Source organism: Atractosteus spatula, chromosome 9, assembly GCF_055471065.1.
Source record: "Atractosteus spatula isolate fAtrSpa1 chromosome 9, fAtrSpa1.hap1, whole genome shotgun sequence".
NCBI lineage: Eukaryota > Metazoa > Chordata > Actinopteri > Semionotiformes > Lepisosteidae > Atractosteus > Atractosteus spatula.
The window spans coordinates 36,323,958-36,451,418 of NC_142714.1; the positions used below are offsets into that span (position 1 = coordinate 36,323,958).

Here is a 127,461-nt window from a genome sequence, read left to right on the forward strand (position 1 = left end):
TGTTCTGATTCCTGCAGGTGTGGGAATTCAAGGTTTAGATTAATTTTAGGAAAGAGTGTTTTAGGGGAAATAGTTAGGTATGTTTGAGTAAACAATGTGTTCTTCAATTTTTGTTAAATGTTATCTGCCCACACTACATTTAAAGGCTTTGATCTGGGGGAAGGAAACAAGACAGGAGAAAGGTATGGTTGTCTGCCCTGACAAAAGTACTTTAGTACCTAGCTGCAGTTGTTATTTTGCTCATATACTGTGGGATCAGTAAAACTTGCCTGCCTTTTATGCCCGTATAAGGAGCAGGCTTTCTCTCTGTTATAGTTTCCTATGCTGACAATGAATATAATAGAGGGCTCTGTAATAAATTGTAGTGGTGAGGTCCATGTGCCAGTTTTGTCTTGGTTCTGTTTGGTCTCACTCTGTTCACCTTCCAGTCCTGTTCAGTTCAGTTTCCCTCCTGCCAGCCCATTTCACTCAGTATTATATTTCAATCAGTGTGGACTATATTCTAATACATTTGGGTTATGCATATTTGAATAAAGGGAGGTTAAAATCTCTTCACATTTGACATAAAAATCAGCTCAAACTTTACAAAAGTTAACTATGCAGCCCTCTAATCAGGGAACACTGAACACAATGCAGCACTTTTTTTATACTTCTCATAATGAGAGACTACTTTCAGCCTGATGGATACCACAAATAGGAAATCAGTATTTCATCAATTACAAGACACCAGTCCCTTACTTAGGATCTAGCCTCAGCCTCTAATGCTAAAATTACCTGAACAGGAAGTGGACATGATGATCCATCCATGCATTGTTTCAGCTTTATCTGATATAGGGTTGTGGGCAGACGGAATCCATCACAGCAAGCAATGGGCACAAGACTTGGTACAGCCTGGATGGGACACCAGTCCATCGCAGTGCACACACAGATACAGACATACACACACACACCCTAGAGCCAATTTTCCCAGAAGCTACTTAACCTACTAGTATGTCTTTGGACTGCAGGAGGAAGCCAGAATACCTGGAGAAACTCTAGTACAATACAGGGAGAGCATTCAAACTACACATGGATAGTACTCCAGGAACTGAACCCAGAGCCCCAGCTCCAGGGTTCTAAATGTGGCAACAGAAGTTCTCTTCCCAGAAGCTAATCAACCTTCTACAGTATGTTTATGTACTGTGGAAGGAAACCCATACAACTTAAAGAGAACATACAAACTCTATGCAGATAGCACCCCAGGTCCAGAATTGAACCTAGGGCCCCAGCATTGCGAGGCATGATTAGCTGTCCTGCCTGAAGTTGAATAATTATATAGTTAAAGCATCAAATGTTACTTTCTTTACTGAGGTAAAGAATTGCATAAATACTTATGCATGTATGTTTTTAGAAAAAGCTTTTGGATTTTATGCATTGATCAAATATTTGATTAATTAAATAGTCAGTGTGTTGGAAGCTGGACTCTCTTGTGCATTTATTTGCTCCCTCTGGGGTGTTCAGAGTCAGCAATTTGTAACATGACAGGATTTTACGATGTTATATGCAAAGAGAGTTCATTAATGACACACTTGGATCTCCAGGGCCACAAGTCACAACACCTTGCAAAGATTGATGCAGAGGGCCAGGTCTGATGGTCTCAGCAGCAATATCTGGTTCGGTGGTTCTCCCTCTTGGTGTTGGTGGATCACTGTGTCTTCTGGGTTTTGCTATAGCAGAGTTATTAATAACAGGCTAATTGAATATTTAAATTATGTTATACTGTGTTTAAGATTTGTAAAGGATATGAATGCTTTACTTATAAATTTCAAAGTTACCCTCATTTTTAGCAGAAATATGTTCAGTTGGGCTTAAACATAGTTAGCATTGCTGCCTCACAATGCTGGGGCCCTGGACCTGGTTTATAAGTTTATATGTTCTTCCCAATTAGCCCTGGCTGTGGGTGTGTGCATGTTCTTTCTGTGTGTCTGCTCTGCAATGGACTGGTGTTCCATCCAGGGTATACTCTGCCTTGCTGAGCCAGCTCCCCCGCAGCCCTGAATTGGAATAAGTAGAAAATGACAGGATGTAAACAAGCAAGAAAAACACTCACTCACTGTGGGGGTATCTGATATATTGTTATTCTCACCTTTGGCTGTTCATCATTAACAGGCCATATACACTGATGGAAAAAAGAAACGCAACACCTCCTCCTCCACACTCTGGCCCTCCCATCTGTGTGAAACAGGCAGAAGACTAACCATCCATGAAGAGGACCTGATGCCACTGCTGACAAGTCCATCACAGCCTCTGTTGTGCCCAAGCCAGTCGGGTATGACGCCTAGGAGGTGTGAGCAGAGGGCTTCTGACAGGTCGCCTTGCTGTAAGGGCAGCAGCATGGAGCTTCACTGTCCTGTCACTGATGCGGGCATTGTATCTGCCAGCAGTTTCATCAGAAGTACAGGTGGCAGATCTGAAACGATCTCTCAGATGGACCACTCTGATGTGTCGATCCTGCTCTGGTGTTATCACTCGAGGGTGACCGGATCTTGGACAGTCATCTGTCCTGCTGGTCTGCTGAAACCTTCACTCCAGTCGGGACACAGTGGAGCGGTTTACTCCATAGTGTTTGGCAATGCTGGCACATGACATGCCTTCTCCCTTGCTTCTGATGACATTCGAGGCATTATGGAATGCACAGAAATCTGACTAAGTGTGGCCTTTGAATTAATGCCTTTTTAAAAGTGACCTGATCAGGCATTGTTCCACCTGGACCTCGTTGGGTAAAAGTGCACCTAACAAGCTTTTGTGTGTATATAAAGAGCTTTTTAGTCAAAAATAATTAGGAAGCTGAGGAGAAACTCTATAATGTCCTGTATGTTGAAGTTGCTGGGAATTATGTTCTTTAACTAGAGTATTTGTGTTACGGATTTGGTAAGTGAAACCGAAACCAGTGAATGAACCCACTTGCAGGAGCTGACAAAGCCTAGCCGTGATCCAAAGAAAGCCGAAGTCGAAGGAACGAGCCGAGAGTCCAGGGGAAACCAGAGATCCAAAAGGGAACGTGAGTAACGAAGCCAAGCCGTGATCCGAAAAACCGTAGTCAAAAGGAGAAAAAACCGTAACCGAAAACCAAGAAGGACACAAGGTCCTTCTAGGAGTAGGAGTAGGAGTAGCGCAACCAGGAAGCTCGAAAGGAAAACCAATACTGAGCAAAGAGGTATGGAAAGACAGGTGTTTAAGTAGGATGAGACGGGGGTGTGGTGGTGAATAGGAAAACTGATAGGTAAACTGATGGAGTAAGGCTACGCCTACTTCTGCCTCTTCTGTTGCCGGGAGGCAGGGATCGTAACAATTTGTATACCAAGGCTTCAGAAAAAAGTCTAAATGAGCCAGCAGATCAGCACCAGCTGGCATCACTTATTAAGGTCCCAGTTAGAATGAAAAAAAACAGACACTGAGTCCATAAGGACCAGGAGTGAGAAACACTGGTTGTGAGGTGGTTCAGAACACTATTTGTAGTGATTGAAGGTAAACATACTGCAAAAAAATACAAGAATTATGTTCTTGGTTCTCACTTTCTCTAATTAATGTAGGCCAATATTGACATAACAACATCCCAGAAGGACAATACATGTCCTCATACTGCTTGTATAACAACAGCTTTCTTGTGAAATAAGAATGTGACAGTTAATTTATGGATGTCCAACTCACCAGACATTCCTGTTGAACATCTGTGGTATGTGTTTGGGTGTAGCACCTAGGGTTCAGAGACCAACAGGCTCTCAGAGAAAGGCTCCCGTCTGTGAGGGGAAGGGGTATGTGATGGAGGAAGCAGAGGCTTAGTGAAAGGCTCTGGAGAGGAGAGGAGGCATTAGTGGTATCCTGAATTGTAGTGAGTTTAGAGAAACAGTCTTTAACATCAGCAGCCACCTGGCAGTCTTAAGTGCTTAAAGCTTCAAAAGTTAGAGACAACAAAGACTTGCAAGATTTTGGTATGGGTAGATTTAATAAAGAAAGACGTATCCACAGAGAATTTAACATCAGTTTCTGTAGTGTATTATATTCCTGGATTAGTTTGAATTCTCTGTAGCGTTTATAGTATAGTATAGTATATTAGTATTTATAGTTGGAAACTGGGTGACGGTAAGGTGCACCAGTAAATCTGGAAAGAGACAGGGAACAGGTATCTTTCAGTGCAGGAAAGACTGGTCGTGGAAGGGTGAGCCCAACTGAGTGTGCCATGGAGTCCCAGAGTAGGTGTATCATCATCCTGCACCAGCTTTAGCTGGTTTCTGCTGGTAGCCTGTTTGTCTAAAACCAGCTGGAGCTGGTATCAGCCATGGCTGCCTGTCTTGCATCGAATGCAGCTGGTTTTGCTACAGTATATTGTATGAAAATAAATCACCGAAAGTGCTAAAACAGACCATATACAACCATTCAGTGTGCATGATTGCATGGTCTTACTCATTGGATGATGCTGTCAATTGGTCATTGCAAACTAACTGCACTTCAATGTGAACAGTCTACACTTGAGAAGCACATGGGTCTATTTGAGCCTGCAATAAAAGAAACAAAACAGAAAAACTTAAATACCTAATATACAATGAGTGAATCAAATAAGATCATTTTAATTTTTGAACACAAATGTTAACAATGGTAGATGTAACTACTGTACAGTATGAATAGATACAATTGTATGCCAGCAGCCATATCACTCTGCAACTCACAACTGGCAACCCACTGAAGCTAAGCAGGTATGAGCCTGGTCAGTACCTGGATGGAAGACCTCCTGGGAAAAACTAAGGTTGCTGCTGGAAGAGGTGTTAGTGGGGCCAGCAGGGGGCACTCACCCTGCGGTCTATGTGGTTCCTAATGGGGATACACAGGCGCCATCATTTGGATGAGATGTAAAACCAAGGTCCTGACTCTCTGTGGTCACTAAAAATCCCAGGGTGTTTCTCGAAAAGAGTAGGGGTGTAACCCCTGGCGTTCTGGCCAAATTTCCCAATGGCCTTTACCAATCATGGCCTCCTAATAATCCCCATCTATGAATTGGCTTCATTACTCTGCTCTCCTCCCCACTGATAGCTGATATGTGGTAAGCGCTCTGGCGCACTAAGGCTGCCATCGTATTGCCTGTAAAGCTCTTTGAGTGGAGTGCCCAGAAAAGCGCTATATAAGTGTAAGCAATAATTTTTATTATTATTATTATTATTATTATGCACAGGTTTGGGCACCCCTGGCCAAATTACATGTTTTGTTGATTTTCTAAGTGAGAAGAAGTTAACACAAACTTAAACTTGACATATTGCTGCAAATTCTAATGCACAGTTACTATTTATTTGCTGAATTTAACAGATTCTCTGTGACTCTCAGTGGTCATTAAAGATCCCAGGTCATTTCTCGATAAGAGCAGGGAGTAATCCCAGTATCCAGGCCACATTTCCCCCCTCGGCCTTTACCGTGGCCTCCAAATTGTCCCCATGTGCTTGGACTTGCCCTGCGATGGACTGGTCCCCATCCAGGGTGTATCCTTCCTTGCGCTCGTTGCTTGCCGGGTAGGCTCCAGCTTCCCACCACACTATAAGGTATAAAGCAGTTTGGTAAATGACATGAATGTTATCCCTCCCTTGATAAATATTAAAAACACATCTATAAATAAATTAATATATGTAATCTAGGGGTCTCAAACACGCGGCCCGCAACGACTCACTTGGACTAACAAAAAATTTGGTCGTTTTGGTCAATTGATACATTTTTTGTTCTATGGATTCATTTTCTGTTTCAATAATCACCAATGGAAATATTACTTTTCTTATTTATTTTTCTATGCCTCTGTTATTTTTATTTCCGGTGACGTCACCATTTGTTACTTAAACAACAGTTCTAGTTAGTACATGCTAGTTAGCTGGGATGCTAAAATATTTTACTGTTTAACGGTAGGCAGGATATTTTTGCTTTTATTAACTATCAATAATGTCACCATCATCATTGAGAAAAAGTATGATTGCAGAAGAAAAATGAATTTTCCAAGATAAGTGGAAAAATTTATATTTTTTCACCGAGATGTAGGATAAAATCCAGTGTCTCATTTGTCTGCAACCTATTTCGGTGCTAAAGGAGTATAATGTGCACAGACATTACGACACAATGTATCGAGAACAATATTAAGCGTTAACTGGCAAAATACAAGATGAAAAATTTCAGCAACTCAAAGCAGCTCTTGCAGAACAACAAAACTTTTTCACAAATATTAACAAATCAAGCGAAGATTCCATAAGAGCAAGCTTCATCATCAGTGAAATGATAGCAAAATCACCCCGACTGTTCACAGAAGGCCAATTCATAAAAGATTGCTTTATAAAAGCAAGCAATATTTTTTGCCCCAATAGAAAGAAAGTGTTTGAAGGCAGACATTTGTCTGCCAATACAGTTGCCAGCAGGATTACTGAATTAGGCAATAATGTACACAAGGAGAATTTTCAATTGTACTTAACGAGAGTACAGGTGTAACATATACTGCTTACTGTGCGGTATTCATTCAAGGGGTTGACAGAAATCTGAACGTGTCCGAAGAATTGTTAGATGTACTACCTCTGAAAGGCATGGTACTGTATGTTTCAAAAACTGGAAGTATGCATTGAAAACTCAGGATAACCTTGTGTCAGTGGTAACGGTGCACCTGCAATGTCTTCTGAAAATGTTGTTGTTGTGGGATTACTGAAAGCAAAACTGAATAATCTTGGTGTGTCAGGCACCTTCACTGCTATACATTGTATTTTGCACCAGGAAGTGCTGTGTGGTAAAAGTCTAAAAATGAAAGAAGTTATGGACGTTGTTGTTAAGACGATTAATTTTATATGTTCAAGGAGTCTCAATCACAGGCAGTTTAGTTATTTTCTATCCAGCATAGATAGCAAATATGGAGAGTTGCTGTATCATACCAAAGTTAGATGGCTGAGCCAGGGAAATGTGCTTAAGAGGTTTTTTGCTCTAAGAGAGGAGATAGCATTGTTCATGTCAATGAAAAACAAAGATGTTCCTCGTCTTGCTGATCCAACTTTTATATCTCATTTTGCTTTTCTGACAGATATCACAGAGGACCTGAATGCACTAAGCTTGAAGCTCCAGGGTACAAAGCAGGTGATTACACAGATGTATGACAGTGTCAAGTCATTCAAATGTAAGCTTTCTTCATGGGCAAAACAGCGTACAGATGGGAACTTGGCTCATTTTTCAGCCCTGCAGTCACTAGGGATGGTCGAACCCCACTGCTTAAAAGAATATACAGATGTCACTAACAACCTACGTAAAGAATTCGACCGACGTTTTAAAGAGTTTAAGGTGCTTGAACCACAACTTAAAGTCTTTGCCACTCCATTTGCTGTGGAAGTTGATAGTGTTTCAGAGGAATTCCAGATGGATATAGTGGAGCTTCAATGCGACACTATTCTTAAACAGAAGTATATGGATGTTGGCGATCCAGATTTCTACAAGTTTCTTTCACAAGAAGGTTTCCGAGGTTAGTCTCTGCATCTGCTAGAATCATAGCAATGTTTGGTAGTACATACATATGTGAACAGTTTTTCTCGTCAATGAAGATCAACAAATCAGTTTTACGGTCAAGACTCACCGATGAACATTTGCGAGCAATATTGCGATTGGCTACTTCACAATATATCAGGCCTAGTGTTGACGTTCTGGTCTCTGCAAAACGCTGTCAATGAAGCGGCCAGAATGAAGAACTTCAGAAATAACCTCACGTTTTGTCGAATACATTAAGTAAAGTTAACTAACATGTTTCAAATAAAAATTTCAGTTTTAGTTAATTTTTTCACATTTGATGCATTTTGTATGTGTATGAATGCAGCCCACCGATTAGCAGATTTTATCTAATGCTGCCCCCATTTTCATTTGAGTTTGAGACCCCTGATGTAATGAGATATAATTAGAGCACAAATTATGGAAAAATGTTCTTGTGTACTGATGTTAATAAGAGTAAATGTTTTTGATAATGTCTTCCAGAAATGTAAGGTAAAGTAATTCATCCACTTATACCTATTTTGTTGGATTTTAAAAAATTCCATCTACACGCTGATATAAAAAATTGTTTTAGTCTTTGGGGAGCTGATTCCTGACAATGTATGTAATACCTTATCACCCTGGACAATGAACATTGGTGGCTATTGGTCTCCGGGTCTGGTTAGGTCAACTTCCTTTGGACTCACTTCAATTGAACGTATTCCAGTGGCCTGTTGCTTATTTGCAGGCCTGATTGTGTTGGTACACTAATCTCCTGATATGTGAGGAGACTGGAAGGGTGGAGGATCCAAACTCCAGACGCTACTGGTCAAAAAGACAACCTCTAACATGTCATACTCTCCCATCTATATAAAACAATAAAAGCCCTTTAGCGGACTATTAAATGCATTTCATAGTATCTACATATCCCATTATCTGTCTACTTCAATTCTGCAGTTAGAACCAAATCACATACAGTATTATCTAATCATATTGTATTAAAACGTTGTATCTTTCCTTTATAATATCGAAACGGTGTGAGAGTGAGAGATACCTCCTCTGAATAATAGTGCGAGTTATTTAATTTAATTATTTTGTGTTTTATGTTCTTATTCAGGTTTGTTTTTGCTGTGATTTGTTTAGTGTGGGAAGAGTTGTGCGCTGGACGGTTGAGCACACGCGCTGCATCCTTTATCTAACGTATCCGTTAAATACGTAATCTTTTTACAGAAATTCTATAAATTGCTAAACGTATAAATTTGTTTTATTAACGAACGCGACGAATAAATGACATTTTTCCACAACAAATCTGACTTTTGTCTCAATTACATAATCACCTTTCATGACTAAGATTTAGCTTTTGTAAAATGTGTTTTAAATAAATAAAATGTGTTTTTTTTCAATCCAGCTGGTGTGGATTGAAATCATTAGATCCGTTTGGTCTAAAATAATTTGTATAGTTTATATGGACAGTGGCCTAATCCTAAATACAATAAGTAGGATTACATCTCGATCTCGGTCTCTCAGTCCGTCAGTCCCACAGCTTCACCAAGTGTACTGTACTGCATGTACCAAGACAGTTGTTTTATTCTTTTCAATGCGAGCGAATTTAATTCCCGCAATTTTAGCTACGGAAGCCTATTAGCGCCATGGCGAAAAAATATTTTTGTGTTTAATCAAGATAATTTTGCGTGAGACATATTTGGGTTAACATATCAACTATTAGTTCTACCGCCTACAGCTGCAGCGACCCACTATGCCTTCCTCCAAATCTTTTTCTAGATCTCTTCGTCATACCTTCTCTTCCTCCCTGGGCCACTTGCCCGCTTCTCTCACTAAACCAGCATTCCGTCTCTTCACAGCGATCTGTTCCAAGACCAGGCTTTCTAACCACCTTCTATTCCTTTACAGATGTCGTCGACATAATATCATCCCTAAAGGATTTAGCCTTAAATTTAATACCTTTTCTTTTGACTCTGATACCACCCAGAGTAACACTCAGAGACTTCTAAAACAATTTTCTAGGAAACTAATGCTCTCTACCATTTTCTCCCTCAAAAAACAGATTATCCTTTCCGACAACAACATCAAAGAGGCTAAGGAATTTCTACGGCTTACAGCTCCACATCATCTTCCCTTCATAACTAACCTCATTAGATCTCTCAACTCTAAACTCTACCAGTTTCTCACTACAGAGAAGGACAAAAAACTCAGTCATCTTCTACAGAAGAAAACCATCAACACCCCGAACACCCTCACCAACCCTAACCTTGTTGTCACCATACCTTCTGACCTTTCCCTTTCACAGGATGAGCGATCCCTCCTCAGCAAAGGGCTCAGTTTTGTACCAGTTCCCAGGAAGCTGGACATCCCCCAGACCAATGTCGACCTTATGTTTACCGCTGGATCCGTCTCAGAGCACATTTTGCCGACAATTCCTCTTCACAGGCAGCTGATAACAACCCGGTTATTGATGTCATTAACAACATTAATCCCAAACAGAGCTGTTGGACTCCCTCCTCTGGCCGTTTTCCACCAGTTGATTATTTCATCAACCAATGCACTAATCAAGCTCCCAAGGCACTCTCTATACCCAGTAAACATAGGTCTAACCTCACCCAAGGAGAAAATCAGGTGCTCCAGTCTCTCCGCAATAGGGATGATATCGTCATCAAACCAGCGGACAAAGGAGGTGCTGTTGTGGTGTGGCGTAAGGATCTATATATCTTTGAAGCCTCTAGACAACTAACTGACACTTCTGCCTACCTCCCTCTCCAACAGGACCCTACCACTGACTACCAGAAGGAAGTGGTATCCACCATTTCTCTTCTTATCAGCAGTAATGAGCTCCCCCAGAAGGCAAACCGGCTCATCATGGAACATCCACAGGTATCTCAATTTTACCTCCTCCCCAAAATCCACAAACCGGACACCCCTGGACGCCCCATCGTATCAGCATGTAACTGTCCAACTACTTACATCTCAGCCTTTCTCGACAGCATCATGAGACCGCTGGTTGAAGATCTTCCCTCATACATCAAAGACACCAACCACGCGCTCCAACTTTTTAATGATTTCCAATTTCAGGGTACCGAATGCTACATTTTTACCATGGACATCACATCTCTGTACACCGTCATTCCCCATAATGACGGCCTTACAGCACTCAAGCACATGCTGGACAAACGCACAGTGCTTGATCCACCCACCCACACCCTGGTACGCCTTGCAGAATTGGTCCTCACACTGAACGCATTCTCTTTCAATAATCTTTTTTACCAACAGGTCAGTGGAGTTGCCATGGGCACCAGAATGGGACCCAGCTATGCCAACATTTTTGTCGGCTGGGTAGAAGAACGCTTCTTCGCTTCCTACACTGGCTATGTCCCTGACCTCTACAAACGATATATTGATGACTGCGTCGGTGCCGCCACATGCTCCAACGATCAGCTTGAGTTCTTCCTGCACCATTTCACCAACTTCCACCCGTCCCTCAAATATACGATTAACATATCTTCCACTACTCTTCCGTTTCTAGACATCCACTTGTCTATCAACTACCCCCGACTGTCCACTTCAGTTTATTACAAACCCACGGATTCACACAGCTACCTCCTGTACAGCTCATTTCACCCCAACCACACTAAAAACTCTCTTCCTTTTTCACAGTTCCTTAGGTTACCACGATTATGCAGCGACGACATCGACTTCGAGAACCAAGCCCTCGAAATGTAATCATTTTTCATCAACAGAGGATACCCCAGCAGTGTGATTGACAGGGCCCTTGCCCGAGCCAAAAACACCCCCCGGACCATCAACCCGATCAGGAGCTCCCGCCGTAACAACCGCATTCCTTTGGTGCTTCCTTACCACCCTAACACACTTCCTATCCCCAGGACCATTAACCACAACTTTTCCATCCTACAGGATGATCCCTCCATTGGGGCCCTCTTTTCGAATCGCCCTATCATCTCATATCGCCGACCACCTAATCTGCGTAACCTCCTTGTTCACAGCTCCCTTGACCACCCTCAACAACCATCCACACCAGGCACTTTCCCTTGCAACAGAGCTCGCTGTATCACCTGCAAATACACAGCCACCACCACACTCATTCAAGGCCCCTCAGGACAATTCCGGATCACCCAGACAGCATCTTGTTCCTCCAGCAACCTTATTTACTGTATCTCTTGCAGTAAATGCCCAGCCATTTACATTGGAGAAACAAGAAGGAGACTCGGAGACCGTTTCAGAGAACACGTCAGGGCTGTAAAGATTAAAGATCTGTCCAAGCCCATTGTTTCTCATTTCACCTCTGACGGCCACGACCACTCTAATCTCTCCGTCTGTGTTCTCAAAGACGGTTTTCCGAACTCATACATCAGAAAGACCACTGAAACTAAAATTATTCTGCAGCTAGGATCACACCTTCTCCCTTCCCTTAACGACAGACTACTGTTCTTTTAAATTTTCTCCATTCATTGGAAGTTTCATTTCACACCTCTCTGCACCCATTCTGACTTCACACCTCTTGATTGGCCTCTCTTTCTGTCCCCTGCTCCCGCCTCTCACTCCTCCTCCCTCCCAACCTTTGTTCTCCCGCTACTTTACCTTTGCCTACTGCCCCACATACCTGAAGAAGGCTCCACGGCCGAAACGTTGTGTTCTCTTTCTTCTTTTTTTCAGCATGGAATAAACCTATTACTTGTTCCTTTGCATATCAACTATTATGTATGTGCTAATTTGTTTAATGGGAGTGAAGTTTTATTTTAAAAAAATAAATCTCAAACGGTTGAGGAGAGAGCGCAGGCTCGCGCTGTGTCCGTTACTCTTTTTCTTTTTCTTCTTTTTTTGGTCTGCTAGTTTTTTTTAATCAATACAGTTTGACAGTGATGTTTTCCTTCATACTGTATGAATGCCTAAAACCCTAAACTGAACCCTGGATTTTACATATATTTGGTGGGGTTTTTTTTGTTCTTTTTGGACAGCACCGTTTGGACATTCCATTCGGATGATTCGCTGTTTGTAAAGGGACTGCACCGTGAGTTTACTACATTGCTTTGGCATTTCATGTATTTAGTAGGATGAGCTTTAATAACTGGCGGATTATTTTTATAACTTTAGGATATATATTTTCCCCCAATATTACCTTGAAATGAAACGTACTGCAATTCGTTACTTGTTCGCCCCTTTCAGGTATGGATAAAATACAAATTGCCAAAATTCTTCAATCCAGATTGGCAGGTGCTGCATTTAGTTATTGGGACATGCTAGCACTGGGTATATACCATTCTATCTCGTGCATGGTCGAGAGGCTCGGTTGCCAGTTCATTTACTATTTTCTCCTAAGACTGAACGATCATCTGCATCTCCAGGAAGACCAGCCGAATATGCTGCATCTGCTTGTTGTAAACTCCAGCACACTTATCAGTCAAGCCAGGAACATTGTAAAGCTGTACATCTACAACAAAAGGCCCAGTATGACAAAAAAGTAAAGTTCTCACCTTACCACTTGGGAGACTTAGATTGGTTGAACAATCCAGCTCATTCTTGGTGTAAACGAGGGCCATACTGTATCATACAGTTAATACATCTTGCTGATGGAGATGGGGTTCTGTATGTCATTAGACAGAAAGACTCCCCTAATGGACCTACCCAAGTTGTTCATCACGCTCGTCTGAAAGCTTATTTGACACCTGCTTATCCACAGACAGGATATCAATTCAATTCAATTCAAGGTGCTTTATTAGCATGACCGATGGATACAATCAGTGTTGCCAAAGCAAATAAAAATAATAAAATTAACATGGAACAAAACAAAAAATAGAAGTAAAATAAAATCTATATCTCCCCCTGATATCTCCCTCCAACTGCACCTGCTGAGCTTTATCAGACTGAAAGGGTGTCACCCCAGGACAACCCAGATGTGCAGGTACCTAGTGCTACCTCTGAGTTGCCTTCCATCATTTTCTCTAGTGTTGAAGCAGCGCCACCTTCCTGCCAGACATACAATTAATGAACAGTCCACTGCACAATGCGTCCAACAGTCTGACCTTCCAGGGGAATCAGATGACAGTGCAGCTCAGGTAGCATCTTAAATGGACAGTACCTCCTGCTCCCTTGATAACCCTTAGCAGTCATCACGACAGCCAGGTCGCAGGCCTGTTAAATTGCCTGCCTGTTTCAGGGATTATGTTGTAAACTGAAGTTGAACAAAAATGTACACAAAGTGTTTTAGTGCTTTCATGTTGTTTAATAAGATAAGATCACTTTATTAGCTCTATACAATTTCTTGCATTAGGAATTTGTCTTTTCACATACCCCAACTTGCTCTCCATGAGACACACAGATAGAGAGAAGCCGGAGGTCAGAGCACAGGGGCAGCCATTGTACAGCGCCCCTGGAGCAGCTGGGGTTAAGGGCCTTGCTCAGGAGCCCAACGGAGTAGGATTCCTCTGCCAGTCACAGGATTTGAAACTGGCAACCTTCCAGCCACAGAGCCACCGCTCCACCCGTAACATGTTCTTACGTCTAGTACTTGTTATTTGTTCTAGTACTTGTTTTTTGTTATAAAGTTTAGTTATGTTTTTTACTTATAGGAATGTTACTTAGAAACGTGGACATTTCTTTTTTCACAGTGGGTCTAATGTGAGACATATTTGGGTTAACATAATCAGTATTTTGTATGTTGTAATTTGTTTAGTGTGAGTGAAGTTTTATTTAATCTTTGACCCATGTCAGTGTGGTCTGGATGGTTGAGGAGAGAACGCAGGCTCGCGCTGTGTCCATTATTCTTTTTTCTTTTAGGCTTACTGGATTTGACACCCGCTATGCTCGCTAAACATTTGTCTAAAGTGTTGTGAGACTACCTATTGGTATATTTAAACAAAATGACTGAATGACATTCGGGGTTCATTTGAGTTGATGCTTTGCTTGTATCACATAAACATGTTCAGCTAAACATTTTAAATGAAAACTTAAAAGTACACGATTTACCGATTTTTGATTATAACTGGGCATATCTCAAAGTGCAGATTGTCAACATGTGACTGATCTTGTGCTGATATGTCAAACATACATAAACATTTGTTTAGAGAGAGAGATGGAGAAAGAAAGTAATGGAGGCAAAGCAAACAGGGATAGAATCAGCAAGTTGATTCATTTTGCTGTGATGTTAGTGGAATTGTCATTACAACTCATTTAATTATGTGTTATTGATTTAAACAATAATAAATACATTTTTAAATGTATTTGTTAACTTTTATTTCTGCTCAATAGTACTTTCAAATAACTGAAGTAATTAATTATAATTACTTAGGACAACATTAGGACAACATCATTGTACCAAACCTTGGTGTATGTTCAGGTCTTATGTGGCTACACAACTCAGTAATAGTATCAGGGGATTGCATCTAATGCATCTAATGAAGCACATAACATTAAGATATCAAAGATATGATTAATTTTTACTTGCCATCAATTTCATTTTTTCAGCCTCATAAAGAATATGCAGCCAGAAATCCATCTCAGCTACCAGCTTGCTTAGAAATTGACCAGCTGATATCCAGCCTGTCAGCCTGGTTAGAAAATGACCAGCTGACCAGTTGATTCCAAACAGCAGCTAGCATTCATCTTGGGTTCCAGCTTGACCATCTATATAACCAGCTAGACCAGCAAAAAAAAAAAACCCAACAGCTTTGACCACCTCAAAATCCAAGATGGTTAAAAGCTGGATTTTTCTTTAGGGAAATTGTATTGCTTCAAGTGGTGTCCACACACACACCACTACTACTGAATGTCATTGTAAACCCCTGTTGATCATGCCTGTTAATGACAAATGTTGCCATTTATAATGAAAAGATCTGTCGTGGCTGTTCAATAAAATTTCATTTAACTTGCAAATAAAAATTGTCACTTTCCTGATAACTTTGAAATTGCAGTTGAAAAACATCGATTTGGCTATTTTTGGCCATTTTTTCTCTTTTCATTGTTGTAAAAAGACATGCGCGTGTGGTGTCCTTGAAACAGGAGACAGAGAAGCTTGCACTCCCTTGTTTTTCCGTCAGAGGGTGCTGTTTCCTGTGTCACGTCTTTGTTAGGCCATGGGAAACGTGCGTTCTTGCCTGCACGCAGTGACTCAACCACAGTGCATCGCTGTGCAATTTGAGTGATAGCCGCCTTAGCCAATGCACGTCGAAATGCTCCGCTACCAAACCCATGGGTTTTAGCTTCTATTCATTTCTTAACACAATGATAATTTTCTGGCTTGTCGTATTTTTCTTACTAGCTTCACCAATTTGAAAAACGCTAGTATTAGGGTCGCCTCACATGTCCCAATCTCATTAGAGCTGATTTTATATTAATTAGTACTACTGGTAAAATTGAAAAGCAAAGCATCGAAATTGTATTGATTACATCAAGCAATGGTAATGTGACATCTTTTCATGCCTTTATGATAGTTTAATCCCAGATTAATCGTTGTGGAAATGTATCTAATGTGCGTCAGGTTATTTTCTTTTTTAAACAATAATGCATTATATATTAAAGCTTGTGAATTTTACATGAGCATTTTCTCCAAATGGAGCGTAGCTATGCAATGCTAAGATATCAAATATTAAAATTAAGGCAAGAAATCGTAACAGAATCAGAATGGCAAATTATTATTTTATTTTTTAGAAATGCGCATATTTCTTTATATCCTAATCCTAACTTTTAGTACAGGACACAACCATACAGTATATACTACTACTTTTTCATGATGTGGGTAAATTCGTTTATTTAAACCCGGAATTGTGCTCGTTATTCTGTGATCTCTGCCATACGGGTAAGAATGAATAAAGCTCATGCATTATATATTTGTCACCTATTTCATCTGCTGTTACGTTATGTTGTAACTCATACAGTTTTCACAGCTGTCCCTATAATCCTACTAGTTTCCCCATCACTTGTTACAAAACACGACATAATCTCAACAAACTCTTTCCATGCCTGATGAGGCCTACAGCTCGCAATAAGGAAACTGATCAGCACAGGTATTGTATTTAATTAAAAATCTGCTAAACGACTATCTACCCCTCCAGCCGTCACGTTTTCGGAACATGTTGAGTGCAGCATCACAAGATACAGCATGCTTAATCTTAAACGGTTAACAGTTTTCTCTCGCCACAAGCCTCCGTGCTGAACGTGAAATGACAAGTTTTGCGTCATAGGCTGCAGACGCAATTTTTCCTTCTTTCGTTTTAGGGGAACGGCTTAACATAATTGACATCTCCCACGGCCACTAGCTGAGTGAAATCTCACTCTGCTGACGACTTTGCAGTCACGGCACAGACAGAGGGGCGTGGACAGACCGGCCCCCCGGCTGTTCTTTGCGGCTCTAAGGTCGAGCACATTCGAGAGCGACCCAATACTCCAGAGCGGAAGGTTTTTTGTGAGAGCCAAAGCAAGTGTCTGACCTCATCAAAATGTCTCTTTCTACCAAACTCACCTTGGACAAAGTAGATGTGAAGGGGAAAAGGGTGATTATGAGGTGAGAAACTCTAAAGTTTATACATGGCGTCAATTTAATAGAAAATACCATTCATTGCGGGGGCTGGGTTATGAACCTGACTGCCAACATGAAACCGTTGCCAATTATTTTAATTCCACAATTGGTTTATGTATTCCGTCGTTTAAATGTTTTAATTACTGAATACCGTTAGCTCGCCTATAGATACACGCTGGTCGATTTTTTTGACAATGAATTTGGATACCCAAGATGCAGGAAGTAATGGCTTTCTGAAGTTCAACTGATCACGTTTCTATTCAAATGTATGTTGGTATATAGGTATTTAAAGGTAGCAGTTGTTGCATATGAAATCTTAATGACATCGTTATGTCGTTTGTGTTATGGATTACAGTGTACGTGAGCAATGCAGTCTGGTAGATTAGAGTATTAACTACAGGTACAATAGATGTCCAAAGCTTTATCTGTTAACGGAGCTGAGTGATGTTCGCTGTGGAGTTACTCATGATGAATTTAGATTGGCTAACGATTCCTGAACACCACAAGCTTTAGCTATGCTGTACAGTCCTACTTCATTTAAGCTATTATAGTCTTTCAGTGAATTGAACCGTCTTTAAGTATCGGACTAAGGACAAAAGCCGCGTTATCAGATAGTTACTGCAGGTTTTACGTTTGAGTAATTGTAATAGTGGTTTGCTTTCCAACATAAAGTGGCATGCTTAATTTCCTCCGCAGTCTATGTTCTTGAGTCATCGTCACATTGCTTGAACTGAAATTTAAAAACTCACAACTACCGCTTTGAAAATTAGCTGCTATAAAAATAGTTTCTAACCAGATACTCATGCTTTGTGGATTGTGTGGAATTCAGTGATTTAGAAATAATGTTCTTAATAAGATCAGAAAACACTAGAAAAAGTAGGAAAAATGACCACCTGAACCAACCATAAATAAACAAGTTCTTGAACCCCTGTGTCTCAAAATAAACACTGGTGCTGTGAGAGGCTTAGAAAAATGGTGAAGGACAGGGATGGCTGTAACAGACATTTTTGTTTGCCCTTTTCCTGAATTAGATGCTCAGCTGAGGCCTGTATAGATTGACCTAGTCATGGACTGCCTTACACCATGACACTGTGAAGTCAGGCCTTGTCTGAATGATGGGAAATTCCCATCACCCTGCACATGTGCAGCTCATTAATAATGTTGAATTTTAGCTTTCACCATTTGTTTTCAGTCCCCCAACTCTTTACATCTCCTTTTCTAACCTCATACTAGTCTTTCCCGTCTGTTCAATAGTTAACATCAGTATCGATTCAGATGTGAAGTGGTGCATGTGCAGACCACTGTCTGAATGCTGCTGCTTACAGTGCAGTTTTTTTCTGTCAGAGGGAATTCTGAATGGCTGCCAGGAGAGGGACATCTGTGGCGTTGCGTAACAAGGGCAAGCGTGTGTATACAGTATGTGCTGCTGTGCGACGCTAGGTATTCTGACAGACTCTGAACCGCAGCCTGACATAGGCCTAGTTCCCTTCATTGGACCTTTTCTGGAATCTTCTCTGAGGCTGACCTATTTCCTAAGCAGGTCAGTTAATCAATAGCATCATGCAAGCACAGAAAAATAGGAGGGCCCTCCCTTAGAGTGGATTCTGTTGGTTTGCTCCTGAACAGCTGAAGGAAAAACATGTTTTTATTCTCAGTATGTAAGGGACTGTACTTATGTCATTCATGTTTTTCATGCCATTTTTGGCCAAACATTTTCCCCCACTTGTCCCTCTTATCTTTTAATGTGTAGTATTTTTTGGCATCAAAGGCAACAGTTTGGGTACTAGCTGGTCATTTTCTTTTAACATTTTGTTTCCACAGTAGGCCTTTCATCTCTAGACCTATGACCCTTATGTTTTGTATTTTACAGTTTTTTTTTAAGTTGAATCCACTCAAAAGTTGTATTTGTGTGCTGTATTTTTCATTTGGCTAAGATTTCTCTTACACGCCTAATGAAAATGATTGGTTAGTGAATGTAAAGGAAATCAAAAGCCCTAGAGGGAGGAGAAGCAATGAGCTTTTCCTTTTGTCTAATTTCCTTTTTCTTTTCACTACCAGTGTCTTGGAGTGTGAGTAATGTAGCTTGTAATAATTACCAAGAACCGTTACTGTGGACCCCTGAAGTACTTCTGAAACTTAACTGACACGAATTGCTTTTGAAAGTATAGTTGTGAAGTAATCAAGTTCTACTGCTTAACACTCTCCCTCTTTACATAGGATTTATTCAGAAAATTAGAAATTAAAGTGGTCTGAAAATAATGTCAGGAATAGAGCTATTAACAAATCTTGATATTTCCACAGACAATTTTCAAATATAAGCAACATGTGCTTTTGGACATTTTTCATGAGATTAATTAGGCCAATGGATTGGAGAGCTACAAAATGTAAGTGTAACAAGTTAACTCAATCACTCATTGAAACAAATGTTACTTAAAGTTTTTCCTCTTTTTTTTTTAAAGGGTTGACTTCAATGTGCCCATGAAGAACAATCAAATCACGAACAACCAAAGGTAAAACATTCTGAGAGCCTTGATATGTAAAATTAATTCTATTCTGAACACTTTTGTGTAGACCTCTTCCCTGTTGTAGATAAATCTTAGTGAAGATTTGTAATTGTAAGGATTTAGCTTGCTGTTTAAACTTAAGATTTAAGACATGAACATTATGAAACCATCTGGAGTATTGATTGTTTTTGTATAATAAGATAATTGAGAACAAAGTGTTTGTTTTTTTTACAGCAAGGTAAAACCTGAGTGATGTACTTTGCCCAAGGGTACAGCAGTCATATCCTGTTTGAGATTTAAACCCAATTTAAATTCTCTGATCTGGATTCTAGAGTCTAAACATTCTTAACATTGCTCCCTGCTGCTGTTTCAAGCCTGGGCAGTCAGGAAGCCTGAATGAAAATACTGTTCTAGTTGTAAAGGAAATACTGTATATTTGGCAATACCTGCTTAGTCATCCAGGGGATAGAAGTCATCTTACAAAATGGCCACATAATTCAGTATTCAATTATCTTACTTCCAACTTCATGTTTTGCTAGGAATTCAGTATGTCATTTAGAGTTTGGAGTGAATGTGTTCTATTATAAATATCCAGAAATGGGTAAAGGTAATTGGATATTTTAACCTGATGGCTGTGGTTATATAATGCCTGGTTACTGTTCTGTCTTGTAAATTATGCAACGAGGATCCATGTAGGCCTACAATTTTACAGTTTATTTTTCACTAGGGTGAGTGTATAAACACAGAAAATATACCTCATTATCTTTGAACCAGCAAATAGAGTGCTACCTGTTATAATGTGAGACCTGGGGTCCACATTTTGTGTTTCACATTCTAAGAAGTATTGGTATTTTGGTTCTTGAAATGATTCATATGGCCGTAGATCAGATTAATATCCTGAAGCTCAACATGGTCAGCGTAGTGTGTTATGCACTTTACAGCAGATGACACTACTGGGATTTAGCTGTGTCCCACTTTGTACTTTATACTGTATCATGAAGGTTCCAGTTAAATTGTATTTGCAAAAATGCAAGTTGGGGAAAAGGGAGCTTTGCTTTGATAAAACGTATTCTACATTGTAACAGATCACCTTTAAATTAAATTTAAGTGGTCTTGCTGGGTAGATATTTTAAATTTAGAATACATTTTAAATTCATTATGAATAATTCAAGTCATTGCTGAAATGTTTTTTTTTTCTGATGGTATAGTTTCATAAAATGCATAAAGAGAGCAAGACTTTGTTTTAGATTCTGGTGGCAGTTTTTTTTTTTAATTCCCCCTTCCTCAATATCTTATACCATTTATGTATATGTATACCATTTATTTGGAACACCTTTTGCTCCAAACATGCAGGTAGGCCAAAGAGCACCACTTCAGTTCTAAATACTACTTAAAAATAATTGCTACTAAGAAAATGAATTTGAGTGAACTAAGACCGAGTGGCACATTGTTTGGCTGCTGTGTTGTCTGTTCACAGTAAAATCACAGTGTTTCATCTGTGGAGGCTTTTTCCAGTATAAAGAGAGGGCAGCAATAGAAGGGAGGGAGATGGGATAGAGAAAGCAAAAGTAAAGGAACAGTGAGATGAAAGCTGAGGGTAAGTGTGAGAGGCAGCAGTCTGTAAATTGAATGTATTTAAAAAGATGCAGATCACCAAATGTGGAGGACCAGTAATGATTTTGGCCTCCTCTTGCTCAGGAGTCTTTGAATCCTTGTGAAGGGAAGAAGCAGAAAGATCAGTGTAGTCATGCTACAAGGAACTTAAATGGTGGATTAGTTGAATGAAAATATTGTGTTTTTTTAAATTCATTTTCTAATTAAGCTTTACTTGTTCCTTTGGAACTTGCACACTGACGCAGTCCTCCACCCAACCTATTTACCTGTCTCTGTTTCATAGGATTAAGGCTGCAGTCCCCTCTATCAAGCACTGCCTAGATAATGGAGCTAAGTCAGTGGTGCTCATGAGTCACTTGGGTCGCCCTGATGGGATTCCCATGCCTGACAAGTATTCCCTGGAACCTGTGGCTGCCGAACTGAAGACACTTCTAGGCGGGTAAGGCCATCATAGATGAGGACACACTGCGTAAAATATTTTGCCCTTGAGTCATTAATGCCTATGGAGATTTACCAGCTTTTAAAGTATTTACAGTTTACAATTGCCCTGCCACATGACTGACCAAGTATTAAAAAAGGTCCATCTGTATTTCAGTAAATAATGGTATCATAATAAGATGTATCCTGTGTCTGGATAGACTGGCTGCAAGATAGGCAGGCAGGCTGTGTTATAAAAAGCACAGAACCATTTTTATCAACCACTACATGGAAAAAGCATATGTAGAAATGCTGGAGCTAGGAATTTTAATAAAAACATGCTCATAAGAAGACCATTATCTTTACTGTAGTATCTCTTCACCTGTTTTTGGAAACCTGCTTCTGGACGGCTGTCATGTGTATCGTGTGTGTACAGGGATGTGGTGTTCATGAAGGACTGTGTGGGGGCTGAAGTGGAAAAGGTCTGTGCTGATCCCGCTCCGGGGACCGTCATCCTGCTGGAGAACCTGCGCTTCCATGTGGAGGAGGAGGGCAAGGGCAAGGATGCAGCAGGAAACAAGGTGAGGTGCCTTTCACAGGATAAGCTGTGTCTAATAAGGAGGAGGAAGGGCAGAGTTCGCATATGTAATTCATCTGGTGAGCTGAAAGGAGGTTTCAATATTTTCATTGAAATATATAGAAACATCTTTATTCGTGTTCAGGAGATATTGAAGTCTTTAATAAACCATGAATATTCTATGGAAAATGTTTGTAATATATGGCTCGTGCGCATTTTATAAAATGCATACATATTTTATAAACACTCATCCATAATTATGGTGTTCTGGTTTCCAGAAAGAACAGAAGACTACAAAGATTAGGAAGTAATTTGCAGACATTCTGCTTTTCCAGTTTTTAGCAGTATAGTCTATTAACAATTTAATCCTTTCCTTGGAAAGATTTAGTTATAAACCACATTTAACAGATGTCGTTTAGTAAGGTAGAAGCCAGAAAATGGGTCTAAATGCTAGTCTCTGCCTGCTATTCTAGGCAGCATTGGTCTCTGCTCTTAACCACAGTACGAACCTTGTGACATTTGCACGAAGGTCACTGGGTCAGACGATCTGGATGGTGTTGCTTTTCTTGTCCTCTGAGCCCCAAGTGGAATGCAGCACTTGAGTACTGGAGATACAGTGAGGGCAGCTGCAGTCAAGCATACAGTACCCTGACCTTTCTGAGTGTTTAAAGCAGGTCCATATGCATTTCAGGAAGGGTGCAGCAGTGCCATTCAAGTCCTTTCTCAGGGCTGCCTTTTAGATTGGCAAATGACTCCCGATCATGACCTTTTCTTCCTAGTGAATGCACAGTGATCATTTTGTACAGTCTTTCTCAAGAGCAAATGCAGTCTCAATCTGAGGACCTATTTGCTGCCATACGTTTCTGGGGTATTCTTTCCCTAGTTTGTAAATACTGCTTGCAGTAAAATTACAAAGATCTGCAAAATTTGCAATTTATAAAAACTAAAAGGATGGTGTTGGGTGAGATCAGGAGTTGGCAACCTTTTAGAAGCTGTGTGCCAAAGTTTTTTTTATTTCTGTTTTTGATTCTGTGTACCATTCAGACTTTTTAACATCAGTAATACTATTTGCATTTTAGCAGCTTCACTAAAAAAGATACAGATCTTACTGTTTAGTGCGGTTCTTGTCCTTGTTGAGTTCCCAAATCTTAGTTGTCATAATTTGATACGTTAAACAGCACACAAGCCACAGATACAGTTGATAACCAGCTCCAGGAGCAAAGAACAGGCTGTGATAGAGACCTTGTTATTTCTCTAGGTCGCCTCAAATGTGCACCACAAATCCCTCAACTTTGAAGTCTATAAGTATGAGCATTGTAATTTAGTGAGCTGTATTTTGAAATTCCCAACAATAATCCACTGAAACAGTCGAATTCATGTGTCAAAATTGTCTGGTTTGATTAGGAAAGCAAAGATCAAGCCAAAACCATATAAATCCTGAAATCTACCAAAACAAAATTCAAATGCAAGTTCTTAAATGTACATTTCAATCTTGGCAGCACAAATAATGTTTCTTTGAGATGTTGAAAATAACGGACAGTCAAGAATGATGGTGACCCAAGAAAAAATGGCAGGTTTCACAGTAACATAACAGTTTAGCCTGCACCCTACAGACAGAGCTTGAGTTCAATTGCACTGTGATGTCCATTAGAAACATAAGCTGTGTGACATATTTATCATTCAGTTTGGGATCGTTTTGACCTTTTCCGACAAGATCTATCCTCAAAGCATGCCAAAACCTTCCCAGCCTGAGCTAATGAACACTGCTGTGAAGTGGACAGTGCTGCGTGTACCCACTGTCCACTTCCTCAAACTGAGCTTGACACTTTGTACATTGAGCAACAAGAAGATTTACTGTCTTCACCACTGTAGTCATCACATTATTAATCTCACAATTAGAAATCCTGACACAAAGATTTTCTTGATGAATAACACCATGAAAATGTCCTTGTCACACATCAAGAGCAACATTAAACATCACTGCCCCTTTCTATTGTCTGCCATTTCATGTATTTCTCTCTCGCCAACTTGGCAGACAAGTCTTTTAGTCTGGAGCTGGTTGTATCTTTATTGGATAAATCTAATCCTAATAACTCATCCAAGCAAACGAGTAAACCCTCTTTATAAATTCCTGTCTGTAAAATAGCTTTCCATGTTTTGCAATGCATGGTAAGATTTTGTAACTTCCTTCTGAGGCTTGAATCTTACTGGCAAAAAAGTTGGTAAAGCCACAGCTTTGTTTTCTGTACTTTGCTGTGACCGTTTGCCCTTAAAGTGTTTCCTATGCTTTGTCTGAAGATGTCGTTTGACACTTGATGTGTGGCAAACAATGCTCGATCTTTGTTAAACTAATATGTATTTGTTGCTCCAAAAGTGTTAAAAGTGAGCAATAGAACTTGAATTTCATAGAGGGTGTCATTTTGTCCCTCGATTTAGGTGTGCTACTTATTGAATCTGCTGAAAGTAAACTTGTAAAAATACCAATTGAATCATTTTTCTTTCTGAGTCAGACTTTTCACTGGGTAAAGTCATTTTAGAGATTGAGAGTGCAGTCAGGCATAGACTACTTGACTGTTTTAAGTCTTTTCTTCAACTTTGAATGTGGTTGATTGAGGAAGAAGGTGAGAAAGGAGTGTCATTATTCCTGCATGCTAGTAGTCTGTTCTGATGACAAGGGATAACTCTACTGGAAGAATGATGATTTTTTTTCTTTTTTCCTTGCAGACCAAGGCATCTCCAGAGCAGGTGGAGGCTTTCAGAGCATCCTTGTCTAAACTAGGCGATGTATACATCAACGATGCATTTGGAACTGCACACAGAGCTCACAGGTATGACCTTTAATAGCAACATAAAAACATAATGGGAAGAGACCACTTACTGTACATGTGCTTATAAGTAGTCTTATTGGTATATTTTAATCTTCTGTTTTGCAGCCCTTTTTTCAGTTCTTATTTCCTTTTTTATGAGTAAACATAAAAAGTGAGCACTTCTATTTATATGGGGAAAAATATTTGTGCTAGTAGGTTTTGGCTTCCAGTGTTAATTAGGGTTTCATGATGACAGCAGGTTCTGTTCTATTAATATGTTTGAAAGAAAAATCAGTTGAAAAGTACCAGTCATGGGGATTTGTTGATGTAAATATTGTTATAAATGGGGTGGGTATGAAAATCGGGAACCGGCCAAGCAGATAAATTAAAAGCTAAAATAAATTCTTAACCCCTAACGTAAATATTTCTGCCAAGAATATACCTGAGTAGTTGGTATAATTAGAGGCAGGTGAATTATTTGTTCTCTGGCAAAGAGTGAAAAGAGTAACACTTTTTTTTAGTTTAATCAGGCACGTGATTAAACTAATAAATATTTCTGACAGTGACACACACTACATACAACATAAATGTACAACACATAAGTTACGGTATTTACAATTTTATAGACAAGGTGTTTCGGAGTCCTGTGTCTTAGTTCACCCAGAACACCCCAAGCTGCTACTCAAGTATGTGACTCTTAAATAATGCCTATAGAGGGCAAATAAGAGAAGCTGCCTTCTAAATTTAATGCAAAGCTGAATGCCACAAAATAAATGGTAGCCTATCTCCCTATTCTAAAAATGCACTCCAAGCAGGAAAGACTTATTTAACTGGGGTGTTCTTTACTCAGGAAATTCAAGCTCCCTAAAAACAGAGAATAGCAAGCTCTCTCTAGTAAGGTTAAACTACTTGGCTAAAGTTGGGTTTTTTGGATGACCCTGAAGTAGGGACTATCGCCTAGCATAAGCTTCAAGTTCTGTCTCCTCTTCTCCTCTCTCTCATGATCTGCCCTTCTTTTTCTTTTTTCTCTTTTACTGATCTTTTATACGGTGTATTTCTGGACTGTTGATTGAAACATAATCGTTTACCCAGAACTTAATTACCTAAGGTAAACCAAGGTAAAGGTCAATATTACTTTGATCACAAACACTGAACCCCCTACATCTCGGTAAACATCCCCTCTGCTTCGAAGCTGTAAATATTTACACTGCCAGGTGTTACACACTTTATCTAGATTCTTAAACACCTCCATTGTCACTTACCTCTCCCTGTAACCAAATAATTTCTTTTTGAACACTGGTATATACAGTGCACTATAGAACATTTTTGTGTTCTTTTGTGTTAGAACATAGTGTGTTCTATAGATTTCCGTGGCTTAAGAGAATGGTACTTCACTGTAGGCTGATGGAATTTTTTAGTCTTGAACAGCAAAGACTACAAAGGGACCTGACTCAAGCATTCAGAAAGGCATTGACAACGTCAACCCAGCCTTCTTTAGAATGAATAGAGAAACACAACCCCAAAGGACTCAAGTAACAGCTACCCATGGGAAGGTTGTGGGCGTATAGAACAAACTACCCAGCCATGTGCTCAAGCTGATACCTTTTTCAAGAAACACAGCTGGATAAGAGATCTGTGGTTCAATTAACTACTTACGCTGATCTAAACAGAACAAATGGTCTCTTCTCATTTTTAACTGTTCTTAAATGAGAAAATAGTTAAAGGATAAGTGAAGGGAAAAGGTAAAAATGTCTCAACAATTCTATCAAGATTGACCTCTGTTGGGGCTGTCATTAATAGGTAAGAATACTATTTAACATTCTGGTAGTACTGTTCTTGTCATCTCATCTGTATTTTTCTTCTCTCAGCTCCATGGTAGGTGTGCAGTTACCCCAGAGAGCTGCTGGATTCCTCATGAAGAAGGAACTGGACTACTTCGCCAAGGCACTTGAGAACCCAGAGAGACCTTTCCTTGCTATTCTGGGAGGGTATGTCCAAAGAATCAAAAGGAGACTTCAGGGCTTATCAGGGCCTTCCAGGCAACTTTTTCTAACTGAAAATGTTATAATGCGCCTCGTTAACTCTTGTGTGGTTGTGTACAAGATCTTGCATACCCTTTGCAAACTGCAAATATAACATTTTTGGCTACGTGCAACCAGATTCACCATGTAATAGATATAAAAAAAACTGGGAATTCCTAAATGTTTTTTTAAAGAACAAAAGTTTGCCCTGCTAGTTGAGTAATCTCAACTATGATCCTAAAGGGTTAAAGTTCTGGGGAGAACGTTTGCATTGATCCAATTAATAAAATGTAATCATCTTTTTAATCCTTCTTCTTTGCTCTTCTTTGCTCTTAACCTGTTGACTTGGAACTTTTATTGATAGTCAATGGCTTGTCTATAGGTGTAAAGTGCCAAAGTACAGGAATTTTTTTTGTAGATGGATTCTAATTAACTGCTTTGTAGATTTTTTTTTATGGATTTCTGATCATTGCAATGTCATAGGAGAAAGCCAGAAGCCTGGCACTTTGGTGTTACTGTACTCCTTTGTAACTAAGACCATAAGTAAATCATGGCCATTTCTGTTTTGACACGAACTACAGAATTCCAATAGTAGTTAAGATAAGATCACTTTATTGTCCATATACAATTTCTTGCATTAGGAATTTCTTTTCACATACCCCAGCTTGCTCTCCATGAGACAGATGGGGAGAGAGAAGCTTGGGGTCAGAGCACAGGGTCAGCCATTTATACTGTGCCCCTGGAGCAGCTGGGGTTAAGGGCCTTGCTTAGGGACCTAAAGGAGTAGGATTCCTCTGCCGGCCGTGGGATTTGAACCGGCAACCTTCCAGCCACAGGCACAGATTCTTAGCCACAGTGCCACCACTCCACCTGGAGTCCATCATGGTTATCAATCTACGATCAGAGCTCATTATTCCAGTTTACTCTTGGATGCATTGATGCATCACATAGAACACTTTCTGAGACACTCAAGAAATTTTGTATTTAAAAATGCTTATTTACTCTGACAATTTTTTTTCTCATCACGTACAGGGTTAAATGACTTTATATCCTACCAATTTTTCTGTATTGTGTAATATCGAACCGTTTATCTTCTACCACAGTTCTGAAATGCTTAATGTAGCAGAAAGGCTTGCTGTCAGTGGATGGTATTTCAGGCTTAGCTGAGCTGAAAAGTTGAAACTGGTGGCTACTCAAAGGGAGGATATTCCTCATATTGTGTAACTGCCACATTCAATCAGTGATTTTGTGTCCTGCTTATCTAGAGTATCATTATTAATACGGAAACTAGGTAATATGTATAGGCATGGTAAAAAATTTTCATTACAGCCAGACAGTACTGGATGAAGTATGCTTAGTATTGAACAAAAGATAAACATCTCATAGACGTTTGTATTGTATTCCAATGTGAAATTAACTAGTAATTTAAACTGATGATCTTCAGATGTTTCTATGTGTTTTCAGCTTTTGAAGACTTATTTTTTAAATTGTTTGCCAGTTCTTGGTGGGGCGGTGGCTCTGTGGCTAAGGGTCTGCGCCTGTGGCTGAAAGGTTGCCGGTTCAAATCCCTCAGACAGCAGAAGAATCCTACTACATTGGCCCCCTGAGCAAGGCCCTTAACCCCAACTGCTCCAGGGGCACCATATAAATGGCTGACCCCGTGCTCTGACCCCAAACTACTCTCCCTGTGTGTCTCATGGAGAGCAAGCTGGGGTATGCAAAAAGACAAATTCCTAATGCAAGAAATTGTATATGGCTAATAAAGTGATCTTATCTTAGTATTTACATGACCGTTATTCTTCTTGTAAGAAAGCAGTCTGTTGAGTTGTTAAGTCCTTTTTATCTTGATCCTTTTAGGGCTAAAGTTAAGGATAAGATTCAGCTGATTAACAACATGCTGGATAAGGTCAATGAGATGATTATTGGGGGTGGCATGGCTTTCACATTCCTGAAAGTTCTCAACAACATGGAGGTAAGATGAAGCAAAGGCGACAGTGTCAAATTTAGTTGTGGGGTTTGTTGGTGTGTTTGGAGGCAGAGGGCAATCTAAAACTGTTCAGATTTACTGGGGTCCTGGAATCAATGAATGAAGAACTATTGTAAAATTCAAAGGATTGTTTTGCTTTTGGTACTTACAAGGCAGGGTATACCATGAACTGGATGCCAGTACATTGCAGGGCACACGCAGACACAGATATGCACACATTCACACCAGAGCCAATTTTCACAGAAGCCAGTTAACATTCCAGTATGTTTTTGAACTGTGGGAAGAAACTGGAGCACTTGGTGAAAACCCTTGCAAACTAAATGCATCCAGATAGCACCCCATGTTTGGATTTGAACCTAGGGCTGCAGAGCTGTGTGTAATGCTAACCACTTGTGCCACTGTGCCGCCCTCTATAACTTCCATTTTAAGTAATGTAAGTAATGCATAATATAAAGGCTAAATCCTCCTAGAATAGAAAATAAAGAAAAAGGGAGTTGTGGGTAACTTTCTCTGTAATGTGTATAATACCTAAATCCAAAATGACAATTATGTGAATTTTGTTTCAGATTGGTGCCTCCCTCTATGATGATGAGGGAGCAAAAATCGTCAAGGACTTGATGGCCAAAGCGGAGAAGAATGGAGTGACCATCACTCTGCCTATTGACTTTGTCACTGCTGATAAGTTTGATGAGAAAGCTGCCACTGGGACAGCCACTGTGGAAGGTGGAATCCCTGCTGGTTGGATGGTTAGAAAGCCTCTTAGACAATTGCTGTTCTATGAATCGCGCATCTCCTTTAGAATGTCCAGATTTATTTGAAGAACTTTTGTAAGGGAAATGTTGAAACTTTTCAGATGTTAAATTCTCCTGGATGAGTTTCAGATCCTGAAGTAAAGGCTATGAGACACTCAGATGGAGTATTGAAGCAAAGTAGAAGAACATAGTGTTGCTTTGATTTTCTGTTCTGAAAATTGGCCATTTTTTCCCCCAAAACAAGTAGAATATTAGCTTGTTGCAAAACTTGGCATCCCAGTGCTTTAAAACAATTACAGCAGTCTTGTTAGTTTCTGCAGACTTCATATGCAGTGATATTCCAAATTAAGGTTTTGGAGTTCCTTGCAAAATGCCGTTGGATAGCTTTGTCACTGCTACAGAAGCGGGTGCAATTGAAACATCTTCACACTTGAGATTGCTATATAAATGTAGGTTAAAGGTAAACTGAGGATCTGTAAAACATTAAAGCATATTTACAAACACTATGGTTTTGTTTGCTTGGAGGGGGCCCTTACACAGGGTAACATTAATTTTTAGTATTGTAACCACAAGAAAGAGACATGCAGGTATAGATTGTTTATACTTAAGCCAATCTCATCACTATTATCAATGAATGCTTTATAGAACCTATGTAAAGGTTCAGCAGCATGTTGTAAATTTCTGATTAATGTTGTATGTATTGAACCTTAAGAACATCTTACCTGGATTGAATCTTTTTTCCCCCACAAATAAGTTGAGTTTTATGTCCCCTGAAATTACTTTTTCCTAAACACTTAGCTACTAGATTTCTTATGGAAACCTAGGTTCTCGAATGAGTGTTTTTTTTTCAAATTACCCCTTAAGTTTGAAGGTTACTTAAATCTCCAGCTTTATTGTAAAGTGTTCCAAGTCTTTAGAAAAACATGTTTTAACCAAGAGAAAACAGTAGCTCTCTGCAAGTTGGAGATCTCATTATATAACTTTTTTCCACTTTAATGTCTGATGTATTAAGGGCTTCTACCTCTCAAGTGCTGTTTTCCAAGCTCTTATCCATTTTATCTTTGTACTTCAGGGCCTGGACTGTGGCCCAGAGAGCTCAAAGAAGTTTGAAGAAGCTGTGGGGAGAGCCAAGCAGATCGTGTGGAACGGACCTGTAGGAGTGTTCGAGTGGGACAAATTTGCCAGTGGAACCAAGAACCTCATGGATAAAGTGGTAGAGGCCACTCAGAAGGGCTGCATCACCATTATCGGTAAGTAAAGGCCATCTTCAGCCTTCATTTCCTGGATATATTTTCCATATTCTTTTCTGGAGAAAACAGCTTTCAAAACTGTTGTGGCTTCTCACAATTCCCAGAAAACCTGGAAAATCACATTTCATTTCCTGGCTAGTAAGTGATGAACAATGTTAACAAACTGTTTTTTAACTGAATACAGTAACGCCCCTCTAATGCAGTTTTTCTATAAAGCACAAAATAAATGTAACCAAAAAGTGCTGTATGAAGTATATGCTATAACATGGGTTAATCCTTGAAATATATTCCACTGGGCTGCATGCCTGTGCTCAAAATCCTGCATTTTTCTCACATCTGTGCTCTCCTGTGGTATTCCTGGGCATCTTTGTGCTGCTACCAGCTTCCTGGTCCATACTCTGCTTCTCCTGTGCTTTACAGTGTTTCGCCATGCACCTTCCTTTGTTTCAATTTGTAATATATTGTTTCTGCGTTATGTCTGCAAGTTATTAGCCAGTGGTGATGCTGAAAGCATAAAAGTAGGAAAATGCTAATCTTGGCTGAGAAAATAAAGATTCTAGATTGGCTACAAGCTTGCACATCAGCACCTTCACTTGGTCATGAGTTGGGGTTAATTAATCTACCATGTTAAAAGAAGAGGATTGAGGAGGTTTTACAGGACCAGGCTGTATAGAATCAAGAAAAAAATAAATGCAGAATGTCTTTGATTGTAGAAATTCTAGCATTCTGTTATTTGAAAGCATTCACATCTTATCAGGAAGTTTTCAGTATCGATTATTTGCTTATTTGCAAAACAAGATCTATATTAAATTGGCAAATGTTTGGAAATGTTAAGTGAATCTAAGTTGGTATGGATTCCTCATGTGGTGAAAAATAGCTCTTTAATTATGTGAAGATATTGGAGTAATCAACATAAGTACCTAAATATAGACTGTTGAGGGCTGTGTGGTTCAATTAACCACCCCCTAACATTCCTGACTTCAAAAGGAGATTTAGCGTTTGAAACAGGATTTGGACATTTGGCACTACCAGAGACAACTGGAAACGTCCATTTTGCCTCAAAAGTGAATCTAATTAAAATGTTTTGTAATGCAAACCAATTCGACCACTAGATGGTGCTAAGGGGTACCTATGGCTTAGAATGTAACCTCCATAGGAAATATTGCTAAATACTGAATAGTTAATCTAGTATTTTGGCAGGTATGTGACCAGTTAATTCACATCTAAAATGTGATCTCTTTTGTGTTCAAATGGATGTCTCAGAGGTGTTATGTCAAAAGACTCCTAAAAGGTGTTTTTTCCATTTTTTAAACTTGATTTTAGTGATCAACAGTATCTTAGGAATTTACAGGACTAAAACATTAAAACTGTCCACAGGAGTGGTGGCACATTGACTTAAAATGTTTTAAAGCTGCCTGCATTGTGCTGGGATTTGATTGGACCTTTGTGAATTGTCATGCTGGTGTGGGGGCTATAATGGACAGCTGACGTTGTTGTGTTCCTATCCAAGGTGGGGGTGACACGGCCACCTGCTGCGCAAAGTGGGACACCGAGGACAAGGTCAGCCACGTCAGCACTGGGGGCGGAGCCAGCTTAGAGCTGCTAGAAGGTATGAAAACCTGAGAAGCTAAGAACTCTGGGAGCTGAATTCTGAGCAAAAGTCCAATGACTACATAACATTAGATAGTATATCAGGTGGGTAGCTGCGTCAGCATGCATAGGCTGCAAAGGAACAAGTAATAGGTTTATTCCATGCTGAAAAAAAGAAGAAAGAGAACACTACGTTTCGGCCGTGGAGCCTTCTTCAGGTGTGAAAGCTTCCTCACACCTGAAGAAGGCTCCACGGCCGAAACGTAGTGTTCTCTTTCTTCTTTTTTTCAGCATGGAATAAACCTATTACTTGTTCCATTAGATAGTATAGGTTCCTCCAGTATCCAGTTCACAATGATTACTATTCCACTTTATCCTGGAGGAAACCCATGCAGAGACAGGGAGAACATACAAACTTCATACAGATAGCACCCCAGGAATTGAACCCAGGTGGGAAGTGGCAATGATGACCACTGCGCCACCAAGCTACCTTATGATTTTTCTTTTAGCAAAAACAAGTTTCTTTATAATTTTGACATTGGACCAATAAAACAGGAATATCATATTTTATAAAGGGACATCTTGTACAGCTTGCAGAATATATACAAAAGTACTTTGTCATTGTCTTGAATAAAGTCCTTATTTCACAAAGTACATTTATTTCTTTGCTTTTTTTCCCACAAGAGATGTCTTTGAGGGATAAGATAACTGATGTTCTGTACAATAATTTTAAATTGTTTTTCTCTTTTTTTAAATTAAAATAGGTAAAGTCCTGCCTGGTGTGGATGCTCTGAGCAATGTCTAAAGGCCCAGAAGAGAGGAAGATCCTAGCCATGAGTTTCAGTGCACAGCCCTAGGGAACCTCTTACCATGAAATGCTTATCTAGCACTGCAGTAGCACAAATGATGAATTCCTCCCTCTGTACTGCACAAGGGTTACAGAAAAGCTTTTAACTTAACTTGAAAGACACCTGAAAATGTGCTAACCCACTCTAGAGCACTTAACTGAGGAGGGGGGAGCTTTGCTGTTCACTCTCAAGCTGCTTTTTAAAAATAAAAAGTCTGAAAGCAACGCAGAGCCCCTCTTTGCACTTTGCCGCACTTCTCAAAAGGGAGATGTTCACCTGAGGCAGCTGCTGGTTTGGAATTGGTCATTTGTGATCATGTTTATGTGTATGTGTGCCTCACTTGTTAGCGTCTTGGAGAAGAGAAAAAATCCAAACGTTTGTGTGTTGTAACTCTAGAATTTATATTTTGTATCTTTTTGCCTCTATCAACGGTTCATTCTGTACTAAAAGCCACCCCATGAGCATCCATCTTGTTCTTTGGCCACAGCTTGTAGTTCTTTGGTTGATAAGATGTCTGGACAAAGTATGCAGATAAAATAAAAAGGATCAGTGTAAAAAAAAAGTCACTTGTTTTTTTTCATCATTGTTGGTGGAGATAATCCTAAAATTCACTATTTCTCCTTTCCTGCTTTCAAATGTGATTGATTGGGTTTATGCTGTTTTTACTGAAACCTTTAACATAAAAAAAGACCAGAAAACTAAGTATTGGATCCACCAGTAAGTAAAGATGCTTGCTGAGAAGCTCCAACCCTATAGTACAGATGCCACAATTTCAAGTCTAGATGGTGGAAGCCATGATTCTACAGACAATAGCACACAATTGGCCATGTGCAGCAAATTCTGTGGTTTTGTTGAGTTGGCCGGGGTAACGCATCACTTGCTTGGGACCTGCACATTTCTGTTTGTGAACCACACAATTCCATAAATGCTTATCTGAAGCATTTTGTAAGGTACTGTGAGACTTTGTAATGACTCAAATGAAAGTTTAGGAAAGAATGTAGTGTCCTAGGTCTACTGTTCGGGGGCAGTGGTGACCCATGTTTACAAATGAAAAATTGCTGACATTCTCATGACAGTAGTGTTGCATCAAAAATTAGCACCTTAAAAATTGTGTTCTGTTGAAGCATGTTTGAAAGAAATGGTTAGAAGACCAAACAGGTCTGATTTTTTTTTCTTCCAGTTAAGTTATGTTCTGTAATCTTATTTTTCTTTGAAAAGAACGCACTGGTATTGAAGAACACAAACTAATACGTTTCATGGATACTCCACTTTAAATATTCAACCGCGTAAACGGATTGCTATAACTAGTCACTATGAGAAAAAACACTATCGTTCAGGCGTTTTGGAAGGGACAGATAAACGTGAACTTAAAAGGACGTCGTTGGCTGGTACATCACATGACAATGGGTATATCCTGGAACTTAGCATCTTCGTCTGCTTCATGCATACCTTATTTTATCAAGAGTTTGTATTGAATTAGCCATGTAATTAAGAAAATTTATCAAGTTATGGCTTGAACAATGATGATTTATGGGATTTCTTGATTTCTTGGAATAACAATCCGATTGAAATAATTTATCCGAACTTGATGTTATGTTTCAAAGTGTTTAAAAATAATGTGACCTGCGTTCAGATAGTATGATCAGAGGAAAGCTCTGTAAACCACACATTGACTACAATACCAACAATGCTCCTGACCAGCTTTGCTCTGGCTCCGCCCTATTACCTTCCCAGGTGAACGTTTCTTTGGGAAGTTACATTGTCTTTTTAGAGCTGTAAAGCTAAATCCTGACATGATCGAGATTAACTAGAAGCGAGGTGAGTTTATGCAAATTATTCCATGTTCGTCGTTTGTGTCGTCTAATAACAAAAGAGTATTAACTGGACGGATTTGCTCCTTGAAAAGCAAGCGTACCTGGGTCACGGCCCGGCTCTTCGGACGCACGGACGTTGCAATCTGCAATGGAGTTTGCCGGGTAAGTCGGTACTGTACGTGGCTTCTGTACAACACCAACAAAATGGTCTCAGGTGTTTTCCTCTTTTAAACGCCCTATTTTAAAATACAGCCTTCTTTCATATAGCAGCATCGGGGTTTAAACACAAGAATTAATGTGATTCTTCTACGTCTACTTCAATATAAAGGATTTTTGGTAAAGGCAAATGTATTACAAAACCTATGTACGCCGTGTATATCATATTGTAGTTTTCCTGTGAAATTTAAAAGTGCTTTTTTATTTTGCAACATATTTTTGGAACTTACACAAAATGCTTTCTTTATACCACTTCCTGGATAAAGTAAATGTGGCTTCTTTTTGATATATTTGGATCTCTCCAACATATGGGGCATTCCAAATTTCAAATATTGTACTGGTAATGCACAATATTCAGTCTATAAACAATTTACAACTGTTTAGGAATGCATCAACATACAGAATCGCCCGTTTCTAAACCAAATCAATGGTTAACTTGGATAAAAATCCAATTCTAAAATTCCAAGTCAAGACAATAACCTTTTAATTTAAATGAATGATTGATACAGTAGTATAGTTGGATCGACCATTCAAAAGCTCATGGTTATGTTGTAAACACTTGACGGAAAGAGTCGGTGAAAAAAGATGATGATGATTATTATTTTATTGTTCACAGGCCACAGAAGGGGATAGGACTGGAGACAGTCAAAGAAAGCACAATGAGTGCCGTGGAAGAATGGAGTCCAGAGAATGTGGCTAACTGGATCAATCATATTGGATTCCCTGAACATGCTCTGAGCTTTTTAGGTATGATGTGCACTTTTGCCCCAGGATTACCAGAGTCCAAAATGGATTGCTTCTCATCTACATTGTCAAGGAGTGTTCAACAGTTTGTCAATAAGTGTTTAATTCTTTGATTAAAATATAAGATATATTATTAGTGTTTTAATAACATTAACTTAAATTATTTCACTTAAAAACCATCAAGAAATTTTATCATCTCCATACTTATGTATACATTTAAAGTAGACCCCATTTATTTGAATGTCCATACATTTTCTGTACATCCATGTTTCAACTACTTATTAGAATGTGTTCTTTTTTATTATGATTTTGCCCAATCCAATAACAAATACAGGATTTCTAACTTAAGGAAGCCCCAGTTACAGTTGTATGCAGCTCGTAATTTATTAGAGGTGAGAAATCAAACAAGACTTCAAGATTTCATCTGTAATGTCATCAGATACAGGGCCGAGAAAAACATAGTGAATTGGTGTATCGAATCTCAAAGAAAAATGGTATTTTTATAGTCTAACCCTTATGGCCTTAAATAAAAAACACTCTTTCGGCAAGTATCCAGTAATGATTATAGTAACCAATTTCTTGTCTCTTAAAACAAAATGATGTTTGAATTGAGCAATGAGTAATTTTGATCTTGGGGAAAAGCTAGTGAACCCCTAGTTTAATTATCTCAATTAAGGTAATAATTAGAATCAGGTGTTAAAATAATTAGGTAAACATTGGGAGCTGAATTTGTAAGGTCCCAACCTATATAAAGATCAGAAATGGTGTGGGTTTGGCCTTCACCATGCAGGTGTTTGAATGTCATGCCACATGTCTAAGAATATCTCAGAGAACCTCAGAAAAATAGCCATCGATGTTCTTCAGACCGGAAAGGCTAACAAAACCAATTCTAAGTATTTGGGGCTCCACCAATTCACTCTCAGACAGTATACAAATGGAGAAAGTTAAAAACCACAGTCACTCTACCCAGGAGATGTTGTTCTACCAATGTCTCTCCAAGAATAAACTGGAGAATCATCGAGGAAGAACCCCAGCATAACATCTGAAGAACTGCATGCCACTCTTGCCTTCACTAATGTGACTGTTCATAACTATCAGAAAACTTTGGTTTGAATGGAATTCATGGAAGGATAGCAAGGAGAAAAATGTTCTCTAAAAGTAACATTGCTGCCTGTTTAAAGTTGGCCAAAGAGTACATAGATTATCCACAAAGCTTCTGGATCAATGTTCTCTTGACAGGCGCGGTATAACTCTTTGGCCTCAATGAGGAACATTATGTTTGGCAAAAATCAAACACTGCTTTCAAACAGAACCTCACCCGTCAACCATGTTGGTGGGAGCTTGATGGTTTTGGGTTGCTTTGCTGCCTCAGGATCTGGACGACCAACACAACCATGAATTCTGCATTGTATCAGAAGAGTCTAGAACAGAACGTCAGGCCATCGATTTCTGATCTGAAGTTGAACCAAACGTAGGTCTTGCAGCAAGACGGTGATCCACAATTCCTCACTACTAATGTGAGAGACTGATCAGCTGTTACAGGAAATGTTGAGCTCCTGTCATTGCTGCTCAAGGCTGTGCCACCAGTTCACTGAATATAAAATATATAAAATATATACTTTGTCGCACATGGCTATTGAATGTTGCATTGTTTGAAGATAAATGTTAATAGAGTATCATGTTTTGTTTAATTCGTTTCATCAGGTTATGTTCATGATTAGGACTTAGATCAAGGTCTAGTAACATTTAAGGTTTCAATAAGTGAAGGAATCTGAATGATTCTTGGCACTGTAACATAGATGATGAATACCTATTCTTGAGTTAATGTTAGCCAGATATTTTTTTAATTTCATATTTTAGTGTTCCTTGTCACACAGCTCAACGTCCCAAACAAAGGTCTGAGACCTAAGGGACATTCATAAACAACCCAGAATTACATGTTTGGAAGCATGTCACCTCAGATAAAAAGTGTAGCAAATAATACCTTACACCATAGGCTGTCTACACTGTTGTAATTCACATTCTGGGGATTTTCACGTCTAAGTGAAAGTCTGAAAAGGCACACTACAGCCAGAAGAATCTGGGAACTCATTCTTGAGGCATTTGTAATGGCAACCCCGTTTTCTCATCCCCAGTCAATGTGATCAAGAGTTTCATGCCGGGTTTGTGTCACTAGAGGGCACTCTTAAACGATATTTTCACTCATCCTTTAATAGCTGTGAATTGTACTCAAGTCTAATTATTGAAATTTACCACTCAGATTTTATCCTGTCTGTTAAACTGATGTTTGTTTTTAATATTTTGTTTCTTTTTTTTAGAAAATGCAGTCTCTGGGTTGGAACTTTTAGACATCAGTGACTCCATTTTAGGTGAGATAAAGTGTTCTATGATCCCCCCTAGGTTTCCTTCTCTCTGTCTGAGATGTCTTATGCTTTTAGAAGTCACTCTTTTAATAATCGGAAAAATAAAGCCACTTTTGATATCTGTCATTCTCAAAGAAAATCACAAGACCCCAGATTTAGATGCAGCTACATTTTAGAAATCTAAGTAGTAATCACATCCATAGAGTGTGTTTTTAAATATAAGATGAAATATAGTGTGGAGTATTGGTTTTGAAACTTGATTTGAATTGATTAGATTTGAAACTTGAAGGTTCTGGGTTGGGATACTGTTTTACCCTTGAGCAAGAGACTTACATTTCTCCAATAAAATGCCCTTGCGGTATAAATGAGTGTAAATGTAATTAATTATGTTAATAATACCTGATATAATACCTGATGGAGTGCGATTTTGGCAAGAAAAATATGACCATGGTGCTGGCACTACCTATTTTTTTCCATATCACACATCTTGTTTTCATAAAAGTGAAGACATATCACTGAGTCAGATATTAACCTGTCCTTAATCTAAGTACTTGGATATGGTATCTCCAGACACACTGAGGAATGCTTCATAGTCATTCATGGATGTCTTGAAACTAAACATAGTACTCTCCAAAAAGATATATGACCTGGCTGACTACCTGTTGATGCAAGCAAGTGATTTACAACCCTTATAAAGAGGTTTGGTGGGCAGCAATTTGACTTTGTAAATAAATATTAAAAAGAGTAATTAAAGACCACTCATCCACCAAAGATATTTTTCACAGTTAAATGAAAACTCTGACATAATTAAATTAAGTGGAACAAAAATCAATGAAGGACAATTAAAATTGTTTGTTTCATTGCTAGAGTGGTTTTAAAAAAATGTGGAATTGCATCTCAAGCACTGAAGGTGTGTCAGTGAAGAACACTGTTAAAAGTATCCCACAAAAGCAGTGTTTGGAAAAGCAACAGAGCAGTATTATTTCATCTAAATAAAACCTAATGCAAAGACCAAGTAATTACCTCAGTAATGAAGGAATGTGGATGTGTATAGATGTACAAGTTCCCATACAATTGGGTTGGGCACATTTTAATCTCTACTCTGACTCATTACATTTTGCAGTCCTTTTCTATAGCAAGGCTGATGCACCAACTGGCCCTTTAAATGCTATTATAGGATTTAATGAAAGGCTGACTTGAAGAAGTGAGAGAATGAATACCTTTGCAATAAAGAATGGCTTTGTGGAAGAACAGTGAGTCAGGGAGAAGAATGCTGCCTCATGGCTTGACTGTTTATAAGAAAATATACTGTAGAACAATTCTAGATAATTTATACAAGCTTTAAAAAAGAGAACCTGAGTTGATCTTGGGAAAGATGTATTGTAAATAATGGATGGATCTGGAGTACACTACATTACTACTACCTTACTTCAGCCTACACACTTGAGCGTAAAAGCATTGATTCCTTTAGAACTGTGTGCTCTTGCACTAATTGTCCTCTTCTTTACACTTCTGCATTCATAGGAACAATAACCTAGATTGGGAGTGCATGTCTAATTTTTGGAACCGAAAAAAGGATTTCTCAAATGTTTATTCGGGACTTGCTTTAAGCTAAACTTCTCACTGGGCTTCACCAGGAGGAATGCAAGAAACTGGAAGACTGCCTGTTGCACCATTGTAATACAGTCCCGACTTGGAAAATTAACAATCTTTATTTCAGAAACTTGGCTCACAATTACAGGTCACGCTTTTACTCTAACTCCTATAAAGTTGGCAGCTAGAGTTTTAATGGCGACAAATCCTGTTAGAAACGTATACATAGCAGACTTTTATTTAGTGTAGCACAGTAAGCTTACAGTAGAAAAGAAAGAAAATATATGCATGTCCTTCACGTTCTTATAATTTCTTAAAGCTAAAAAACGCAGGAAATTGTCTTGCACTGAAAACTTACAGATACAGATTTATTTGTGAAATTACTTTATGCGTGCTTCAACTATAATTTGGAATCAAGATCGAATTTTAAAGTTTAAGATGATCCGTGGATTTCTTCAAATAAAGCCTTCAAGTATCCAGTACACTGCCAGAGCCACTTTGAACTCTGGAGTTCTTCAGAAAGTGAGGGAAAGAACGATTTATACGAAAGGGGCAGGAGTTATGTGAAAGGAATTAAGTACCTGATCACCAGCTTGGTCTGGAGAAGGCAGTGTGGCTTTAAGGCTCATCTGCGAACTTCGGTACAAAAGGCTTTTGTCATTTTTATTTATCGCCTGACTGACGTTTGCAGAAGCCAACAGAATCTCCCATGCATCTGGCTAACCTCCAATCGCAGCATTAGAAGGAGGGATTTCCCATCTCAAAACTTTTGGATTTCTTTAGGATAGGAAACGAGGGGGTTTGGGTAGGGGGGAGGTTATGCCTTCCACCCTATAGCAGTGATGATTTACCGGAGTTTAGATTTCTAAAAGATTTAGTTTACGTTTCTAGAAGGGGACGTTTTTTTTCATGCATTCCTTTCATAACATAACAAATAGATTTCTAAACGTAATGCAATTAGAAGGTGGAATGAGAAATGAAAAATGCGGGGTGCTTTTTATGAGAGGAAAAAGTGATACGACATTCCGATGGGTAAAGAGTTCTGTAGCGACTTTTCCTTGGATCAGCCATATTTCAAAATTTTAAGGACCATAACCAGAGGATTATTAAGAGAAGATGTCCGATGCACTTAATTAAAGCTGGGAATGTATCATTTGCCATCATTCGGATACATTGGCGGAGCAGAAATATAATTCAAAATAAGTTTAATAAGGTAAACATACATTTTTTTTAAATAATGTACGCCTCTTTTAACAACTGTTAAACTGCATGCCTTAAGAACATTAAAAAGCTGAACTTTAGATTTGCCTTGTAGTTTACGGCGTAAAGTGATAAAAGTTGTAGGTGACTCTGTGACAGCGTTGTTAGGCATGGTTAGTATGTAAAACGCAACAAAAGTACATCTCCCAACATCTCTACGAATACATTTTGTACGCCGTGATGCTCCCGCGTCTGCTGTTGAGGCATATTTTGGCATCTTTGACCAATACGTGGCTACATATTAAGTTGAGGCTATATACACAGCTAAACGCATTCTTGCACAAAATAAAACAATTCTGTGCTTATTTTAATCGCGTTTGTACGCGGAGCTCCTGAGCTGAATTATTGAATCAATAGATAAGTAATGCATTCCCCTGAAGCGCCGAAGTAGAACATGAATTAAGTCATATTTGTTCAGTGCAAGCAAGACACAAGAGAGACAAGATTCCTGACTTTTCAACTGTACACCACAGCAATGCTCGTGAATTCAGTTTCTCAAAATGGGTTTCTGAATAAAGGCTTCCTCACATTTTGTTCTTTGTTCACATTTTTGTTCTTAGTTTCATATTTTACCTGTTACCGAACCAAATACGACCAATTTGTATTTAAATTGCATCTTAACAGAATGCAACTAAGAATAGTAATGTATTTGGTAAAGTTGTCTTTAACTGCACGTTTTTTTTCTATTTATTCTGTCCAGCAAACATGTACATGAGTTTAGTTGTATTAGCAATTTAACACGCCTAAAGTAAAATCACAGGTTTTGGGTGACGTTGACGGCCTAAAAAACGAATATAATAACTCGCCACGTGATGTCAAAACTGAAAATTCTTTATCAGTTTATTATAAAATACTTTGTGACTGCGTCATGAGAACAGCTAATGTTTGTACAGTATGTTTGGTGCAACCATCTCGCTTTCTGCTGGGATAATGCATCTTTCTGTTTTACCTAATGTAAGGCTTAACTGACAAAGGTTAATAAAGTTGGGTTTTCTCATTTTTGCCGCAAGCGAATTAAGATTTACAGATATCCGGATCTTGGAGCTCAGTGATTAGTTAAATGATTAACTACTGTCATATGTTAGTAACATGCTGTACGCTTAACAGTCAAGTTAAGTGCGAATCAGTGAAGAGCCTATTTATCAGACCTTATTGATGCAGGTATAGTTGTGTTAGGAGAGAGATGCGTTTCAGCAGCGTCTTTTTTCCAACCTTGTATCTGGTGGTATGTTGGTTGATCAATGAAAGCTTAATTCATAGATATTTTCGGTAGCTCTGGATCTTGTGCATATTAACAGTTTTTTTTAATGATGTCAAAAGTAAGAGGGAATTTCAAGCTTAGTTTGCTAAAATATTTGACGTGTAAGCACGTTGTTGTAAGTAGTTTGACTACTAAGATAAATCGCCTGTAAATGCATTTGTGAGAAAGAAGTTTTTGCTTTGTTCTGCACCTTCTCACAAAATAAGTAATTGAATGTATATTATGTAATATCTGTTGAACATTTTAAAAAGATTTTACATTTAATAATTTCGTTTTAAAAAGTAGAAAGTAGGTTTAGCTTATTTGAAACGTTTTATGGAAGGTACTATCCCTTGTGCTTTCGAATAGTTTAGTGACACTGCCACTTTAATATCGTGGCTTACTGGGTGGAAATATGTTATCTGATAAAATGGTGTAACTGGACTACTTTATTCATGTAAAGGAAAACATACTTTATGTCTGGAATTGCTGATACGGTTGCTGTGCGATTTACTTGGTAAAATGATCAGTCGAAACAAAGAAAAAAAACATTTACGTTAGGATTGTGAAACATGAACGGTTTTTAGATAATACTTGAATCCGCAGTAATTTGAATAGCCTTTTGAATGGAATCCAGATTTCTAGGACTTTGTTGTAATTAAGTGGTGGCTTTATTACAGTTTGGCTTAATTGAGCTGACTTTGCAGATTTCTGTTTTAATTCTGTTATCTCCATTAGATACAGAAACCATGCACTACTTTGAGTGATGAAACACTGCACATACACCAAAGCATCTGTAATGAAGTCAGAAATCTAAATTATTTTAGAAAACAGATTCCCCATTGATAAACAAAATAAAACAAAAAAAAACCCAGATGTTTAAGGGGGATTAATTCTTCACTCTCTGGAATGAATTGTAAACATTCTTGGATGGGAATCTTGCATTTTGTGACACAGATATGGAAGTTGAAATATTTGTTTCACATAAACATTCATTATAGGAAATTGTCTAGATTTTTGTTCGGATTTGGAAAACACATTTTGTAGTGGAACAAAACATTTTGAGAACAGTGCTGCAAGCTTTATGCATTAGAAGCGTTTCTTCTCTGTCTCATGGCTTTTGTAAGTTTTTTTTCTCTATAGGATCTACCTAGTAGAAAATCCAATGCCTCTGTTCAGCTGTAGTTGTAGTTGGTGTCCGCCAGGAAACTGTCCAGCGGCAGTGACTCAGTCAGAAAGAATGTCTCTTGACTGTTGAACTCTCTCTCCAGCTTGGTGCCTTTTGCCTGGTCACTGAGTCAGCCTGGAAAGTGTTAAGATAATAGGAGTTTTTCAGTGAGTTTTGCTTTATTATCAAGGGTTATAGATTTATAAAACATCTTCTGTCATGGAGCTTTTCTTTCAGTTCTTCTGCAGTATAGTCTGCATATAATAAAATGAAGGACATTGTAACTGATAGAGCTATTAAATTGTCATCCAGAAAAATGCAGGTTTTTAAAAGGAAAAAAAGATCTGTGTAACAGTAAAACGTACAGTAGATTAATTGCACGAGACCCTCAGTAATGTTAAGCTTTTTATGCTCTGCTGAAATTACAGAGCTCCCCAAATCCCAGTAAACTATCTACTGTATGTTTTACAAACTACAAATAATGAATTTTGTAACTGCAGCTCAAGGGAGACTATTAAGTCCATTTTATAGTAAAGTGATCCATTTCAGGCTCTGGCAATGAGAGAACTCCTATATAAAGACTGGAATGGCAAAAGAGAAGAATCTGTTTCTTTTTCTAACTTGCACATCTCAATGTGCAGATTGTTAAAAATAAGAGAATCTGGTATTTGTCCAGAGCATGTAACAATTGAAATCTGAATTGGATCAAACGACTAGGCAACTGGAATGGTATTTGGTTTTCTGCAACTGTAATGTCCATAAATACCAGATTCCAAACCATATAGTTATCAGTAAGCTGAATTTAAACTTCTTGGCTCAGTGTGATTCCTGGAGGATGCTGTGGCAGATGTTACACACATTGCTGCAGAACATACTTGAAGTATCCTGCAGTTCACAAAGCATATGTAGCAGGGTTTTTTTTCTGTCCTTCTTCCAAGTGATCCACTTATATTAGCTGCAGCTATTATAAAACAATTAGGCTCATACAGTAAATGTCTTGGATTTACACCCTTGTGCCCCTGTGAGAGTTCAGTCACCTTATGGCTGGAATGCTGCACCACACGACAGACAGGATTTTATAGGTTGGGCCATTGTTTTAGGGTCTGAAATGTGAGTATTAGAACTTGGAGTTAATCCAAAAGTAGGCAATTAGGGAAACAGTGTAAAAATGTCTGAGGACAATGAAACAAACATTTAGAAGGAGAGGCTTTTAGTTTCAATGTATTGGAAGCAGATCATCCTACTACCTGCTACTTAGGGATGATCAGTTACTGGGTGTAGCAATCCTGACCTGAATAGCACTTGAAACTTAAACTTAAAAGCTCAAAATGTCCTTTGCTAAGATACAGTATTTAATGGTGAAAATCCTCCATTATCTCTAAGTTTACACTTTGTTTAATTTCTCCTAATTTTGTAACATTCTAATATTTTGTTTTATAAATCTCTTTAAATCTTTTTTTACATATTTTTTATTTCCATTTATTTATAACATTATTAAAGCATTCTAAAAATTATTGTGAAGTTATCATAGCTACAGCAGTGTTATTTCTCACAAGCCTTTGCTCAAGGAAACTTACTTTCATAGCACATTTACAGAACTGTACAAGGATTATAAACGCATCAATTACTTAAAATTGAATTATTGAATGTAGCATAATGCAATTAATTTTATATCTGTGCAAGGTTATTAAAGGAGATTGGAAAGTAATTAAAATGCATTATGTCTAAATGACATGAATGTAGTAGAAATTAAACACAAAAGGAACTTGAGATTTGGAGTTTTGTAGAGTGAATGTGGTGAGGAACCACTGTAGCAGTGATCTCAGGAATTGCATACTGAACACATGGATTTTGGGGAGCTTCTGCAAAGTTGTCAGATGTGGTGTAGTGCTCTTGTGCCTAATTTGGGAGCAGAGTGACTTGGCACAAGTGAATGGAGCGTTGGAAGAAAGCTCCATTAGGAAGCCAGTTATAGATGATTGGGGAAGATGAGAGGGGGTTTAAGGACTTACAGGGTGTAACAGCCCTCTTTCAGAGTGCAGGTTGAGCCCTGTGGCCCAAATGCAAGTTCAAGCCTGGGTTGTATCAGTAGCAGATGCAGGCTGTTTTCCCCATGAGGTAGCATACAAGTGGCAAAGAACTGTCCAGGCATTGTCAGCATTACTCGGCCTAGGTTCTCTCAGTTCTCGGTGAAAGAGTGATACAGGCGACAACCTGGGTTCCTGCTGCCTTGCAGTGACATCAGGTGAGGATGCACTGCGCTCCCAATCAGTGTTAACCTTCCTGTCAAGCACTTTAAAGCTTGCAGTGTGAGAAGTGATGATTGGTTAAGTGGAGGAGCCAGTCCGCCAATACTCGTGCTTTTCACACATTGCAGTATTCGTAGCTCTGAGCTGAGATACAAAAAAGATAACTCCAAATTGGCTGGGTATCAAAGACAAAAATCAATATAAATATAAAAATATATTACAATAATATAAAATTGAACTAGAATCCATCTATGAAAGTGAGGTTTTTAAAGTAAGTGCTTGTACTGAAAGTGTATGCATGAAGTATAGAAATATAGTAAATTCAGAGTCATATGCAGGTGTATGAGTTAAGGGAAGCTTTGGTATTTCCGTTAAAACAAAAACAAAAGAGCTTTCCCTGTCCTCTCTCTCCAGACCAGCTGCCTCAAAACAATTTGCGAGGCGTTTTCTGAGCAGTGTGTTAATTTCATTGCATCATAAATCTATATTGGAAAGCTGGAAGGAAGCGTGTCAGTGCTCCATGAAATGAAATATTAAAGAGGAATGACATTTTCTAAAAAAAAAAATCAGTCCACAAAATGAATGACAGAGATGGAGTGCTATTGCATTTTAGAAGCACATGCTTTCCATTAAGAGGTGGGGGCTATGTTTCAGAATTGTTTGGACTGTATCATTGAGTTAGAAAACCACATAATAGAGGGTCATGATGTAGAAAGATGCTTGGAGAGTCTATGGAAGGTTTCAGAATGCTGATGGCAAGTGAGAGGAGTTGCCAGGCGCCTCTTCATCCCAGGATCATAGAGAAGCTTCTTAAAGGGGTACTAACATCATCAAATCTGTCTAATCTGTTTTAATGTTTCTATAAGTAAGTGACAGTTGTTTTGTAGAGTATCTGATTGTTTTTTTTCATAATTCAAATCTGCCTTGACAAGAAAATGCTTTTAAGCTTTTCAGGACCATACCTTTCTTAGGTAGAAGCTTAAAACTCTAGCCCTCTAGCCACAGGGTCTTGTGGTTTGGGTTCAGTTGAAAATCTCTGTTACTTAACTGATCTAATTACGTCCTCAGCTGGAAATATTTTAAGCATTTTTTTCGCAAGATGCTCTTCACGTCATGATTTTAAAATTGCATTCAAGGGACATTAAAAGGGGGTAAATTTGTCCAGTTAATGAAATAATTTAACCAATTTATTAACCAAGAGCCACACTGGAAGTACATTTCTAGAGGGAATGTATATCAGACCGTTTCTATGAAGACGAGGAATACAGTTTAGAGAACTGTTATGCTTTCTGTTATTAAAAACTGTTTACTGTGGACTCATTGTAGCATATTACTTTAGTTAGAAGTTCAAGTAGGTAGCTAGCAGGTAGGTGTCAGAAGAAGCCTGAAGAAGGCTCCAAAGCCAAAACATTGTGCCTCTTTTCTTTTCCTTTCAGCATGGAATAAACCTTTACCTATTCTTATTATTTTAGTTAGTTTTATGATGTCTTAATAGTGTATGATGTTTTCTCTGAGACAAAAACTAGAACCATGTCTGTTCCTCATTTTTATCCATTCAGCGGCTTCTTAGTTTGGCATAGTTCATGGGTACTTTGGCCTCTTTGTTCAAAATTCAGTGCTCCATAGTGCCCTTAGACAAACCCTTAACATTTATTGGAATGAAACCTATCGTGTGATGAATCACTTCGAATTCCAGAAAACAAAGAACTTTAAAGGCATTCACAGTGTTTCTTGGCATAATCCTGTTGATTGGGTGCAGAACAAAATGAATGTAATGGACACCGTAGGAGGCTAATGTTTACTCAGTACAGTGAGAATGGCAGCCTTTCCAGATTGGAATGTTGCATTTCCTGCTACAGTTCCTGCCATGTGTTTCTCACTTCTCACTTTCTTATTCTGCCCCCTCCTCTCTTTCTCTTTTGTCTGTTTCTCCTCAGAGACCACCAATCCCCCCCCCCCCCCACTCACACACACACACCCTCTGTGTTTTCTCATCTTTGTTCTTAACAGTATGGTCAGTGTTATCATGTCCTATAGTTAGTTCAAGAAAAAAACTAACATGAACAGAGCTTTCTGGAATTCTGGAAAGGTTCCATTATTTATGTGTTACATAAAGGAATATCGCATGTCTGTAGAAGATCTTCAAGTGGATGTGTGTAAGTGCTGAGAGTGTGTAGCTCAAAGGTTCTTTGAGGTCACCTCCTCCTTTTGGAGTTCTGCTCCATTTCTGTGTGTCAGACGCTCCTCCTCTGGGATGGTGACATGTGAGAGTGTGGAATGTTTGTGGTTAGATTTCCGGTTGTTGCTCAGGGCAAGGTGTAGCATAATTTACTGTAAGGAGGAGAGGAGCAGGTGGGACAGAGAGTGGAAAACCCTACAGCCAGATCTGTCCAGAAACTGAAAACAGAGTCCTGTAGACCAGAGGACAAAGCATAGGAGAGAGGCATTCAAAAACACTTTTCATTCTAGGATTATTTAATAAAAGGAATCCTTAAAACAGTATCCTGCAGCATCCTGAACCAGTTCTTGGGAACTTAGGTATTCTGCGTGGCATAAAGGGAAGACAGATTCCTTACTTTTCTAAACAAACTAAACTTGTTTCTAAACTTGTTTAGTTATTTTTATAGGAAATTACTCATATCCCCGTGAAACAGAAAAAGATAATTGGACACAGTGAGAAGATCAAATTATAATGTTAAAAGGGTATTCCATAATAACCATGGAATTATATTGTAGTACCATAGGACTATATATATACAGTACATTATGCAAAACATTAACATCATATAACTTGGTTACTTTTTATGATTTAAAAAAAAATAGAACAGTGATCTATCATTTAAAAAAAAATAATTTCACTCTGTCGATGTAAACACGCCTAGACCAGACTGGGGGGTATAAAAAGCTCCAGGTTTTTAAATTTAGTAATCCATTTTTAAATTGTACATCCTGTTCCCTTAATATGCTGCGATCATTGTCAAACTTTCCAGAGAAGAACAAAATGCTGGAATAAATCTTAAAATGTATAGGGTTGGACAAGCAGTTTTTCAGGCTCCTGTAAGCAAAACAAATTATTTTATTGAGCTGTCTTCGGAAATGAGTATTTTCTGGGGCTTTGTGGTTAAACAAGTGTTAAATTCCACAGAGTAGTACAGACTTCTGGATTCGAATAGCTACCTGACAATTAACATGAGTCCCCATAAAACAATGCTTTTCTGTATGTGTTGTGTACATTTTGTGGAATTCCAAGTATAAACACATTGAATACAAGGGGCCAAAACCATGAGCATTTATAGTGAATGTTTAGATAAAAACTAACTTTGAGCTTAGTTTAAAATATTGAGTATCATCAAAAAATGCAGTTATTGAAGTCTAAAGAAAAGAGTGTTGAAGAACCTTATATGCTAAAAGAAGTCTGTTTTCTTCCCATCATTTGCTTTTCAGTTTTAAAGTGGTATGCTAGCGTGAAGGTTAGTCAATGAAAGGATTCATTTGTATAAGAGTTGATGGAGTTATTACTGAGTAGGATGTTTAAGGCAGACATCAATGGAAACCACAGCATATTTAAAATTGGAATTCCAGCTAACATAAGTTAAATAATTGTTGACTCCTCTATCGTTTTTAATACTTTTTGTTAATTCATTCCAGTGATTCAGTGAATTTGGTGAAGCCAACATTCATATGTGGGGGCTCTTTGCAGAGGACTTTAAGGCCCCTTTGGCCTCCATTTATAATAATAATAATAATAATAATAATAATAAAAAACTTTATTTTATATAGCACCTTTAAAAGTGGCTTCTCAAAGCGCTTTACAGAATGACAACAACAATAAATAAAAAGAATACACAAGATAAAACACAATTACAATATAGAGAGGAGACCATGTATGGTGGTACTAGGAAAAGCAGAGGGTTGAAGAATGGAACCAGTTAAGTAAAGACTCTTCTAAAGGAGAAGGTTTTGAGTCTGGATTTGAAGGAGTTTAGAGAAGGTGACTCTCTGATATCCTTGGGCAGAGAGTTCCAGAGCTTGGGGGCATAACAGGAGAAGGCCCTGTCACCCATACAATGTAGATGGGCTTGGGGGACAGTAAGGAGACCAGAATTAGAAGAGCGAAGGTTGCGAGGTGGGGAGTAAGGCGATAATAGTTCAGACAGGTACTGAGGGGCCAAGCCATGCAGAGCCTTGTAGCTATAGCATTTGTGCTGTAGCTTTTAATATTAGTTTTTGCAATCTTAAAATCAAAACCAGTGTTAAAATCTTAACCTGCCTTGGTCTGAGCTTTTAGACAAGAGGACCTACAGTAAGTGCGGCAACCCAGTTAGACTGTTTTGTCAGAATTCTCTCTTGCAATCCATTTTTGTTTTCCTCTTGTAAACAACCTTTGAGTTTTGAAATTGTGTTGTGGACCTGGCTTTGTAATCAGTTACGATATTGCTTTGGTATGAGGGTGTGAAGGGAATCTGGCGGTTCTTCAGTACACCTGTCTGAAAGCCACACCTGAAGGAAAATGCTGTGTCTCAGAATTCTCAGATTCTCATTCTAGTCCAGAGCCTTAAAAACAACGCACGTCTCCAGTAGTCTTCGGTGCTCACAGAAGAAAATAATATGTAAGTGCGAATCTATTTATCTAGTGTTCTAGGAAAAGCACTTTCTCTAATAAGGCACTGGTTTTCAGTTCTGGAGTTTTTTTCTATGCTTCTCAGCAGAGGTTCTGTGTGTTGGAGAGCTTCCTCAGCAAGAAAATATTTTTTTTTCTGGTTTACAAATGTCACTGGCATTTTCACACTGTTACATTATTATGTACATTTATTGAAGAAGAAGAAAAACTTCAGATATTGTTTGCTTGATTTTTTAGTAGTGTTTGCTTTTTTCTGTTGAGATTGGCTAAGATTGGATGACTACATTGACTACAGACTAAACTGAAACTTTGTTTTAACTGAACTTAACATGTAGCAGTGTTTAACCTAGACGTTTTTTAGTCAATTATTAGAGTAATAGTGAATATAAATTACTCACTCATGTAGTAAAAGTTGTTACTTAAATAGTACCAATGTAATTAAAATTATATTAAAATGGTAGCATTTTTTTCAAAATTACCTGAATATAATTCATGGACAAATAGAACATGTTTGAGACTTTTGCTGTGTTTTTCTGTGATTTGCCTTTGAATCTTTCTCCTTGTTAGGGTAAGTGTTGGGTAAAGTGTACTCTTACAGTACAAATGTGCATTCCTTTATTTTCAGAGCCTATTCTACATGACAGTTGTTATTTGCAGTTTGTGTCATTTCTTTACAATATACCCTTTACGCGTGATCTTTTGAAATGTGTTTTTGTGTAGTATAAAGGCAAGTCTGATGTTTCTGTCTTTATTTTTGTACCTCTAATTGCTTTAATTGGATGTTTACGGCAGTTTGTTTCATTAGCATGCAAATGAAGCTGCTGTGAATTTTGATCTAGTAAGTATTTTTTCCTTGTTTTGCTTGTGTATATACTAGTACTGTAACTAAGACTTGCCTTTGCCATAGAGAGGTCAGGGCAGACATACGCATGGTATAGAATATAAATGATTGTTTTAAACTTTCAGAATGAAACCTTGAAAACCTTTTGAAAACAAACTTGTGCGAAGCTTGGCATGTGGATTTGCAGAATACCATAGTTAAGTCTGCAGATTAATTTCTCAGAACATCCTTGCTATGGAATAAACAGTCTGCTGCAGTCAGGAAACTTAATGTTGAAGTTTGCCAATTAAAAAAGGAAACCCATCTGGAAGGCATTTTGGGGGATTTTTCATTCTTGTTGTGGTACTGATTTCATTTCATTACTCATACTCTTGACTATGCAAGTGCACATTTTCATTAAGAACATGCTTTATTGTTTAAATAAACTATTTAGATGATACAGGAATTCATCCCTCCATGGCAACAAAAATTAAGACTTCTCTCATAAGGATAAGTGTCTAGTTTCCTTTGTTTTTGTTTTTTTAGGATTTGTCCACAGGATTTGCTGAGTCAGGATCTTATACTAATGAATTTCCCTAAAGTTCTATCCATTTTCATATCAGCAGCCATATCACCCTGCAACTCACAACTGGTAACCCACTGAAGCTAAGCAGGTGTGAGCCTGGCCAGTACCTGGATGGGAGACCTCCTGGGAAAAACTAAGGTTGCTGCTGGAAGAGGTGTTAGTGGGGCCAGCAGGGGGCACTCACCCTGCAGTCTGTGTGGGTCCTAATGCCCCAGTATAGTGAGGGGGGCACTATAGTGTAAACAGGCGCCATCCTTCGGATGAGACGTAAAACCGAGGTCCTGACTCTCTGTGGTCATTAAATATCCCAGGGTGTCTCTCGAAAAGAGTAGGGGTGTAACCCCGGCGTCCTGGCCAAAGTTCCCATTGGCCCTTACCAATCATGGCCTCCTAATAATCCCCATCTATGAATTGGCTTCATTACTCTGCTCTCCTCCTCACTGATAGCTGATGTGTGGTGAGCGTTCTGGCGCACTATGGCTGCCGTCGCATCATCCAGGTGGATGCTGCACATTGGTGGTGGTAGAGGGGAGTCCCCATTACCTGTAAAGCGCTTTGAGTGGAGTGTCCAGAAAAGCGCTATATAAGTGTAAGCAATTATTACTATTATTATTATTTTGTTCTGTATTTGTTACACAGCTTCCTGTGTGTTTTTGGACAGGATTTTCATGTAGATTTTCTAGACTTAAAATCTTGAGTAAGATGTCATTAATTCAGGATGAAGAGTACATTTTAAGAGTACTTCAAGGGTACCACAACAAAAACAAGTACTATTCAGAAGTCTTTATGGACCAAGAGAATTCTTCTGTTGAATGAATTTGCAGCTGCCATTGAAGCTCCCACATTTTCTGACTGGATTTAATCACGTCACAACATCTTTTTTTAATTTGATTTTTAACTGCTTTTGTCCAGTTCTGTTTTTAAAACTCATACCAATTTCATTTTCCTTTGTGACTGTTCCACTAATTCTTCAAAATTGAATCTATACTTAATTATTTAAGAGAAACTTAATCTGTGCTTATGATTTTTTCTAAAAGATGTTCAAAGAATTTATATTTTCTCAAACTATGATTTTTTTTTTCTTTTTGTATATTTGACAGCTGTATATAATTGACAGCTGTGGACATTAAAAGTACTGAATGCATCATATCAGTATCTTTAAAGTGTAGCATTTTTCCCAGTCCGGCAATACAGATGCCAGTGGCTTTTCTGGCCATTGAGGAAACATGTATGATTCCTCCCTGGTCAGGAAGCAACTTACTGGAAGTTCCCCTTCTTCCTCTGGTTTGTCCTCCTCCCCTCTACCAACATTCACTCCACTTCAACCTTGTGTTGTCCCTGGACCCCACCCCCATTGTTCTAGCTTGTGTGTCTGCCTTCCTGTTTCAGAGTGGCTGGGTGTGAGGGACATAGCAGATCGGCTGTACATTCTTGAGTGCTTAGAGGAGCTTCTGGAGCTACAGGAGACCCAGGACCTTCCAGAACTCCAGCATGAGTCAGTTGCTGTGACCCACGAACCATCAGAGCACAGCAAGACAGGTAGGTAATGACCTGAGAAGCCAGGGTATAGGGTAGAGTAGGTTTGACATGGAGGGAGAGGAGTTAAATAACAACAGAATGAATCACAGGGCAGAAAGAATATATTAAGGAGACTAGGACAGTCAACTGAGAGGACTAATAACAGCATGTATGGGTTTGGATTAATGACTGGGTTCTAGAGCTTTGAAATGGGATGAACTAGGAAGTGCCTACGAGTATATCTAAATGCAAAGAATAAAATTGTTTCTAAATTCAGAAGGACACAGCCTATTAGCTTTGCATCTTAAGGAGAACATGCAGTTAGAAAAATGAAGTGTTTAATTCAGTGGCCTAAATGAGTGCAGCGTTTTTAAAACAAATGGAACATTGTTGTAGCGAGAGACAAGTAGAAAACAGAAAGGAAAGGCTCAGCTGACCTGGTGTAATAAAATTAATAAATGACCAATGTCTAATTTTCTGTCAGTCTGCATACAGGACGCTGGAGTTAAATGTTGGTCATTATAGACAATTTGACCCCCCCCTCACAGTGTCGCCAGACATAATGTGTTAAAACATTTCCTGCCATTGCAACCTTTAGTCCAGTGTTTCTTTCTGTTTTTGTCCATGGCTATTATAATTGAGGTTGGAGAGAGGAAGCCAGTTAAGAGTGTGGCTAAAAAAGTGGAAGAAAGTTTAAAAAAACATGTGCACAACATATGTAGGATTTCCTGACATTGATTTTAAAAGTGTGCATGAAGCATGTGGGATTTCATGACATTGATTTTGAAAGTGTGCATGATGCATGCAGGACTTCATGATTTTGATTTTGAAAATGTGCATGAAACGTTGGATTTTCTGACATTGATTTTGAAAGTGTGCATGATGCATGTGGGATTTCATGATATTGATTTTGAAGCTGCGCGTGACGCATGGGGGAGATCATGATATTGATTTATATGGGAGATCTTGACATTAATTTTCAAAAGTGCGACTGATGTGTGATGAAATTGTTACATTGATTTTCAAAACTGTGGCTCTGGGAGGTAATTAATTTTGAAAGTATAGTAATGTATTTGGGAGATCATGACATTGATTTTGAAAGTGTAATTAAAGCATGTTGGTGATTGTTATATTGATCTTGAAAATGTAGTTGAAGCTGAATTGTGAGGGAAATCATAACATTGATTATTTTTCTTCTTTTGTTTTTGTTTTTGTTTGAGCCTTGAGCAACTACAGATGCCAAAACCTGACATGTGTCCTAAATATATTTATTTACCACAGATGTTTCGGAAAAAAGCATCATCCTCCTTGAGAATGAGAAGAATTTCTGAAAGCAATAGATGTAATAATTTCACCTTCATTATTAATAGATGCTGTATTAACAATTAGATTGCTAACAATGAACATTCAGGGTCATTAACAGAAACCACTCTGTACTGTTTCCATTAAAGTTATGATACAGTAATGATGAACTAATGCTCATTGACTTCATTTTTTTACTTCATTTATGTTCTAGCAAATGGTATGCTCTTCTGTAGTGTTTAAATGACAACAGTATCTTATGTTTACCACCTCAATTATAATTAAAAAACAACTCTTTGAAGTCCATTAGTGACCACTATAATCCTGTTTCAACATTTGAATTTTATTTCTAACAGTGGTTAGAAATGCGTGGTTTCTTCATAATGACTTTGCATGTTTTACAGTGAGTGCTAACCATTTGCTTTTAATCTCTGGCATTTTTATTGTGCCTTTTTAATCATGGCAGATGTTGAAGTTTCTCATTTTTCTGACAGTTTAAAAAATTAGAAATTAGGAGTGCAAAGGTTACTCTGTTTCTCCTTTGTGAAATGGATTCTGTTTGGTAGTAAAATACTGTTGTTTCTTCTAAAACAGCATTAAAAGGGGTGGATGGTTTAATTGCAGTGAACTGTGGACTTGCAAGAATTAAAATAAACCAGCTTCTATGAATCTAGACGTTTTTACAATGTACTGTCTTTAATTTCTCTAAGTTATTTTTTTTTGCTGTGTATGACAATACCGTTTTTCTTCTCTTGCTGAAAGGGTTCTCATTAGACTCAGGGGCAACCTTTAACACACTGAATGTGAAAGTACAGCTGGAAAACGATTAAAATACCGTGTGTGTTTGCCAATGTTTTGTATTTTTTATATATACGTTAATTATATTTTTTTTTATTATCATAATATATACAAGTATTAAATAAACATTTTTCAAAACCTCATCTAAACCTTATGATTTGAGAAAGTGATCGCATTAGGTGAACGGCTATCATTCAGTGTGTTAAACATTTTCTGGGTTAGGTGGCTGTTTTAACTTTTCCAGGTTCAGAGGATTATGGTGGCTGCAGTTTTTACAGCATTTTCCATTCATGTTGTGTGTTGTTTTTTCCCAATGAATATATGCTGTTAATGGATACCTACAAAAAGATAAAATCAGTACTAACACCCAATACTTGCCTCTGCATTTTACCCCATTGGTTGAGTCTTCCTATCCCCTGTTTGTGTTTGGAAGCTTAATGGTTAGTATTTGCATCAATTGTGATAAATGATGCATGAATGTCTCACACACAGGGAGCATTGAACGTGGCAGAAGTTCTTCATTCCACGAAGTCCGCGGCCTGCGGGAGATTGACATGAGGGCCGCGGAGGACGGATCCAGCAGCAGCAGCAGTGGCAGCAACACTGTCTTACAGCGCCTCCTACAGGAGCAGCTCCGCTATGGCAATCCCGGGGAGAGTAGAAACTACCTTGCTCTGCAGCAGCAACAGCAGCAGCAACAGCAGGGCCCAGTGAGTGGAGTGTCCTACGGGACAGCTGGTAACCAAGGCGAAGACCACTCCATGGTCCCTCACATCGCCCGGCAGGAGCCTCAGGGCCAGGAGCTGCAGGCCGACAGTGGAATGGAGAAGCAGCTGGCCTCGTCCGGGAGAGGTGGAGGTGGAGGCGGAGGAGGACAGGGGCCCAGCGCTGAGGAGCTGCCCACCTATGAGGAAGCCAAAGTTCAGTCTCAGTATTTCAGAGGTCAGCAGCAGATACCACCCACGGTGGGAGCGGCCTTTTACGTGACTGGGGTGACCAATCAGAAGGTGCGGACTGAGGGGCGGCCAACAGTGCAGCGAGTCAGCGGTGGCAAGGTGCACCAAGACGAGGGCCTGAAGGACCTGAAGCAGGGCCACGTGCGCTCCCTCAGCGAGCGCCTTATGCAGCTGTCCCTGGCAACCAGTGGAGTCAAAGCCCATGCTCCTGTGACGAGTGCCCCCCTCTCCCCACAGCCTCCTCCTGGGCCCCCAGGGGACTTCTACAAACCAAACGTCCAGCACAGGGGCCCGCCACCAGACTACCCCTTTAAGAACATGGTCTCCCCCGCCAAGATGCAGGAGCCAGGTCACTACTTCCCTGACCACCGGGCAAGCCAGCAAGGCAGGGCTGACATACCCCATGTTCGGTATCAGCCTCCACCTGACTATGGAGCTGTCAGGTGAGGCTCAGCACACATTTCACCATTGTAGGCAGCGTTTAGATCACCCTTTACCTTCTTACTTCTTGCTAAAAACCTGTACAGACATGTTCTCTGTCGTCTACCTCTGAGCCACTTGACTTATCAGCTGCAACAACTCTTTCTGTTTCACATCTCAAAATAAGCGGTAACATTTTTCAAGTTGCAAAAACTATTTGAATTTTCTTACCGGGGAAAAAAACTGCTCAGAGTAGTGTTTTAAATCATATCTGAATAGACAGTAATGGTGTAGTCTATGTAACAGGTTTTTAAAACTTAAAATGTGTGTTTTATTGGTTACATTTCACTTAGATTTTAAAATCCCTACTGTTATTTTTAAAATAGCCAAGAAAAGAGGCCTTCTGAAATATATATATATTCTGATAGACCCACAAGAAAGAATTATCTTTAAATCATTTTCTTAGGACAAACCTCCTTACTAGCTTATTACACTTCACATTGAAATGCTGTTGTCGTTTTATTTGCGTCACATCCAACATGTTCCTACTTGATAGTTTTTTTTAAGCAGATTAGTTGCTTACTTAATAATAGATTTGATTATTGCCCTGAAATTTAGCTATCTTCATATTTATCTAACACAGTGTAGATAAAAAAGCTCTTGCTTGGAGTTCCAAATGGAACAGGTTCTGGTTGTCCGCTTCTTGTTTTCCTGTTTTAGTTTACATAGACAATATACAAGAGTTCAAATAAACAGTTGCTTCCTACCAGAACAGACCATTATTTTTGGTTATGCCTTTAAAAATGTTCCTTAATACGCATTTAAGACTGTTTACACTGAGTGACCAGTTTATTAGGTACAGTACATCTGCCCTTCCTATGTAATTGACCTCTCAATCAGTGAGACTGCTCCATATGTGCAGACAGTGCTATTTAAAGCAAGTAGGCATGCACCTATGGATCGTGTATGTACAATTTTTGGGAGAATGCGCAAGACAAAAGATTAATATGAACACAGCTTGATAAGGGGGACCAGATGTGCGAGAATGAGTATATTAGCAACTCTGCTGGGAATTTCACGCACGACAGTGTCATGGGTGTACTGGGAATGGACTACCACCCAAATAATATCTAGCCAGCAGCAGTCCTCTAGTCAGAAACAAACCACTGATGAAAGGGGCTGACAAAGGCTGACACGACTTGTGCAGAGCTACAGTCAGTCAAAAAACAACTGAGGACAACAGAGGTGCCGATAGAGGTACATCAGAACACGCAACTCGTCACACCTAGTCACGGATGAGGTATAGCAGCCAACGGCCCAACTGAGTTCCACTTCTCTCTGCGAAAAACAAGAAGGTGTGGTTGCAGTGAGCTAAGGAACACAAACAATGGACACTGGAGGATTGGAAAAACATCACATCACCTGGTCTCATGAATCCAGGTTCCAGCTGTTTAACGCTGATGTGAGGACCAGGATATGGGAAAACTATCCATCCATGGATTCATCTTGCCGGGTGTCAAAAATGCAGGCTGGTGGTGGCGGTGTAATGGTGTGGGCTGTATTTTTGTGGCATACATTGAGTCCCTTGATACGAGTAGAGCAACGTTGCCACAGTATATCTGAACATCCTTGCCAATCAAGTGCATCCCTTCTTGGCATCAGTATATCCATCCACGAATGGGCTGTTTGAGGAGGATGATGCTCCATGCCGAAGGGCTAGGAAAGTCCTGAAATGGTTCCAGGAACATGACAGTGAATTCGGCTTAATGCATGTAGCCTCCTCAGTCACCAGATCTCAATCAAATCAATTTGTGGGATGAGTTGGAACAAGCTATTCAGAGTACAGATCCACCACCAACTAATTTGCAACAACTATGGGACACATTGGAGTCAATATGGCCCAACAACCCTGTGACACCTTGTTAAGTCCATGCTTCGATGAATTAGGCTGTTCTGAGGGCAAATGGGGGACCAACTTGCTATTAGGTAGATGTACCTAATAAAGTGCCCACTCAGTGTAAATAAGTAGTGTCTTTGCTTTAAATTTAGGGTGAAATGGCATGCTTTAAATTTTAAGGTTTAAAACCTTTTGAGCTGAGAAGAACATTTTACTAATCTCTGGTCCTTTTTTGAGATCATGCATCTTTTCATATTTTTAATTAAAGTAAGATGCACATCTTAATTGCACGACTACTTTTGTGAGGTGCTTTGTAAAAGAGAGATGCTTTGTCATCCCTTGCCTTTTCCACATTCTACTGCCATCATACTTTCTGGGCAAAGAATAGGCAAAACCATACATATAAGAGGAAAAGGGCACTGCATTTCCTAAAAAACATGAAAAACGTTGGCCCAAAATCTGGAAGACACTGAGTCTTGAAGACCCTAAGAGCCCTAAGACTCTTCCAGGAAAAAAATCAATTTTGTGAATGGAGGAATTTTTCCATAGTCTTAAATAAATGGAAAACCATGAATAAATCTACAGGATATCTAGAAAATAATTTAGGTGTATAGTACAATAGGCTGCACTTTTATCAATGTGAGTAGTAAAATCTCTTAATAGACACACATTTATCAGGTGATAGACTTTTAGTGGTGACGTTTATGATAGTACCAAGAAAAAAGTCTAGAAATCTAATGGAACAGTTGTAACAAATTATCCTTGCCAGACTAATAAACTGTGTTGAACTTTCTGTTCTTTCATTACAGACAAACCCAGGAGAACTCTGGTCATTCTCAGAGACCTGTCCACCACCACAGCCCCACGTCTTCCGTGACCTCTGTGGGCTCCATCTCTCTGGCCCAGTCCTCCACCCACAGTAGCATGATGGGGTCTCCTTACCCCCCCTCTCAGCACCTTCACTCAGGGGAGCCTTTCCCACTTGGCCCTCGAAGCCCCCATGGACCCGGTTCCCACCAGGGGGACCCCTTCAGCCTGGCCTCGCTCCCCCCTCATACTCTGCGTGGGCCGCCTTACCATGTAGGAGACCCCTACATGTCATCACCAAGGTCCCAGCAGCACCTCCATCATAGCCACTCCTTTCAAGGGGACCCCTACGCCATGGTTGCCCGGGCTCAGCAGATGGTGGAAATGCTCTCGGATGAAAATCGAATGCTGAAGCAGGAGCTGGAAATGTGCTGTGAAAAAGTGGCCAAACTGCAGAAGGTAGGATTTCTGGATAGGTCTGTGGGAAAGTTTAATTTAAATGACTGGTCTAAATGTGATTTTTTATTGCTGTTGTAAATAGGCAGTTTTTCTCAGAAACTCTACACTAGTACTCTGTTATTTGTGGAATAAGTGAAACTTTCAGTGCTAGAATTGCATGTGGTCACACACTACAAAAACTGCTGCAATTATTTGCCACATTTGCCTAAAACTGAAGTAAACTGCAGACAATACAGTAAATGCTAACATATAAAGGCAGAATCAGAATTTGCATCTACTTACACAAGGTGCACTTGCGAGTTTTCCCATATGTGGTGGGTCAAAGTTGTAGTTAGTACACCATTGAATTAATCTCTGCCTTCATTGGTTCCTATAATACAGTAGGTCATTGCCGGACTGCCTTAGATCCCAAGTCCAACCAATGAAGTAACCACAGAAACTCAGTCTTCACTGTGGTCTGGTCATGTACAGCACAGTAGATGAATTTTAAAACTGTTTAATTTTTTTTCCACCCCAGCTGGAGACAGAGATCCAGCGTGTATCGGAGGCCTATGAGAATCTGGCCAAATCCTCCTCCAAGAGAGAGGCTCTGGAGAAGACCATGAGGAACAAACTGGAACTGGAGATTCGCCGGTTACATGACTTCAACAGAGACTTAAGAGGTGAGGTATGGCCAGATAGGCATGGCTGGATCAGTTTTAACGGAAATTCAAAGAATGAGTGAAAATGGCGAAAGGGTAATTTCTGAAGAATTGATCAAACAAAAGCCAGATTTCTGGAAGACGCTGATGATAACACAAAATTTCTGAATTTAAATAAAAGAGTTATAGTGAATGTTCTAAGTTACACTGTCATATATGTCATTGTCTGCAGGTCTATTTGAAGAGGCTGCGCATTAATTCCTAGACAGTGAAGGGACAATTAAATTTAAAAAAATAATAATTTTAAACAATTAAAAGATTGTTTGTGGGGAAAAAAACATAATTCTAAATGATCTACTTTTTTCTTTTAATGGTTGTTGTAAGTAAAGCCTATAATACTGTATAACTGTCACCACAGTAGACTGAAAAATTCCAGGATTATGAAAACTGAACATTACTGAACATTGATATTTGCTTTAATTTTTTAAAAGGTTATACAGTACTTTGCACTGTCCATGAAAACTAAGGCTTCATTAGATTTGCATCTGGATGGTTTTGGTTCATTATTATAGTGAGAGGCATGAAAAATGCTGCAAGTATTGAAACTAGTGGCATTTGTTGTGCTTTTAATGCCTTTCATTATGTTTTTCATTAGCTTACAAAACACTCTTATTCATGCAGTACATAGTTAACATGCTGTTCACAGAAATATTGTTTAACATTTGCCCCAAGTTTACTGTGAGCATTCATTCAGTATTGTTGGAAACTGAAATATTGGTATATTTCAGAATAATAGGTCTTTTGTTTAGAGTATTTTTATCCAGTTAATGAGTTCTGAATTGAATTGATGGAGTTTGTTAAAGTCTTTTTTTAAATCTTTATATAGGTGAGGTATGACTAAATCTTCCCCGATTTCAGTTTTCCTGCTCTAAAGCACCAATTATAAAAGTTATTACCAACATTTTTCTAAAAAATAATTATCTTGATATATGGAATTTTCATTAATACAATTTAGTTTCTGTGGAAATCCAGAAGTAAAGCTATTCAGTTCATAATCCCAGTCTTTTTTTACTATTAAAGTATTTAAATACTATTTAGTGATTAAAGGATTTACAGGTAGAACATAGATAAAGTCATGAAATTAACTGCTTTCATTTTTCATTTTACCTTTATTTTTTTTATATAAACTACTTACATTAAGCCAGAATAGACGGGAGGTCACATACAGTATACAGTCAGCAAAGACGGAACGACCAACAATCCATACAAAAAATTACTTCATCCCCTTCAACAGAACAAAATCAGGTCTCAACCCAGTCTTTTTTAATATCAGCATTTAGTGTATGTGCAAATGAGGATTGTAGGGGATTTAAAATTTTTGCTGTTATGATTTAAATTTTTAAATACATGGGCGAGCAGTGACTCTGGCTAAGGATCTGCGCCTGTGGCTGGAAGGTTGTCAGGTCAAATCCTGTGGCTGACAGAGGAATCCTACTCCGTTGGGCCCCTGAACAAGGCGCTTAACCCCAGCTGCTCCAGGGGCGCTGTACAATGGCTGACCCTGCGCTCTGACCCAAAGCTTCTCTCCCTGTCTGTGTGTCTCATAGAGAGAAAGCTGGGGTATGTGAAAAGACAAATTCCTAATGCAAGAAATTGTATGTGGCTAATAAAGTGATCTTAATAGTATGATTTTAATGTTGGTTAGGTTGAAAAAGGTTGCTTTTAGTAATACATTGCTTTCTTTCACTATAGAGCGCATGGAATCTGCCAACAAACAGCTGTCTGCAAAAGAGTATGAGGGATCAGAAGACAACCGTAAGACCATCTCCCAGCTGCTTGCTCAGAGTGAGTATATTTTTATTACAACAGACCAGTGGACTTATCTGTCCGCATCATGAAAGTTATGTACAATTTTTGTATTAAATCTTACTGTAAATATTTTGTGGCTTGGGCTTTGTACGTCTGCAAAACCTTTTTCAGCTTAATCTCTAGATTTCAGTGCTTTCAAAATGTGTGCTTACCCTTTTTGTCATTTCAAAAGAGTTAATCCAGAGGATTTGGTGAACAGAAATGTTTCTAACTGAATAATTAAAACTGAAAAGCAACCATATATCTACATATTCAGAAATATCATGTCGTGAGACTTAACCTGGAGCTCTTTTTGGAGTCTATCACCTGGTTAATGTAAAACTTAAAATCAACATCTGTTTACATTTTTATCAAACATTCGTCATTAAGATACATAAAAAGGTTCACAGCGATTTTCATGGAATACTGAGTTCTTCATCAAAACGTTTTGACTGACTCTGCAACTCAGTTGCAGGAACTCTGTTTTCTTGCTTTCAGATAGCTGTGCCCTTTTTATTTTCCGACAAATGCATATAGTTTAGAAATTTTTAACCTTGTTAAGTACTGAAGTAGATTTAAATTTATGGACAAGCACTCTTTGGCATCTTAATTGGTAAGTTGACTCCATTTGGCTTTGCAGACAAGGAGACCTTGAGGGAGAAGGAAAAGCTAGAGATCGAACTGAATGCCCTGCGGTCCACCAATGAAGACCAGCGAAGGCACATTGAAATCCGGGACCAGGCTCTGAACAACGCGCAGGCCAAGGTGGTGAAGCTGGAGGAGGAGGTGAGTCTATCAGCTTATACAAAATATGAGTATAAAGAAGATTAACTGATGCACAGTTTACAATAAGACACAAAGTAAACAAAGTAGCAATAATCTCTCATATTGGTTATCTTCTTATGCATTTATAAGCATTTATATTTAATTAAAATGGCTTTTATAGGCTGATGCCAGAAAAAAGTATAGGTTTGCTTATGAAGTATTACGAATGAGTAAACATTCTGGAATGCATTTTGGAAGGATACAGTAATAATTTTGCCATTCAACTCAGCTAACATGGTGTACAAAATGTTCTAATCTTGTTAAGAAGTTTGGATAGCGTACTTGTACAGTATGTATAGCATGTGCTTTCCCCTCGAGGTCAGACTGTATTAAGATGAGAGAACAGCCAAAACGCAGGATGAATGTCCACAACAGACATTTAAAAAAAAATCTAAATGCATGTTTATGTATTTCTCAGATATTTTTAATAATTAAATAAATGAACAGTTTTTGCAAACCAATATGAAAAAGCCTCAACAGTGAAGCAGTTTTGCCAGACACTACAGGATACCACAGTTCTGCGATTGCTGATCTTAATACATCTTAATGCAGCTTTCACATGAGCTCACAGAATTCTGTTGCAACCACAGAAAATCACTGGCTGCTGCAGACTCCTGCAGAAAGTGCCTGCTCACAAAGAAAAACATTATTTTGCTTCCAGCAGAAATGCAAGATCAGATTGGATTTAATAATTATTGTTGGTACTCCAAATGTTAGCATTTCAATCATGTGTATTACATGGGGAAATATTTTTGTGTGGATTGAAATTACAGAAAGTATAAAATACTGTTATTAACTTTGGTTTGTGAAGACTTGACTTTTTAGAACAACAGCGATAGTTACACAAGTTACATTGTAATGGTGTTATTGTGGCAAGCCTGCTTAAGAAAGGGCTGTTGTAACTGCCATCTGAGGGCCCTATACAGCCTCTAATCTCTGTAGATAGCCACACTGAGTGTTTATTACTTAATTATTGGGTAATGGGTCAAGGAATGAGAACCCTGTTCTCACTTGTGTAATTAGGCTTTTGTTTGGTATATAAAGGGCTGCTTGGAGCTAGTGGTGGTTTGAAAACTATTGTTATTGTAAGAACCTGAAAAGACTTATGATAAACCCTTCTGGACTTTACTTCTTCTGACCATGGTAAGTTTTGTGTGTACATACCCTTAGGAAACACACTGTTAAAGAGTATAGTATGCCACAAATTGGTGCCAAAATCCAGGAGCACCCTATTGTTGAAAAATAGAGTTGATGCCCCATATTTTTGTTTTTTGTTTTCTGTTTCAATTTAAAAAAAAAACCAACATGAAGGTAAAGCTATGGTTCTGACAATGTATGGAGCTGATGTGATAAGGACTGACCCCTCTCCAAAACCTTGTGAAGCTTCTGGGAGGAAAAGGAAGCCATGAGGGTAATGAGACCCAACTCTCTGGCACAGGCAGTAAGGCAGTATTGCAGGAAGGACTGGCACTGCCTCTTATGATTGACTGGGCTTGTTCAGTGTGGGAGGAGTGCCCCGAAAGTGACATAGTGTGGCTGTTGTGTTGTGTTGTTGGGTCTGGGCATGATTGGCACTGCTGTACCAATCCAATGAATACTGCCATGCATTCCGTCTTGCGCAGGGAAGTGGGGAAGACACCTGTTGGCCTTCTTAGGAAGGCAAAAGATTTCCTGCCCAGGAAAGAGGAAAGTCAACTTCAGGAGATCTGTTGCCAGTACACATGTATGAAATACATTAACATTAACCCAACCCTGCTGTGCCCTAAGACCAAGGAAGACAAGTTCATCTTATGGCAATTATTGCTGGACGAGGGAAAACAAAGAGATCCAGATGGGGACCTTCCAGAGCAAAACTGTGCTTCATGAGCCCAGCCAAAGGAGATGTTGAGTGTCCATGACCAAAGGGCTCATGGTTCCAAATCTTAACATGTGCCCCATCTGCCAGTACCAAGTCAGTGAGATTGAGCAGAACCTGAACACCAGGGTTCAGAGCCAGCAGCAGGTACTCTTGTAGATCTTTACAGTGGGTGAATGCATCTATGTGGTTTGACCTGCAGATGGACACTAAATAAATAGGGAGCCAGCAAGTTACAAAACTAGAAAACCTGTCACGCGTGTATCAAATTAACCTGTAAACTGAGTGAGAAGTGTAGAGCCCTACAGGCTGGTGAACAGGAAGAACCTGCATTAACACCCAACATTACTCAACATTAACACATGTAAGACCCAGATCAGCAGGCTGCAGTCCAGACATGCTGAAAGTGTACGTACATTTCATAGTCAACTAAAAGAAGTGAACCATGAGCTGAAAAGGTCCCAGAGCTACAGCCACAGCCTTCAAGCAGAGCTGAAGAATCTGTGTAACAAAACTCTGGTGAGCCTAGAAAGAAGAGTCAGTCCCTGCAGGCTAACAAACAGCTAAGAAAAATCTGGGAATCTAAAATGGCTCCCTTTGAGACACAGAGCAGCCAGCTGCAGCCCAGGTAGCCTGAAAGCACACGCACACTTGAGGAGAAACTGAAGGAGGTGAGTGATGACCTAGAAAATTCTCAGAACAGCAGCCACAGTCTCTGGCAGCAGGGGATGGCCACTCTTGCTGAGCTCCAACACTGGCTAACAAGTGCAGAGATGCGAGAGAAGAAAAGGAGGCATAGGTGAAAAAAAATCCACAGTAACAGCCCTGCCAGGCCCTTTCTGACAATAAGTGCTTGGAAGATGTGATAATATCTATGTAAGCCCTGCTAGAAACTAGAGGGAGGAAATGGGAATCTACATGAAGAATCCCTGCTAAAGACAAAAATTGAACAAATTCAAGATCTCTCACAGGAACATTTAAACACTAACAAAGTACTGCCAGCTGCAGAAAAGCAGTACACTCCTTCCTCATTATCATTTTGACAACAATGAAATTAAACTTAAGTGCTGATCCTCATAAAAGTGTCACTGAATCCCCTATGTCCATATTTTGCATTCCTCTTGAGACGATGATGTGTCATGCAAAGTTCTAGAAAGCAAGTGAATTGAATGTAGATGAAACAAGTAGATAATTGTCCCCTTTATGTCCACTGAAACTTTGGACTGTAGCAGTTTGTACAACTTGGATATTCTACCTTAATTTCCCATTTTTCTTAGACTTTTTGTTGTGGACACTATTGAAAACTTAACTTTCCATTCTGTTCGAAAAAAAGTGTAAAAATTAGTTTAAGGTTTTCCATAAGCTTTATTATAACAGTGCAAATGGGATGTTGTTCCAGAAGTTTCCAGATTTGTACTATAAAGATTATCTTATATATATGGCTTATGGAGAAGCTGGGTGTTTGATAACATTCAAGTTGTTTTCTTTGAAGTCTTTCCTGTTTAAAATCAACCTTTGAGTGATAAAATCCTTGCAGGTTGCTGAAAGGCTAAAATGCTGTGATGACCGGGTTTGAACCTGGAGAAGCTGAGAAATAATGTTGATACTCCAGCCAAAAGCAGCTTTTTTTGAAGACTGCCTCTGTGTTCTTGGCACTGCTCCTGTTTTTGATTAAACTCTTCTTTTTAAATCATTGAGATGGTTCCCTGACAATAGCATGTCCATGTAACAGAAGTAACAAAATTGAACAAGCACACATGTCAGAACCAGGAGTAGCAACGTTTACTCTTAAAAAATAAAGAAAGATGAAAATACTGCTAAATACATCTTCATTTTATATTTTACTTTGTCAAGAACTAGTTAGTACTTTTGGCAAACAAATACAGGATCAGATATCCTGTGCAGACTACAGGCCATGTAATTCACCTGTCTGTATTTCCTTCTGTTGCATTTTAATACTTTAAACCATTTGTTCAGAAACTCTGTTCCTGGAAGAACATGTCTGTTCTGTTGCTACTTTTCATTTTACATTTTACTTTGTCAAGAACTAGTTAGTACTTTTGGCAAACAAATACAGGATCAGATATCCTGTGCAGACCACAGGCCATGTAATTCACCTGTCTGTGTTTTCTTCATTTTAATACTTTAAACCATTTGTTCAGAAACTCTGTTCCTGGAAGAACATGTCTGTTCTGTTTTTTTTTCTACACCTGCGTTCTTAATCAGAATCTAATTTATTTCAGTTTTCTATTTGTGGCTTATTTGTAAATTTGCTTTCAGCTTCAAAGGTCAAGTGGGATTATAATTGGTATCGACCCTGTTTCTCAGTTTAAGAGCTGTTCTCATTCAGGTGTATAGCTTGACATGTAACCAATTGGATCTTTGCAGGAGGTAAAACATTGTCAGTGTCTGATACAGTATCATTCACATCTGTGTCTGTTCATCATCAATTGAAAACTATAGTAAGAGCTGATCAGGCAAGTTGAATTGTTAGAAATGGTACCCTTGAATTAGGGTCTTTCTGACACTTAGGACTTACCAAAGAAACTAAACAAGTCTGAACAAGCAATCAGTTTAAGTCAATCGTCATTTAGCATTGGAGAGTGAGAGCTCAGCTAGAGTGAAATCAATAGACAATGTTCTTCTATGAACAGGGTTGGGAACCCCTGCTTTTTACAATATGTGCTGTCTGGCTTTAATGTTGCCTACAAGTAAATGAGCAATGAAAGCAACTATGGCAGGCAACAGGCAAACAAAAATCTATTGTCAATCAATTGTCCTGAGTAAAAAAAGCTGAATTTTACATGTTGGGTGGCAACAATACTTTTACAGTTCTGGGGCCTGGGTTCAATTCTGGACCTGGGGTGCTATGCACCCCATATTTATATGTTTTTTTTCCTGTGTTCATGTGGGTTTTTTCCATGTGCTCCAGTCTCTTTCCACACTTCAAAGACGTATTGGTAGGTTAATTGGCTTCTGGGAAAATTGGGCCTGGTATGAGTGTGTGCTTGTTTGTGTCTGTGTGTGCCCTGAGATGGACTGCCACCCCATCCAGGGTGAATCTTTCCTTGAGCCTGTTGCTTGCCGAAATAGGCCCTGGCTCCCCCATGACCCTGTATTGGATAAAGCAGTTAGAAAATGGAGGTTTGGGTGGAATACTCCATGTTTTAAAGCCCATTGACAATTTGCTCTTAAGCAATATTTTGCCTACATTTATTGTCAATATGCACCAGAACCTGTGTATTTCTGTGGTGTTTAACCTGGGCCTGCTGTTTCCCAGCTGAAGAAGAAGCAGGTGTATGTGGAGAAGGTGGAACGCATGCAGCAGGCCTTGGCTCAGCTGCAGGCTGCCTGCGAGAAGAGGGAGCAGCTAGAACATCGCCTCCGGACCCGGCTAGAAAGGGAACTGGAGTCACTGCGCATGCAACAGGTGGGGGACCATCCATGAGCCAAACCTCAGCCAAGGCCTGAAGTGGCATTAGACCAGGGAGGGTTAGCAGAAGCCTCATTGGAAATATGTCTGCCTTCCCTTTCAAAGAACAGCCTGAGGGAACCCCCTGTTCCAGAATGCATCTCCTTTCCATTACTTTTTCAGGCCCCAAGGAATACATATTGATGCCACTTGTGTTACAAATAGTGAAACAGTGCTTTGAAGCTGTACATTTATATATGTTTTGTCTCATGAAACGTCTTTTAAATAGGTATCAAAATGGGTACTGCAGTTGAGAATTACTTGTTTTTTAAAAAGATGTGGTTTTTCTACATTCCTTTGTCAAGTTGTTTTCCTCATTTCAAGTTCAGTTCGGCTATTATTTTTCATCGCACCATTTCAGTAAGGCATGTTTTACATGATTCACCAGTGACACTCTAAATGTGGGTGAGAGTTCAAAGTCGATTAAACAGCAATATCCTGTTTACATTCGTTGATCCTGGGATCTGCTCTTTAAGGAGGAATTTGACAACTAGAGGTTACATTAGGATGGTGTCTTGAATATGTCAGAATGTGCTTGTTTCAAGTTTAATGCCACTTTCTGTATTTGGTTGACCCCATATTAATACCTAAAAAGCCAAGATAAAACACTGGAGCAAAAGCACAGGCAATGCGTTTTTTGTTGAACTTGCCCATGGAAGCAAGGATATATAAAAAGAACTATAAGTGGATGATAAATAGAAAGAATACACATGCAGCTTAAACTGATGTTCAAATTCAATTTCACAATTGTGATTCTCTAGGATATTTCTTCTGATTTTCATTTAATCTAAATTATTGAGCCAAATCAAGCCCTTTAATTGACCTACTTGCTTGAAGAGACTTTTTTGGAAGTAGTGGCAACTTTTAACATGGTAATTTGTTGTTAGAGTTTATTATGAATTCTGTACCATGATGTGGCTTTTTGGGCAGTCCTATTATTGTTTTAGTGACTAGGTGTCTGTTGAGCAATTGAGCCTTTTTATAGTTAACAGTGCTTGATTTACCTCATTTTACTGCAAACTGTTTTGTGGTTGCTTTCCAATATTCTTTAGAGAATTACAGGAAAACAACAATCCTACACTTCTGTTTCAGGTCTGAAATTGAGGACAAAACAAATCGGTTAAAGTAGAAAATACAAAGTATCTTAATTAAAGGTTTTATAAGCCTCACTAAGAGCCTGAGCCTAACTAATATGAAACCTGGAGAAACCCTGTTCTCTAATGCAACTTAAAAAATTAAATACATTTAATATATGACAGGAGAAGAAGGAAGCAGAGCACAAAGAATTAATAACAAATCAGACTTGCATTTCAATTGAAATGTTTTGTCTGAGTCTGTCAAATTACAGCACAGCAAGGCATGTATTGATGGCTGTAGTAGTATGTTATCAGACAAGGGTGTGGTAGAGGTTAGGGCTCTGGACTCCTGATAGGAAGCCCATGGGTTCAAATCCCAACTGCAGACACTGCTTCTGAATTCTTGAGTAAGACCTTATACCCAGACAGATGAATGCAGCAAACTCAGCTATATACTGTAAATGGGTACCAAAATGTATGTACTTTGTTACATGTTGTATGAATATATAAGATAAAGGTCATTGTGATAAAAGTGTCAGCCAAATAAATTGATATTAATATTTGGTTCTGTTGTGTGAAAGGCGAAGATGTAACCTTCCTTGTCTGCATCTTTTGTAGCGGCAAGGCAGCTCTCAGAACAGTAACACTTCGGAATACAATGCCACAGCACTGATGGAGCACCTGCGGGAGAAGGAAGAGAGGATTTTGGCCCTGGAGGCCGACATGACCAAGTGGGAGCAGAAGTATCTAGAGGAGAGCGTCATGAGGCAGTTTGCTCTGGACGCTGCTGCCTCAGCTGCCACTCAGAGGTAATAATAATAATAATAATAATAATAATAATAAATAATTGCTTACACTTATATAGCGCTTTTCTGGACACTCCACTCAAAGCGCTTTACAGGTAATGGGAACTCCCCTCCACCACCACCAGTGTACAGCATCCGCATGGATGATGCGACGGCAGCCATAGTGCGCCAGAACGCTCACCACACATCAGTGGGGAGGAGAGCAGAGTAATGAAGCCAATTCATACAGTAGATATTGATATAGGTAGGTGGAGTATAGCCACTTCGAAGAGTTCTCTAGTAGATGTCAAGCAGTGCATGGCTGTGGTAAAATGTGGGTTTCAGAGAGTACAGTATACAGTATTGACAGCGCATTACAGTATAAAATGAGGTTTGATGTCTTATCATCTTTGATTATCATTTAAAAGGCCTAAATACTGTGATTTGCCTCGTCTCCCTTCACGTACTGTGTGGAATTTCCAGGATGGAAGGGGTGTTAATCATGAAAGAGGTCAAAGGGCACACACCTTTTACACATTGAAATAGTGACTGAATAATTCCATAGTATTCTGTCACTAATATCAAACAAATGTTTAATGAAAGTTCTCACATCAGGTGAGATTATTATTTTATCGCTATGGTTTATTTTAGGATTTTAAGGCTTGAATAGAGGGCAAATAAACCGGACCATAGCTCGCTGGTCAAAAAGCCAATTTGCTTTGAGCTGAAAGCAATCAGAAGATGATTAGACACACCAGAACCAACTGTAAAAATTATAAGAGTAATTGACTTTGAATGAATTGCATTGGTTTAGACTATTTATATCATTTATATTCTGCACACCTCTGCTGGAGAATATTGTGAACCTTAACCATTTTTTTTTCTACAGTAGAGCTTCCAGTTTGTCCTTATAAGTACCACACTGCACTGCTGGCAGTTGACACTGTAAAGTAAAAAAAAAAGTTTTCCCTGTTTACAGTGGAGAAAAAAAGAGTATAAAAAAAGTTCCTTTGTGTAAAACAGCGAAATATTTCTTTCTCAGAAGTAAGCTAATTTGTCATACATGTTGCACTACATATTTTACTAATGAATGTGTAAAAACCGTAAAAATATTGCAAAACCAAAACCTTGCAAAAATACAGAAATATTTACTTACTAAATAACTGCTTGAATCCAGAAAAAAATCAAGTTTTTCTGCACTTACAACAGGGAGGTAAAACTTAGACTAACTTGCTGTGAATTTGGCTGATCTGGTAGGCAAAAAAAGCTGTCATTCAGTTAATTCTATCCATTCATAGACTTAGAAGAGGTTTACACATTGCTATGGTTACAGCCTGGCTGTAAAACTGGTTCTTTTGTCTACGCCTATCAATCAAGTGAAAAATAAACACTGCTTATCTCCCCAGTTATGAGCTTGCCTCCTATAAGTTAGAAAGCTTATTTTTACAACTTAACACATAATGCAATAGTCCTCTATTACTGTCTGAAGCTCAATAATAATAGAACTAATGGAGTTTTTATTCTTCTTTTTATAATTTAATCATTTTATTTTAGAAGATAACCATGACAGTATGTGGCTTTACAATATGTCTTGCAGAATGTTTTGTCTTTGTCCTATTATTTTCAGATTTTTATCCAAAATTAGTATGCATATTGAAGAACCACAGGAAAAAATAGGTCCTTTTTATGTCCTAGGCTTTAGAAAATTGACTTTTAAAGACTAAAATGATAAACGTGTTGTTTTTTTGTGCTTTTATTTTGGGTATTTCTTTCTAGTGTACAGATGCAGCCATTCAAAGTGCGCGTTACAGACACGTACCGCAGGTGACGTCGCTCAGTATGACGCAAGATGACGCGTGGCACCGCAGTACGTGATTGGTTGACCGACAGGGGCACTCGTGGTCCGTTGGTCTGTCGTAGAAAGACAGTAAACGTCTTTGCTGTGCCCGTTGTAGGTATTGAATTTTACCACTGAAGGGAAATCTTAGTAGCTGAGCATAAAAAGAATAGGAGCATACTGTAACGCGTGTGAAGGTCATAAACGATATTAATTTTGGAACATAAACATACAGTGTATAGCTGGTCTTGGTACTTTAAAGAAAAAAATACACACCAGTATTCCATTTCTCCCTAAACATTTTAAGCTTCGAAGTCTTTAACTAACGCGATACCGGAGTCAACAAGCATACTTTTAGAATTTGATTAAAAGGGAATATAATATGGAATCGCGTATCTAAAGAATTTAATAATGGTATTCGTGTGCTGCGACAGGGCTGTGTAGGGCTGTTTCGCCTGCCTGTTCATGTGAGCTGTCTTGTAGACGTGACTACCAGCTGACAGGTTGTGTTTTCGAATCCAGCTGGTGCTGGTCTTTTCTTTTAACAAACATTTCTTCGAAAAAATAGAATAGCGATATTATGGACAATCAATTGACTTTTATATTTCAAAATATCGCAACATGATCGATATTTGCGATATTTTGAACATATCTTCCCTTCTGACAGCGGTGCCTGCTTCTATTGTGTGTGTGTGTGCAACAGAGTAAATTTTTAATAGCGTTTTAAGCGAATAGGTAATTAGATTGCTCGTAAACCTAATCGCTTTTTCTACATAAACACAGCATGATTACTCTCTGAAAATGCTTTTCCTTTATTTTTAAAGTAGGCTCAGATTTCAACTATAGATCGTATTATTATAAACTTTCTTGGAAAAATGTATTTTATGTAAACCATGTTTGCTATTAATTCATTTAGGGCTAAAATACGTTCATTGTCTTCCAATCGAGTCGAGTTGACATTGGAAGCCTGCCACACCCGGACTGTTAAACCAACGCATTAGCACGTCAAAGCCCATTGAGGGTATTGAGCCAGTATTGGCTTTAGTATTCCCCCCCTCTCCCCTCAATTCAATTCAATTCAAGGTGTTTTATTTGCATGACAGATGGGTACAAGCAGTGTTGGGTATGTATATTGTAACGCTTACGGCAGACAGGCACTGTGTAACAGCCGGCGCACCAGAGCAGCGCACCGAGGGAGCGTCTGCATTTATAACTTGGTTTTTAAAATTAGTCAAGCAATATGAAGCATCTTCTTTTACTTTTGAGTCCCTTAAATACACTGAACACAGCTTTCTCACCACTTAAGATTGCTCTTGATACCATCCTTACACAAAGCAGAAGGGAGATTTTAGTGCCTGAGCATAAAAAGAATAGGAGCATACTGCAACGCGTGTGAAGTCCATAAACGATATTAATTTTGGAACTTAAACGTTCAGTATATGGCTGGTCTCGGTACTTTAAAGAAAACATACACACCAGTATTCCATTTCTCCCTAAACATTTTAAGCATCGAAGTCTTTAAGTAACGCGATACCGGAGTCAACAAGCATACTTTTAGAATTTGATTAAAAGGGAATATAATATGGAATCGCGTATCTCAAGAAATTAATATGCAATAACTGAGTCAAGGGACTCAGAGGATCCAAGGCTAGACTGAGTATAATAGGCTTCGGGCTTCTATTGTGACATCTACTGTAAATTACAGAAATGTTAAAAGTAAACAAAATAAAGTAACTAAAATGTGGTCTAAAATCACCCCTTTAGACACCCCTTTTACTTCACTGGTGTCAGATATGAAAGGCAATAGTCTCCCGTTCTGTCTGCTGTATGTTGCAGCAGAGGGACTCCCTGCCGCTGAAAGGGGCAGAGTAACTTGCATGCCCTCTAGTACAGTTTACACATGCACGACTTTAAAAGCTAGCAAGACAGGTTTCGATTCACATTAGCTGGCGAGCCTTGTTAAAAAAACGAATGATAATGTAACATGCCACTGTTCATGAACAAAGTTATACTGAGATTTCCTAAGATACGCGATTAAAAAATAAATAAATAAAAATTTGAATCTCCCGCGGAACACATTCCATAAGAATCAGTGGTTTTACAGTATATATCGCCTTTAAAGGTGGCTTCTCAAAACGCTTTACGGGATAAAAACAACCAGAACAGCAGCAACAACAATATTGTATTTCGTTGCACTTTGAAAACCAAGTAATAACTTAACTATACAGTACGTGCAAACGTTTCGTATGTTGCTGTCGTGAATGTCTGCGTACCCATAAGTATCTTATTTGCCTTGAGTCTGTCTACAGTATCTCTGTCCCACTACCCCCATCTCTCCCTCAATTCAATTCAAGGTGTTTTATTTGCATGACAGATGGGTACAATTCTTGTTGGGAATGTATACTTTGATATTTACACCCGGCGCGGCACCGAGGGAGCGTCTGCATTTATAACTTGGTTTTTAAAATTAGTCAAGCAATATGAAGCATCTTCTTTTACTTTTGAGTCCCTTAAATACATTGAACACAGCTTTCTCACCATCCTTACACAAAGCAGAAACTGTCCGATGACTCACAGTACAAGTGGAAAGATTACAGATTTTAATCGTCTTTAATTTTGTCTTTAATTTTGCCTGTGGAGTGTATCTTATTAAGCTCTAAATTGCATTTTGAGCGCGGTTTTTTACTTTTTTTTAATTGCATTTTGGGCGCGGACAGCACATACAAGGGTTAATGAACTGCGCCAAGAAATTTAAAATAGTATTCTTTAGGTGTGAGGGTAGGAGTGGACCGCAGCAGGCATAATCAGCAAACCAGGAAAACAAAGAACAGGACAGGTGAGATGTGTATCCAGAAAGCGAGTGATCAGAAAAAGGAAATGGAAAACGCAGAAAAAGAAAACGCTTTACAGGATAAAAACAATAACAACAGTAGTGGCTGGGCAAACGATTTTTTTTATCGAAATACAAATTGAGATACTGTACTGTATAATGATGTGCATGAACAAAGGTATACTGCAATTTTCCTTAGATACGCGATTAATGCTTCGTAGGAGGAGGCGGTCTTTTCCTCTTGTCTAACAGTTTGTCCACAAACAAAACATTCCTGTTAGACAAAAGGAATTGAAAAAAAAACAATTTTGTCAATGAAAACCGGTGTGTGTGTCTCTCCCTGCTGGATGTTCCTCTCACAAACTGCTGAATGAATAAAATAATTTTATTGAAAATGCGTTTGCGATTGTCTGGTATTTAATCTGGTCCCTTTTAACTGTTTTTCGATCTACTGTATTGCTTTGAGATGCCACTTTTAAAGGCGATATGTAAAATAAAGTTTTTTTTATTATTGTTATAGAGAAACATGATCAGATTTTCCCTGGTTCAGAAAAAAGATCTAAAGTGCTACACATAACTTTCTTAATTCGATGTATTTAAAGCAGTGAACTACTGTAGGTGTCACATAACATTCAGAAATACAATCACGTATTTGACAAATAAAAACGATTATAATCTAATCCTTCCACGTTTGATCCCAAAATCCCAAGAAATATAAATCTTGACGGGTAGAAAGCTATGCTGAAAGTTTATTAAGATGCTTAGAAGACAAAGATACTGTATCAATTTATGTTGCATTAGCCTGATTATGATTAAAAAACACATATAATTAAACACGCGTTTGCGATTTAAATCAGAACACGATTTAAATCAATATCGATTCCATATTATATTAGCAGAAAAGCTTAAAACTACCACTTTTTCACACGCTATTTCACATGCTAGTTAAATACTTCGATGCTTAAAATCGTTAGGGAGAAATGGAATACCGGTGTGTATTTTTCCTTTAAAGTGCCGAATCCTGGAATCTGACTGGCTGACACCCCTCTGAAGTGGTTCCATAAAATCTGGTATACGGAAAAGAAAGCGTTGATAAATACAAGTGTCTTTTAATACACTCTTTGCTGTGCTCTTGAGGATCCTTGTGATATTTTAAGCTCTAGTTGAATGATAAGTGTCGCATTTTAAATCATTTTCGTAGTTAGAAATTATGAAACGCCCTGTTAAAAGCAAGGAAGTTTTTATGCCCGTTGAAGTAAAACAAAATGCCTGACAAAGTATGGCTTGGACAGATTCCAAGTGCTTGTACAAATGTGCTAAAGAAATTATACTTTGAGTATACAGCTTGTCTAAAGTCATCCATTATTAATACTATTAGTAATATCTTCAGTAAAGGCTTTGATGCATAAATATTTATGATAAAGGTAGGCTGTGTACTTTTGTCCAACTGAGCAATCTTGCTTTCATAAAATATACCAACATTTTAATGACTGATGATTAACATGCTGTAATACACAGTTCAAAATTAAAGGCTCAGATGCTGTACATGAGAGGTTAAGCTCCCCCTGGCGGTTTTACAAGGCGACGCCGGATAGTTAACCACGTGACACCACGTTAACTGCGTCATACCGCGTGATACTGTGACACGCCCACCGGGGTATGCCGCGAAATACCTCACGCATTTTGAATGGCTGCATCTGTATGTACTGAATAATAATAATCAAAAATACGTTTCAGACCTGAAGCAAAAGGAGTAGCTTCAATTTAAGCCCTGAACCAGCCCTCTACTGTCTATACTTACACAGTTATTACAGATGTTTAAGGGCACATCATTCCAGGTGGAAATTGAGGTTAATGGCACATGGGGGTAATAAAACATCACAGTGGTCAGCTGTTTGTTTGATAATAGAGTGTCTGTTACAGTATGACCTATTTTTATAGCAATGTATACTGCAAACCCAAGCAAAAAAATTAGATTAAACAGTTCACTATATATGATAGATGGGCGAGTTGCAACATGTATATTAGCTGTTGTTTTTACATTTATACCCACAGACACCTGTTTAAATGACATTATTTTCAATATGCAACCCTAATGGACCTAGGTTGTTTTGGAGAAAACGCTTGGAGAAAGCTGACATTTAAAGGATATAAATGCAGGTTACAGTACAAATTACCTTGTAATGTCAGCTTTACGTTTGTGATCATGTAAAAGTGACATTACAAGGTAATTTGTACTGTAGCATTGTTGCACTGTTTTAACAATTGCTGAGTTTAACATAGTACCTGTATGAATCCTCATTTCAAGGGCTTTCTTTCTTCTGGTAACTTATTCTTGTTCTATTGCAAAGCTTCTTTTTAGATAAGCTCACAACCAAACTTGTTTATTCAAGGTGATTTTTTTTTGCTAAACAGTTAGCATCTCTTCCTTTTTTTCAGCAGTATAGCCATATTTCTTCTTATTATTTCTTGGGTTTGTGAATTTTGTTTTCAGTTAGTACTGTTTTTCTGTCTTGTCTCCATAATCTGTTTTTTAATATTGTTTTTACAACAGGTTGCCAGATTTTAAGTAGTTAAATTTGAAATCTTTATAATATGGTGATTGAAACGAGGCCATTTAACTGTGATGTATTAGCTTTATAGAATTTTTCAAACTTGTTTTGATCATGATTTCTATAAATCATTTTTAATTTGTGCACCATGTTTTGAAGCACTTTCAAATACTAAAATAAGTTTATACAGTAGGGTTTTGATTAAAACTATGCTTTATGTTTTTCCATCCATAACAAAAGAAAGAAACATAGAAATCAGGCCTAAGTGATAGTTTGTGCTTTTTCACCCCCTTTTCATTGGCCTAATCTGTTTACGGATCCAGCCATTCAGAATGCATGGCAGATAATGCAGAACATTGCATTGCACACACCTCAATACAATGCATGGCGCTCCCCTTTTTAAAAAAAGTATTTTTAGTGGTACTGCACTGCTTTGTAAAACCACCAGGTGGAGCAGTGAATGCTTAAAGTGGCATTTGAAGCATTTGGGCTGTCTTATTTTGAATCCAGGTCAATGCTGAGCCCCTTGAGACAATCTTTTTCTAGTTAGAATTTAAGTGTATACTGTTTAAAATGTATTCATTTTAAACTTTGTATTACAGTAAGTTAAATATTAAATTAATTAAGAAAGTAGGGCTATTTTACAAAAAAAAAACTACTCAGTTGGATATATAAAAAATAATTTATATATATTGTAGCTTGTTGTGGACGCAGTTTGCTTCTTTCGGGTTTGCATCGGCATTGAGACAATCTATATTTTGTCTTAAACAGAAGACTGTGTTTACTACTTCTGTTCAGCCCTCCTCTCAAGGAAATTATAAAACTCAACAGTTTCAACACCTACTGTGATATCTGATCTAAACTTAAGGCCTGCTTCTTTGACAGTTATACACAATGTTCTTGACACTTATTAAACTCCATGATCCTGACTGATTTGTCTCATTTAGCTGAAACTGAAAACAGAAAACAATCTGTAGTTAATCATTTTGGAATTAAATTTATTATAAAACCACTGACATTGACACCGTAGCAGTGAAATATATTTTTATTGTTATTATTTTCAGCTACAAATTTTCCCTTTAGTTGTAAAATTCCTATTAATATTCCATATTAAGTGGATTTAAACATGCACAATAGAGAAACAGATCAAATTAAGCAATTGTTTCACTAACATCTAACGCACCAAGTGCCACCTATCGATCCACTTTGGCCAGTGAATTACATAATGCAATACGCCGCATTCTGAATGGCCATATTTGTTATTTGTTATTCATTCATGATACATTGTGCAGGAGTGGGACTGATTTCCCTTTTCTGATAAGTGTGTGTTTTTTTTAGGGACACCAATTCTGGGATCAGCCACTCCCCCTCCTGCAGTTACGACACCTCTGTGGAGGCTCGGATCCAGAAGGAAGAGGAAGAGATTCTTATGGCAAACCGGAGATGCCTGGATATGGAAAGCAGGTCAGCTGAACAGCAATTCAAAACAATTGAACAGGTTTTAGTTCCAAAATTTCGCCAACACTGTATTTTCGCTGAGGCTTGATACAAGGTATTATTCACTGTAATGTCTTGATTATCCAATGTTTTTGCATCCTGGAATAGACAAGTCTCCACACTTATCTCTTAAGAGGTGCAAAGATATTTTTATTTAGATGTTCGTATTTATTTTGGTCATGCTTTTAACCAAAGCGATCCACATTTTCACCCTTTTATACAGCTGGGTGTTTTTATGGAATCATTTTGGGCAAAGTACCTTTCTCAAGTGTATAACAGCAGTGTCTCACCTGGTATGTGAAGTCACTGCCTTCTAGCTGAGAGAACCCTGACCACTCGTCCACTGTTCAACTGTTTAAGTAAAATTGAAAACATATTGTGCTGCAGTCACACTTAGACATGGAAAAATAAGAAAATTTGGAAAGGCAAGGATGCTGTTTAATCCATCTTACTCACTTTGTCACTAGTAACTAACAGATCTCATCCAGGTGGTCAAAGCATGACTAAGCAGCTTTTTCCAGACACGCACATTTATCCTTTGTGTCCAGAAGTGATTTACAACTTTCCATTCATGTCTGTGGTATACTGTAAAAGAGGTGGACATTTTGTTTCAAGTTTCAAAGACAGTGGTGAATCTAGGGTGAAGAATGAACTTTATTTTTATGTCATTCATTCTTTCCGAACATAGGAATCTGCTCCACCAAGCAGATGAATTATGTAGCAGGAGATAAATGTTAAAGAGTTAAATGGCCTCACCTAGTTTTTTAACTCTATTGTCTATTTATGTACATGAAAAACAATAAACCTCTTTTCCCCCAGAGAGAATATGCATCAGTCCTGACACCCTTCTACTGTATTTCCTTTATAAGGATCAAGAACCTCCATGCCCAGATCATCGAGAAAGATGCCATGATAAAAGTTCTTCAACAACGGTCACGGAAGGAGCCCAACAAATCGGAGACAGCCTCTGCTATGAGACCATCCAAATCGCTGATGTCCATCGCCAACACCGGAGGCCCTGGTTTGCTGTCCCACTCTCTAACCCTCAGCAGCAGCCCCATTACTGAGGAGAAGAAGGATGACAGGAGTTGGAAAGGGAGTCTAGGTAAGAAAGCCTGTCCTTCACATTTTCCTTAGTGACAATCGTGAGTTAGCGACAGTCCTTTCACCTCAAGTGTAATAGAGTGTAAAAATCAAACCTGTACTGACAGTAATTCCACTGGATCTACTGACCTGTAGGTCAGCCTTTAATATTTTATACTTAATAGTACCATTATAATTATTTTAACAGACTTCAGCTTGATTATAGCTTTAAATTAGATGTCCTTTTTGAGAGAGATTTCTCTAGCCAATAAAGCTTGAAAACCCCCATCCAATGTAAGTATGCTGTAAAGACATAAGAGGGCAAACAGTCAGTTAAATGCTTCTGTTTTTTAAACTTTAACTTTTTTAAAAGTCGTGAAGTAAAGCAAAACAACATATTTAGGGAAGTTATGTCCCATAATTACAGTGTAAATACGGAGTGTTTGGAACCATAAGAGCATAATCTTCGCCCATGCATCTTAAAGTGGGAAGAAGAATTAATAGAATATAGTGAGGTGAGACTGTAAATTACACTAAAAGTATTTCACTACTAGTTAACCAAATACAGTAAGAGTCCTATTATAAGTCCCAATTCCTAAATAATTTAATTTTATAGCTAAATTAGGAGTATTAATATCCATAGGGAATAATGTAATTAGCTTTAGATACATTTACAACGTACAGTTTAGATGAGGGTGTATACATTTAATTTACCCATAAAAATAATAAAAAAATAAATTGCATCACCAACAAGTTTCAAATTGTGGTCTCATCAAAACCAACAAAGTTTTTTGCTGCTTCAAGGTACATTTTTTTCTACACATTGTTCATGTATTTAATATTAGCCATCACATCTTAATCTGTTGGATCAGTCATGTACTGCATGGTGGTAAGAATTCAACTTTAATATTGGGGCATAGTGGTACTTATATAAGTCACATGTAACAGCATTGTCTACAAGAAGAATAATTTTGTTAGATTTTGCTCTTCACTATTTTTCAATTCTGGAAGAAAATAATCCACAAACTACCTACATTGCTAGCATTTGGTGCTGTGGGAAATGACGCCAAGTATTGAGATGTTTTATGTTGTGTTCCTTAATTCATCACCGTCAGTGTGAAGTGATGTATAGTGGGGCAGTTTATACTATTAACAATTCTAATACTGTAATTTTATGAGCATTTAAATGAATATGCCTTCTGTCTAATGCTCAAACACTGTGACTTTGTCTTCTGTAACTGTGCAGGTTACATATAGATTTTATTGCTGTGCACAAAGAAGGCTTCACATGTGAAGTAAAAGCATTATGTTCTTAGCATAATGTTTAGGCTGGTGCTTCTTGTTTGTTATTACTTCTAGTAATGTGTTTAACTACCAAATGTATTATAGTTAAAAATCATCAGTGCATTTCAAGAAGTAGTTAACTTATCAAAGACTTTGAGAATGATTACTTTTTTTTAAGCAAGATAATCCGGCATTAAAAAAGTTTGTTTGCAAAACCTAGTTTTACTGGCATTCATTTTATGTTCAACTGAGAGTTGATATTTTCTTCAAGTGTTTAATTTTAATATAACATTCAAATATTCGTTGATGCCATTAAAGAAAAAGAGCTACATGAAGGAAAAGAATCCACATATAGTAGCTTTCAGATGCCTTCTTTTCCTGGTTCAGGTGTGCTGCTCGGACCAGAGTTCCGGACTGAATCCTTGCGGAATGAATCCATCTCCTCCTCACCGTCTCCTGTGCTCCCCTCTACCCCCATGATGTCTGGGCACTCCAAGACAGGCAGTCGAGACAGTAGCACCCAGACAGACAAAGGCAATGAGAGCAGCAAACCCACAACCCCCGCTCTGCCCGCAACCCCCGCTCTGCCAGCAGTCCAGCCCAGATTGACAAGCCCAAGCCCAGTCTACATTCCAGACAGGATAGCAGGTACAGTATATAGCAGATTAAAAGGTTAGGAAACTCCCTTTAACAGTTTTATCATGACAGAAGTATATTTCCGAATACACATTGTCTGGACTACTGATTTAGTAACACTTTATTTAACATTACTGAAATACATGTTACTAGAAGCCTTCTGAAATTCACATTTATGCTTCAAGTACAGTGGTTCAGGGCTCTTAGAAACTAAAACCATGCAGAGCCAATGAAGCATTCAAAATAGGCTCTTGTGTTCCTCAAGTCGGAAGATTGCTGACATTAAAAGTTCTCTTTGCAGATATGCCAGTGTTCCACAGCAGCACTTTGGAGAGAAGAGCCCCAGTCCAGTCTCCCACACAGGATGTGGACAGTGAGATGGTGGAAATTCTCATTTAAACATGGAATTGGCTATATTCAAGACCTTCATTCTCAGCTTGGCCAAGGAGGACTTCTTACATTACAAAAGCTAATGTTTGTACAGTAAACAGATGAATAGTTCAAAACAGGTGAAGGATTTTCTTGATGGCTTATGTCAGAATGAGGATATGTTTGAATGCACTACTTATAAGCATTGTTTTCATTAAGAATCCGTGTATAGTGAGTTAACAAACATTCGATATGCATTAGTATACTGTATTGTACGGTATTGTTTCGGGTGTTTATTACCCCATTGGACCAAATTTGTCTGCTACCTTTTTTCATCTTTTGCACTACTTTGTATGTATTAACATGTATTTTCTCCAAACATTAGTAGCTTTAGTAGCATTCTATTTATAAGCAGGTTTTATTTACAATTATTTCACAAGGCACTTGGGTAGCAAACATGACTTTTATAGATAAAATACTTTTGTAGGAAAAATATTAAACCTGTAAATACTGTACAATGATACCGTAGGGCAGGTCTAGTGCCTTGAGTCATTTTTTCATACAGACCATATTGATATTGACTAATTAATACCGTCTTTAACTGAATGGAATTGAAATATAGTCAACACAAGAAACTGCCTGCTCTGGACCATACAGTAAATGATCAATCAGTATGTGTGCCTTTATCTGATAATTGGGAGATTTCTGTGATTGTGGTGTTTGTTTAGAGATCCCACTGGCTTGGGATCAATCTTGGTGTTTCATAAATAGAATATAGCAAGGGTTATTTGGGAGGGAGGGGAGTTGCATAACTTGAGCATAAAAACATACTGATCGAAAGGATGTGGTAAACAGACTTTTAAACTTCTAAAGCATTCCCTAAAAATGTTTGACGATTTCAAGTTAAAAGGATTTTCTTAAGATAAATCAGTAAAGTCTTTACAGTTTGCAGCCCAAATTAGTACATTTTAATATCATCACTATTTACTGTTTCTAAGGCCACATTTTCTAAGTAAAAGCAAAAGACTTGTGGTCTGGTTAGAAATGTGTAAAAGCAGGAGAAAGTTAACTCCTCTCACATTTTAGGGGACAAAAAGCATTTCAAATGCAAGTGTGTCACTGCCATGATTTTGTAATGGAAAGAACAGTATTAAGAATTTAAACAATTTCAGAATTACAGACTTTTAAAATAATGTCTTCTATCCCATGCTCAAACACTGTGATGACTTTGTCTTCTGCAACTTTGCATGTTAAATATAGTTTTTGTTCTAATGCACAAAGAAGACTTCAGATATAAAGTAAAAGTGTTATGTTTTTAGCATAATATTTAGGCTGATGCTTCCTGTCTGTTATGACTTCTGTAATGTGTTACAACTACCAAATGTGTTAGCCTATGGTCAAATACTTCCTATGCCTCTGAAAAGCTACCACATATTTAAGTCCAGTATTAAAATCTTATTCTAGTTTGCTATAGACAGAATCTAGAGCAGAGTGTCGATTGACTGTTCTGCGTTGTTTAAAACATGGCATATATCCAGTCCTTCTTATGAAAGTGGTACTTGTACTTCCGTTTTTTTATAATTCTCAAGAGAAATACCATATGAAAATGCATTAGCATTCCTCTCTTAGAATTTGAAAAGAGAAATGTTGCTTGAGTTCAAAGTAGAATCTTGTTTTTGAGTGTTTTAGAGGCTGTTTTTTCATCAAAATATAACCTCATGTGACAGTTGATACAATATATGAATTACGTTACACACATTTCAGTCTGAGACACTTCCAGTGGCTTTAGAGTATAAGTCCACTTCTTACAAATCCCCTGTGATTGTCTTTTCTTTTTGGGTAGCTAAAACATGTACTTCCTCTATACTTCATTTTGTGTCTGAAGAATTTTAACTCTTCTTTCACTTTTAAAAATACAGTGTACTGTAAATAGCATACTTAGCAGGAATGTATTGTCCTGTAAGTAAATGGAGGTGTGCTATTTTCTTATAGTGGTCATTTTCCTTGTTGATATTATACATTATTTGATATACTTTTTTAACAGTGTTTAATGTCTGATTAACAATGTACAGTTCATTGTCCATCGCACAAAAGTGAATTGCATATGATGAACAAGATAATAGAAATCTGAGATCAGGCCACCCTTATGGACTCTGGTTCAATAGTTGTTTAAGCAGAAGTCTTTTTGCAGATCTTTTACTGCAATAAAATGACCATTGAACACACGTTGCCAATTTCAATCCCAAGCAGTTGAGGTTTCATATAAGGCTTTCAAAGATAGAACTAGAGGTGAGAAAAAAATTGCATTTTTAAAAGTTTTTAAGCTTTTCAGTTTTTTACAATATGTCAAATCGGGTTTTACTTTTTAAGATCCCTGTTTGTCATGGTTTTATATTCACCTTATGTTTAATAGACATTAGATTGAACACTGTTGATAAATAAAATAAATGTAGATTTTGTGATCAAATTAATATAAATAGTAATTATGGCTATAAATTGAAATGTGGTGCTCTAGAGATTTGCCTGTTTAAACAAACTATATGAATATAGTTTACAGACTCAGAAGAGTAGCTCAACACTATAAACATCATATAAACATCAATTTTCATTCATCTTAAAGATTGATCCCTCTTTGTCAGAAAGCTCTTATTGCCTACACCTTTTATTAGAACTGGAAACTGTGAAGCACTTGAAGTGTTATTCAACAGGCAGCAGACCTTGTAAGATACAATTTAATTTTTAATTGGTTAATTTAGTTCCACAGAAATGGAAAGGCCTTATAGGGTGGTTAAGGAAAGCACAGTAAGAACTCAAGAGAGTATTTGAAACTGACACTTTTGTGTATAATGTATTTCACTGTCCCAGAGTAGGAACAAGGGCTGCAGTGCATCTTGTTTCCTGTATTTCATTCTGTAATCTTTGTATATACAAATGAACCAGGTAAGAATCAGAAAAATGTTTTTCCAGAGCTTTAAACAAAATATCCTGTCTTTGAAGTTATAGAAGAAAATTGTTCCCATTATTACTGCTATTTAACATTTAAATGTAAACATTTAAAAGCATTTGATCAGACCAGCAGAGGTTTTGTTTGGTCTCGCATTATTGTATTTAGCTAACACGGAGAAAAAAAAGGTTTTACTTCCCATTTTAAGCATTGTTAATTTTGGTAAAAAAAAACTAGTTTTGCATTTTCCAAAGTGAACAACAATAATGCTGCTTTGTACAATATTAGTCATAATGTAATCTGTTCTTTTTATTGTATTAGTATTATCAGTAGTCAGACCTTATTTCATGTTGCAAAACTCATCTCAAGCAGATTTCTTAAAATGGTTGGATTTTTGTATTTTTTATATTTTTACAGACTGTTTTAAACCTGAATTTCTGTGTTTGTGTCACATTAAATTATGTTCTTTTTAATTGTTAAAAAAATAGCATGGAGTTCTCAATTGTTTTTTTTTTTACTATTTGGTATCTTTTCACAATACTGATAAAGCTAAACACATATTAAATGGAAAATGGATTTCATACATTTGTTCCTGAATTTTTCTTTTCTCTGCAACATTATATGGTTTTATTTGAATCTAATTTATTGGCAAATGATGACATTTTATACTTGGGAAACCTCTTGTTGCATATTTATATATACACTGAGTGTCAAAACAAACATCACTTTTAACTGCAACAGGTTCACAAAGAAAATTACCATTTGTTGTATAAAGTGTACTGACCTTATGATTTTGTTGAACATACATGCCATCCATTATGCTAATTGGCATGGACCATCATCAGAATTGATCCATGGTGAAAGTCACAGACTAGTACCATGTGAGGGTACCTTTGGAAAATATAATGTAGCAGTTTACAGATGCTGTCTTGTGGAATTCTGTCCAATTCCCATTGAGACTAGAGAAGCAAGTCTCTGTCCGCTGTCTCTGAGCTTTAGGAGTTGCACATCATCAGTGAGGCCTCAGTGGCAATTATCCTCAGAATAAATGTCACGCTCTAATCTCAGCCTTCAATATCTGAGCAGCACGAAGGTGTGTGTTGAAATGTTGAAAAATAGAACTCAGTGTTCTGGCAGGTCCTCCTGAGGTCTTGCTCTAACATCCTGTACTGATGGAGCAAAGGCAGTGTTCTCTTGATAAAATGGGTATATTGGTTCCTTGCTTTTCTTGATTTTCATCAGAAGTGACATTCTACAGGTTACAAAACTTCAGCACCTGTGTACCATCAACATTCTTACTTATATGGTGATTTAGTGCTTTTTTAACAGTCACTCACTTATATCACTTATATCCATCCACTTAATAATAATAATAATAATAATAATAATAATAATAATAATAATAATTGCTTACACTTATATTGTGCTTTTCTGGACACTCCACTCAAAGCGCTTTACAGGTAATGGGGACTCCACTCCACCACCACCAATGTGCAGCATCCACCTGGATGATAAGACTCAAGACTTATCAGTATCTGGACTTAAGCAGTATCCAAATTGCATATATTCTTCTAAAACATACAATCATAAATTGAACCATTTCTTTTGCTGCTCAGTATTTTAGCATAGACTTACAGATGCTAGAAGGACTTATGATAAACTCACAGGGCCTGATGGTATTTCTACCATTTGTAGATTTCGTAAAGGAATCCAGATGTTACTAATGGACAGCTACTCAAACGAGGACTAATACCCTGAGACTGGAAAAAGAGCAACAAAACAAATATGACACTTGGAGAATAGCCAACACATATTTAGAAAAGCTAAGTTGTTGACATGCCGGAGTTCTTTGAGCAAATATTAGCAATAACGGATAGAAGTGGAACGTAAGATGCATATTGTGAGAATACACATTCGCAAAAAAGATTAAGGATTCTTAATTGCATATCATGTACAGTTAGTGTAAATTAAGACATTTGGATTGAGCACCATTTAATGGACATAAAACAGTATAAGAGAAAAATACTTAAATTGATGTGACAAGAGAGTACCCCAGGGTTCATTAGTAGGATAGCTGTTAGTCCTAATTTGTATTAATAATATACATTCAAATATGATTTGTAAATTGACAGTGCTGACTGTTATATATAAATATCAAAAACTATAAAACCACTTTTTCTAACTGCTTCATCCAATTAAGGGTCACTGGGGACCTAGAGCCTATTTCAGCAAGCAATGGCAGAGTACACCCTGGACGGGATACCCGTTTATCGTAGGGCACACACAGACAAACATGCACACACTCACACCAGGGCCAATTTTCATAGAAGCCAATTAAACTACAAGTATGTCTTTGGACTGTGGGAGGAAACCTGAGCACCCGGAGATAACCCACATGAACCCAAGAAGAACATACTTGAACTTTATTGCTATATGTAACCGGTCCATGTACTGGTACAATGGAATTCTTACAGAAAGTCTTTCGATTGTTAAAACAAGTGTAAAAACACAAAGTGCAGACAGTGCATCAAGACTGTATACAAACAAACAGTAGACAATGTACAAGTAAGCAGTTTGAATGTACACAATGCAGACATTTAAACAATGATTGGAGATGTGCAATAAATAAGAAATCATAATGAGGTAGATGGTGTAGGTGTGGTCCGAAGGGCATGGCTAAATGTGTTCGCCAATCGCACTGCTTGTGGATAGAAGCTATTGAAGAATCTATTGGTAAGTGTCTGTATGCTCTTGTATCTCTTGCCTGAGGGCAGTGGGTTGAAGAGCTCATGCCCGGGGTGGTGACTGTCCTCTGTGATGGCCAGAATTCTACCATGGCAGCAGTCCTCATAAAGCTGTTTTAATCTCAGGGAGACCACGGCCGATGATCTTCTGGGCCACATTCACCATTCTCTGCAATGCCTTTCTTTCTCGAGAAGAGGTGTTGCCATACCACACGGTGATCACGTTGGTGAGGATGCTCTCGATGGTACAGCGGTAGAAGTTCAAGAAATAAAGGTCCGTGCAGATAGCACCCCAGGTCTGGAATTGAACCCAGGGTCCCAGCACTACAGGGCACTACTGTGCCACCCACCAACTATAAATAAACTGGGGAAATGCTGAACTCTCCAGGTAAAGAGTTTACTAATGAGTACTCTTTCAGGTCCTTCTATATGCCAGGTCATTTTGTAGAACAAAAATTAAAACAGTGAGGATTTTCTTGCTGGTATTGCAGTGGTTGTGTAAGCACAATATATATGTGAATATTTTCCACCAGTCTTTAAGCCCCATTTTGCTCTCACTCCACAATTGGTTGGACCTTTAAGACAAGTGATGTGTCAGGAGTACGTTACTACCACCAGTGGATTACACACAGCCACTGAGCTTTCTGTTTCATTAAGAGTTCAGTTTTTACTTGGGCCTGGGAAAAGAAATCTGGAGCTGATGGTCCAGCCATTTATACTGAACGTTTTTCCTTCTGAGTGGGATGTAACTTGTATAAAAGAAGCAAAAAATACAGAATGGCCAGCAGCAGGTGTCTAAAAGACCAGCTCTGTAGATCAGAGGTTTGGCCTTTCACAGTTCTCTCTCAAACTGAATAAGCAAGAATATCATGATATGTTACTATACAAGCCAAAGTTCCAGCAGTTTGGGCCTACTATTGGAGAACTGAGGCCTAAAAGAACAATATGGTGGTACAGTGGTTAGTATTGCTGCCTCACAGTGTTGGGGCTCTGGATTCTTTAGAATAATCTTTAGACCCAGATTATTATGCGACAGACTATCAAGATGATCAATTTGTGAACAGTGAGCAAGTAACGTGTTCAGAAATGTTCTGATGCGACATTTTTTCTAATTAAACTAACCACATAAAAAAAAAGCTCAGAAAGAACTTAAAGTCATCTCTTACCATTGTTAAGAACCATGGCCAAATATAGAAAATGACGAGACATACTGTATAATTGCTGATAAGTCAGTGTAACCAGTGCCGGATTTCCTATTAGGGCCTATGGAATTTTTCGGGCCGAAGGAGGGAAACACTAGTACTAACGAAAAATGAGCTGAAACAACATGCGTTGCAAAAATTGTTATCATACGTTATCTAGCACCTTTTCTAGAAACCAGAAATATCGAATTGATGGTCGCTCAACCCGCTCCATCAATCACGTGGTTTAGCATTAGAATAGTTTAAAGTGTATCATGTCAATCGACATAATTCAGTTGTCGTTACCCCTCTTTTTGCACATTTCTGCGTGAAAGTGCCTAGGGCTTACAAACACCAAAATCCGGCCCTGAGTGTGACTGTGTTTAAAATCTAATTAGGTGACAATAGGGGGGAAGAAAAGTTACAAACAGGAGGAGGGTATTTGGACCATTTATCTCACTTGGTTGCAATAGGTGATTCATGTGAGGATCACATTAAGCAATTTTCTTAAATGAAGCTAGAATACCAGCTTCAACAATAATGTCTGGGTTTCTTGTTTCAGAAACCCTCTGTGTAAACAGTGCCTCCTGTTATCAGTTTTAAATGCACTACCCCATACTTTACAGTTATGGGCCCTAGTTTGTGTTTCACTTTTGATTCGGAAGAAGTCCATAAAGCTGAATTTGTTAATGCCTTTGATGATTTTGAATATTTGAATTAAAAACCTTGGGTCCACTTATAGTCTTACTGTTAATAACTAAAGAGACTCAGCTCATTTAACCTGTCATTGTTGAATATTCTATTAAGCCTGGGAATGTATGTGGTTGCTTCTTTTCTGGATTAATTTCAGAACAGTAGCATATTCCTTGTAACATGATGACCAAAATTTGTGGAGAGTCAGAGAAACAGATTTAATTTTAACCCTGTGAATGTGTAAAATACAAAAATGAAACCCATTCATTTTGATGGAAATAAGGAAGGTACAATGTACTTCATTTATATAAATACTCATTGAACAGTTTTTTATGAGTTTCATCTAAAGAGCACCCTTTCTAAAGATTTTCAGAATGGGAATGGAGGAAAAAGGAGCAAGTTATTTTCTTTTAGCATCCTATATAATAAATATAGTGTATAAGGTTTTGGGTCAGTGTGTCAATAAAAACAACATTCAATGACTGGTAGCTTAGTGCTCTGTTTCATTTTCCACAAGCTCTACCAGGACCGAGTGACCGAGTGACCGAGTGGGATAGATGGATGCAGTGACTACCAATCACATACATATGGTTAAGAATATCAGAATGTGCTCAAGGGGATTGTTAACTAGGTAATAGAAGAGAGCAAGGGATCTGAATTTGTACATTAGTGGCCTCTGCTGGCTGTACCTTTGGGATTACACCATACCTGGGCTTCTGCTGTGCCCTGCTTTCTGTATTTGAGACAGAATACAATGTATTTTTAAATGTGTTGTGCAGTTGATTTTATCATCATAATTAATTTTATTACTGTATTAGTTTTTTAAACATGAGGGCCATAAGCATGAAATATTTCCTACAATACAAGGAAATTATTTTATTTTTTATTTGTAGTAAGGAAATTTCATTTTTTGTTAGGTATTACATTGTTAGGTATTACAACTTTAGTTTAATATGCTATTATGTCTGTTTAAAACAGGTCCTTCAGTCATCCTGATTTATAATAAGACTCAGAACACAGAATTTCAGGTTCCAGAAAATGAAGTAGAAAAGCTGATCCAAAAACTTCTCACTTGTAAGGGCAAATGTTTTTCATCTTAAAATGCTTATTTTTAACATTATGCAGCATTTATTCTTAATGACCACAACTGAGCCTCTTCCAAATGATTACATATTATATAAAGCACTGTGACAGGGAAGTGTCATTTTTTTCAAATAAATCTGTCTGTGGCCATTGAGTATAATCCCTCTCAGATGCTGCAATTTATATATATATAATTTATATACTATTAATTTTAATGAGAATAGTTACGCTATATTAACTTTTATTAACATTTCTAGAATATATGTATTTGTAGAAATACAGCTAAGAATAAGGGAGATTGGACACAAAACTTGTGTATAGTCTATTACCCCGGTGTCCTGGCCACATTTCCCATTGGCCCTTACCAATCATGGCCTCCTAATAATCCCCATCTATGAATTGACTCCTCCCCACTGATAGCTGATGTGCGGTTAGCATTCTGGTGCACTATGGCTGCTGTCACATTATCCAGGTGGATGCTGCATATTGGTGGTGGTAGAAGGGAGTCCCCAATACCTGTAAAGCGCTTTGAGTGGAGTGTCCAGAAAAGTGCTATATAAGTGTAAGCAATTATTATTATAGAAGTTTGAGCACCACAGGAATGGCTGCCCTGGGTGATAGGCTACAGGTAACCTTTCGGATAATACAATATCTGGTTTTAATTTGGTCTTCACATGGTTGGCATGGGGTAGTAAGTGTACAAAATGCCCTTTCTTTTCACATCGATTGTACTATCCACTTATTGTAGCTGAAGACAGCCTCTGCTTTGTAGTGCAATTACAATGGCCATGGTTAGGAAACAGATTTTTAAAGATTTGTTGATTGTGATTGTTAAAGATGTGCTTTCTAAATTTTAACAAACTGGCACAGTTTTAAGTGTCACAAACATGGCTTTAGCATATTTCATTTTAACATTGGAGAAATCACATTAACAGAAACTCCAACCCATGCCTTAAACTCATGAGTAAGGAAAATAACGACCAGGGGTGACGCCCAGGTCCTTGACGCAACAAGCGAGAATAATTTTTGAACGGGTAGAGGTCGGAGCCATGAGCTGACCCGTCTAGTTTGCAGGATGCTGGCGGCGACTTGATTTGCCCTAACCCACCTTATAATCTCAACTAAAAACAGAAAAATCTGCCAGCAGTCATGTCACCCTGCAGCTCACCCATTGAAGGTACCTAGGTGTGAGCTTGGTCAGTACCTGGATGGGAGACCTCCTGGGAAAACTGAGGTGGCTGCTGGAAGTGGTGTTAGTGGGGCCAGCAGAGGGCACTCACCCTGCGGTATGTGTTCAGTCTTTCTTGAGAGGGAAAATAAATGTGGAAGAGGTAGAATAGATGGAGTCAAAACTAGCATACAAAAGCACAGAAAGTCCACTTAGGATGTGGAAAAAAGTTGTGTTGTTGGCACAATAAGGAGTGTGTTACTATTTAATTTTTTTTATGTTTAGGGTTATAGGTAAAATAACAACATTTAGTTCTATATTAAAGGACTACTTTTAGGGACATCAGTGTAACAATACTTCTTAGTTGAAATGTTTGAATTCGTAGTGAGTGTTTCTTTAATGATGCTTTTATATTCCAGCAGCAAGCCCCTTTTTAACTTTGGGTAATGAGACTTTAACTTTTGATTTCTCTGAACTGAACAGCACACACAAAAAACAAACCAGTTCCTTTGCCACTGGTAAGGAGAAACCCAAATTCAATTTTTGCATACCTGTAGCAGTAGGTGTTCTGGTTTTAGTCAATAAATATATCACTATAAATAACTGCATAACTCTATGTACCTTAATATGAACGGGATAAAATTGAATAAAAAGACTGTTGGAATGTTAAATACAGAGAAGTGGTATTTCTGTTTCATTTCATTTAGAAGGCCCTGATTCTCTAGATGAAAACCACACTGGAAATTTTTTCTGGCCAAAGGTTCCTAAGACAGTTGTTTTTTTTATAGGTTCTAATTTCAAATGAGGAGTTTTTCATGCTAAGCTTTAGATGCACCTTTTTTCTATACAGCGAAAAATGTTAAGCTGTTATTCAACAACTTGATACCATATCAAAAGAAGACCTTGAGCTGAATGTTGCAGCTGGTTTCTTGTATAATTTGAAGACTTTTTTGTATCAAGTTTATTTTTAGAAAAAAACCATACAGTACACTGCAGTTGATGACCTTGTTTTTGTTTTCTTGGAAAGAAGATAAAGAGATGCAATTTAGAAAATGTATAACTGAACTGAATTATGACTTCTCAGGGGAGGAACCTCCTTCAGAACAGACAAATGTATAACATCCATCTTTAAAGTCTGGGCTCTCAGAAATGGTCAGGGAAAAGGAAAGCTGCAGTCAGAAATTGACTGGTAGGATAAAAATTTCTCTAGATCTGTGTGCTCTTTCATATCTGTGTGTCTATCTGTGTCTTGCTAATGTATTAAAGAAAGCAAAGCAAATTCTATGAATTATGGTAGCCTATAAATTAAAAAGTTATGGCCAATTCACAACATTAGAAAGAACTAGAACTATTCATAAACTGTTTTTTTGTTCCATTTCACTTATGTTTAGTCAAGATGTATACAAAAGTATAAAAGTTGAAATTAATAATAATAATTCCTTATACTTGTATAGCGGTTTTCTGGACACTCCACTCAAAGCGCTTTACAGGTAATGGGGACTCCTCTCCACCACCACCAATGTGCAGTATCCACCTGGATGATGTGACGGTAGCACTAGTGTGCCAGAACGCTCACCCCACATCAGCTATCAGTGGGGAGGAGAGCAGAGTAATAAAGCCAGTTCATAGATGGGGATTATTAGGAGGCCATGATTGGTAAGGGCCAAGGGGAAATTTGGCCAGGACATCAGGGTTACACCCCTACTCTTTTCAAGAAAGACCCTGAGATTTTTTAATGACCACAGAGAGTCAGGACCTCGGTTTTACCTCTCTTCCGATGGATGGCACCTGTTTACAGTATAGTGTCCCTGTCACTATACTGGGGAATTAGGTCCCATATGGACTGCAGGGTGAGCACCCCCTGCTGACCCCACTAACACCTCTTCCAGCAGCAACCTTAGTTTTGTCTCCCATCCAGGTACTGGCCAGGCTCACACCTGCTTAACTTCAGTGGGTTGCCAGTTGTGAGTTGCAGAGTGATATGGCTGCTGGAATTTTGTGGAAATTACAAATTATATACAGTTAGGTCTTCACTTTTGTGAATTATCATTTGCAAATTTGTTTATTTGTGATTACGTTTGGGTGATAGTGTCTTGTATGGAAGAAAAGTAGTGTGTAAGGAAACCAAGCTGAAGTTTGTTAACTGCAACTTTCAAATTAGTGGCACAAATACTAAGACTGAGATGAATCAAGCTAGTGAGTGAGCGTCTTCCTGCTACCTACAGTACCCAAGTACCTACTATCCAGCATCTGCATCTCAACATGGTCTTGTTTTTATATTATAACAAAGCCTGTGGTTCTGTTTCCATGGCATAGGGAATGACAGGTAGGATCAGGATCATTGACAGTTTTATTGCCCCTTTCATTCCAGTGGGACATGATAATCACGGAAGCAGAGAGAGAAAGTGCAGCCACTTCAGATGCACCAATCAGAGTGCATCTTATTCAGTATATAACATGGAGGCTTTCAGAAGGAAGAGGCCCTTTTGTTTGACTTCGGTCCCGCTTGGCTTTGTTGGTTTGTTGTTTTGCTTTTTGTGTGTGTGTGTGTGTGTGTGTGTGTGTGTGTGTGTGTGTGTGTGTATTTTCGTATAGCTTCGGCTTTGTTGTTTTGTTGGGTTCTGTTCATCTCTTTGTACTTTCATTTGTTTGTGTTATCCTGTGTAAGCCTTGCCCAAACTTGTTATTGTATCAACCTCTGTGTTCTTTTGTACCCTGTTACTTGTCTACTCTCGTTTGAATTTGTAGTTCACTTGTGTATTTGTGTGAACTTTGAGTTCACACAAATACACAAGTGTATAGTGTATAGAGTTAGTTTAGGTCATTGGGTACATTTTGCACACACGTAGTTGATTCTTGTATTAGTCACACTAGGTTAGTACAGGTGAGTGCTGTTTGTCTTGTATGGTTTTGGGTAGACAGTGGAGGTTATCTAGGGTGTTGAAGATGCCGAAGACCGTGTGTTTCGGGTTTTCTTTTGTAGTCAGGTTAGCTTTCCCTCACTTTCTTAGCCAGCTTCATTTTTTTTTATTTTCTTTTCTTTGGCACCACTCTAGTTCCTTACCCCTGTGTGTTATTGTGTCCTATTTTGAACCAGTCACTTATTCACCTTAAAATCATCACTTTTGCACCGACCCTTGTTGTCATGCTTCCTAAGTCCCTCACCAGAACCCACCTGCTTCCAAAAATTATGCTAAATGTTACACCCCTTTACCCCTAGACACTTGGGGTCATAACACTATCTTTGACCATCACTGTGCAATACAATGGTTTTGTTTTATTAAAATCCATTTAAATTGTGGATGTACATTAGAAAGTACATTTTCTTTGCACCAAAACTGTGAAATGCAAAATATAGCCAAAGATATGGAGCAGGCCAGAGGTCAGATACAGCTCTTACTGATCATTGTACTACATTACACTTTATATATTATGTATAAAGTGCATTATGCACAATACTGTAATATTACAATATTAGAAATAAAGTTGGTGTTTTGCCATACAAAGACCACATTGCTATATGGACAGACAAAAATACCTCAACCTGTCCTCCAAAACAGATCTAGAATACTGAGCCAAACATAACAAAATCTGACATACTCCAGGCTACAGGATTTAACCAATCTGCCTTTTAAGCAAAAGCTTTTTCTAAATCAGCCACATGGGAGCTTTCTGCTACACTGGATTTCTTCACATGATTTTGAGTGCAAAGTGTTGCTGAAATGTGAACAGGATGTGTCATATACTCTGAGGTATTATGAAGTGCATTAAAGTTCCCATTGCAGTTATAATTGGTGAAAAATAACTTGGAAGAAAAGGGAAGAAAACACGAGAATGGTTTCAGGAATTCTTAGAAAAAAAAATGTTTTTGGAACTTCCTTAAACTTTCCTGCCATGTGGAATTTCAATTGTGTGTGTTCATCTTTCATATTCCTACATACTGTACATGTTTTATTTCTCCCAGAGCATATTTCTTCTTATACTTTTTCTAATACATTTCTTCTAGAACTGCAGATGGGGAAAAGTGATTACAGTTTAAAGCAAAAGATTTGGTCAGATCAGTCTCAAGTGACCGATCTCCAGTGGATCAGTGACTCCCTTGTCACAGTGGTGTTTCTTCTTATCTTCATCCTTATCTTCATCTTCTTCTACATTATCTACAAGCTTCATACCAAGAAGACCCCTCCTGGGTAAACAGAACATTGCACAAAGCCATTAATAGTGACTGTAGTGAATGTAAGGTTTGGTTATCTATGTTGTAAGGTAGGATGATTCTATGGTGTAATGAAATAAGTTGTCTTTTCCCGTCATACTCTTTTTTTAATCTTGAAATGATTATTGAGCATATAGACAGACCACACACATTACATCTCTGAAATTGCATAATAATAATTATTTTAAAAAATACTTTTAACCCAGCAACTCTTTAAAGGACATTTATTTAAATGACATTTTATTTTATTTATTTTTAAATTTTGGTCATGTATCATTACTAAGGCTGATATCCTTTGGTTCAAAAAGTTATATATTTTTTACTGGCCAAAATATTAAGTACCTTCAGTAGTTAAATGAATAGACTCTGTTATCAACAATATGTGGGAGCAGGAAAATACCATCCAATACCTTTCCTGACCAGAACAATCCCCAGATTTCAATCTTGTTGAAACTCCTGGCAGAACCAGTGGATCATATACAGTAGCTCAGTACCATTACAAGTTTAGTTGAAGACAGTCTTACTAAAAGAAAGGGAAGAATTTGAGCTGCAATATATCAGAACCCTGTGAACAGATGCCTGTTCAAGCTGTTCTTGTAGCTCTCAGAGGCCCAACATGTTAGTCACTGGGGGTTCCTTTTATTTGATCAGTGAATGTGCCTTTATGTTTATTTATGTATACATTCATATATATATATATTTATGCTTGTGATATAATCGGTTTTCTTTTCGTATGCATATTTTGGTCATCTCAGATTAGCACTCTTACTTATGTTACTACATCAATGGGCTAAGATTATATAATTTCCCTCCACTTGTTTTTAGGTAAAAGAATTGCTCACTTGGCAAAATAATCTTATTTTTTTCACGTCTATCTTGTACCTCATTGAATTTGCTAATTGATTTTTACTGTTTTCTCCCTTCTCTTTACATTACTAATGCATTTGCTATTTGCATTTTTTTCCCCTTTTAATAGATTATCAGAAATCGTTATAATTAAAAATGGTGCCAATGACAAAGCACAAATGAGATGTACAGTAGGAGGTTACGGAGGGCAGAGGGATTATAAGCTCGTGGGGAGGCTGATGGAGCATCTGCTACCTGTCAAATTACTTAGCTCCGTTCTAATAGAGGAGGTGCCCAGAGTCTGTGAGAACAACTATCAGGAGGAGGAGCCTCGGCCTCTCCCACCCTCTCCTATGGCTTTCCCTTCTTTGTCCTTGATGAAACCTACCACACAAAATCAGCTGAGCTGCAGCCTCCAAGATCCAAACTGGAAAAGTCCAAGTGCTATAGTTCCAAAACCTAAATATGACACTAGTTCCAAAATTACTCTCTCATCAGCAACCAATGCTCCTGTGACTAAAAGCTCCTGTTCCGAATACAGCTTCAAGACCCACTCAAACATCAGAAACGCAAGCAAAGAGGTGTTTTATTCTGGTTTTCAAAAGCAGACAGAATACCAGCGTTTGCACCCTTACTGCTGCAAGACTGACAGGGAAGACAGGGGCTGTGAGAATTTGTCATGTTAGAAGGTCAGAGAAGCAGTGGTTGCTTCACCCATAAGCACTGACAACGAAGACAACAAAGGAGTCATCCACAACAAGTGGGTAAAATGTCACTCTGAAGTACGGTCTGACTCCCGTTAACTTTGAGAACAGTTGATACTCAGTTGATACTTTCTCCTTCAGTGGAGAAGACCCCTGAAGAGCTATGTGGCATCCTCAACTGTCAATTAAAAGTATTGTATGAGATAATACATTTAATATAACTGCAACAAACTATAAACAATAAAATACAAGAACAGTGAGCCTACATGTATGGTGTAGTTTGATTCCAATACTGTCATAGTAGCAGCCGTACATAAACTGTATGTGGATTTGAAAAGTTGCAGCTTGGAATGCAAATTGAGATGCAGTTTGAGATTTTCCTCTGACTTAATCACATTTAAATAATGCACTTCCTCTTTAAAATATAAAAAGAAAAAATCTACCGTGGTAGGAGCTCAATTCACATTAACATCTTAATAACTGTTTTCCTATTTTTAAATAAATTATATATTTTTTTCCATTTAGGATTTTTTTGTTCTGTGCAACATTTCCTCCTTTTAGCCTCCTCTCATCAGTAGGTAGGCATGCCTGGGCCTGGTCGGTACTGTAAGACACCCAAGGATAACAGGTTGCTGCTGTAGATAATGTTGGTAGTCCAGTAAGGGGTGTTATTTTCTCTGGACCACATTTCCATTCCAGTGCCTCAATATAGTGAAAAAGCACAATGTGTTCTTGGAACTGCAGTCCATTGGATGAGGCATGACACTAAGCCCCTGACTACATGGTCATTTAAGATCACAAGATACTTTTTGAAAGAGTAGGGAATGTTAATCGCAGTGGCCTGGTTAAATTCCACTCTGAGCTTTTACAGTCTATATAACTGAAATCACTGCTTAATTAAATCGGTGAATCAATTTTCCAGTTCTTCTTCTGCTCATGTTACCCAGGTGGGTGCTGAACTTCAGAGTTGGATGAAAAAAGTTCCATCCTACATGCAAAGAAAGAAAGAAAAGCCCTCTATATAGTTTATGTATAGACTTTTATAAAGTGAGGGTAGTATGTCTTTTAGTGAAGAATTGGACTTAACTGTCTTCTATGTAAAGTGACTATAAATGACTGATTTGTTTAAGAGAATAAAAATGTTTGCAAATGAGAGATTCATTTTAGTAGGTAAAAGGATCTCAAATTAGTAGGTCCAAGGATCTTATCTAGTCATTTCTTGAAAGGAATTTACTTTGATTCAACAACATATTTGCATAGCCTTTTCCAAACTCCCACCACACTCTACATTAAGAATGTCTCCTATTCTTAGATGTAAATACCCTGCTTTATGTTTTTGTGTTGTTTTCATAGAAATTAATTTGTGTGACCTGGTAAGTACCGATATATTCTGTAACATTTATGTTTTAAAATAACTAGCTGTGATCTGGGCTTTATTAATCTTTAGTAAGCATTATTTTTTAATATTGCTTAACATCTGGGAAGTCCTTGTTAATGTAAAAATGCACTACCATCTGAAAAATGTTTGAAATTAAGTTAAAACACTTACAGAATAACTTTTCAAAAATGGAAATTCTCACATACTAGTCAATAAAAAACAGTAATCTATCTAAATGAAAAGTACAGTATAACTGTGGAATGTCGCATAACTTTCTTCAACAATCTAACACCCCATGCAAAAACAAAATTCTATTTTGCAAGTTTCAAAGCACAACATGTTACACAATGGTTAATCAGAATCTGTTCTATATGTAGCAGGGAGACCCAGAAAATAAAAATTCAGTTACACAACAGCAGGAGAAGAAGAAAGGTATCTGCTTTGTAGGAAAGTCAAGTGATGGATTATAGCTAATCGTTTTTGTGTGTGTGTGTGGTGGAGTCGATGTCTCATAGCTCCTTTAGAAACAAATCTGCTATCCACGTTTAATATTTTTAAACAAACTCTATTAAGACACAACTGCATATTTCCGCAATCATACCAAACCATTTCGCTTTGACTGTGTTACCAACGGAATAAATTCGTGAGTTGACTTGCCTATCCTTGTTTTTTCTTACGCGCATGACCGACGTTCAAACAGTGTGATATATAAATGTGGGAACCAGCTGCATACAGATTACTGGGACGTCTGTTGCTTCCACACTTCTATGCTGTCTGCTGTGCCATGCAGTCCCTAGTTTCTCCCGTCACCAAAGCCATTTTTATCGCTCTGTTTCTCTTCGCTATCTTACTAATTCTCTATGTCATCCTCTGGTATATTTGCAGAGACGTCGATAATGATTATATTTAACATTAGCAAGGTCTGGGACCGAGGAGCAGTGCATAGAGAAGTGACAAAGGTAAGGATATCGATGTCATTGCTTTTGAAAATGCATTTAATTAATCTTCATAACTATGTGTAATATATAATTGTTCATTTTATTAGGAACATAAAAACATGTACGCGTCATCAATGTATTAATGAACTGACATGCAGTAGTACGGTTACTTGTTGAATGAAGACGTTATAAGATGTAGTTAATGTCTCTCTTTGTTTTTTAACTGTGCCTTTGCATCTTTATTCAAATCTTTGTATATAAGGTTATAGAACAATACGGCGACGAAAGTTCAATAATAGTATGAACATTTTCAGTTGGCATCATATTCACCTGAAATAAAACATCGGGCGTAAAAGATGCAAGGTTCTCCTAATGTTTTATTTTTAACTGATAGAAAACTAATACAGGTTTTGAGAAGGTCAGATAAGGACATTTTTTCTTTCTTGACAATGACATCTTTCTTAAGGCACGCTGAATGTTTCAGTTGTATGAATCATCGCATCATTTTGGAATAAATAATGAGCATGTTTTATGTTTAAAAGATGTTCTTGTTTTTTATTTACAAATACATGCATGTGTGTTTATACCAGGAATCCCGTATACAATTCTTAAAAAGGATTAATGTATGTTAAAAATGTATGTTTTCAAACATATCTTGGATGCATCTGTATTAATCACACAGTACAAAAGTAGTAACACATAGTACAGTGAAATGAAGGTTTGAGTATACATAATTATTAATTATATATACTATTATATATAATAGTATATATATAATAATTATTATATTTCATATAAAACCTATCACAAGTGTTTAGCTAGAATGTCTAGGAAGCTAAAACTGTGTATTCACAGAAACAGAAAAATCTAATATTTAGGTTCAGGGAAAAATCTTTTGTTTAATACTGAGTAAGAAGGAAGAGGCACATCTCATTTAAGGTTGGACTGTGTATTGTATGTTTATGTATTGCAACACTGTTGGCAAAAGTAATTCAGACTAAAGCTGCGCCTTTACAGGGAAACATATGCACTTGTTAAGTGAAAACACTGCACTACAATGGTGAGGTTTGTGCTTTACCAGTGTGAAGCTGCAGTTGTTTGTGAAAACTCCACTGATGGTTTTGCAGTCAGCTGGCCTTTATATCAATTGCCATAGTGATAAAATCATAAAGGACTGCACAGTGGCTGGGTGTTAGTGCAGCTGCCTCATGGCTTTTGGGTTCTGCATTTCATTCTGGACTGGGGAACCTTCCGTGTGGAGTGTACCTGTTCTCTCTGTGTCCTCCAAACATCAGTGACCTTCTAACTAGATAAACTGGTGTTTCGAAATCATGCATGGGTGTGTCCTGTGACAGACTGGGATCTAGTCCAGGTTGTAGTCCTGTCTTACACTGGACTGGACTGCATTGTCAGGACTGTCTCTGTGTTACTATAATCCTTACCAGGAATAAACAGCTTCCTGATAATGGAGGCTTAATGATCTAATATTTGTTTTTAGTTCATATGCTTTCACTGTAAATGATAACTACATCCTGGCTAAATCTAAACTAGGACAAAGAAAAAAAATTAAGCTAATCTTTAAGGTATTTTAAACATTCTTTTGCTAAAGTACCGGACATTGACCATATCTTATTGGTACATATTTTCTTCGACTTTATGTCTTTATATAAGGCATCATCAAAAGGTTCAAAGCTTACTGTCATGCCCTCTGCAGCCAGAGGGCGTTCCTACTCTGTCCTGTCCCTAGTTTCCTGTGCTTTGCTCTCCTTCCGCTGTCTCTCTCTCTGGGGCTATATATTTCTGGGTGACTTTTTCTCCTGCGCTCAGCTTTGACGTTCGGATGTCCTGAGACCCGCCTAGCATCCAGGTCGCCCCACGTCCGCTGCCTGAGGGCATTGGTTTCTATACGACTCCTGAACTGCTGATCCCGGGCTAAACCCCCTTTCCTCTGCTACGCATAGGGTCTTTTTCCGCTCTCCTGCTTCTCCACGGTTCATCTCTTCCGACATCCGAGTCAGAAAGCCGAGCATCCTACTGACCCCGCGAGCGGCGCTTTTTTTGTTTTTCTGCAGTTTTTTTTTTCTCTGGGCTTTTTTTTTCTCTCAGCTCTCCTATTCATATCGCAGGATGCTTTTTCTGACTCCTGTGGCTGTGAGTGAGCTGCGGCCTGGCTTTCCTCGGGTTGTCTTGCCGGCATCCGTGATTGAATGTTGAGCTGGCCCTCCTGTCCTCATCGCTGGATATCACTCTGGTCATCCGTGCCAGTGAGCGGGTCGTGTGCCTGGCTTTCCTCGGGTTGTCCACTCCGATATCAGCGATAGGGTGGTGAGCCTTTTTTCCTCTCCCATTCTAATTGCTGGATATCACCTTTCTGACAACCGTGCTTGTGAGCGGGCTCCGCCCTTGCTTTCCTCGGGTTGTCTTCTGCTGATATCAGCATTAGTTTGGTGAGCCTTTTTGCCGTTCCTCCATTCTTTTTGCTGGATATCACTCCGGACATTCCTGCCTGTGAGCGGGCTACGGTCTGGCTTTCCTCGGGTTGTCCACTCCGATATCAGTGATAGAATCTGAAAGTGTCTATTGCCCAGTCTGCAGTATTTTTCCCGGGTTTTTGTTTTTATTTTTGTTTTTTGCTTGGTGTTTTGATTTTTTCACTTCCTGCTTTCCCCTTCTCTGTGGTTCCCCTGTCCCATGTGTCTTGGAACTTTTGGTTCCTATCTGTTTTTTATTTGTTTCCCTGGTCTCCCAGGTTTATCTTTGTTGTGGTTTGTTCTTGTGTACTTGTCTTGTTTTGTTTTTAGTTTCCGGAGCTCTACCTGACCCCCCTTCCTCTACGCAATAAAGGTTTATACCCTGGAGGAGGGAGCAGCTCTCAGCCGTGGACTCCCGGAGGTTTCCTTTCAGTTAAATTAGGTTTTTCCTCCCCCCAGTGCTATGCAGCTCACTTATTTGTATGGGCGTCAGGAGCCACCCATGAAGGGGGGGGGGGGTACTGTCACGCGCTCCTACTCTGGTGCTCCTACTCTGCCCTGTCCCTAGTTTCCTGCACTTTGCTCTCCTTCTGGTGTCTCTCTCTCTGGGGCTATATATTTCTGGGTGACTTTTTCTCCTGCGCTCAGCATTGACGTTCGGATGTCCTGAGACCCGCCTAGCATCCAGGTCGCCCCACATCCGCTACCTGAGGGCATTGGTTTCTATACGACTCCTGAATTGCAGAGCCCGGGCTAATCCCCCGTTCCGCCGCTACGCATAGGGTCTTTTTCCGCTCTCCTGCCTCTCCATGGTTTGTCCCTTCCGACATCCGTGACACTTACTAGACTGTTCTTAGCATCTTGAACAATGTACAAAGTTCATTTAATATTCTGGCACTGACCAGGCACAAAGATAAGTACTGAGAATGTCACAACACAGGGCTGAAAGCCTCTTATTGAACTCTATCATTTAATCTCATATGCTTTGTGGAAAACTCTTTGTTAATATTCAGCCAACTCCAGGTTATTCATAAAGAGGAATAAAGTGAAAATATGAATAAAAGTCTCAGAAATGCACCCTTCATAAGTCATTTTCTATAGACATATAATTTCTAAAATGAACAATAACAATGGATATTTATAAAAAAGGGAAATTTAAACAGAGGTGATGGAGTCCAGAAATAAATGTATTTATTTGATTGGACAAGGCTTTTAATTAAAGTAATTTACACAAATACAGAATTAATCAACTAAAACTAAAAAAAAATTATACTTAACAAAATAATTCGAATTTAAAAGGAATTTTCAGATAGCACCATAGCTTACCATACCATAACAACTACTAACATTTTGCATACTGTAACTTACAAAATTATTAGAATTTGCAAAGAAAATTGTTAAATCTAAATAATTACCAAAATAATGCGACAAGTGAAGAAATAAGAATAAGCTTGATCAGTACAACAGAAAAATCTAAATATTTTAATTACAATGGGTGAGGATGGGATCTAGAGGGAGATGAGAATGAACATGAAATCCATTATTTTTTTAGAGAATATACCTGTTATGCACGTTATTTAACATCCTAAAGATCTAGCATTGTATATAGACAACTGCTAACATTTAATAGTTAACTGTTAATAATTAATTGTAACTAATCAGCACCAGAAACCTGTTTTTATCACTGTATTATGATGTTGACACAGTGGTTTGTTTTCCTACCATATTCAGTGAATCAGAAAGGCATATTGATCAAATGCCCTGTCTAATATAAAGGCCTGGGTGGATAGCTATGTGTGGCTGTGATAGGATTGGACAGATCTTGAGGTAACCTTGGAATAACAAGAGCCATAAGCAGCTAAGTTTCCATTTTCAGGTCATAGAACAATTTGCTGTTGTCATGGATAATTGTAAAATTTTATAAATTATAGAAGGTTAACAGAAACTGTTTCTTTGAAAAGCCTAATATATATTAATAATAATAATTGCTTACACTTATGTAGCGGCAATGCTTGTAATAAGACAGAGTTAAGCGTTGGTATGCTCCTAAAGGAGGCCCCATCTCACCCTCCATCTCTGTGGTGCAACCACAGAGAAAGAATTCATGCAAGTTGATTTAAGATGTTTTTCTTTTGATAAGAAGCAAGCTCCCAGACGGGGATGCCATTAGCTAAGCCTGGCTATCATGATCAATGGTCATCCACTGGCGCCTATCAGTCTAGGGAGTGCCGAATGGACATCTGGACTGCATTTCTAAGTGTCAAGAGTAAGTGACTTATATCTCACCTTGACCAACCAATCAGGGACTGGTAATACCACGTGGGTCTCCAATGCCCGCCAAACTCTCAACCAATCAGCACACATCTGGGTCTTGATCAAAAAGGGAGCGCAAGCTCAGTTCTGGGCTCTCCTTGGCCATTTTCGCGCATCCTCAGAGACAATCACGTGACAACTGCTGTTGTCTGCAAAAGGACTTGGACTTTGTTCTAAGCGCGAGGCCGAGGATCCCGTACGTACTCAGAATTCTACCAACGTGAATGCTCCGCTTGATCAACGGCAGCCTACAGTTGGACCCTCGTCGACAACCTGAATAGCTTATTCAGAAGCAGCGCTGGACCGGGAACGAACCAGTTTCTTCCCAGGCAAAAGAGTGACTTGTGAGGACTCGCGGTCACACTCTGTGCATAGAGACTTTCTACTAGCCAGCCGGACTGCTGGTAGATCCCCTCGGAGCAACGACTGCCCTGCGCGCCGCAGTCAGATTCCTCCGCCCGTCCTACTCCGAGCTGCACCTCGACTGGTTGGCCGGTAGCCAGAGGACGCCGACACAACGCCCATTGGACAACCGCTGCAACAGAGGCTGCAACAGAGCCTGTCAGCTGGTTTGGTTTTTGTGCCGGGAAATTCCAAATCCAAACACAGTGGATAAGTAAACCCCATGTTCTACATTGCGTCTCGAGAATTTAATTGTACCTCAACACAAGTTGTTATCAATTTAATTCATGAGTAATGTATTTACTTCCGAGTTTAGAGTAACAGTGGGTAATAACACTGATTAGCGATTTGGTAACCGAACGATATATATTGACATATATTCTCTGTTGTGTATCTCTTTGTGTTTGCATCTCTTCGAGATTATATACCTTGTATATTGATAACCCTCACAGTAAGGTCTGCCACTCGTATCCAGGCAGACTAGTATATGTTTGGTGCACAGTTTATATTAATAAATGTATCTCGTGTATTGAACCCGTGTGTGTGCGTTGTTAGTTGTTCTGACGATTGATTTTCTAAAAGCCCCAACGAACAACCTCGTGGTTACTGCTACAATTGATAATTGTCTCAGTAAACCCATCAAACCACTACACTTATATAGTGCTTTTCTGGATACTCCACTCAAAGAGCTTTACAGGTAATGGGGACTCCCCTCCACCACCAACAATGTGCAGCATCAACCTGGATGATGCGACGGCAGCCATAGAGCACCAGGACGCTCACCACACATCAGCTATCAGTGGGATGGAGAGCAGAGTAATGAAGTCAATTCATAGATGGGGATTATTAGGAGGCCATGATTGGTAAGGGCCAATGGGAAATAAAGTGTCCCCGTCACTATACATTAGGACCCACATGGACCACAGGGTGAGCACCCCTGATGGCCCCAATAACACCTCTGTCAGGAATCGCTCTCACGCAGGCAAGCGCTCCCGCATTCCCATGAGCTCTCCCCATACCAAACGTGCACGCATCAATCTGTCCTCTATTTAAACCCTCACCAGACCCCCTGTCAGTGCTCACGATTGAGATTCTCTCCCTGAGCTTTGTTTTGACCAACTCCTTTGCCATTCTACTGTTTCTCTCCTGGACCTTGACCCTGCTGTTCTTCGACTACGCCTTTGCCTCCCGATTTCGTACCTACGCCTCTACAACGCTCTCTTGGATCCTGACCCCAGCCTGTTTCCTCGATTACGCCTTCGCCTTCTGATTCAACGCCGATGCCTCTTCTACGCCTTCCCGGATTCTGACCCCTGCCTGTTTCCTTGATTACACCTATGCATTCTGATTCAACACCGACACTTCTACACACCTACCCGGATTTTGGACTTCGCTATTACTCCGACTACGCCTTCGTCTAGCGGTTATCGTTCCTAAGAGCACCGCATAGGATCCCAATCCTCCGCAGTAAGCCCCACCGTGACAGAATCGTGAGCCAAAATATGGATTATATTAGATCCGGACTCGCTGCCTCATTGAAGATTCCTTTACTGCCCGTCTCCCCTCCCATCTGCATCCAGTCCATCGATGGCTCCGCCCTCTCTCCAGGATTGGTGGAGTGGCAGACCATCCCCCTCTCCCTGCATATTGGTGCCACCCACCTGGAACGTACTCAGCTCCTCCTCCTCCGTTCTCCTTCACTCCCACTTATTCTCGGTTTCCCTTGGCTACAGTTACACAATCCCCGCATTTCCTGGTCTGACAAGGAACTCACTGCCTGGAGTGATCACTGCTTAACTCACTGCTGTCAGCTCCCCACGAAACCTCCTGTTCTTCAGATCTCTCACGTCACCTCCCCTCTTATTCCCCCCGATTTCGCCGACCTTCACGTTGCTTTTAGCAAACGAAGAGCTCTCTCTTCCTCCTCATCGCCCGTACGATTGCGCTATTGATCTGGTCCCCGGAGCCTTACCACCTAGAGGGCGTGTTTACCCCCTCTCCATGCAGGAAACCAAGGCACTGCATACCTACATTTAGGACACCCTGCAGTCTGGTTTCATCCGTCCGTCCTCATCTCCTGCTTGCGCCAGTTTCTTTTTTATTACAAAGAAGGATGGTTCTTTACGGCTGTGTGTTGATTACCACGGTCTGAACGACATTACTATTAAGAACTGCTATCCTCTGCCTCTCCTGCTGCTCTGGAGTCTCTTCGAGGTGCAAAGATTTTTTCCAAACTCGACCTGCAGGGCGCTTACAATCTTATCCGTATTCGAGAGGGGGACGAATGGAAGACGGCTTTTATCACCACTCACGGCCATTAAGAATATTGAGTCATGCCTTTTGGTCTTGCCAATGCTCCAGCCGTCTTTCAGAATTTTATGAACGACATCTTCAGGAACATCATTCACCAGTACGCGCTTGTCTATCTGGATGATATATTAATTTTTTCCAGTAGCCTTCAGGAGCATGTTATTCACGTCAGGGAGGTCTTAACCCGCCTTAATAAGAACAGCCTCTATGCCAAACTGGAAAAATGTTCTTTCCATGTTTCCAATGTTCAATTTCTAGGTTATGTCATCTCTCCTCTGGCCAACCCCCCGGAACTTGAAGCAGGTTCAGTGCTTTCTTGGATTCTCTAACTTCTATCGTCGTTTCATTCGTGATTTCAGCTCCGTTGCCGCTCCCATCCCTGCCCTCACTCGTAAGGGTCCGACTCTGGGCAAGTGGACCGATTAGGCTGATCGTGCCTTCCTACGCCTGAAACACCTCTTCACTTCAGCTCCCCTCTTTCGTCACCCTGATCCCTCGTTGCCTTTTGTCCTGGAGGTCGATGCCTCTGCCCATGGCGTTGGAGCAGTCTTGTCGCAGCGACCCGGGGATAGTACTACTCTCCACCCCTGTGCATTCCTCTCCAGGCGCCTCTCCCCGGCTGAGGTTAACTACGCTGTGGGAGACAGAGAGCTCTTGGCCATCAAGCTCTCTCTGTAAGAATGGAGCCACTGGCTGGAGGGAGCTCAACATCCATTCACCATTCTCACCGACCATAAGAACCTCTCCTATCTCCAGTCTGCTCGGCGCCTCAATTCTCGCCAGGCCAGATGGTCCCTATTTTTTGCCCGTTTTGCCTTTTTCATCACATACACCCCCGGCTCTAAGAATATCAAGGCGGTTGCCCTCTTCCGTCTGTTTGATCCACTGGAGCTCGAACTCCCTCCTGAACCCATCATACCCCCTCATCAGATCATTGCGGCGATCCGCCCCAACATCGAGCATCTCGTCCGAAACGCTCTTAAGGACCAGCACCTCCCTCATGCCCTTCGGATAAGCTGTTTGTGTCTGATCAGGTCCGCTAAGAGGTTCTCCAGTGGGCTCATGACTCTCGTTTTGCGGGTCATCCTGGCATCCACCGGACTTTGGAACTTGTTTCTGAGGACTTCTGGTGGCCCTCCTTACGGGATGACGTTTCTGATTACGTGAGAGCCTGTCCCACCTGCGCTCGGATTAAGACACCCCATCACCGGAAGGCTGATTTTCTCCAACCTCTCCCGGTACTTGCACGACCATGGTCTCATATTTCTGTGGACTTCCTCACGGACCTTCCCAGGAGTCAAGGCAACACGGTGATTATGGTCGTCGTTGACAGGTTCTCCAAGGCAGCTCATTTCGTTCCCTGCTCCTCCCTGCCCTCCGCTCAACATATGGCAAATCTGTTTATACAGCAGGTTTTTCAATTCAATTCAATTATATATCTCTGCCTTAAGGAAACTCTGGAAGACGGCCTGGCGCGCCCTCCTAAAAGCCTCACACCATTATAAGACTTTCGTGGATCGGCACAGAAGGCCTTTTCCTAGACTTCGCAGAAGGCAATTTGTCTCGCTCTCCACACGCAACATCTCTCTCCATCAACCCTCTCGCAAGTTGGGCCCTCGATTTATTGGTCCCTTCCGGGTCATTTCCCAGATCACCCCTGTCACTTACCGCTTGGCTCTCCCCCCCACCCTTCGCATTCACCCCACCTTTCATGTCTCCCTTCTCAAGCATTACCACAGGTCACTCCTCTCCAGGCCACAACCTCGTCCGCCTCCACCTCGTTCCATCACTGGATCCACCACCTATACAGTCAATAAGTATAGGTGGTGGATATATAAGATATAAGATCCTATAAGATCCTCAAATGTTGTTGGTATAGGGGTTCGAGACAATTTCTGGTCGACTGGCTCGGCTATGGTCCTGAGGAGAGAACCTGGGTCTCTGCACGGGACATCCTGGACAAGACCCTTATCTCGGGCTTTCTTCACTCCCATGGTCCTCCTCTATCTACGGGGTCCGGAGCCGCCCCTGAATGGGGGGGTACTGTCAGGAATCGGTCTCACGCAGGCAAGCGCTCTTACATTCCCACGAGCTGTCCAATCTGTCCTCTATTTAAACCCTCACCAGACCCCCTGTCAGTGCTCACGATTGAGATTCTCTCCCTGAGCTTTGTTTCGACCAACTTCTTTGCCATTCTACTGTTTCTCTCCTGGACCCCGATCCTGCTGTTCTTCGACTACGCCTCTGCCTCCTGATTTCGTACCTACGCCTCTACAAGGCTCTCTTGGATCCTGACCCCTGCCTGTTTCCTCAATTACGCCTACGCCTTCTGATTCAACACCGACGCTTCTACACGCCTACCCGGATTTTGGACTTCACTATTACTCCGACTACGCCTTCGTCTAGCGGTTATCCTTCCTAAGAGCACCGCATAGGATCCCAATCCTCCGCAGTCAGCCCCACCGTGACAACCTCTTCCTCTTTGTACTTTGATATAAATATTTTGATATAAATAGTATAAATATTATATAAATCTAAATCAAAGTACAAGCTTACATATTTTTAAAATCTTGTTATTTGTTTTAATATTCTTAAGTGCTTCCTGAGCTGTCTTTATGCCATAAGAATGTCTAGACCATATTAGCTGTACTCTAATTTTGAATGTAATTTTTGCTGATCACACATTATTTATATAGGATTTGATTAATTATTTATTTATATAGGATTTGATAATAGGATTTGATTAATCTTGATTAATCTTGATAACTGCAGTTCAAAGTGTTTGTTGAGCCATTCTCGTTTAACAATTCGTCCAACAAAATTAGCCCAAAGTTTCTTAAAACTGTAATCAGGAGATTAAGACCAATCAATAATTTCAGCATGCCATTTCCACGAATGTCTGCCAAACAGCCATGCATTACAAGGAAATGGGAAATATTCAAGGTACTTTATGTCATGTGATATCTCTAATGACTATTTTAGTGTCTTGTAGCAACATACTTCTCCAGCTTCTCTCTTCTTGATTCAGCATCCCTAAACAAACTAGTTACACGCATGAAACCCACCACATCTATTTTAGATCCCATTCCCACCACTTTATTCCAGTCCTGTTTCTCTTCTCTCTGTCCCATTGTCCTCAATATTATACATGAATCCATGAGCACTGGCATTGTACCAACGGTCCTCAAAACTGCTGCCATTACCCCCGTGCCAAAAAAGCCTAACATGGCTCTCAACAATCTTTCGCCCCATCTCCAACTTACCCTTTCTCTCTTAAATTCTAGAACGTGCTGTCACACTTCAGTTACATAACCACCTCATGACAAACAACCTTTTCGAACCCCTCCAATCTGGCTTCCGTCAACTTCACAGCACAGAAACTGCCCTGGTCAAAGTCACCAACGATCTCCTAATAGCTTCTGATTCTGGTTCTCTTTCCATACTCATCCTTCTTGATCTCAGTGCTGCCTTTGACACTGTTGACCATAACATCTTACTTTCTCGTCTCGAGACTGTGTTTGGAGTTTCTGACACTGCCCTCAAATGGTTTAAATCTTACCTCACTGATCGCTGTCACTTTGTCTCTCTAAATTGGAACAGGTCTGAAATTGGTCTTGTCAAGTCTGGTGTCCCCCAGGGCTCAATACTGGGCTCAATACTAAGATCACATGGCCTCAGCTTTCATTTTCACGCTGACGATACTCAAATATACATCCATACCAAACCTGACACTGATGTGGCTGTCTCTATTCTATCTAATTGCATCTCTGACATAAAAATTTGGATGACTCAAAACTTCCTTTATCTTAACTGCGACAAGACTGAAGTCATGCTTATTGGTACCCCCCATCAACTTCGTAAAGCCAGTCCTGTTGTCACGACCACTAACTGGCCCAGACCATCTCCTAAGAGGACTAATCAGTTCCAGCAGCAGGGTGATAATTACAAACGCTGCCGCACATGTTCATTTCTCATCAGACACCTTACCATGCGGCAGGCTGCATTATTTAAGCCTCCCTTACCCGCCTATCGCTGCTCGGTATTGAGTTCACTTCGTGTTGCTCTACCTAACGTTTCTTTCCCTTTTGCCTTACTGGAATTTCTGACTTCACCTTTTGCCTTCGGACTCCGGTTCTCGTCTCCCCCCTTGGATTGTTTGCTACCTGTGACTATTTTCGGAATTGACCCTGCCGCTCTTGTTTCGACCACGAACCTGTCTCATGTTCTGGATTGTTCGCCACCAGTGCCTTTACCGGATCTTGACCTACCTTACGCCTTCGGACTACGACTCAGTTCCTGGTTTTGCTCTGTTCGCTTACTCACCTCCCAAGGTCTCCTGCATCTGCATCGGATCCTTTTCACCACAACCTAGCCGCGTTACACCTGTAACCCTATCTGTAGATGGCTCTGTACTTGAGCTTCAATCTAAATTGAAAAACCTTGGGGTTATATTCGATTTTGGCTTAACATTCGACCCACATGTGCAGCATACTGTCAAAACATCTTTTTTTCACCTTAGAAATATCGCAAGACTACGCCCTATGCCATCATTAACTGTGGCTGAAAAGCTGATCAACATATTTGTATTCTCTCGAATTGACTACTGCAATCCAATACTCGCTGGGGTATCTAAATCTACCCTGAACAAACTGCAGTATGTCCAAAATTCAGCAGCCAGAATCCTGACCAGGTCTAGTGCAAGTGTTCACATTACTCCTATCCTGGAGTCCTTGCACTGGCTTCCGGTCAAATTCCGCATAGACTTTAAAATCCTCACGCTCACCTATAAGGCTCTACATGGCTTGGCACCTCAATACCTGTCTGAACTATTATCGCCCTACTCCCCACCTCGCAACCTCCGCTCTTCAAATTCTGCCCTCCTAACTGTCCCCCAAGCCCGTCTACATTGTATGGGTGACAGGGCCTTCTCCTGTTATGCCCCCAAGCTCTGGAACTCTTTGCCCAAGGATATCAGAGAGTTACCTTCTCTAAACTCCTTCAAATCCAGACTCAAAACTTTCTTCTTCAGAAAAGCCTTTTCTTAAGTAGTCCCATTCTTCACCCCTCTGCTCTTCTTAGTACCACCTTCCACGGTCTCCCCTATTGTTATTGTTGTATTGTTGTAATTGTAATTGTGTCTTATCTTGTGTATTCTTCTTATTTATTGTTGTATTCTTCTTATTTATTGTTATTGTCATCCTGTAAAGCGCTTTGAGAAGCCACCTTTAAAGGCACTATTATTAGCGCCTATAATTATTATTATAATATAATAATTATTATTATTATTATTATACTTTGACACCCCATTCATCCCTTTTATGTATTTTCCTTAGTATTTTTTTTACAGTACTGTAAATCAATTGCATTTTACTATTGGTCTTACTGTGAAATCATGAGCAACATAAGGATTTCTATGGATACTTTATCTTAAAATATAATTTTTAAAATAAACTAAGTTTAAGAAACCTTTATTTTAATGTTTATATCATCAAGGTTGATTTTATTAGTGCTTCACACATTAAAATTAAAAGTTGACTAAAATTTATTTTCTTACAAACCAAACTGTAGGAGCACCTAGTACTCTCGTATTGGTTATAGTTTTCTACTTTAATTTCTTTCCCAAGCATATTGCAGTTTGGAAGACTTGGCAGTTGCTTCTTAGCTTCTTTGCTCGACAAAACATAGAATAGAGTCATCAGATTGTGAGCCAGAATTTTTGCTTGTGAAGAAAATTGCCCTGTTTTTTTCAAAAGGGAATTTAAATGTCTCTAAATAGCGCAGGTATGTGTAATAGCCCTTTTAATTAAGGTTTTAATTGGTTAGCATCTACTCTTAAAAAAGTCTGACATGTTTTACATATTTATTTGACAAAAGATGAAAGCAAATATACTCTAGCTCCTAAGCAGAGCACATCTTACCCAGATTCATAAGATTCATAAAATATGTAGGTACTCTACCTGCTCTGGGCTTGGTGTATTATTATCCTAGTATTGATGCTGAAAGTCCTATTCAGGTTATAAAGACTGAAATATTGTGTTTAAAAAACCCCAGTGTGAATTCTGCTAGGATTTGGTAGGTAATTGAAACATTGGTTGTACTCTTTGGACTACAAGTTGTAAACCAATACTTCAGTCTGGTAAAAGGAAAATCTGTGAATAGTTGTCATTAAAGATCTTATGTCCCTGTTTGTAAGAATAGGTGTGCTAATCTCATTGTCCTGGTTAAAGTCTTCTTCAGGTTTGGTTTTACCTACATTTTCCACTAAATGAAATTCTATGGTAATTTCTCACTTCTCCACTTCATGTGCTGTGTGGTGTGTTGATTATGTAGAATGGTTGAACTTCATCACTCACGTGGGTGTAACACTTCAGTGGTGGATATTTACCTCAAAGAACATTTTTAAGCTTTAACATCTTAGAGTAACACAGTTAACTACTGTGAACTACTACTGTATAACAAACGAGTAGCCCTGCCTTACAACTATAACAAATCATACACAAATACATATATTGTATGTCTGTTAGCTTGGTCTTATGCATCATGGTCATATAAAAGGATTGTATTATACCAATAGTAAGGTCTTTCTGTATGAAAACATAATGTTTAATTTAACTGGGAGCTCTTGTTATTCTTCTCTATTAATTCTTAATAGTTAGACAACTCAGGTAAATTGTTCAAAGAACACTGAAAGCCTGCATTTATTATCATTTGTGTGAAATTGTTTAAAAAATATTTAACTGAAATAAATACTTCTCTTCTGATTGTAGATGAAGACCCTACACCAAGAGAAGTTCCCACAACTGATAAAAAACTTGGAAGAAGATTGCATTAGACAGCCTTTGGGACCAAAATTGATTTTTTCGTCTGACGCAAAAGGAATGAAATGATATTTGCTCAAGAACTGTGGACATATTCACTGACAGTGAGGTAAAAGGCTTAATTAAATTATGTGTTACATAACAGACTGGCAAGGCTACAGGCTGTCTTTCCCAAGGACAACCACTGGAGCTCCAATAATTTGTGTGCACCTTGATTTTGTTTACAGGCAATTATTTGTAGTGGACAGTTTGGAAAAGTCTTAATTTATTTCTTATAACCGTGGATTCATCAAATATATTGTGATTGTACTGTATGTCTGTGAAAAAATACAGAATTGTTATTAGTTCACTCTCTGATTGAATGAGTGTTAATTGTGTATTGTACTATTCATCTGAGAATCCTCTCCAAAGCACAGTTCATTGTTTTGGTTTTTACTCTATGCTTTCAGCAAAGTAATTTCTTTTTTTCAATCAGTGCGACGCAGTGTTTTTGGACTTTAAATTCTCTGCTGCTTTTTACTCAATTTTTTACTCCATTAAAAAAAATACTGGACATAAAACCATGAATGCATGCATTCTTTCTTCCACAGGTCTATGTGAAAGACTAAATATATTGTAAAAACAGACTTTGACTAAAACACAATACATAACATCTGTCTGCCACAATATTTCACAGTTTAACACTAAAGACAACAGATTTTACAGTTCTAGTTTCCTCAGACTAGTGGACCCAATGGTATTCCTTTATAGTTCAACTCTTCCAATTACTATTGTTGTTAATCTAGTTTTGATTTGTATGATTTAGCACAGATAGGAATAGCATTATCTCTTCAGATGAGATAAGTCAATAAGTGAGACAGACCTTGACTTTCCAGTCTATGATTACTGTATCATTAAATGTTTTGAGGTCTGTTCAATGGCCTCTTTCACCCTTACCCATTTACCATTAACATTTAGAAGTGAAATGTCTCAGACTTTTTTATATCAGGTTTGTGTCAGGAAACCAACTGATAGAATAGGAGGATCCTAATGCGTAATCGTGAATCCCACAGAATGCAGAGTAGCACAGGGACAATACAAAAGACAAAATCCAGGGGCTAGGTCAATTAGGGAGGCAATGAGTCCAGTAACAAGAGAAATCCAAAAAAAATCCAAAAGGCAGGAGCAAAGATCTGGTACCAGGAGATCAGTCAAAAGGCACGCACACGCACACGCACACGCACACGCACACGCACACGCACACGCACACGCACACGCACACGCACACGCACACGCACACGCACACGCACGAGTTCTACTGAAGGATTCTCAATAGTGAGCATGGGTTGGTGTGTGAGGGAACTTTAAATACTGAAAGAAAAGGGATGTGGTTGGATAATTGGTTCGGGAGTGAGAATTTGTGGAATCTAGTATATGTGGGAATGTGATGGGTTCAATTAGGAATGAGATTGTGAAACAGTGGGTTTGGGAATGCAACACCGTTTGTGAGGGAGAGTGTGGGGCATGACAGTTTGGCCCTGAAGAGCTCAAATAAACTGAAACCAAAGACAGAACAGCTAACACAAAGGCATATGCTTTCTATGTGTTGTAAAGGGCACTGTGCAAGTCATTTTGTTTTTTCAGGTGCTCTTTCTGACTCATTTTTGGAAACATAAAATAATTTAATCTTGCTTAGATATATATACACCTCCCTTGCACTTAATTTTATTTTCAGAAAAAAAGTGGGTTAAGTAAATCATTAAATAAAACTCTCAATTGGTAAGGTTTGCACCATTTTTTCTGGGTACAAATGCCATACAAAATTAATTCCTATTTTTCTGTCATTTTCTGTTTATTACTGACCTACAGAAGGTGAGTACAGTTTTAACCTAATTAATTTTATCTGGGCAACACCATACATAATAATGTTGATGAGTGCACTTTTGGGTCCTTTTCCAACACAAAAACAACCAAACATTTCTGCTTATAAATTCCACTTCAGCTGTCCAAAAGCTGTAAAACGTTCTGACTTTCCTGTTCTTAGTTTTTTAAATGGGTGTCATGTACTGTAATTAGGGCCAGCATCTTCTTGCCAAGTAAGACTTAATGAATTTCTTTTAAAATAAAACTAGATTTCCCCAAATGCTGTTCCTCCTAACCAAGTTTTCTCTAGGGATGCTTGTACTTTTTTACTACAAATTGGCAATAACATACAGTGGTGTGAAAAAGTGTTTGCCCCCTTCCTGATTTCTTATTTTTTTGCATGTTTGTCACACTGAAATGTTTCAGATCATCAAACAAATTGAAATATTAGACAAAGATAACACAAGTAAACACAAAATGCAGTTTTTAAATGAAGGTTTTTATTATTAAGGGAAAAACAAAATCCAAACCTACATGGCCCTGTGTGAAAAAGTGATTGCCCCCCCCGTTAAAACATAAATCAACTGTGGTTTATCACATCTTTGGAAAGCTGAGTTCAATTTCTCTAGCCACACCCAGGCCTGATTACTGCCACACCTGTTCTCAATCAAGAAATCACTTAAATAGGACCTGCCTGACAAAGTGAAGTAGACCAAAAGATCCTCAAAAGCTAGACATCATGCTGCGATCCAAAGAAATTCAGGAACAAATGAGAAACAGAGTAATTGAGATTTATCAGTCTGGAAAAGGTTATAAAGCCATTTCTAAAGCTTTGGGACTCCAGCGAACCACAGTGAGAGCCATTATCCACAAATGGTGAAAACATGGAACAGTGGTGAACCTTCCCAGGAGTGGCCGCTGACCAAAATTACCCCAAGAGCTCAGCGACGACTCATCCAAGAGGTCAGAAATTTTTTTGAATTTTTTGGAAGGTGTGTGTCCCATTACATCTGGCATTAAAGTAACACAGCATTTCAGAAAAGGAACATCATACCAACAGTAAAATATGGTGGTGGTAGTGTGATGGTCTGGGGCTGTTTTGCTGCTTCAGGACCTGGAAGACTTGCTGTGGTAAATGGAACCATGAATTCTGCTGTCTACCAAAAAATCCTAAAGGAGAATGTCTGGCCATCTGTTCGTGACCTCAAGCTGAAGCGCACTTGGGTTCTGCAGCAGGACAATGATCCAAAACACACCAGCAAGTCCACCTCTGAATGGCTTAAGAAAAACAAAATGAAGACTTTGGAGTGGCCTAGTCAAAGTCCTGACCTGAATCCGATTGAGATGTTGTGGCATGACCTTGAAAAAGCGGTTAAGGCTCGAAAACCCTCCAATGTGGCTGAATTACAACAATTCTGCAAAGATGAGTGGGCCAAAATTCCTCCACAGTGCTGTAAAAGACTCATTGCCAGTTATTGCAAACGCTTGATTGCAGTTGTTGCTGCTAAGGGTGGCCCAACCAGTTATTAGGTTTAGGGGGCAATCACTTTTTCACACAGGGCCATGTAGGTTTGGATATTTTTTTCCCCTTAATAATAAAAACCTTCATTTAAAAACTGCATTTTGTGTTTACTTGTGTTATCTTTGTCTTATATTTCAATTTGTTTGATGATCTGAAACATTTCGGTGTGACAAACATGCAAAAAAATAAAAAATCAGGAAGGGGGCAAACACTTTTTCACACCACTGTAAATAGGAATTTGACATAATTTTCAGTTCTGGAACTGAATGTTATAAATAGGCATTTTGTGGGAATGCACAGTCAAACAGGTTGGAAGACAAGGAGGGCTTTTCAGCTTACAATACAGCCCAGCAGTGTGTCTAATTTACTTTGAACTGCTACGAATACTCAGCACCTACAGTGCATGACTACAGCTGTTGACTGAAATGGTTTTATACTGATGTTTTGGATTTGCTTTTAAGGGCTGAGGGGAAAAAAACAGGAATTTAAATGAAATGACTACTATCATTATGACTCGACTGGAACTATTGTACTGAAGAACTTCAAGTCTTGAACCTATAATACTGCCGTATTGCAATAAACAAAACAATCTGTTGAAAACATGATGATATTCACAAATTTATATTATATAACAGGGTAATCTAACTCCTGAAGGGCCTGTCTGCCTGCAGGCTTTCATTTCAATTTGACTCTTAATGACCTAAATTGACTAATTATTGTCTTAACTGACAATTTGCCAATTATTCTAGCTATTAAGGTACAGCATTCCTGGTGTGCTGTCTGCATGGAATTTGTATGTTTTTCCTGGCTCCTTGTGGGTTTCCTCTGGGTGCTCAAAGACATAATGATAGGTCAATTGGCTTATGGTAACATTGGGCCTAGTTGTGAGTTTGTACATGTCTGTGTTAGTGTCAGTGGCTCGCTTGAGATCAACTGGTGTCTCATCCAGGGTGTACCCTACCTTGTGCCTGTTGCTTGCTTGGTTAGGACCCCGCTCCCCTGCGACTCTGCATTAAATGAAACAGTTAAAAAATGGATGGATAGGTGACAATACATTGTAAAGCACATGATGTATATTTTTTCAATTCTGATATTTTCAAATATATTGTTATGAAGTATCTTTAAGAATCAAAATACAATGGGTAAACCTGGCTAGTGTCTTATTTCTATCTTGAAAGCAAGGAGATGTTTGCCGAGATGTAGGGGTGTAAGATTGAGTAATTTAAGCAATTGTGACGTTTACCATGGTTTCATTTAGCTAATTAAGTTCTGGGTATAACATTAAGTGTCTATCAACCATCCAGGAACACAGCATAAAACAGGCAGGTAGAAAAAAAGACAAAAGAAGAGGAAGAGACAGATGAGGACAGAAGAGGAAAGGCAGAAGGTGAAAGCCCCTTGTCCAGATCATCCAAAAATACCAGACTGGAGTTAAGTATTTGAACCTTGTTAAGAGAGCTTGCTATTCTGTTGTTAGGAGCTCTGATTTATTGTGTAAAGGGTCCCTTGGTTAAAAATGGCCTCTCCAGGTTTGTGAGTGCATTTCTAGAATAGGGAGATTTAAATGATACCTTTTTAATTCATTTGCAGCATCTGTAGGTCATATTCTGTTTAGTTTAGAAGGCAGCCTTTTATCTTTTTTTTTGGCCTTTGTAGGCATTATTTAAGAATACTTGGTAGAAGTCTGTTTTTTTTCTGGGTGAATAGGATGTAGGCCTCTTGAACACCTTGTGCATACATTTGTTAATTGTGTAGCTTTTATGTTATATGTTTATATTGTTTAGTGTGTTATTGTCATTATGAATAAATGTTTTTTTAACCCAGTGTACCAGCATTATTACTTTTTTTTTTACCAAAGCTCTGCTAAAGAACAAAGAACTCATGTGCTTCCAAGCACTGGGGTATATTATTGGTAAAGAATAAAAATCATAACCAGGTTGGGGATTATAATTACTTATTTTTCGGCTCAGTCAAAAGGATATTTTGTGACCCATTATTTGTAACTATGTACAGTATGTCTTCTTAGGGATTATGAGATAATGGTGGGCGTCTAGAAACAAAATAGATAATTAGACTACATTTCCTACAAACCCAAATTAAATAAATCATGATCAAGAGCATCAAACACTATTAGACCAGATACTTTTTGATACTACTGATAAACTAAAGATAAGATGTAGAACATCAAAGTGAAAGACAACATTTTTTTTAATGACTGAATAACTTAATTAACTTAAAACAGAGAAAGTGTTTATTTTACCTTATACCTGTGAATGTTTGTTCATCTTAAGCATAATTAGTCTAATTATATCCATGCAACTATATCAAATGAAAATGTATACAATACCCCTTACAAAATTATTTGACATTTAAATGTAAATGGTATGTAACCTGTAATGTAGCTTCTAATAATAATAATTGCTTACACTTATGTAGCGCTTTTCTGGACACTCCACTCAAAGCGCTTAACAGGTAATGGGGACTCCCCTCCACCACCACCAATGTGCAGCCCCACCTGGATGATGTGACGGCAGTCATAGTGCGCCACAATGCTCACCACACATCAGCTATCAGTGGGGGAGGAGAGCAGAGTAATGAAGCCAATTCATAGATGGGGATTATTAGGAGGCCATGACTGGTAAGGGTCAGGATGCCAGGGTTACACCCCTACTCTTTTTGAGAAACACCCTGGGATTATTCTTAAAGTTATCTTACTAATGCTTGTAATATAATACAGATATCACGTAAACTGAAGAGAAACATTATTTAATTCAGATTGTCAAAAATGGTCTATTTTTGTTGGTTCTTAATCATGAATTGAAAATGGTCAAATAGAAAAGGTATTAGATCACCACAGGCAATTGAAAAGTTTTAGTACTGTATGTCTGTGTCCATCTAATATGATCCTTCCGTGGGCATCAAACAAAGTATAAATCTGGAGTAAACAGTATTGGTAACATAGTTGTTAAAGTAGAGGCACATTATTTTTCATAGTAATCTGTTACAGTAAGTAATTAGTTTCCTCAAATAACATGTACATTTAAGTGATTATTTTTTTATTTTTTTAGAGCACTTTTCATATAGAAACAAAAAACTTCATCCACTCCTAAATGCAGTACTTTCTTTTGGGTGTTGTGCGGTAGTAATTATGCATTAAATCTAATGGCCAAATAGTTAGGACCTCAGTTTAACAACTCATCAAAGGATAGCATCTCCAACGGCAGAGATTCTGGGTCACCATACTGGGCAGCTGGGTTAGAAATTTGAAGCTGCCTGCTAATCCACCTGTATTGCTTACAGTAGCTTCTGTGATCTGCTTACAAGGTGGAGAACACCACTTTCAAGTAAATTCCTCTCTACTTTATAAAGGAAAAATTGATTAACAGTGAAACACAAACCAGAGGACACAAGTGTAAAGCATGAGGTGCATTTAAGAATAGTAAGGAATAGTAATAGTATAGTAAGAATAATAAGCACTTACTCAAAAGGGTAAGTTGCAAGTAAATCAGTGATAACACAGAACCCTGTATGTCTTAGTAAAGACTAATGTTTATGAAAGCAAAGTATTGTAATTATAAAATAACCTCAAAGAAATTTTTATGCTCTCATATGACCCCAGAGAGAAACGTTTTTTTCTGATCACCACTGATATAATATTTTGTGCTTCAGTATCAGTGATATAATTAATGCATTTATTTATAAATGGCTTTAAACCAGACTCATAGAATATGCTATTTCTGATTCATCATTGTAATATTTATTCTGTTAGAAATTTGCAAGCCCTTTTCTTACAAAACCAAACCTAGTGGACTCAAACATCAAAAGCATTTTACAAAAGTGGCAATATTATCCTAAGGCAAGGATGTATTTTTATCCTTAATTCTCTGGTATTGTGCAAGTACTGAAATCTGCCTCCCTTCATTAGACACTTAGGAAGCAACTCCTACAGAAACAAGATGTAGCACCTCACATCCAAATGGCAAAACTTTGATTTAGTATGGAAAGCTGAAGTAACTGTTAACACATCATTCTGTCATCAACTATCACATTTATAATCACTTACTATATGGAAATGTTCTTAAGACTTCTTTCAGGATTCAGAAAAGCATAATTTATTTATACCTCAGGCATATACATTTTTCAAGACATTTTTTTCTTTTTCAGTTTTGAAAGGCCACAACTTTTAGGGAAATCAGTTTAATTCACTCATACATTGTCCTTCTTCTAAATTATCTGTTCTTAAGGAATGTCTCACCTAACAAAAACAAAACATCCAGAAGTGACAGTTATTACTTGTTACTCTCAATTTACAATTATGCACATTCTTCATAGAAACACTTCTCAAAAGTTTTACAGGACAGATTACATACAAATAAAATTAACAGTGAAATAAAAATGGTTTCTTAAATATTTCCATTTTAAATTATTCTTTATGTAGTTTTCAATACATGAAGAATAATTTTATTTCAAAACAGGGCTCCTCTTACACTATGAACAGTTCTAACACTAAATCAAATCTGCAAAATGTTTCAATAATACAAATAAGGTCACTGTAGATCTATGAAGATAAAAACAAAAAATGACACATGCCAAGACCAAATAATAAGTCCAGTTTCAACATAGATGTAGAAAATGAAATGTGAAATTAGTATATCAGTATCACATGGTGTTTAACATCATGGTTAATCCCAAAGCAGTGAGCAATAAAGTGCACACAGAACTAATATTGAAGTGAAACTATCTCTCTGTTGATACCATGCCACTTGTTATGCACCAATGTCATAACAAGATCTAAGGATGAAGTGCCAAACTACAACATAGGTACATTGATTTTCATACAGTTATAGTTGGATATACCATTTGGTATATAAAAGAGCTGTCCCTGCCCAAATACAGGAGAAATAGTGTTTATTCCTGAAAAGTCACTGGGGAAGAACAGGTGAAAATCATATACTGTGGCTATAATGTGTTCATAATAATTTAGATGTTCAAGCTTTCTATTTTGTACCTATGTACAGAATGATAAAGTGGAAAGAGAACTTGAAAAGTTTTTTATTTCTTGTCATGGCATGATAAGTCAGAAGAGTACTGTGTACATATGTATATATTTTGAGGCTCTGTGAATGAGAGGAAGACAGAGAGCCAGCCTGATTTCTTTGTGACTGAATGACATTTATTATTACCAGACATAGGCTGACTTCTCAAGTAAATTCAGGACTTCCTTACCACTTGCAGGGAGAACTTGAAGGAAGGGCAATTTAGAAATCTCTGCTTATCATTATACTTCTCATTGCAGTTACTTAACAAAAGTAAAGTTTAGCTAAGAAATAAAATGATGTGTTTCATAGTTCTTAATCAGTGGTTAATTGAAAGGACTTGTGAAAACCTGCCAGACTCTGGCACTTGAGTACTGGAGTTGCCAGTACCCTGGAGTAAAGTGATGTCTCTTATCCAGATCTAGGGAACAGATTAAAAGTGCAAAGAAAGGTTAAAGGTGAAAGGTTGAAAATGAGAACATTTGGCTTGTCTTGCAAAATCTGGAAAGAGAGCTAGATACAGTACTGTATTAGTGTTAATGATACAGGGTGGGAGACGCAGACCTTTTATCATTAACCCATGTATTATTTACATTTTTAAGATACACTATCGTTAAAGGGGTTGCTGAGTGAAAAGTATATTTAATCAATATCAATCCACTGACATAGATGCTGGCTTCCAAATTATAACCCAGTACTTAATAGCAGAGACTTTTTGTATCACACTATTTTCACAAAGTAAAGTTTAGATTTCTGCTCACATTTCATGGGCACAATTATTTTTTTCTTAAATGAAACTGAAAGCTGATCAGCTATGGGAGAGTAATGTGGAACAAATCTCATAAGCAGGTGGTTTCCTGACAGGAAATTCCTTCAACAAGAGCTGCAGATATTGTATGATAATATTGTTAGGCCGTGCCCAAGGATGGAAAAAGGGTACAGCGAATAGTCACCTTAGCAGTGAAAATAATGTAGTTTATTGGGTGATGATAATATAATAAATGGAGAATAGGCAGAGTAATAGCAGATGAAGTAGATGCGCAGACGAGGCAGGCAGGAAAATAGCAGGCTGGAGAGATGCGCAGGAAGGGCAGACAGATCTGAGATGAGGTCAGGAAGAGTAGATTGGTGATTAGTGATTGTGGCGCCTGGGAACTGGAACTGGAGGCTGAAAACTGGGAGAAAACCATGATCGGTTCTTGGAAAAAACCTGGAATAGAAAACATACACCAGTGTTAGAGACTCAATGTCTGAACCCTGTGAAATGGTCCCTCAGGGTTTGAATAGTGTGTGAGGTTCCCTAATGAGGATGATAAGCCTGGCCTGATCTTGTTAAGGATGGTCCTGATGAGCTCCTTCCGCGTGTGGAATGCACCATGGAATTGGATGAAGAAATTGCAGGAGTTTCGGGGCTTGTCAGGGCATCACAAATGCATGATGTGATACAGTATATGATATATATGTATAATGACAGTTTGCTATTATTCTGTTTCCATTAAACTTTTATTGCTCCATTTCTTATATCTACTGTATGCACACACAGTGAACACTTGTGCAAATCTCTTATTAAGTGTCAGTTTTGCAAAGAATGAACTCTTAATGTACACACTATTTTTCACTTCTGAGGCACCTTCTAAACCCATTTGGTACCACTGAACCTCACTATTAAGCGCTTTAATTACAGTATCTATGTTGCACTTTAAATATCTTTTAAATGTTTTGTTAGTTACAAAAGAAAAAATACTTTTTTATGTGTACAGTATAAGAACTTTGTGGACTTTGTATGTTCTCCCCGGTATTGTGTGGGTTTCTTCTGGGTGCTCTGTTTTTTTCCCACAGTCCAAAGACACACTGGTAGGTTTATTGGCTTCTGGGAAAAATTAGGCTAGGTGTGTGTCTGTGTTTGTGTCTGCTGTCCCATCCAGGGTGTACACTGCCTTGCTCCTGTTGTTTGGCAGAATAGGTCCTGGCTCCCCTGTAACCCCGTACTAGATAAAGCAATTAGACAATGGATTGATGGACATAAATTTTAAAAAAATTAGACAGTGCTTTCAAGGTAGGCCAATGCATCCAAGCAACTATGACTGAGAAAACATGAGTGCCCTGTGTCTGTGTGGCTGATGAAATTTCTTAAAAAGAATGTGAAACACACAGCAGTAGACAAAGAAGCCCTAAAGACAAGTTTACTAATGTCTTTAATGACTAATGACGATGAGGTCAGTTAAGAAGAGACTTTATTCTTGATTTAAAACCTAGTACAACTGGCTTCAAGTAGCAGTATTATTATATAATCACAGATAAAATTATTGTCTGGCTCCACCTGAAACAATATTATTAAGTAATTCCTTTAGTTTTTAGGTTTTGTTCATGAAACTAGAATTATTTATCAATGACAGATTTGGTAAAAATTGTTTAACTTTGACCTATATTGGTGAGTAGTAGTAGTAGTAGTAAGCTTTCCAGGTGAACTAGTTCAAACAGGGGTTTGCAGCGTTTATGTCTCCATAGGTACAGCATGTAAGACATCTGAATTTTACTGACACCCATTCATAACGCCAAACTCAGAGTTAGACCATCTTCTTAGTATCCTAAATCTTGCATAAGGAAATGCACACCTCACATAAGGATCACACATATATATATGTATTTGAATAAGTTTTTATGTGTCATTGTGCTTCTGAACGGAAAATATGAGTCTACATTTACGATTTGCAGCAAGAGCTCCTGGCCAAGATTGACTGTTTACCATGCCTGATATATTATGGAAGCCTAGTTTCAATCATTTTGTTTTAATTAACATAGTAATGGTTTCCATTGAGGGCTAATGCATTTTGTGTGGGTGGGAATGAATGTACAAAGAATTGGATATCACAGTTGTACTTGGCACACTAATGACTGGCTATAATTCTGATAAATGACCTGAATCTGTAGCAGCCAGTAAAAGTAGATTAAACTGTTAGATTACTGTCGGTATCTTGGAAATGAATGGGTTCCTTGTAGTTGCTTTACTCTTTTTTTCCAAGATGTTTGTTTTTGCTCTTCTTTTTGTCAATCAGAGAGAAATACATAACTAAATTTAAAAAAAAAACCTGAAGTTCTAAACTTTTCATTACATGGACCTTTGTTGTACTTACCTATTCTAAGAAGCACATCACATTTAAATAAATAATCTTGACACAGCGTATTTAACACTATGGTAAACCAGTGACTGCATAACACCACATAAAATAGAGTTAGTACAAATACAGTATACTCATTGTATACAAGGCAAGGTGTTGACTGGTTTTTACATTGAAGATGCAGGAATACTGATGGCAAAATCAACATTCTTCTGGCGGTGGAACTAGATTAAATATGGTTTGGCAGATTTAACAGAAAACTGTTATGGTCAGATTAGAATAATTTCAAAAGCCACATTGATCTAAAATTTCTCCTACTTAAGCATCTAATGCATTCCTGTGTCTCAGAGCAAGCTAGGGTATGAGAAAAGACAAATTCCTAATGCAAGAAATTGTATTTTGCTAATAAAGTGATCTTATTTTATATCTTCAGGAAAACTGGTCCTATTTTCTATTACCTTTCCAGGACTAATATTAATACTGTAGATTGTAGCCCTGTTGTCATAAGCCAATAGTTAATCCTAACAGGTGTGTTTTTAGTAGTACAAAATGTAGTCTTTATCACGTATTTGAAAATTCTGTTCAATGTGAAATAAAGGTTACTTAATGACAGGCTTGGTTTCTTCTCACTCAAACTAAGCTGATTTAGCAAAAGTCATTAAAAAACAAAGTTAATGTGATAGAAGAACACATTATTGAAGGGTTTGGATAACATGTTTAACTAACTGCATGTTCTAACACTGACTGATGTCAAACACTCATGCACAGGACAATATTTCATCAATCCATCCATCTTGTAACCAGTATATGCAATATTGGGTTAAGGTGGATCTGGAGCCTGACCTAACAAGCAATGGACGCAAGGGAGGATCAGATGCCATGACAATATTTGAAGTACAATAAA

General features: G+C 38.6%; 2 protein-coding genes and 1 non-coding gene across 4 annotated transcripts; all 3 read left to right on the forward strand.

The window, feature by feature from the left end:
* Positions 1–16,836: 16,836 nt before the first annotated feature.
* On the forward strand, positions 16,837–33,973 carry pgk1 (phosphoglycerate kinase 1). The gene is made up of 11 exons (XM_088926120.1): positions 16,837–17,029; positions 19,504–19,554; positions 21,446–21,601; positions 22,016–22,160; positions 24,881–24,984; positions 26,832–26,951; positions 28,842–28,956; positions 29,538–29,717; positions 30,796–30,973; positions 32,484–32,582; positions 33,328–33,973. The coding sequence occupies exons 1-11, from the start codon at positions 16,965–16,967 to the stop codon at positions 33,366–33,368; spliced, it is 1,254 nt and encodes a 417-aa protein (XP_088782246.1). The 5' UTR covers positions 16,837–16,964; the 3' UTR covers positions 33,369–33,973.
* A 1,218-nt stretch (positions 33,974–35,191) lies between these two features.
* On the forward strand, positions 35,192–86,354 carry amot (angiomotin). 2 transcript variants are annotated; one of them, XM_088926122.1, is made up of 15 exons: positions 35,192–35,387; positions 36,058–36,188; positions 38,504–38,554; positions 53,475–53,624; positions 56,196–57,102; positions 59,786–60,242; positions 60,760–60,904; positions 62,636–62,728; positions 63,372–63,517; positions 68,692–68,841; positions 70,578–70,768; positions 79,302–79,427; positions 80,330–80,565; positions 82,215–82,475; positions 82,765–86,350. In XM_088926122.1, exons 1-15 carry the CDS (start codon positions 35,374–35,376, stop codon positions 82,860–82,862), a joined length of 3,156 nt encoding a protein of 1,051 aa, XP_088782248.1. In that variant the 5' UTR covers positions 35,192–35,373; the 3' UTR covers positions 82,863–86,350. The 2 variants fall into 2 exon arrangements, with proteins under 2 accessions (XP_088782248.1, XP_088782247.1); XM_088926121.1 differs by lacking the exons at positions 35,192–35,387; positions 36,058–36,188; positions 38,504–38,554 and adding an exon at positions 54,885–54,945 and having other exon boundaries at positions 53,555–53,624; positions 82,765–86,354.
* Positions 86,355–92,424: 6,070 nt separating this feature from the next.
* Positions 92,425–92,578, forward strand: LOC148828510 (U12 minor spliceosomal RNA). The gene has a single exon (XR_016091722.1). It is a non-coding gene; the product is annotated as a U12 minor spliceosomal RNA (small nuclear RNA).
* The last annotated feature ends 34,883 nt before the right edge of the window (positions 92,579–127,461 follow it).

Excerpts from the sequence above, each read along its gene's own strand:
- pgk1 (XM_088926120.1), top strand. The coding sequence starts at position 16,965 with ATGTCTCTTTCTACCAAACTCACCTTGGACAAAGTAGATGTGAAGGGG. Across the intron at positions 28,957-29,537 it reads AAGTTCTCAACAACATGGAG|ATTGGTGCCTCCCTCTATGA; the intron begins GTAAGATGAAGC and ends ATTTTGTTTCAG. Across the intron at positions 29,718-30,795 it reads GAATCCCTGCTGGTTGGATG|GGCCTGGACTGTGGCCCAGA; the intron begins GTTAGAAAGCCT and ends TTTGTACTTCAG.
- amot (XM_088926122.1), top strand. Across the intron at positions 68,842-70,577 it reads AGTCACTGCGCATGCAACAG|CGGCAAGGCAGCTCTCAGAA; the intron begins GTGGGGGACCAT and ends CATCTTTTGTAG. Across the intron at positions 70,769-79,301 it reads GCCTCAGCTGCCACTCAGAG|GGACACCAATTCTGGGATCA; the intron begins GTAATAATAATA and ends TGTTTTTTTTAG.